The 144,179-nt window shown below is 30.8% G+C and overlaps 6 protein-coding genes and 1 pseudogene across 46 annotated transcripts; 3 read left to right on the forward strand and 4 right to left on the reverse strand.

Annotated features, from left to right (window-relative positions):
* Positions 1–5,838: 5,838 nt before the first annotated feature.
* On the reverse strand, positions 5,839–7,055 carry LOC131651079 (uncharacterized; annotated as a pseudogene).
* Positions 7,056–15,439: 8,384 nt separating this feature from the next.
* On the reverse strand, positions 15,440–16,138 carry LOC131651080 (uncharacterized). Its single transcript, XM_058920752.1, has one exon. The coding sequence runs from the start codon at positions 16,136–16,138 to the stop codon at positions 15,440–15,442; it is 699 nt and encodes a 232-aa protein (XP_058776735.1).
* A 15,626-nt stretch (positions 16,139–31,764) lies between these two features.
* On the forward strand, positions 31,765–33,959 carry LOC131653591 (peroxidase P7-like). The gene is made up of 3 exons (XM_058923786.1): positions 31,765–32,059; positions 32,181–32,372; positions 33,132–33,959. Exons 1-3 carry the CDS (start codon positions 31,850–31,852, stop codon positions 33,684–33,686), a joined length of 957 nt encoding a protein of 318 aa, XP_058779769.1. The 5' UTR covers positions 31,765–31,849; the 3' UTR covers positions 33,687–33,959.
* Positions 33,960–35,645: 1,686 nt separating this feature from the next.
* LOC131653592 (dihydrodipicolinate reductase-like protein CRR1, chloroplastic) lies at positions 35,646–39,636 on the reverse strand. 40 transcript variants are annotated; one of them, XM_058923804.1, is made up of 10 exons: positions 38,715–39,636; positions 38,388–38,495; positions 38,114–38,282; positions 37,926–38,024; positions 37,662–37,753; positions 36,752–36,799; positions 36,452–36,547; positions 36,212–36,328; positions 36,049–36,144; positions 35,646–35,871 (listed from the first exon to the last, which is right to left on the reverse strand). In XM_058923804.1, the coding sequence occupies exons 3-10, from the start codon at positions 38,241–38,243 to the stop codon at positions 35,761–35,763; spliced, it is 789 nt and encodes a 262-aa protein (XP_058779787.1). In that variant the 5' UTR covers positions 38,244–38,282; positions 38,388–38,495; positions 38,715–39,636; the 3' UTR covers positions 35,646–35,760. The 40 variants fall into 40 exon arrangements, with proteins under 40 accessions (XP_058779787.1, XP_058779786.1, XP_058779784.1 ...); XM_058923803.1 differs by having other exon boundaries at positions 38,388–38,500; XM_058923801.1 differs by having other exon boundaries at positions 38,114–38,300; positions 38,715–39,635.
* Positions 39,637–65,199: 25,563 nt separating this feature from the next.
* Positions 65,200–70,386, forward strand: LOC131653595 (shaggy-related protein kinase eta-like). The gene is made up of 12 exons (XM_058923828.1): positions 65,200–65,495; positions 66,878–66,970; positions 67,424–67,483; positions 67,604–67,876; positions 67,974–68,048; positions 68,125–68,181; positions 68,890–69,030; positions 69,152–69,202; positions 69,281–69,376; positions 69,484–69,567; positions 69,738–69,839; positions 70,053–70,386. Exons 1-12 carry the CDS (start codon positions 65,349–65,351, stop codon positions 70,140–70,142), a joined length of 1,269 nt encoding a protein of 422 aa, XP_058779811.1. The 5' UTR covers positions 65,200–65,348; the 3' UTR covers positions 70,143–70,386.
* A 47,828-nt stretch (positions 70,387–118,214) lies between these two features.
* LOC131647947 (zingipain-2-like) lies at positions 118,215–133,948 on the forward strand. The gene is made up of 3 exons (XM_058917757.1): positions 118,215–118,644; positions 120,172–120,315; positions 133,500–133,948. Exons 1-3 carry the CDS (start codon positions 118,215–118,217, stop codon positions 133,946–133,948), a joined length of 1,023 nt encoding a protein of 340 aa, XP_058773740.1.
* On the reverse strand, positions 120,814–125,139 carry LOC131647946 (pollen-specific leucine-rich repeat extensin-like protein 2). 2 transcript variants are annotated; one of them, XM_058917755.1, is made up of 6 exons: positions 125,027–125,139; positions 123,403–124,295; positions 123,206–123,332; positions 122,120–122,401; positions 121,454–121,555; positions 120,835–121,338 (listed from the first exon to the last, which is right to left on the reverse strand). In XM_058917755.1, the coding sequence occupies exons 2-6, from the start codon at positions 124,263–124,265 to the stop codon at positions 120,850–120,852; spliced, it is 1,863 nt and encodes a 620-aa protein (XP_058773738.1). In that variant the 5' UTR covers positions 124,266–124,295; positions 125,027–125,139; the 3' UTR covers positions 120,835–120,849. The 2 variants fall into 2 exon arrangements, with proteins under 2 accessions (XP_058773739.1, XP_058773738.1); XM_058917756.1 differs by lacking the exon at positions 122,120–122,401 and having other exon boundaries at positions 120,814–121,338.
* Positions 133,949–144,179: the final 10,231 nt, after the last annotated feature.

Genomic DNA, 144,179 nt, shown 5'->3' on the forward strand with positions numbered 1-144,179 from the left:
TCCTCACAGTGGTTACCTTCTTATGTTCCCATACTAGTTTTGGCTCTTTCTTTTTCCTGGGCATTTCTTCTTTCTTTCTGCACTCATGTGTTATTGCAGCTCTTACAAAAGGGTGGTTTCCACTCATAATCAACTTGATGTGTCAGTTTCTCACCTTGTGGATCCCTGATTGTAACCTGATGCCTTAATTCCTTTGTGACATCCACCTCAATCAGAACACGAGCATACGATAATCTCAACGTTTTCGCTGTTCATTCATCAGTTATCAATGGCTTACCTATAGCACTAGCTATCTTTCCAATACTTTGAGCCCCCCAATAGTACAGAGGCAACTGTGGAAAAATCACCCAGATCATCAAAATCCTCAACACATCATCTTATAGTGTGAATTTAGGATTCCATTCATGAAGGAGGATTGACTTCTTGAAAATGGTGTACGGTCCCCTCATGAGGACAACATCCATATCCACACGAGTTTTGAATCTGATGAGAAAATAACCTTCCTCATTGTAGTATAGCTCTGGGAGGGTAACGAAATTCGATGTTGTAGACATAAATTTCTTAACTGCGTTCATAGAAAGCTCATTCTCTATGGCATACATGATTAGGGCAACTCCTATTATTAACTAATAATCTAGTCTATCATATAATATTTTTATGTGACCTCTTGTTCTTTTAATCAAACTATTAAGTTCTATAATTCGTAATCTTTCATTAACTATACTCATTTTCTAGTTTTAAATTTTATTTTATTTTGTTTTTTTTAATTAATTTGAATCTTAGTGCTCTGATACCAAAAATGATACCTCATTATTTATTGAAATAATTTTATAATTTATTTTTATTAGCTTAATCATCATCAAAATAGTCCCAAATTTCATCATTTTCTATTAAAGCTAATTCTATTATAAATTCATCATCATAAAAACTTTCAACTAATAAAATATAATTTATATCACTTTCTAGTGCATAATCTATTTCATTTTCAAAAAGTATAGGTTGTGCACATAATTTTCCATATTCTTTACATATTTTTGTTTTTAAGTCATTTGGTAAAGTAAATTTCCAAATACATCTTAGTTTTTCATAAAAATCTTTCTCTTTATTTTCAATATTATCAAAATAAGTTATATCTATTTCTTTTATTTTTATAACTATTTCTTTTTCTTTTTCTTTTATACTAAATTCAGCAATACTCATTTTGTTTAAGTTTATAATCTATTTTTTAAATATGTTGTTAAGTCCTTTACTTGGTTTGAAAGTTTATCAATATCACTTTCTTCAATTTTTTCAGATTCATAAAATCTAAGTGGTTTTGGTATTTGATTTTTTCTTAACTCTAAAAACTTTGATTTATTCATAAAAGTTCCTAGCTCAGTTATTTCATTTTTCTTTGGATAATAAATTTTTCCTATATCTTCAAAAAGACTTGGAATATCAATTCTATTATTTAATGCATAATTAACACAATAAGTGATTAAAAATATTTTATCTCCTGATCTCATTAAATTTCCTCTAAGAAATTTGTGTTCAAGAGTTAAAGTTTGCTCTAATCTTTGAGTATTTAAAGGTATTCCAATATTTGAATGTATTTCAAATTTTAGTTTACCATAAGCTAAATTTCCTTCTACTACTCCAAGTATTTTATCTACTGGGTCTGTAATTCTATCATCTTTTAATATTAGTTCTACTGGAGAATTGATTCCTTCTTGAAAAGTTGCTTTGATTAATACTTGCACTGCTCCTATATGAATATATCCTATTTTATTTCTATGTTCATCTTTCTTTATATTTTTCTTGAGTTCCATGAGTTTCTTTTCATTTAATAATTGTATATAGGTATGTCCTTGGGCATCTGCTATATCAGTTGGTGTTTCATTAATTATTTTACCATAATATATAATATTATCCTTTTGGTTAAATCTTTTCATTATTCCTCCAATTCTATCTTTTCCCTTCATATTAGCATCCTTAGTTAAATCTAAGTCTTCCTTTTGTATTTTTTGAAATAAGGTTGGATCTATTAAAATACTTCCTTCGTAATTTCCATCTTCTTCAGTAATATGTAAATGTCCTATATCATTTACTATTTCTTTTTCCATTTTTTTATGCTAGACATGTAAGAAAATTATAACACTTAATAAAAGTAAGTAAATAAAGAAATTATACCTGATCATGATTTCTTCTAAAATTTTGGTCCACCGCTGCTTCCGTAAGTTTATGTGAGATAGTTGATTAATAGATATATATGTTGTGTAATTTAATTGAATGATTCTTGAATAAGTAGAAACATGGTTTTATTGATATAAGTTTATGTTACAACAATGCACACAAAAGGTGCCAAGCTAAATCCTAAAGGATTAGCATTTGTTTCTAAAGAGAAACTTACACAAAGGTTGTTTTCTACAACTTGCTTCTTCCCATTGTAGAAGCACTTATTTATAGCCTAAACACACATTATAATATTATTTTCTATTCACAATAATGCATAGTACTATTCATCTATAGTATTACTTATTTAAGACACTTAAACACTACATGACAAATGACTTTACTTTTTATCTACTTTATAACTCTATTATTGCTTCCCCTTATCCTCATCTTCATGACTCTATTATTGCTTTCCTTTATCCTCATCTTCATGACTCTATTATTGCTTCCTCCTTGTCCTCATCCTTAAGACACATGGACTTTTCTAGACACTTGGTCACTTCCACGACATCTTTTTCTTGAAAACATCTTTCACATGCATGATTTTCATTCTTTTTTATACTTGAACATAACTCCTTAAGTACACATGGCTTATAATTCATTGTCTCCTTATTAAATGCATAGAATGGTAGCTCAAAAGATGTCAATAGATGGATATCTCTATCTTTTATTGCTTTTCCACTTGTCTTGCTTAGTAGTAGGAGATTAGGTGCTTTGTACAATACTTTCACACATGAATTCTTTCCAATAGCTTGACATTGAAAGAATATGCTTGAAAGTTGATTAGATAAAATTATATTTAAGTGATCATCATCATACATTTCTTCTTTGGAGTCATCTCTTAAAGGAAATTGATTATTACTTACTCCAATAAAGACAAAGTGCTTGGCTGGTTGATTCGTTGTAAAATCCGGATAGGCTGAATAAAATTTTAAATAAATATTTCTTTCTCTAGCAATATTCTTTTTAAAATTCTGGACTGATTCTTTAAAATTATATGGGAAAAGATTAATTTCTTCTAGATTTTTACTTAAATAAAGGCATTCAATAAGTCTGAATTGGAACATATTAAATGTTAGTAATTGGGATGCTCCTGGGGTGATTATAGCTTTTACTCCAAAAAGCTTTCTATCCACCATATAGAAACAATTAGTATTTTCTTTCTCGGTCCAGTAAGTAAGTCTTTTTAAATTCTCCTTAAATTTTTCTTCAGAGAATTTAACCTGATTTTCATGCTCTTTTCGAGACATAATTGGCAAATTATCCAGGGAAGAAGGGATTCTTCCTAAGATTTTCATGGATGTTCTTTCTGGTGCATTATTCTTTGTTGTTTCTGAAAAAGTTCTTGGGCCAAGATAAATCTTTTTTCTTGATTTTTCTGATTCTCTATGATCATTCATTGTTTTTTCAGCTTCTTCTTTGGTGGCATACCCTTTATAAGTAACTCCTGAGATTTTTGTACAATGAGGGGCTGCTTTATACCATTCATCATAAATTCCTGGAAATGGTCCGTTAAATATTGCATACCATTTTTTAGGTTCTTTTAATTTAATCTCTTCAAGTGGATTCTTCATTCTAAGTTGAGATTTTATGATTTCTATTTCCTTATCGATTAATTCCACTTCTTTTCCAATCAGTTCTTGCTCTTTTATTTTGTGAATTTTTAGTGCTTCTTTTAACTCCAATTGTTGTTTTAAGATTTCTTCTGAGATTCGTTCCATTCTCTAGAAAGTATATCTGCAAGTACGTTCTTTTCGCCTTTAATGTGAGTAATTGAGTAATTATATTCGGCTAGTTTCATCTGCCATCTTATAAGTCTGCCTTGCTTGTAAGTTCCTTTATGATTAATATTTTTGAAACCTGCAACATAAGTAAAATCGGTTCTAACAATAAATTCTTTATCAAGAACATAAATTTGATGTTTTTCTAACATCCGAATTAATGCTAATGTTTCTTTTTCATGAGTAGGATAATTAATTTCACTGTCTGAAAAGGTTCCAGACATATATCTGCATAGTAATTCTTTCTTTTGGCCAGGAGGCTTAGCCTTCATAACACCTCCCCAACATTCATTTGATGCGTCAGTTTCAATAATAATTAGACCATCATCTGATGGATGATATAATTCAAGAAGATCTCGACATAAATATTTCAATTTAGTAATAAGTATTTCGTCTTCTTCGGTCCATGACCAAATAGCATCCTTATTAAGTTTTTGTTGAAGTAATTTTCTTTCAACTGCAAGATTTTTAATAAAACCTTCATTTGAAATATATGTTAGTAATCCAAGAAATCTTTGTAATTATTTTTTGTCTTTTAGTTTAGTGGGAAAATTTTGAAGTTTTTCTAATACATGTTTTTGCATTATTATTTTCCCTTTTTCAATTTCTAATCCTAAATAATTGATTTTATTCATGAGCTACTATAGCTTTTTTCTTACTTAATACTACTCCATGTTCTAAACACCTATTAAGTACTAATTCTACTTTTTTAAAGTGATCATCTAGATCCTTATTTGAAAAAACTAATATATCATCAATATAAATAAGAAAAAAATCTGTGAATTCTTTAAGGATAGTGTCCATCCTGCATTAGAAAATACCTGGTGATTGTTTCATTCCCATTGGAAGAACATTCCATTCATATTGACCTTGAGGACAACTAAATGCTGTTAAAGCTTTAGATTCTTCTGACAATCTTATTTGATAAAATCCAGATTTACAATCAAAAGTACTAAACCAATTCATATTTCTAACTCTTTCAATAATTAAATCCTTTCTTGGAAGAAAATACGCATCACCTTCCATAGCATCATTTATTTGTTTATAATTAATTATCATTCTTCTCTTTCCTCTTTTAATCTCATTATGATTTTCAACATAAAATGCTGGTGCTGAATGTTTACTTTTTGATGGTCTTATTAATCCTTTCTCACACATTTGCTTAATATCTTCAGCAAATTCATCTCTATCTTGTTTTGTGTATATCATAGGTTTACATTTGATTTCTTTTGTTGGACCTTTTAGTTTCAATTCAACTAGTTCCATGTTTTTATTATTAATTTTAGGATCTAGTGGGTTTTCACTACACACTTTATCTAATAGTTCTTCAATATGTATTGGGATTTTTCTTCCTGGTTCTAAATTAATTAATGCATAACGCATTTTTCTACAAACTAAATCTATAATTTCACCACGTTTTAGTCTGGAGAACTCTGATTGTTTTCTTGAATAAATTGTTTGTGAGGAATAAATAATAGGGATATCTATAATTTCTTTTAGTTGTTTTCCTTTAATATATGGAGCCTTAATCGATATATACTCTAAGTATTGGCAAAAGGGTGCATATAATCGTAAGAAATTATTTCCTATTATTATATCTAACCCTGTTTCTTGTTGATATATTATAGGTACTATGAATAATTTATTTTCAATATTTAAAGTAATTCTTGTAGCTACCCAATTTAGTGGGTGTATTGAGCCATCTGCTATCTGAATCTTTAATGGTTTCTCTAATCTTTTCCATTTACTAAATAATGCTTTGGTTGCTATACAAATACTTGCTCCTGTATCTATATAGGCTTCAGTTTCTTTGTTTTCTTTTTCAATTTTAATTTTGATATAAGTACTATTCAGATTCTGTTTCTTCTGAAGATAATTCATCCTCTATATATTCATATACACTACAGTCAGAATCACTTAGCTCATCTTCTAATGATTCTAAATTATATATTTTATATACTTTCTTTATTAGTTTTGATTTTTCTTTAAGATCTTTTTCTTTCTTTGTTGGACATTCATTGGCATAATGACCTTCTACATTGCATATCCAACATACGCATTTCTTTTTTCCTTTTGGACAATATTTTTTAGGTGTCTGTTTTCTCTTTCTAAAATACTTTATTCTAGTATTTTTATAGGCCTTTTTCCTGGATAAGTCTTTCTTAATTTATGTTTTCTTTTATAACTTTTTCTACTTCGTTGATTACAACCATAATTTTCTGGTTGCTCTATCTCTGGTATATCACAACAAAGTGAGGTTCTACCTCTATTTAATTGTTTAGCTCTTGTACTTTTTATGCATTGTCGTCTTAATTCATTATATAGAATTTGAATAATTCCTCCTAAGCTATCACCTATTTCAATTGGTTGAGATTTCCATATATCTCTTATTTTTGCACTAAGTGGGTATGGTAACTTGGATATAAAGACTCCTCGATATATTTCCCTAGTTTCATTATCTAATTCATAATAGTATTTTTTATACTCACAAATGAAACTATCTATTTCACACATATTACATATCTGCATATTAATTAGATGAATTTCTGCCTTTTCTCGCAAAAGTTTATTTACTTCTGTTTTATGTTCAAGAGTATTGTAGCCTATGAATTCTTTATATATTAATTCCATTATTAGTTAAGCAAATTGTTGATTATTATTTTCTACCATTGCTATATATTGATTCCATGTTTCATCATTAATACTTGTTAAGAATTTCAGCACATTTCTTGTTGTTCTATAAGCTATTAAATTCTTGACATCCATTAGGTTTATCTTAGAAAAATTTTCATCGGTTGCTATAAGCATAATCATATCATTAGACCACCTTTGTAGTATATCCTCTGGATTTCTTACACAGTCTAAGTTTAACAATTTTTTAGATTTAGTTTCTTCATAGTAAGGTTTAAATTCTTCTGCAACTTTTGTCCATTTTCCACTAGCCTTTGCATAACCTCTTTGATTCATAGTTTCATTTTCATGGTTTTTCCAAGAACTATGAGGATTCCAACTCTCTTCACGTTTTCTTTTTTGTTTAGAATTACTTGTTTCTCCTTTTTCCATAAATATTTCGTCTATATCTGATTCAGATCCTACTTCAAATCTTATTTCTGAAGAATTATAATTTAATATTACTTCTCATTCTCTTCCTTAGTTTCTATTTTTTCTATTTTTTCTACTTGTTTATTTTCTTCTTCTATTATTTGTAGTTGTTCCATCAATTGTCTAATTTCTTCAATATCATTAGATCTTCTTAATGCTTCCATGTATTCAGTTTTTATCCCCTCCATGAAGATGATGGGTTTATTAACATAAATGTAGTTATAGGTTCTTGTTTAACTACTTTTAGTTGGTTTACTTCTTTTGTTCTAACTAATATTTCTTCTAAATCTTTTATTGTTATACTTCTATTACTTTCTTCATGTTTTAACAAGGTTTCTAATTGATAAAGAATTTCCCTAATTTTTTGAATATTTATATCTTCATCAATTTCTTTATCTCTATTAATTTCATCAAGGGTTTCATGTATATTATTTATTTTATTAAGACCATTTTTTATTTTATTAAAAGTATAATCTGCAATTCTATTGGTATTTTCTATTAATAATATAATATTTTTATTTATTTCATTCATTGTGTTATTTAAATCTTTATACATCACATCAATTTCTTCAGATAATGACATTATTTTAAATTTTCGTGGCTATTTCAACTTTTTCTAGTAGTGAACAAAGGATCTTAGTGTCGTCTCCGTTTACTCGCCGCTTGTTCAATTGCTCGTCGGAAATCGCTAGTTCGCAGTAAATCACCGCTCTAGGATTTGTTATAGTTAGATAGTAGAAAAGAGTCAAAGTTGAGATATTTATAAAGACCAAAAACATATTTAACCCATATTATTAATTATATATTTAAACCATTAATCCATTTTAATATAATATTTAAATATTATTTTAATTATATACTAATATATAAAAAAATTAATTGATAATAATTGTTTTATAATTAACTAATTAATAAGACATTTTATTAAATAGATTAATTTAATAAAATATGGTCGGTGAATGGCCGATCCGGTGAAACGAGTATACTAAAAAGATATAGGTTGGACGAGCACATGAAAAATATGCGTGCATGTGTAGTCTCGACCAATGGATGGTCTAACGCATATATTTTATTAATTTTTTGTGCCTATAAATAAGAATGTTTTGCTCATTTGTACTCGCATCAATTACAATCAAATATTATATTAAAATAGATTAATGGTTTAAATATATAATTAATAATATTAATAAATTAAAAAAGTTATTTAATTATTAAAAAAACGAAGAAAAAAACTCAATATAGTCGGCCAAGCCCTGACCGAACTTCAACTAACCTAAAAAAATTTTATTTGATCGTCCAAGCCTGGTCGAACCATAAGTAAAAGATGTGGCATTTTGAAAAGAAAAAAAATTCAACACATGGCAACGTGGTCTTTTATTTTCATATAAGTGGCAATGTGGTAAAAAAATCAATTTTTTTATGTATATTATCGGATCTTTTAAACATTCAAAATGGACACGCAGTCGACAAATGAACGAAATGCACATGACATATCTTTAACAAATAGCTTTTTCTGAATCAAACCAAATTTCTTCAATCTCACTTTGAGGATGACAGGTGCGCTTTCTGTGTGGAGAAGGAAACTTTGAACCACCTATTTTTCTGCTGCCCTCTCTTGAAAGCTGTTTGGGTAAAGATCCTAAGATGGATTCAAGTAGTTCATAATCCGTTGCCTTGGGATGGAGAATTAGATTGGATATCTCGAAATTGTAAGGGAAGGAGATGGAGAGCTAGTATACTTAAATGTGCTATAACTGAAGTTATATATGCGACTTGGAGATTGAGGAATGACAAGGTGTTTGGGAACTCTGCCAGTAATGACATTGAGAAGGACATTATAGATAGAATTGTCTATAGAATTTGGAACATTATGAAGTATAGGAGTCATATTGCAAGTCTTATGAGTTAGGGGTGCTTTTTTATGTTTAGTACCCCCTTGTGTATATGATTTGTGCTTGGCTGGATCGTGTGCGATCGCCGTGTAAATATTGTTTTTTGAATTAATCAAAATTTATTGATTCAAAAAAAAAAACAAGTAGCTTTTTCTTGACAATTGTTATGACATGTTGCTAACAATCTTATCAAAAAATGTTATCTATCATATAAAAGAAGAAAAATCATGATTAAGTTTTAAAAATCAAACTGGTAAAATCCTAAGTATAAACCAAAATTGATATTGAATAAATATTTTTTTTAAGTAACTAAATTATCCGCGCAGTTGAATTGTTTATAAAATGATTGGATATACATTGATAATATAAATAGTTTTACACTGTCATTTAATAGAAAACCAACAGTCTGTTATATCATTAAAAAAAATTAAAATAAAAACGTAATGTGGTTGAATACATGATCGTGATTGAGTGATAATGTAAAAGTATTTTATATTGTGAGTGCATCACTCATTTTTCTCTAAATATAATTATAATCAAATCAATTAACAAAATCAATGATTTAACAACTGGTAAAATTTTAAACATTTCATATTAAATGCTCTTGCTTCATATAAAAACTATTGTAACACAAAATACCTTTTTCCACTTTAAACAAGCATATCAACCCAGCAACGACTAGTTCCAACTTTCCAACTTATAATATGTTTCACAATCTTCCACTAGTTGCAACTTTTTCATTTGTTTTATTATAGGGCAAGTCAGTCAACTACTCTTGGGTAACCATCTTATTCATCTTCATCTCACAAATTATATTGTACTAAGTATGCTACTAAATATACTACCTAGCTGTTGATTAATTATTGCTCATGATGTGAATTAATTGTAATGATGTTTGGACTTTTTTTCCTTATCATTGTATTATTTTGTTATTTTACAAAACTTATGAATGCAGTTCATATAATTACTCACTATTCGTAAAATAATTAATATATAAAATGATTATGATTCCTTAAAAAAAGCAAAATGATTTTAACATTGCCACAAAAAGTCAATTACATGGCATGAGTAGGTATCTAATCAGAGAAAAATTGAGCAATAATGTTAATTTGCCAGCTCCGAAAATAACACAAGTTAGATAGAGATGTGTTTGATTAATTAACATGCAACAACTCATGAAAATTTTGTCAAAGATAACTAGTGGTAATGATTAGTATAACAATAAAGATTGCATGGTACGCTATTCTTTTTCCGGTAACAACTTGCTAAGCTGTTTTCGTTATATATATATATATATATATATATATATATATATATATATATATATATATATATATATATATATATATATATATATATATATATATATATATATATATATATATATATATATATATATATATATACACACACACACTAGTGTGTATACCCGTGCAAGGCACTGATTTAAATTTAGTTTGCTTGATTTCGATCTGTATGACTATAACGAAATTCAAAATAATCATATAATGATTAGTATACTAACGACTTTGGATCGTCTCCGTGCGAGGCACATGATAAAAAGATTTAAAAATATTTTCTCTCATTTCAAACATTCAATAAAAAAATATTTGATAATTCATTTATTTTCCAAAAATATTGACTTTTGAGATAGAATTTTTCAAATATTAAAATTAATTTTTATTTATTAACTCAAGTTTTAAAATTAAGAATTGTTTTTTTACAAAGGTACATAAGATTCATATAGTATGAATTTATATTAACAAAAATATCATATGAATATAACATTCATATATTATACATTTACATTTATTCATCTTTCTTATAAATATTTAATAAATAATAAAATAAATTAAATATATAATTATCAATTTGTTTTTTTTCATAAGAAAGTTGTGATTTCTATACATCATATTATCTTACATTTTTTGTTAAAACAAATATTGTATCAACTTTGAATCTCCACGTTATTTTATAAATCTTTTCCCTTTGAGTTTGATTTTTTCACTATATTGTATTATAAATAATATGTAATAATGGTAATAAAGCAATTTACTATTACAATCATATTTATTTTATTAAATCTATGGGTTAATCTGTCAGTGTAACACAATTAAATTCAGATCTTTTTATATATAACTGATAACTTTCGTTTAAAAAAATTCTCAATTAGGCTAGTAAAATAATTAATATCTTTTTAGTCATTTTTTGTGTATCATAACAATCGTAAAAAAAATTATTTAGTTTGTATTAAATAAAATGAGATCTTTTTGTATCATATATTTTTTATTCTATTAATCATTATATATATTTTTTGTTTAATACTAATTATAAAATTACTATTGTCAAATTTAACACAACATCAACGTTAAAATTAATAATATATTTCCTTAAATAAGTGCATTATTTGTTTTTAATCTATATTGATTTATTTTTATGTTTTTCATATTCATCATTATTACTACCTTAAACGTTCTTTTATATGACCGGGCAAATAATTATGACTTTTGCACGAAAAATGGTTAATAAAAAAAAGTTTATTTCTTCTATTACGATAGCAAAAATTTTCTCTTAGTGATGCAAATGCATCAACTCTAAATATTAATTATAACCTATTTGATTTCAATTTATAATTTAATATTATTTTATTTTATGACTCTCTAAATTCCAATTTTTCCTATTTTACAGATGTTTTTCAACCCCATTCATTTTTTTATTAAATGTTTGGGATTTAAATTTAAAATCAGAATGTGACAAATCACACTTTTTTTTAATAAGTTATATAAATTTGAAATTAAATTATATTATGATTTTTTATTGTAAATAATAAATCAGAGAAAAATATTTTACTAAATAAATAACTAATATACTGCTTCAATATTAAAATTAATTATTATTCAATCCGTTATATATTATTTGGGGCAATTGAACTTCTCATATTGATTAAGAACTTCTTTTTGTTATATTACCCTTAATTTAATTAATATTCTTGTAAATTTTATAACTTAATTTAAATAACAATTATTATTCTTTTAATTTTTATAACTTATTTTAAATAACAATTCATTAATATTTAAATATTGTCATAATGCCAAAAGATACATTGAAAATGATTTGTTTGTTTTACGTGATAAAAATTAGAGGGAAATCATTATAAATATTCTCCCTCCAAATAATTAAAAATTTTCATCAAATTTTATTTTATAAATTTCCCATTAAGTTGATAATAGACCATTTCCCATAAAATAATTGTTAAATTATATTAATTAGAACATAATAAAATAAATATTAATTTTTTTTTGCTTTTATACCAATTATAAAAAAATCCTCTCTGTTTGTAACGTGCCGCGCGCCCAATTCTTTTGATTCTCTGCCTTTTTCTCTCTATGATTTAACAATCAAAACATAAGTAAAAACACCCTCAACCCACAGAAACCCTAACCTGAATCCATTATATAATTTTACTGTTACAATTACATGACTCAAAACATAAGTAAAAACACCCTCAACCCACAGAAACCCTAACCTCAATCCATTATATAATTTTACTGTTACAATTACATGGCTTGATGCGGATGCAAAAATTAAAATAAGACAACAAAATCGAAGGAAACAAAAAGGAAAAAATTTAGGTACATATATCTTCTTAATTTCTCCATCTTCTTGATGGTGTTTTTGTCATTTTACAGTTGTTGTGCGAATGGTGAATATTTGTGAGGTTTCCTGGAACAACGGGTTTATGGTGAATGTTTGAGCGGATTTGGATTGGTTGATGGTGGATTTTGGCAGAAGTTTGTTATGAGAATGGTAGATGACTTAAAGGAAGTGAATGTATGATTTTATAGCATGAGGAATGAGTGAATTTGAACAACTTTGCATGGTCCAATCACTTCTTATTTCACGTAAAAAAAAATAAAAACAGGGATTGTTGAGATTTTCAATAGTGAAACTAATAATAATAACTACACGTGTTTCCAACAATTTTTGTTATATAAATAATTAAGTAAATATAATCAAATAATTAAATAAATAAATAAAATAAATAAATAAAGAAGTAATAAAATTTACTATAAATAGAATGGAAAGAAATTATTAGAATGCATAAGGGAGTGACACTGGGTAAACTTGCCAAAGTACTCATTTTGCTTTATTTTATATATATATATATATATATATATATATATATATATATATAAAAGTTATTATAACTTACTCCACATCTTGACCATTTATTATTTTTAATCTAATGGTTAAAAATAATAAGTAATTAAATGTGGAGAGAGAAAAATATTTCTTATTATTTTTAACCATTAGATTGAAAAGAATAAATGGTCAAGTTATAATAACTTACTCTTGGAATAAATATAACCCTATATATATATATATATATATATATATATATATATATATATATATATATATATATATTAAAGTGTCAAATTTAATAACATCATATTATTTCTTCCGATCTGAATTATAAGTAAATATTTTCTTTTTAAATTTATTAAGTAATAAATATATCTGATCTATTTAAAAAATCGGGTATATATTTGTTTATAATTCATAATAGAGGAACGAGTATTTATCAATCCTTACTCATATAATATGTAATAGAATTCAATGTTTTCAATGTTGAATTGAAAACAAATATTGTATAGACATTATCTATACTATCTATATGTTATAAATTACAAACATTGTATGGTGGATTGCATCCAACACCTATCTTAATCTAGAAATATATAAAAAAAAAAAAATCTTGTTTTCTAACCAATGGTTTACTCACATTCTTGCACTGTTTTCAAGGCATGTATAGGAGATATTTTATGTATATTATGCAATCTTTAGTAACCTTTAAACATCCAAAATGAACACGCAATCGACAAAGGAATGAAATGCACATGGCAGAACTTTAACAAATAGCCTTTTCTTGACCGTTGTTATGACATGTAGCTAACAATTTTATTAAATAATGTTACTTTTGTAGAAGAAAAAAAGTTCCGTTGCAAATTTGTCTCTCATCTTTGGGTTTGGGCTACAGCTGCTCCAGTTTCACGGCCGGATCACGGATTGGAAAGATGTGAGAATTTTGTTGAGTAAGAGGATCTCAGGTCAATGTAAAATTTTACACTATGTTGTGGCAGTGACGGAGTCAAAAAATTTATGTAGTCTGGGTAAAAAAAGTTAACTGCATGTTACATGTGACAGTATATAAATAGTCATAAAATGTGCTACATAAGAGAGATGAAACCTAATCTGCGAATAGTGTGCTAAATAAAATTAAGAGGTAAATGCCCTCTCCGAGACTTCTTTGCGGTGAATGTTCGAATAATATCAACATCTTTAAGTGACTTGAATATATCCCGCTCGGTGTAACATATCATCAAGTCATTGAACCACACATTGTTGATCTTGTTGCGCAAATTAGACTTGATAATCTTCATTGCTGAAAATGCTCTTTCAACAGATGTTGTCGACACCGGTAATATCAAAGTCAACTCAATGAGCTTGTAGACCAATGGAAATACCAAATGTTTCTCAGTTTGAACCATCCTCATAGCCAAAATTTGAACATCTTCAGAAGAAGTAAATGAAGCATGCCTTTTCACTTGATGTACATAAGTCTCAAGTTGCTCCCTTATTGTTCCACGTTCATCATCAGAAAAGTCTGCATGATAAATATTAGCAAGACGGGCAAGCTTATCAACATCAAACTTGGAAAAAGAGTTCTTGGGGTCAAGACATGAGAAGCAATCCAGCACAACGTTACTTCCTTCACTAAACCGATGATCTATCTCCACACATATTTTGTCAATAGCAACATAAAAAATCTCTGCACGGTAATGGTGAAGATTAGTGACAGTCCTCCCTTCTCTTCTTGAACGACCCCGAACCGATATTTCTTCATACATATTTGGCACCGGAATACTTTGAGCAAAACAAAATTCTTGGACATTAATAAACAAATCATCCCAACCACACTTTCTCAATTTAGCCAACCGAACTTTAACATCATCAACTAATTCCATAGCAAGCACAATATTAAGATCTTTTGTTTGCAAGATTTTTGAAAGTTCATTTGTGATACCAAACAACTTTAACATAAGCTTCAAAATGAAAGCAAATTTAAAGCTCTCCATTTTTTCTATCAAACCCGCCGCTTGAGATGGTCCACGTCCATCTTCATCAACAATACTAAGCACCTCTAACATGGAGGACCACATCTGATCCAAACGAATCAAGGTAGTATAATGTGAACCTCATCTAGTATCCCCGGGTCTAGCGAGACTAGATGATTGGTGCAAGCCATTTCCTTGAGATATCTCATTGTACTAACCTCAACATCACCGCCATTTGTTCTTTGACAGATATATCACGAGACTCATCAATAAGCACAGAGAATTGTCTATCACCAAGCTCTTCCATAATCACCTTGGTAACTTCATGTGCACATCACATTGCAAGCTCCTTTTGAATGTCACCGGAAGTCATTGTGCAATTTTTTGGACCACGATCAAAAGCTTCTCTCACTTTTTCATCATTAGATTTTACCCAATCCACCATCTCTCTAAAATTTTCCTTGTTTAGAGAAGTACAGATTTCATCATGGCCGCGGAAAGCAATGCCTTGTGCTATGAGATATCTAGTACAATCTAAAGAACAAGTTAAACAGATCTTATACAATTCTTCTGATTCCCTAGTTGCTCTATCCAAGATACTTATAACACTTTGTCTTTGATTATTATAATCGTCATAGTGCTTCATACATGAGTTATGCTTACTATCATGACTACCAATATGATCTTTAAAGCCTTTAGATGCATGCTTCCAATCTTTTAACCCGTCTTTGTTGAAGACTTCGTAACCAAAGTGTTCGGCCCCCCCGGGCAGCTTAAAGAGAAAGCAATAGAAACAATAAGTTGCGTCCTTCGAATCACTGTATTCAATCCATGTATAATTCTTATACCATGCTTTAAAAAATGCTCTTGAAGACTTCCCAAATTGAGTACGAGGAAATCTTGCTAAATCTGGTTGCGTTGGACCCTTCAATATATATGCCCTCCTCACTTGGTCTTGAATATCCGGAGCATACTCATGAATTTGTTTCCTACATCCTGGATGTCGCACAATCTCATTCCGGTTGCTTAACATTCACTTTCTCAATACTTGTTCTAGGAACCAAAAACCTCCTCATCTCTGAAATTTAATGATTCAATGAAAAGAATTTTTAAATAAACAATTTGTAACACACAAATTGACGAGAACGAATAATAAAATAAAATAAATAAATTGTAACAACAAAGTTAAAAGAGAATTCTAAAAAAAAAAACAGATATATAATAAGAAAAAAAATTAAACTATTTTAGACTTAAAAAAAACATTAAACTATTTTATTATAATATATAATATGTCAAGTAATTTATACTACCATTGCAGTATAGTACCAGGGCGTTTCTATGTCAAGTAATTGGCAATGACCTAACCATATGAAAATGAAATTGAATCTATATTGCAAATTTCAATTGCGGTACAGTACTACAGCGTACAGAACTACAAATAGGTACTACTAGTCTACTACTAACTATATGAATCAACCTATATATATATATATATATATATATATATATATATATATATATATATATATATATATATATATAATATAATAAATATATTGTTATAATAAAAATAAATTTTAAGAGAAGTACTTGTCTGCTCCTTGAAAGTGACGGTGATGGGAGAGGGTAACTGAGAAAATACAAACAGTCAGAGAGAGAAGACGGGCGGTACTTAATTAGTTTTTTTTTTTAATTTCTATTCTAAGTCATAAATAATTAATTGGTTTGGGCCTACTTAGACCATTGGGTATTCATCTGTTTTAATTTTCACACCTTTATTTTTATTAATTTTGCCCCTGGTTCGTTTAAAAATCGGCTATTAAATTGGGGAAAATACAAAGAAATTAAGGGTTGAGCCCGGGCGCGTGCCCGGGCTCGCTGGGCTATAGAACTGCCCTTGTGTTGTGGTGATTTTTGTTATTAATGCTATTTGGTTAGCTCGAAACAAGGTTAGACTCCAAAACATTATTGTTAATATTTCTTCCTTTATCTCTAGTATTTTGGAGGCGATATCCTTTGCTGGCAGCACTGCGGATGGCTCCTTTTTGGACATGAAGGTTTTTTTTATTCTTAAAAGCTTCCTGGTTACCATTCGTCCTCTTTGAGCTCCGAGAATCAATGAGGTTATTTGGAAACATCCTCCTAGAAATTGGATAAAAATTAACTGTGATGGTGCTTCTGTTAATCAGAATGGAAACTCTCCTTGTGGGGGTATTATTCAGTGATTGTGGTTTTCTAGGTGCTTTTGCAATTTGGCTGGGTTCTTTCACTTTTCTCATTGTCGAACTTTCTTAAGTTATGTTTGCAATTGAGTTCGTCCATGATAATCCTTAGAATTATCTTTGGTTGGAAACAGACTCAACGGCGGTAGTTAAGGCTTTCAAGCCTCCTTTTCTGGCCTCGTGGCATATTAGGAATCAGTGGATTAATTGTATAAATTTAGTCTCTAATTAGAATTTTATAGTTTCTCACATTTATAGGAAATACAACAGATGTGCTGATGCTTTTGCTAATCTAGACCTTAGTTTATCTAATTCTACTTACTATTTCTCCATTAATGCTTTGTATTCAAGCAAATTTTGTAAAGAATCGACTTGATTTGCCATTATTCTTTAAATTTAATTCCTCTTGTTAGGATTTTAGTGAATATATCCCTATCGTTTTGTATCAATTTTCTTTGGCTTCAATATAGCTTCATTGAAAAAAATCAAAGGACAAAAGTTATGATTAAGTTTTAAAAGTCATACTAGTAAACAAATACTTTTCCACTTTAAACAAGAATATCGACACAACAACTTTCCCACTTTTGATATGTTTCACAATCTTCCACTAGTTGCAACTTTTTCATTTGTTTTATCATAGGGCAAGTCAACTACTCTTGGGTAACCATCTTATAAACTTATTCATCTTCATCTCACAAATTATATTGTACTAAGTATGCTACTAAATATACTACCTAGCTGTTGATTAATTATTGTTCATGATGTGAATTAATTGTAATAAGGTGTTTACCTTTTTACGGGTGAGATAAAGAATCCCATGAATAGAGTCTTGTTTAGATAATTAGATCAAATTCCCAACTAACCGGTCCTGTTACTCTAATAGTATTTAAATTATTTAATACATGAATACATATAAAATATATAATTTATTTGATTCAATATGATTTAATTAAATAAATTAGAATTTACAACTAATTAATAAATATTACTTAAGTTAATTAATATTTAGTTAATATTTAATAAAATTATAATTAAAAATAAATAATATTTTTTTAATTAAAAAAAGTAATTTAAATATAAATAAGATTGAGCTTATTTTACAAAAATATAAAGTAAGAGTATTGAAGTTTTAGTAGTTTTTTATATAAATAGATGAACTCTTTCCTTTAAAATTTTAATTTTCAAATTTTACAATAAACAAATAGCATTGCGTTCTATTTTGTACTCGTGTAGACTAAGATATCTTTAATGTCTCTGACCAAAACTAAAGCATGGTTTAAAAATTATTTCTAAAATCCTTAATTTGAAAGTTACTTTTGTTATTAAAACTTTAATTAATTAAAATTCGTAAATTGTACTACTGTTTTTAATCCATATACCCTATTAGTTGGAATGAGTACAAATCTTTGTTGTTAATCATTAAAAAACATTCACATGTAATTTTGTGCCTATAATTAAGTAGGGAGTAATTCTCATGAATGCAATTCGTATGATGTTTACACTTCATAAAACAATCAATATATATGGAATGATTTTGATCCTTAAAAATTTATAATGATTTTGACCTTGCCATAAAACGCTAATCACAAGACATGAGTAAGTATTTATTAGAAATTTTGTAAAAACATGAAAATGAAGGATGGGAGGCTTAGTTGCATTTGGTTGGCTATAACGTGGAGCATTTGGATTGTTAGAAACGTTGGTGGATCCACTATAAGAATAAAGTTCTCCTGCGAAGTGTTTTAGTGACGTGATTATCACGTGTCAAAAATTTGGTAGGTGCGACGTGATAATCACGTCACTACCTTTAAATAATCTAAATAATATAAAGCTATTGGGAGTCAGATATTGATTATTGAAAAAAGAAGTTGTGACATGGGAAACACGTCACTACTAAAAAGTAAAATAAAAAACACTAAATGTTGTAACGTTCACATAGGAGAAAAAGTTCAAAATTTCAAAAAAATTAGTTGTGACGTGTTAAACACGTCGCAAAATTTAAGAGGGAAATTTCAATTTTCGTGAATTGATTGGTGGCAGGCTTTTGCAGGCAGCCTCATTAAATGATGTTCCTGTTTAAATGTTGTGGCGTGAATATCATGTGGCAAGGTTGTGACATGATATTCACGTCTCTGTTTGGCTTATATTAATAGGTTAATATTTTAAGTTTTGCATATAAAAAAATTATTAAAAACGAAATAAAAAAAAGTATATAAATACAATTTTTTTTAAGTTTTGCATATTAAAAACGAAATTTATTTACATATATTTAATAAAAAAAATATAAAAGTATATTTAGTTTTAATTTATTAATTTAATTTATATATTTTAATATATTTAGTTTTTAAATTTAATTTATATATATATATATATAATTTATTAATTGGGTTTTAGAAATTAAAAAAAAAAGGATTAGTGACATGCAATTTTTATGAGGGAGATTACTCATCCCACTACTTATGCAATTTTTTTTAATCTTTTTAAGATGGTCCCATGGAGTCTAATTTTTATGGTCATCCCACTACTTATGCAATATTTTTTAATCTTTTTAAGATGGTCCCATGGAGTCTTGAACACAAGACACAAAACATAAAACCAGCCCCATTGCCACTAGGCTGCATGTTGCTCTTTGTTAAGTAATTGTCTTAGCTAAATTATAATAGTTACTGTTAATGTTATTAGCATTAATAGTTAATGTTTTCATAATTAATTAATATAAATATTATTAGTTAATAATTATTAGATTAGTTAATAGTTAATGCTATTAATATTACTTAAATTATAAAATAATAATTAATATTTATTTTACTGTTAATGTTAATTAAATTATAAAATATAAACTAAATTAAACTAAATTAATATAAATATTATTAGTTTATATTTTATAAATTAGTTAACTTTAATAGTAAAACAAATATTAATTATTATTTTATAATTTAACTAATATTAATTAATAACATTAATAGTTAATGCTAATAACGTTAACAGTAACTAAATTATAAAATAATAGTTAACATTTATATTAGTTAATGTTATTAATTAATATTATTTAAATTATAAAATAATAATTAACATTTATTTTACTGTTAAAATTTATTAAATTATAAAATATAAACTAAATTAAACTAACATAAATTAATATAAAGTAATATTACTTAATGATGTTAACAGTAAAATAAATTGAATATAAACATTAATTTAAAAATATTAAATTAAATTAATTAAATTAAATATAACATTAACTGTAATATAACATTAATTCAATTCAATTCAATTCAATTAAACTAAATTAAACTAAATTAAATTAATATAAACTATTATTAATTAATAACGTAAATTATTTATTAATTTTGAAAAGATTAATTATTTTACTAATATAAACTAAATATAAACTAAATTATTTATAACGTTAACAGTAGTGAAAACATTAAATTAATATAAACTAAATTAAATTAATATAAACTAACTTAAATATAAACTATATAAGTTAATTATTTATAAACTAATATAAACTAAATTAAATTAATATGTATTAATCAATAGTGAAAACATTCATTATTAATGCTAATAACTATAACAGTAACTATTATAACTTAGCTAAGGCATTTCTATAACAAAAAACTTTATGTAGCCTAGTGCTAATGATGTTGTTAAAGTATTCTTTGGGTACTTAGTTCAACACTCATTAGGACCAATTTTTTGAACTTTCATATTTAACATTTTAAGAACCAAACAATAAAATAATAATAAAAATGTCACATGGAATTAAAATAAATAAAAAATAATAAAAATGCCACCTAAGCCAACCACGTCATTAAAAATAATAAAAAAGATTAAAAAAATTGCCACATCAGACTTTTTAATGAGGTGGCGTGAAAAAGGTTCAAAATCAAACTTCTGAAATTTTACGAGGCACTTCTTGAAACTTTTTTTTGACAGAGGGTTTTTCAACTACACCCCATATGGTAGGGGGCAAAATAGGTATTAACCCTTATTTTTATATATAATTAGTAACAAACCCGTGTATACGCACGGGTTCGTAAGGGTTCGGATTTGGTACGCGCATTTATTTACATAATATGTTTAATTTAAATCAAAATCAAAATTTGAATCAATATTTTTTTTTGGAAACAATATATATTTGAATCAAAATGAGTTGCAATCTTGCATCACCCTTGTAAAATCAAACATAAAGCTAAAGAAGGAAACAAATGATGAGCTCGTAGATGTGATCTATATAAAAAAATCATTGGCTCACTGAGGTATCTATGTAGCATAAGATCATACATTTGTCAAGTGCAGGGACGGCCCTGGGCCGGGGCAAGCAGGCCCACAGTCCAGGGCCTCAAAAAAATGGGGGCCTCAAATTGGGGGGTGTAATTAAATAATTATGATACTGATATAATAAAATATATAAATGTTAGCAAAATTGTGAATCAATTCATTGCTGCAAGCCCAACGGATTAGCTCCTCATTGGTAGGGTTGTGATCTGGGTTTGAAACTTGTTGGCTTTCCAATTTTCGATTATTAATTTTTTACATGAACACTCCAATTGATTTTGGTTTATTAAATATACCTTAACCTTAGTGTCACCTAATTAATTACCTTGGCTTCCCAATATTTTACGTTTGCAATGAATTTTTAATTTAATTTTTCTGTGACAATTTATTTCTCAAATTTTATCTATAAAATAATTTATATATAATCAATTAAAGTTTATAATAAGATTTGAGATCAAATTTTATTCTTGTAACCTTTATAATTTTATTTTAATTTATTTTATCATAAATTTTAGAGAATATTTATATGTTATAGTTAAATATTTTAAAGTTTGTCATACAATTAACTCATTTACTATCAATTTTTTTTATAAAATCAAATTCATTATCATTTGTTGATTTATTAACTTTTTGATCATAAAAATAAACTTCTTACCATTTAGATAAACCTGCGTATTAGGGTCAGGATATGGTTTATGCATACTCCTACATTTTTTATCCATACGACTTGATTTTTCGCAATTAAAGCAAGAGAAAATGCCACTTTCATTTCTTTGAGATGGTAGATGCTGCATAAAAAATAGAGCTATTAAGGCACTTAAAATATTCTAACTCTTAATTTAGTTCATTATATTTCGATTCTGAATTCTTTAATGATTTGCATATGACTACTTCTTTTTATTGTTAGAAACAATCAGCTTTCGAGGGATTCGGAGAGGTCTACGAACCAAGACTTCATACTTTTGATCTTGTCTTCGATATTCGTTTTGGAGGCGAGTAAAACGTCTGTTTTTTTGTTAGGGGTCCATTTATTTGTTTGCCCTGGGCCTCTAAAAAGTCGGGACCGGCCCTGGTCAAGTGTTGGCTTAATAAGTAAGTACGTTGGAGAAGCCTAGAGCATGTCACCTACTAGCAGTCAAAAGGATTCGAGGATACATCAAACACACAACAGATCATGATGTATTGATTCCAAACCAAAAGAACAGTGGATAAAAGGTAATGACATATGACTACTCTGATTTAGAAAGGGGATGAGACCAAAATGACAAGGAAACATACAACAAGATACTTGTTCGTGATTGAAGCAACTCTAATTTTGTTGAGTTCACAGAAGAAAGGTGACTCTATCATCTTATGAAACAGAATATATAGCAACTTCATATGCAGCTTGTCAAGCACTTTAGATAAAATATTATCGGAAGAATTGAAGATCATTTAAGTCTTAAAAATTAAACAATTGGTTGATAACAAATCAACAGTTTTTTATAAACAAATACATTATTAATAAAGAAAGTACAAGGGTACACTCCAACCCTTATAAATAATAAATGATCTAATAAAATCCAAAACATGAACAAACTAGTGTAAACTTTGAAGAGGGTCAAAACAATAAAAAATAAACAACACTCTTGTTATAAAACAACCAGACTGAACCTACACTAATATGAATTATAGCAACTAAACTTACTCTTTTAATTGAAGACTATTTACATTCTGCACCAGAAATTGCAAAATCACCTTACCAAACCAACACAACCATTTCTTCTATTGATTGAAGTTGACCAAAAGAAAATAAACTACACCAAATACACATATCTTAGCTAATCATGAGTCACCACATAAACAAGCATATTAAGAGAAAGTATCACTTATTGAAAGACCAAATAAACAAGAATAAGTTAGAAGTCGAATATCATAAAATTAAATTACAACTTGAAAACATATTCACCAAACCATTAAAAAAAATAAGCAATATTTGATTGCCTAAAGGAAACAATAGGTATGAGAAAACTAAATAATATGAATTAATAAGAGTAATAGTTTGCTTCACTGGAGTAAAAATAATAGCAACAAGACTAGAACTGATATTGAGAGTATCAGTAGAAAGCTTAATATTGTTAGACACCATGTTGAAGGGGATAATTTTAATTACTTTTCAGCTCTTAAACGCCGCTTGAATTCTCTTCTGGTTAAAGATGATATATTCTGGAAACAAAGAGCAAAAGTGCATTGGTATAAGGACGGTGATTTGAATACTCGCTTCTTTCATATTTCTGCTTCTACTAGAAAAAATATCAATACAATTCGGTCGCTCACTAATGATGATGGGGAAGTTATCAGAACTTCGGAAGGGATGTGTAAATTAGCTCATGACTACTTTATTGATTTATTTCAGAAAAAGCCAAGTTCTCGGGACCAGGTTCTTCAAGCTATTAACACATCCATTACTACCAAAGATAACAATATGTTGACTAATCCGTTTGTTATTACTGAATTTAAAGAGGCTATTTTTTCTATGCAAGCGGATAAAAGTCCGGGTCCTGATGGTTTTAATCCCGGCTTCTACCATCAATTTTGGGATATATGTGGGTCGAAATCTTCAATGCCAGTTGCTTATGGCTGGAAAGCGGCATTTTTCCTGATAAGCTCAATTCGACAAATATCACTCTTATTCCGAAAGGAGATTCCCAAACCACCATGAAAGATTGGAGTCCGATTGCACTGTGTAATGTTTTGTATAAAATCATAGCTAAAGTTCTCGCTAATCGGCTTAAGCGAGTCCTTGACAAATGTATTTTTGATAACCAATCGGCTTTTGTGCCGGGAAGATCTATTTTGGACAATGCCATGGCAGCTATTGAGGTGGTGCATCATATGAAGGCAAAGACTAAAGGTAAGATTGGAGACATAGCTCTTAAACTTGATATCAGCAAAGCTTACGATAGAATTGATTGGGATTATCTTAAGGATGTACTTTCTACTATGGGTTTCTGTCAGAAATGGATTGGGTGGATTATGCTTTGTGTAAAAACTGTTGATTATTCTCTGGGTGTGAATGGTAACATGGTGGGTCTGATTGTTCCAGAACGGGGAATGAGGCAAGGTGACCCTTTGTCTCCGTATTTGTTTATTTTATGCTCTGAAGGACTCTCAACCCTCATTAAACAAGCAGAAGCGCGAGGAGATATTCATGGTGTTAAAATTTGTAAGAATACTCCCATTATCTCTCATTTACTTTTTGCCGATGATTGTTTCCTTTTCTTCAGAGCAGCTGTTAGCGAAGCAAATATGATGAAGAATATTCTTACCACTTATGAAGAAGCCTCTGTTCAAGCTATCAATTTCCAGAAGTCTGAATTCTATTGTAGTAGAAATGTTGATTTTGGACTTAGAAATCTCTTGGCTGGTACCTTAGGAGTTCAACAAGTATTAGGTACCGGAAAACATCTTGGAGTCCCCTCTATGATAGGAAGAAACAGGAAAGCTACTTTCAAGTTTATCAAAGACAGAATTTGGAAGAAGATAAGCTCTTGGAGTAGTCGAAGTCTCTCGCAAGCAGGTAGGGAAACGCTTATAAAATATGTTCTCCAATATATTCCGACATATTTTATGAGTATCTTCTTACTTCCTTCCTCCTTGATTGATGAAATTGAAAAAATGTTGAACTCGTTCTGGTGGGGTCATACAAAAGATAACTCAAGAGGTATTCATTGGTTATCATGGGACAAGCTATCTATGCCTAAGAAATTTGGTGGTATGGGGTTCAAAAATCTAAGTGCTTTCAATCATGCCATGTTAAGCAAACAAGCTTGGAGCCTTATGACTAAGCCTAACACCTTGGTTTCGCGCCTTTATAAGGCTAGATACTTTCCCAAGTGTGATTTTCTTAGTTCAGAGATTGGACATAATTCGAGTTACGTCTGGCGTAATATTTGGAGTGCTAAATTTGTGGTGCGAGGAGGGTACAAGTGGAGCATTGGTACGGGCGAGTGCATCTCGGTTTGGGATCAAAATTGGTTATATGACAGCTCTGCGATTACTAATTTGTGGCCCGACAATCTGATGGTGGCAAATCTCAAAGTTTCGAATCTTATTAACCCAATCGGCAAACAATGGAAGTTGAATTTGATTTATCCGTTAGTAGGTGGAGAAGTGGCACAGAAAATTGCAAACACTCCATTATTCGAAGCGGTTCATGAGGATAGAGTTTTTTGGAATCTTGAGAAGAATGGTATTTTTTCTGTGCGTAGTGCCTATCGTTAATGTGTCAACGAAGCTATAGACACCTTTCATCTGCGTATTGTTAAAAATTGGGATTTAATTTGGAATATGAAGATCCCTCCAAGAGTCAAGAACTTCCTGTGGCGCTTATGTAGAAATTGTGTCCCTACTAGAACACGCCTCATTGACAAAGGTGTCGGGTGTCCTGATAGTTGTGTGATATGTGGGAATGGTTATGAGAATAATAATCATTTATATTTTCAGTGTCCTAAGAGTATTGTCTGTTGGGAAAAAGTGGGGCTTTGGCAAACTATTCAGCAGTTAGTCAACAACGAAGGAGATTTTAGTTCTGTTGTATTTTCTTTTCTGCAGGTCTCTACTCATGAAAATAAGGCGGTCTTTTCTACTATCTTGTGGAGTATTTGGAAAAGCAGAAACAATGCCCTTTGGAATCAAATCGAGGATTCTCCAGATAATATCTGCTTGCGAGGTTCGCATCTATTATCAGGTTGGTGAGACGCTCAACAGGCCAGGAACATAGCTTCTCCTATAGATCAATCGGTAACCGATCCTAAGTTGTGTAAGCCACCCACCGGTTGGCTAAAATGCAACATTGATGCATCTTTTTCTAGCAACAAGGTTGGTATAGGTGCCTGTATCAGAAATGATGAGGGTATTTTTATTACAGCTCGGACGGAATGGTTTTCTCCTATTACTGATGTTGATACCGGCGAAGCTCTTGGACTCTTAGCTGCTATTAATTGGGTTTTAGACCTTGGCTATGATAATGTGGTTTTCGAGTCGGACTCTAAAAGTGTAGTGGATAGTGTGACTATTCCTAAGCCAAACGACTCAGATTTTGGCGCCATTACTCGAGTCTGTTATCAGGTCCTGACTCACTCTACTAGGAACTTTCAGGTTAAGTTCATTAGAAGACAAGCTAATGAAGTTGCTCATGCTTTGGCTAAGGCGGCTCCATCTCTTGCTAGTTTTCATGTTTTTAACGATGTACCTACTTGTATTTACAATCTTATTATTAATGAAATGGTTTAGTTTCTTGCTGTAAAAAAAGAGTAATATGAATGTAATTCATAAGAAAGATGAGTTTAATTGTGTTGCAAATTAATTACTTGCAAAACAATTCAATTAAAATAGTAAATTGTCTATGCATTTATTTAAGATTATTGGCTTCTTATTGTTTATATATAGGTTCCTTATGTAATTCAATTAGCTAATCATTATATAGAAAAATATACCTTATACAATTCATTTGTCAAATTATCGTATTTTCATCTTTCTTTATTACCATCCAAAATCTTGCATCCCAAGTTATCCCAGCAAAACGTACATACATTGATTGAGGTACATAGTGGCGGAGCCAGGAATTTTATACAGTCTGGGCAAAAACTTTACACCATTGATTATTCATCTGTTTTAATTTTCACACCCTATTTTTACTAATTTTGCCCCTGATTTTGTCTAAAAATCGACTATTAAATTGTGGGAAGTACATAGAAAATAGGGGTTGAGCCCGGGCGCTTGCCCGGGTTAGCTGGGCCTTGGCTCCTCCCCTGGATACATGTAACGCAAAAGCAATCTCTTCTACTTACAAATATATAATTTTACCTTATTTAATAAAACAATTTTTTTGAATAATAGTAAAGGAAAAGTTGAACAAGCAATAAAATTGCAAGTCAAATATATGCAACTTAAAAAAAAAAAAAATTAAACTTTCAAAATAAATCCGCAATTGACAAAGGAATGAAATGCACATGACAAATCTTTAACGGATAGCATTTTCTTGACTGTTGATTATCACATGCAGCTAGCAATTCATTGATGAATATCAATTTTTAGACGATTGATTTGAATAAAGAAATGAGTAAAAATATTAAAAAATAAAAAATATAGAAAATAAAGTTTTAATTAGTCTTATAACTCCTTAACTTAATTTAAAGTTTCCCTTTAACCCCATATTTAATAAATATTATATTTTAATCTCTAAAAAACTATTATGTAATTCAACTTAATTTTTTTCGCTAATTTTTAACTTTGATATATATGAGATAATATCATAAATTTTATTAATTTTTTAATATTATCTAGTTAATCATTTTAATAAATTTCAAATTTTTAAATTTTAATAATTTAATAATTCTAACATTACACCATCAACACCTAATACTTTTTTTATATTTTTATTTTCTTCCCCTTTTTCCTCATCATCTTCATCACAATCTAAATTCATCTAAAATTCTAAAAAAAAAATACAAATAATGAAAATAATTTTCACTCATGTAACTTTCATTCTTCTTTTAATTTTTAGCGTATTGTTACATTATTTTGTGACTGAAAATTATTCGACATTCAGAATTTTCGTTTCTAGTAAATATAAGTAGAGTTGTTTATGGTACGGTTCATGAGAAAAATTAAAACTGAACCGAATCGAACTAAATCATAGTAAAAATTCACTCGAACTGAACTGAACCATTTCAATTTACTAAGAATCGAACTGAATCAAAATTATTGGTTTGATATACCTATGTTGCATGTCAAGTAATTTGGATCAAATCAGTACTTGAAGAAATGAAGGTCGAAGTGAAGAAACCTCTTGTGTTGCAAATCGACAACAAGTCAGCCATAAATCTGGCGAAGAATCCAGTTCTGCAAGGAAGAAGTAAGCATATCGAAGCTAGATTTCACTTCCTGAGGGAAAAGGTAAATCGAGGTGAACTTGAAGTTAGGCATTGCTCGAGTAAGGCACAGATGGCCGACATTTTCACCAAATGATTGAAGATCGACAGATTCCTAAATTTGAGAAAGAAATTAGGAATAGTTCAGATTGACTATTTTTAGAATTGTTCGACAACTTGGATTATAAGGGGTATGTTGAGATATTATTGAGATTCGTTGAGATATTATTGGGATTAATATTATTAATATAATATCAAATATAATCTAATCTAATAATATCAAATATAATCCAAGTTGTGTAAGCTCAAACCCAATCAAAGTTGTATATAATAAATAGTCATAGTCTGTATCATTATTTGTACAATTTAATTCAATAATATAATATTTATTTCCTTTATTCTTTGTATTCTCTCCTCACTAAAAGTGTCTCACGCATTAACATGTACCACATGCATGTTGAGTCAGTTTGTTGAGTACATTGTCATCGGTGTTGCATTTATGAATGATCATTTGGTGATGTGTTGTTTGTATGAGAATACTTGATGTGTGGATGTTGTTACGATTAGCGTGTGTACTTGTTATGTGATATTCTACCTTTTATTATTTACACAGCTAAATTATGCAAGTATATTCTCACCCCCTTTGCTTTAATGATGTCCATCATGGACATCTTATAGATAACCAGAATTAGAAGTTGTTGCTGTGAGGGAAAGATAGCTCGTTGGAGTTATTTTCGTTTAATTTCATTATTATTCTAGAAGTTATGCACTGATTATGTAACATCGGGGCTGGGAACGTTTGTATTTGCTTATTGTGATTTGTTGAAGTTTAATACCATGTTGGTTGAAGTTTTGAAGTTGTTGAGAATTGAACAATACAACTCCATTTTAATTACGTTATGAAAATTAAATTTTTATGAGACTAAAATTTTGGAGTTGTTATTACTTAAGTTATTACTTAGTTTAATTATGTTTCCGCCGCAATAAACCTAACGTATGACGAGCGTATGATGACAAGTGTTGTATGTTATTTATATTTCCACTGCATGTTGCTAAATGTTCTCGAGTGGTTTAAGGGCTGTCGTTGTGACATGATCGAAAAAATAGCAAGTGCACTATCTTTACCGATGTAGTAATAAAGTGGGTCAATTCCAAGTATATCGATCTCAAGGATTGCGTAAGAAATACAAATTTTATAATAATTCAATTAAACAAAAAAACATGGGGGGTTTTGTTTGATGTTTTAAAATAATGACTAAAATTATATTTAAAAGCAGTAAAAATAAATCAACAATAAACAGAGATAAGTAGCTTGCCAGGGGTTCGGTGAATGATTCTTCCTGTAACAATTTCATCATATCAATGCAATAACATCATTCTCAACAGTTGATTACCGATTCTCAAGAGTGTCTAGTCCTTAGTGAAAAGATCTTTGATACCATCACCTAATTAGTATGGCCATAGATAATTACTGTAATGACTCAACATTCAAGAAACAAGAAATTCTGGTTATGATAACGTATCCCTAGTTCTAGGTTATATTTTTTATCAAATGTTCGTACACAGATCCACAAATAATTTCCGTCCGGTTAAATTATTCATACACAGTCAGAATCTGTTTGTTCGACGAATAAAGCATTAAGAACAGATATAGAACAAATCAACGATATGAAAACTAAATTGTCATTGCATCAATATAACAGAATTATTACAATCCGAATCAGGGTCACCCCCTAGCAATGGGGGGTTTAGCTACTCATAACGGAAAATAAAACTAAGATAGAAACGATATTCATTACAACAAATTTTTGGAGGAATCAATCTTCAGACGTGTCGTAGTCTTGGATCATGAAACTCTCCTCTGAAACTGAGTTCTCCAGTCTTCCAAATATGATGTTTTCTTATAAAATTCGTCGAACCCTTGTCCGAATGCGTTCTCCTCCTTTTATCTCTGTGTTTCTGGGCTTGCCGACAAAAAGGCCCAAAATATTACGTGAGGACGCGTGTGGAAACGTGTCTGGAATCAGGAGACGCGTCCATGGACGCGTGTGACCAGAGGAGTGTTTTTTCTTGCTTTTCCTCCACTAAAGACGCGTGTGAAGACGCATGTGACCAGAGGATGCAATTTTGGCTTTGGCTGGACATGTTTGGACACGCGTGTGGGGTCAGAAACGCGTCTTGGAACGCGTTGGAGCAGATTCTCATTTTTCAGACTCCCTGCCTCAGTGGGACGCGTCTGGGGACGCCTGTGGGCAGGAGCGTGGTTTTCTGGCTTCTTGGCAGGCTTGGAGACGCGTCTGGACACGCGTTTGGGCAAAATGTCTTTTTCTTAACTTTTACACATGTTAGGAGATGCATCTGATCAGTGCTCGATTTACTTCTTCGCCATTTTACCTGCAAAACACACAATATCTTCCCACAAAGATCAGTAGTCTCTGACATAAACCAATTATCCGGACAACTATAAAACGACGACATTTTTACTGGAATTAGCTTATTTTAGTAACCAAACATCACAAAACTAACAGAGACGACTGGTAAAATATAGCAAAACTGTGACTGATCATGACACCATAAATTATCGAGTAATTCTTTAATTATAAGTTTCGGTATTTATTGTATTACAATCGGGTTCTACCACCTAACGACTTCTAGTCGGCTGCCAAAGACCGATGCTGCTAACCGCCACCCACCAGACTGCCTTTGTAGCTCCAGGATCTCACGTCGAGATTTTTGCTGCTTTTCTACTTTTTAATTTCCAACAATCTCAAAAACATGTTTTCTTTTTGTTTATTAATCATAGTTTTAAGCCGTGCCATTTTTTTCTTATTAGAACTTTAAACATTTCTGTAAGAACTGCTTTATGCTTTAAGTAAAAACTATTGTACCACAAAATACTTTTTTCCACTTTAGCATGCATATCGACCCAGGAACGACTGGTTCCTACTCCCTAACATTTGTTATATTTCACAATCTTCAATTATTTGCAACTTTTTCGTTTGTTTTGTTATGAGACAAGTCAACTATATTCTCATTCATCTTTATCTCACAAATTTTCTCCACCCATTACTCCTAAAAATAAAAAAAATAATAAATTAAAAAGTATAAAGCGCGTATGGAGCAGACAAGTTTGAAAATTGTGACAATTTTATTATTTTCATATCTCTTCTTTCTGACTCTTACCAATCTCCTATGTATGCATGCACCGTCACACTCACCTATATATATTGCTTAATCTTTCATTGCTTCTTCATTCACAGTTCACATTCACACACTTCCTTTGCTTCTTTTCATAGATTCAAGATATTCATTTATAGTTTTAACTATATGGCTACCTTTACCAAATTCTTTGTGATACTCTCTATAGTTTCTCTCTTTGCATGTTGCACCAATGCACAACTTGTTAATAACTTCTATGGCACCACTTGTCCTAGTCTTCAAACTATTGTTCGTAATACAATGATCAGTGCTATCAAAACTGAAGCCAGAATTGGTGCTTCCATACTTCGTTTGTTCTTCCATGACTGCTTTGTTAATGTAAGATAATGTCCAAATGTCATATATTTATAAATTATAGTTATTATTTAATTGTTCTTTAATGTCACGGACTGTAGTTTTTCTTAACATGTGAGTTTTATTTGTTTGTTTATGGTGGTAGGGATGTGATGGATCAATTTTATTGGATGACACTGCCACGTTTACTGGTGAGAAGAATGCTGGCCCTAACAAAAACTCAGCTAGAGGTTTTGAAGTGATTGATACCATTAAAACCAATGTTGAAGCTTCTTGTAACGCCACTGTCTCTTGTGCTGATATTCTAGCACTTGCAGCTAGAGATGGGATATTTCTGGTATGTTACCATTTTCTTTGTTTCATGTTTTATTTTTTCATAAATCAAAGTAACAAAGGTTGAATCTAAACTATCACTAGTCATTTTGTATACAGATGTGTTTAAATATTATATCTTTTTGTCCAAAGAGTTTTGTGGTCTGATGCGGTTGTGTCAATTATGAACATAGAATATTAAATCTATGACATAAAGAAAGTTAGATCAAATAATTTTTACGATCAACGCATAATTTATAATTTGTTGTGGTCTGATGCGGTTTTGCGGTGCTATGATACAGCCATTGTGGTGTTATGATACGGCTTTTATTGTGATTTACTATCACACTACAATATTACGGTCTAATACAAATGTTGACACTTTTACAACCGCTATATATTACATCATGATGCGACTCGTAATTTAAAATCATGAAGTAAATATTAGTGTGTTTTTTTATATTGGGTAAAAAAAAATACTTATACATGAAAACATATTGCAAAAGTCATATATTTGATGAGATTTTTATTTTCTTCCTCCTGTTGAGATTGTTTCGAAACCTTAAATTAAGATTCCAATATCCAGTCATTTTCAAGTATCTAACATGATGAGTATTTTTTTCCTGTCATTTCATTTTTGGCATGAGTTTGTTTTCAAACCATGTCTCCCACTATCTCTTTTTAACTTTTTCTCACATATAATTGAAACGAATAATGTCAACTTTTGTTATATTATGGGGTATACTCCAATAGTAACCGTGTTTCAATTAATTTTTCTTTCTAGCTTGGAGGACCCACTTGGATAGTTCCACTTGGAAGAAGAGATGCAAGAACAGCAAGCCAAAGTGCAGCCAACAGTCAAATTCCTGGACCATCATCTGACCTTGCAACCCTCACTACAATGTTTAGAAACAAAGGTTTAACATTAAATGACCTTACTGTCCTTTCTGGTGCACACACCATAGGTCAAACTGAGTGTCAGTTTTTCAGAAATCGCATATACAATGAAACCAACATTGACACAAACTTTGCTACCTTAAGAAAAGCAAACTGTCCTTCCTCTGGTGGTGACACCAATTTGGCACCTCTAGATTCCCTCACTCCAACTACTTTTGACAACAACTACTATAGTGACCTTATTGCTAATAAAGGACTTCTACATTCTGATCAAGCTCTTTTCAATGGTGTTGGTTCTCAAGTTTCTTTGGTTAGGACTTATAGCAGAAATACTATTGCTTTTAAAAGAGACTTTGCTGCTGCTATGATAAAGTTGAGTAGAATCAGTCCTCTCACTGGGACTAATGGGGAGATTAGAAAGAATTGCAGGCTTGTCAATTAATTCATCATGAATTGGAGGGTATATTAGCAATTGAATAAATGTTTGTTTGGAGATTTTGGAAAGATTGATTTAATATAGGGTCGAAGTCATAAAGGTTGACTGGATTTTGGATACAATGACAGTTGTAGTAATTGTTGGTGCTTCTTTGATAATTTGAATGTTTGTAATTCCTAAATAACAAGAAAGTTGTTATATTTATGTTGTTTCTTTTACTAAGATTAATGATTGGATCAATGTAATTTTATGTTGGAATTCAAATTATGCATTGTTTTACATGTAGGTTTTCTTGTATATTTTTTCACACTTATCATAACTGTCGCAGTCATGTTGCGTTCGGATAAAGACTTTTGCAATTTCAGTCAATAAAGATGTTGTGACACATATTTTCGTTGGCACGGTGTGAATTAACCACAATTTATTCTTTATTATAAAAATGGTAAATAACAGTATCGATATCGATGTCAGCGGTTGAAGTTGTTTTAGCTAAAAAAAGTATTTTTGTGTATATCGTATCTATAGGGACCAGTGCAATATCAAAGTTGTTCAATAATCTTTTATGATTTTAAGAGAATTTACACTTTTCAAATCCAGTCAAAATCTAATAGAATTTACAAAACAATTCATCTCAACCTTGCATTCTAATTTAATCAAGGGCTGCAAATTGCACCTACAACATCACATGGATCACAAAGGATTTTCACACTGTTTCTTCACAAAACTCCCTCTAATCTCTAAACAATTTTCCCACACTTTTTCCATCCTAATTGATCTCTTTCCCCTCCTAATTCCTATTCTGAATTTTCATCTGATCACTCTATAAACACCCAACCGAGAAAATGACACTGAAACTTTGCACAAAAATCATTCACAACTTCCTCCATCCACCATTAAACCTGCAAATTCCACAAAACCTGCAGAAGCTACGGCAACAAATCCAAATAGAGGCAACTGAACACAACAGCACTACCAGAATTTGGACAGAGAGGGAGTAAAAGAAGCAGAAAACATATATAAAACGAAAAGAGAAGGAGAGCTCGGAGCTACCTGAACATTGCAGGTCGCCGGAGTCACGGTTTCGTCGGACTAGCTTCGAGTATGTAAGTCATCTCGCGTTTTCCTCATCTACCATATAAGAAAAAATAATATGTTCAATGTTCTGTAATTCTCTAAACTACCATTTTTGTTTTACACTTAAAATTTGAATTTTTGAGGGTAAATTCTGTCTTAAAATTGTTGTCCCAATTTCATTTATTGATAATTTCTCTACGTTTTCTGGAAAATTATGACATGGGTCTTTGAAAAATCAATTATTTTCATTCTGTAGGTTCACCCATTTGTTTTATATACACGACTTCCCTCTGTACATGTTATATAGCTGTAAGTTTTCTTTTACAAAATACTTCTTTTATTTTTTTCTATTCCATTAAGGTGTACGACATTTTTTCTTTCTTTTCTTGAACTTCATACTCTTCTTATATCTTTCCTCTATACATGTTATATAGCTTTTTCTTAGGTTTTCATTCTATCGATGGCCATACCCTTTAAAAGTGTCAAAAACATTTGCAACAAAAAAGGACTATGGAAGATTGCGCTTAGAGTCACCACACTACTAGAAATACTCTATTTTTCTGCGGATTTACCTGCGGATTTGAGCTAAATTTCCGCAGGAAACACATTTCCTGCGGATTTACCTGCGGTTTCTTGTCCCCAGCTAAAACCTTCGTGGGTAATATTTTCGGCAGGAAGTTCCGCAGAAAATTCCGCAGGTAAATCCGCAGGAAATTTCCGCAGGTAAATCCGCAGAAAATTTCCGCAGGTAAATCCGCAGGTACTTTCTATCTCAAATTATATAATTTTCTTGTTTTATTAATTTTTTGAAACATTATAGATTATATATTAAAATAACCATAATATAAAAATACAACTATAATTTATAATGTTTTGAATTTAAATAAGACATTCAAATTGTTAAATTTGTTACGTAACAAATACTTATATAGTCACATTACTAAAAATGATTCAAATAACCAAGCTATTACTAATCATTTGTCAACCAAGTCAAAAAGAAAAAAAATTACAAATCAAAATTCAAAGGTTGAGTGACTTCTTCATGTTGAGTAGATATATTCTTCTTCTTGGACTTTTTTGGCGGCATAGTTTGTAAGAGTTCAAGGGAATGCAAAACCTGAAAAGTTAGAGTGCAACAAATCTTAGTAAGGGACCCAAACTATGCACACGAATTCCATCTCCCAAAACTTGACCCCTTGCCTTTTCATGTAACAAATAACTGAAACAAGTTATATACTATCTCACACTATTTGTATTGATTTTGTGTATGAACTAAAGGTGTTTTTGTTCTTACCAAAACATCTGTTGAGGAATCTTCTTCTCTGTTATAGATTTCACCGAGCTTAAAGAGATTGTTCGCAATATGGTTTGCATATGCTGATGGAAGATCCTGTTCGCAATATGGTTGAGCATTGATGTAATGTTAAGTAACTATAGAGAAAAACATAAACTATTACATTTGCATTATCCTTGGATTCCACGATTTCGACGTTGCGGTAGTGAAAAGAAGCTGAAATTGCAGCCTGCTGTAATAATATTGATCCTATTGAAAGAGTTGGAGCAACCAAAACACCCTGATATTATAGTTAACCAAATGGATTAGTAGCAGGTTTAACCTAAAGATGCATGATTTTCTATTCAAATGTGGACTATTGATTAGTATTTTTTTTCTTTTTTATGTCTCACCCGTTGCTCACCATGGTGGCCTTATCACAGAATGCAGATAATGCTGCGACCGTATCTGATTTGATTTGTGATACGTAAATGACACTTTTCATGCCAAATGTTGTTGCCTAGTGAAAAATGGATCAATTAATGTAGAATTAATAGTTCAATTTATATGCATGTGAGTAGTAACAATATTTAAATGTGATGGTGATGGTTGCAAGTTTACTTTCAGTAACTTTATAAGTTTATGAGTCAATGATTGTAAATAAGAAATAGCGAAAGATTAAATCATGAATGAGAAACCTATTCTCATATATTTTATTGTTTACCTTATGTGTCATATAATCTTCATAAGCACTCATGTTAGTGAATAGTACCTACAAAAGAATAAATATAATTATAGTTTAATTTGAAATGAAATCAGCATGCTTTTGGAGATCCTGTTTTAAGTATATGCATGCGACAACACTTAGCGAGATAATTAATGAAATCAACAACAGTGGGACAGTACGTATAACTGCATAAATAAATGGCATTGAATTATTTATTTAAATTAAAAAAATAATTTTAAAAGAAACTGTAATAAAATGAAAAATGGTATTCCATTATCATGTTTGTCCACTGATTGGAAAAACATATAAGTATGACACCTTAGAAAGTTGTCCTAAACTATTTGGTAGAGTACCATTTAACTTATTCTCTTTAAGTACCAAGACAAGGAGATTTTACATTTTTGCATAGGCATATATCCATAAAGGAAAGTAACCTTTTTCAAATGCTTTATAGGTAACCCATGTTCTTGTTCTATACTGTCATAGCAATGATATTCTAATGATTCCATCGGAGATAACAATTCAAACTCATTATTAGAAATCACATTTGGAAAGTGGAAACCTTTTTAGAGAGACGATCGGCAGCGGCGGCAGCAACAAAAGCAGTTGTCGTGCTGAAAGCTTCGTTCAATTCAGTACTCTCCACAACTTCCCAATCGTCGTCATAGTCATCATCACCAATGTATATGAAACCTAGATGCTCCACAAAACACGTCAATGTGATAATTAACTTTTTCTGGGCATAAAACATTATATTTCAAGAGCAATATGTATTATAGATGTATAAAGCCTAAGGAAGAAACCTTGGTATTCACAAACCTAGATATAAACACAACTTTAAAACACATCAATGGAGAATTGGCAATCAGTGCCACATGAACCAATTCAGTAATTATAATGAAAGCACCTGAAAATCAATGATCTCTGAATCCAAATGTCTTTCAAATTTCAGTCCGAACTCCCTGACCTCATAAACCTTTACTTGCGGCGGATATATACCTTCAATATTGAATCAACAACATGAATGCCATGAATTTTGACCTAATATATATCCTTAACAAATTCCTAATTTATCACAATGCCTATGGTTTCATCAAATCAAATACTTAACAAATTTGAATATCCTACACAAATTCAAGTAACAGCGCTGAATTAATCGCTACTAGTTCACCTGAAGCAATGACAAACTCGCTATCAAGAGTTGCTTTAATCTTTGTTGTTGCAGTAGTGAACCTCAAGTCTTCAATAAGCTGCACGTTTTGAGTACAACCTAACGGAAAACGAAAACAAAACAAACAATGAATTAGGGAAAAGGAAAAGGAAAAGTGCAACAGAATTGAAAAAGGTGAAGAGAAGTACTTTTGACAGGGTGGCGAGATTGCTCTTTAGTTGGAACCCATGAAGCAAGTGAGGATTGCTGTGAAGCTATTGTGTACATTTTTACACCATTAATTGATGAAGACTTGATACCGCCATCACGAGTCGCCATTGCTGCTGCCGGAGAAGGTTCGACGGTGGTGAATGGTTCCTTCACAATTGGTTGTAACTACATTGACTAACCTCTTGAATTAGAGAGAACCATAACTGACAGAACTCTAACCGACGGCAAAATTAATAAAACATAATTTAGTACCTCATTTTTTGGCCTTTGACAGAACTACAAAATTAATAACACAGGACTTCACCCTCTCTCCCAAGGACAATTTCTAACAGATTGAATAAGGAATCTTCCACTAAGATCCTGCTCTAAATTGAGAACAATAGCTGAGGTTGTTCATTATTCTAGTAAAAAAGACTAAAAAAACCTCCTAACTCCCAAGGATTAAAGTTCCTTTAAAACCCAAAAAAGTTTTCTTTATTACAAATCCCAATTAGAAAAGAGAAAAAAACCATTATGTAATCAATGAAAAAGTAACAGAGTAAAAAGGAAACAAAAAGCTAAGAAAAAGAGTGGCACTACCTTGATGGACTTAACTGGTGGCCTGTTCAAATTCTTCAAGTGCTTCTGAACATCAAGCTTCTGAATTGAACCATCACCAAATAAATCCACTGAAAACTAAAGCTTATAAACACATTTTCCTAGTTTGGCTTTAAAAAGTTCTTCATCAAAACACCAAATAAATCCACCAAAAACAGAGAACAGTCAGAACACCATGCACAAAACAAAAGCATAACAGATCTAATTTTCACACACAAAAACTAACCAAAAAAAACTCAGTGAAGGCAATTGAAACCGTGAAAAACAACCTGCAGTTGTTGTTCAGCACAAATCACTTCTCCTCTACTTTGAACACAGCCCCCACACCAATACTCACATAAACCATATCTCATACCATCACCTTCCTCACATGAGTTTTCTCTTTTTTCAAACAAAACAAACTACTGTTAACTAACAACCATCACCTTCAACAAATAATAACAACAACACAAAAATCCAGCGTCAAAAGAAAAAGAAAGGACTTGGTTGAGAGCTTTTATCAAACACTATGTGTGCAAGATAAAAAGCTCCATGTTTCAAGAGATTTTTGCAACAGTCATGTCGAAACAACAAAAATTCAATTAATAGAGCGTGCTAGAAGAATGGCGAGAATCACCGTCGTCGTCTACGTACTCAGAAGAACGGCGAGAATAACTTCTGTGGATGTGAATCTTCAATCGGTGGTTGTGAATCTTCAATCCATGGTTGTGAATCTAGGTTTTTGGTGGTTGTGAATCTTCAATCGGTGGTTGTGAATTTTCAATCGGTGGAGCGTTTCTAGGTTGGTTTTCTGTTCAATCGCGCTTTTTGTTTTACGTTCAAGTTAAATTCAATTGATTTTGTTTTATTATACAATAAAGTAAAACAATATAAGAGTATATATAAATTTTGTTTTAGAGAAATAACAATTGAGGATAATGTTTTAGTGGTAGAATCATGGGTTTAAAATGTGTTAGGTTGGGAGTTCCATTTTTGCTTCCAAAACTTAAATGATAATTATTACAGTCTAATTGTTACCATATATTTTTTAAACTATAATTTATACTTCTTCTTTTTTTTTACAAGTATTTATACTTCTTCTTAAACTACAACAAATTGAAGAATTACATAAATATATAAATATATATACAAATTTTCATACCTTTTGTTTCATTAAAAACTAAAACTAAAAATTTACTTAAATACACCACAAAAATAATTAATAACATAAAAAAATAAGGATTAAAAATTAAACTAAATAAAATCATCATAAAAATAATTAATAAAATAGAAAAAATAATGATTAATTTTTTAAAAAAAAATTAAACAAAAATTACTATTATTTAAAGAAAACATTTAAATATGATTAATCTGCAGCAAAATCCGCAGGAAACTTTCCTGCGGAATTACCTGCGGATTTTTATTATAGTTTGGTTTTAATATAATAAATATCTGCAGCAAAATCCGCAGGAAACTTTCCTGTGGAATTACCTGCGGATTTTGTATTATAGTTTGGTTTTTTGTTTAAAATATATATTCCGCAGCAAAATCCGCAGGTATACCTGCGGAATTTTCTGCCAATTCTTAAGCCGCAGGAAAATTAATTTTATTTAATAAAGTCCCAGGAAAATCCGCAGGTATACCTGCGGAAATTTTTCCGCAGGTAAATCGAGTATTTCTAGTAGTGCCATAAGTGGAAAATCATCTCCAGAACATTTTGAAATATTTGTTCTTGATAAAGAGGTGACCTAATTTTTTATGATTGAGTTGTTCTATACAGTTATCATGATGTTTTTTTTTTGTGTAAGCAAGAATATATAAACTGAGAACTAAGGGTTCTCCAACCTTGTTACACAGAGAACGGAATTAAACCGTCAAAATACAATATTACAAACCAATTATAATTACGACATACAAGACACCGGGTCCTTGACAAAATCGTAAAAACAACAATTGGGATGAGCAATATCGCCTATAGATGACCATCTCCATATCAAAATCTTGATATTCCAAATCATATTATTAACATTCCACTCCTCATTCCTAAAGCAAAAACCATTTCTTGTCAACCATATAACCCAAGAAATGGCTAACCAAAACACCCCCAATTTACCTTTTTTTAATACCTTTTCTACGGCCCATCGAATACCATTCCATAAAAAAAGGAATACACTCCTCCGAGTTCCAACCCGGAAAATCCACTCACTTAGCCATTTCATTCCAAACATATTTAATCACACCGCATTTGAAGAAAATATGGTCCCTATCTTCCAAATGCATATCACAAAAAACACACTTTAAATTAGTAGAAGTTAAGTTAATACCTCTATACACCAAAAGATCCTTTGTGGGGAGCCTGAAGTTAAGTTAACACCTCTATACACCAAAAGATCCTTTGTGGGGAGCCTCCTTATTTACACTGATTACTAATTATTAATTATGCATAAATGTGATTAGGGATTCGGATTTTTCGATGGCTTAAAAGATATAATTTTGTTGACATTTCTATACTTTCAAAAATAAAGAAATATCTTAAATAACTCTTCTGGCTCTTCCTTCTCTTTTGGCAGGGTGGCAGTGGCATACAATTGTTTTTTTTACTATGTGGATGGAATGTGGATGGAAGAGCTGCTTTGGTGTGTTCGGCGTTCTTGGTCTCCATTCACTTTTTTCACTACTATCTTCAATTTGTAATTACTTTTATGATTTTAAAGCTTAAATATTAAAATTTAATTTTTTTTCTCGATGCCAAGTCTCGAACCGCATTTAATATTTTATACAAATAAAATGTTACTCTCTTTTAAGAACACATTTTATAAATTTATAAGAAAAAAAAAAGAGAAAAGCCAATTAAAAAATTTTAAAAACTAAAAACATTAAATAAAACTTATACCCGAATTAAAATGTAAGTTTTATTGAATGTGGAATTAAATCAAATCCAAAATCTAAGCCCATAAATATAAACGGCTCATGTCTTAAAGAAAAGGTATAATATGTCACACTTAATTTGATTTTTATTTGTCTTAAATATTTGATTATAAGAGTTTTATTAAATTCAATTATGATTAGAAATATATATAATATTTTATTTAAATTGGTTCAATTAGGTAGTTTTTTTAGAAATTATTATTTTATTCGAAATTTATTGGCAGAAGATTGAATTTTTCTTCCTCTTTGGAAAATTGAGTTAATTTTAATCAAAAAAATCGAAAAAATTTGTTTATAGTAATTATTAATAACTATATCAATATAGTTTTTATGATATCGTCATAATTAATAATAAAGGTTAATTGTCTATTTATACTTTTTTTTTTGACTAAAAAGATATTCATTCATTCAAATTGAAAAATACATCGATCATTACAAATTCAAGATCGCTAAAAACGGAAAAAGGTGAATCTGCAAACAATCTTGCAACACCTAGGTTAATAGCATACAACGGCAAACTGAAAGTGCCTACAAATATGACAAAATAAAAGTCACCAGAATATTCATACTTCTGGATCTGCAACATTGACGCCCAAGTCTTCCTCAAATCTGCAATGATTTGAAGTAAATGTGTCAATCTGAACCAACAAACACCGTACTAAGACGGGAAAACCAACAAACACCGTACTAAGACGGGAAAACCAACAAACACCGCACAAGACGATGAAAACTTAAAAACACACAAAAGAAGAAGCAAATTTATATGGATAACCACTTATTTAAATAAAAAGAGAAAGAAAACGGTGTTGAGGGAGGGGTGATTTCTAGCCAAAAATGGCCAAAAACCACCCCTACGTTGGAATAATGAAAAGAGAGAAAAGTTTAGAGGAGAGAAAAGTTTAGAGATTGGAATAATGAAAAGAGAGAAAAGTTTAGAGATTGGAATAATGAAAAGAGAGAAAAGTTTAGAGGAGAGAAAAGTTTAGAGATCTTTGGTTAATATAATTGTCTATTTATACTTGAATTTTGTTTATTATTTGATTTTAGTTGATTTGAGTGAATCTGGGGTTAAAATTTGAAGGATGTTTTATAATTTAAAAATAGTTTTACATAAAGAAATTATTAAATGAGGTAATTTCAAGTAGAATTGATTCTATATTTTTGTATTCTTTTAATTCTAATTATTTAAGTGCAATATTAACTTATTAAAATGTGCACGAAACTTTTTGCTCAAAAATAACACTTCATTTTTCTATTCAAATATTTTCTTTTTAATCTATTCTATATATACATTTCAAATTATAATTCAAAATAATATTTTTTTTATAAATTAGGTGATTTGTATAATCTTAAGATTTATAAAAATAAAAAGCAATAGTTTAAAAAAAATATTTAAATTAAATGTATGATACACTTCAAATTTATCTTTTTCATATCATATTTAAAAAAATTATCTTATTTTCACGTTTACTATCTATATTTGGTTATTAAAAAAGTTAAAAAAAAACTATTTATTATAATATCTATGATATTTTTATTATATTTTAAAATATAATATATCATATAAAATTATAAATATTATAACATATTAAGATAAAATAAATGATATTGAATTTTATTTATGATAAATGAAAATGTTACAAAAATATTTTATTCATGTAATCTTATTTATGTTATAAAATATATAGTAAGTTATTAATTGAAATTTATATAATTAAATCAGTAATGATAAAATCTTTTTTTTGGTACAAAATGATCCTACAATATAAATGAATCAAATGAACTTTAATATAAATACTAATAGAATGAGGTATAAGATAATACGGGTCAAATACATTAAAAATGAAAGATTATGAAACATAATGTATTATAAATAAAAATTGGTAAGAGTATAAAGTTTAGTATTGTGATGTAGAATAAATACATAAGTAATATATGGGTTAAATAGTATTAAAATTGTATGATAATATGAAGTAATCTTAATTATTTTATGATCACAAAAATAAAACTAATATATAATTATTGATTCAAATATGAAAATTATATTTTTTTAAAATTTTAATAAATTTTATTCTCTCTTAATATGAAAATTTTATGCCGTAGGAAAAATGAAGTTATTGATAAAAATAATTAAATAATAATGGCAACAAGTTTACTATTGACTCAATTATTTGTGTAAATAATTCCAAATAAATATTTATATAAGAAAAAATAATAATATTGATTCAAAAATAATATTTATATATGAAATATTCTTAATTACTGTATATCACAAAAATAAAACTAATATAATTATTGATTCAAACATAAAAATTATATTAATTTAAAATTTTAATAAATATTATTTTCTCTTGATATGAAAATTTTATCCAATGAAAAAAAAAAGAAGTTATTGATAAAAAAAATGATAAAAAACAGGAACAAGTTTACTATTTATTCAATTATTTTTGTAAATAATGGCAAATCAAAAATAACATTTATATAGGAAAAATAATACAATCGAATCATATGCGCGTAATGCACCAGTACCCGTGATACTATACGATGGGTGTCCAGATCAGAATTTGTGCGAATCCACGAGTTATTACATATTTTATATAATTAAGAAAATAAAAAATAAATTTTTTTAAAATAATAGATGAATCCAAACACGAGAAAATGTGTTGTTTTTTAATTATTTATGTTACTAATATTTTTATTTTGGAATTAGTTACAATTTAAGAGAGAATATTTTTTAAGATAATATTTAGAAAATTAAAATATATATTATTGTTGTAAAATAATTTTGTTTTTATTTAAAAAATATGTCCTTTTTTTTAAAATAATAAACTATTTTCGTAAAATAATTTTTTTCCCCACATAAATTTTAAAAACGAAAACGTGCGTATATCAAATAAGTACCCGTGCGAACGCACAGGTATCCCGTTAGTTCTTTTTATACCATAATATTCCTCATGTTGTACTGAATGAAAACCTTACCCCAACTGATGACACTGAGTTCAATCACCATTTAATTTTGTTTTTTTAGCTTTAAAATTTATTATGATGAGGTAATTGTGAATTTTTAAAGATTTAAAATTCTAAGCAATTTAAATTATTCAATTGAAATTCATTTAATTTTAAATTCTTTTATTTGGATGGAGTATTAAAATGATTTTTTGTTAAACTTTTTAGGGCATTTTCAAAAAATTTAAAACTTTTGGGTCAAATTTTAAATATAAAAAATAGAAACCAATTTACAATTTTTAAAAACTTCTAGGAACCAATTTAAAATTTTAGAAATTATTAAGGACTTATATGCAAATTTTGAAAATTTTGGGGTTAATTAAATTTTTTTACAGCATATATGAACAATCTTGCAAAATTTTGTGGACAATGGGAATTGAACCCATGACCTCTTGATTGAAAGAGAGAAGTGCTACCACTAGGCCAATAAACTTGTTTTATTTTATTTTCAAACTTAAATGTATCAATTACATAATACCTCTTTTTCCAATTTTGAAACAGCTAGTATAATAAATTAATTTATACTATTTTATAATAATAGTTTATAATATTTTATAAATTCGAAATAATATCCTTGTGAATTAAATAATTTCGAAACTAATTATATATAAAGTATTTAATTCAAAATCATTTAACAAAAATTCTGAAATTAAAAATAATAGTTTATAATATTTTATAAATTCAAAATTATGTCCTTGTGAATTAAATAATTCTGAAACTAATTATATTAGAAAATATTTTGAATAATTAATATAAACCATTATTTAATATTACACTGTTATTAATTTATAAATTGTACGATATAAACTATTATTAATTCAGAATTATTTAATAGTTTCAAAATTATTATTTAAAATTGTTATATAAACCATTATTTAATAGTTTCAAAATTATTATTTAATAGTTTTAAAATTATTATTTAATATTGTTATATAAACCATTATTTAATATTATACTGTTACTAGTTTATTAGTTTCAAAATTATTTAATTCACAAGGAAATTATTTCTAATTTATAAACTATTATTTTTAATTTTAGAATTTTAGTCCATTAATTCATAATTATATTACTAAAATTTATAATTTACAAATTATTTTTAATTCACATTTATGTTATTTAAATTTCACATTTAGACCTCACATTTAAATTTGAAACCTTATTTCCAATTTAAAAAATATTTTTTCGTTATAAAGAATATTATTTATAATTTATTAAATATTTTAATTTTCATATTTATGTTATTTAAATTCGTATTAATTTTTTAAAACATTATTTTCAATTTATATAGAGTCTAAAAACAGTATAAATTAAGTTTGGAATACTAGTCCTTTCAAGTTTGGAAAAAGAGGTATTATGTAATTGATACATTTGAGTTGAGAAATAAAACAAAACAAGTTGATTGGCATAGTGGTAGCCTCTCTCTTTCAATCAAGAGGTCATGGGTTCAGTTCCCATTGTCCACAAAAATTTTAGAAATTTGCCACAAATAAAATTTTCAAACTTAAAATAATAATAAATAAAATGCCAACGTGGCATTTAAAATAATTAAAAAATAATTAAAAAAGACACATCAGCATTTTTGGAAGCATTGTAACCAGTATTGGGCTATAGCACAAGCAACACTTTGGATAACCTGAACTCTCCCAGCATAACTGAGGAGTCTAGTAGTACAGTGTCTCACCCTCTCTAAGATCTTCTCTATCAGAGGTAAATAATGAGTGATACTCATTCTCTTGCTTGTCAATGGCACCCCCAGGTATTTCACTGGCAGCTGCCCATTCTTAAAGCCAGTGATCTTCCTGATTGCAACTCTGGCCTCCTCATGGATCCCCCCACAAAACAGTTTACATTTCTGAGGATTAACAATTAGGCCTGTAGTGTTGGAGAATATGCTAACAGTCTGCATCATCAAATTCACATAATCCACATCACCCCTGCAGAATAGAAATATATCATAGGCAAATGTTAAGTTTGTCAAGCCCAACTTCTTACATTTTGAGTGGAAATTAAACTTAGGATTATTCTGCATTTTGACAAGAAGCCTATTAAGGTACTCCATCATCACCACAAACAACAGTGGGGATAGTGGATCCCCCTGTCTAATCCCTCTGCAGGCCTTCATATTTCTAGTCATTTGCCCATTGACATTAAAAACATAAGATACAGTAGTGACCGTTTCCATAGTCCACTCAATGAATCTATTAGGGAATCCCATCTCCATCATTATGCATTTGAGAGCATTTCAATCAACCATGTCATAGGCCTTTTGGAGGTCCAGCTGCATCATGCATCTAGGTGTTCCATGTTTTTTGCCATAGCCTTTTATGATTTCATAAGCAAACATGATGTGATTATGAATTTGTTGGCCAGGGATGAAAGCAGCTTGACACATATTTTTTATAATAAAAGTATATTTTCAGTTATATATTATTATGCAAATAGAAATATTTATATAGTTGTTTAGTTAGATATTTCTTATTTATTAAAATAAACTAATAATTTTATAACGTAAATTTTATATTAAATGAAATATATTTCATGATAAATATCAAATATATTTCCACTCTTGAAGGCATTTTGAGAGAGTTGAGCTTCCCATCTAGATTTATTAACTGGATTATGATATGTATCTCCAATGTGTCCTATAAATATGTTGTGCAGGGGCATAGAAGTGCTATTGTGAAAGCCAAGAGAGGGATTAGGCAAGGTGACCCAATCTCACCTCTCTTGTTTGTACTTATCATGGAGTATTTACATAGAAGTTTGAAGAAAGTGCATAGCCAGCCAAAGTTCAGATATCATCCCAAGTGTGCAAAGATGAAACTTATTGATATAACATTTGCTGATGACCTAATCTTGTTTAGCAGAGGAGATGTTAACTTTGTGCAAGCTATTATGACATAATTTCATAAGTTTTCTGATGCAACAGGTCTCAAAGTGAATCCTCAAAAGTGCAAACTATATTTTGGAGGGACCATGGAGCATGATCAACAACAAATCTGTGCTGCTACTGGATTTGATGTAGGTGTCCTCCCCTTCAAATACTTAGGAGTGCCTCTCTCGAGCAGAAGACTTACTATTGTGCAATGCCAACCTCTCATAGCAAAAATTGTTCAAAGGATTCAACAATGGACTTCAAAACTTTTGAGCTATGCAGGTAGGTGTCAGCTTATAAAGAGTGTCTTGTTCTCTATAACTGCCTATTGGATGCAGGTGTTCCCACTGCCCAAGAAGGTTATTCATCACATTGAAGGACTATGCAGAAATTTTCTTTGGAGTGGCAAAGGGGATAGAAGCTACAAGGCCCCTGTAGCCTGGGATAGCATCTGCACTCCAAGAAATGCTGGTGGCCTGAACATAATTGATCTATGTAATTAGAATGCAGCTACAATTGCAAAACTTCTTTGGAACATCCAGTCAAAAGCTGACAAATTATGGGTGTGATGGCTGAATGCATATTACCTCAAGAATCAGGATGTAATGCAGTGGCAACACCCTCACAACTGCTCATGGATGATAAAGAGAATCCTTAAAGTGAGGTAACAAGTGCAACACACGCGGTATTGACAAACTGCTGCATAAAGAGACAGGTTTATTACATAAAAAATGTACAAAGAATTGAGAGGAGGATTATACCAAATGAATTGGAGGAAGGTGTTTTTCTCCAACTATGCAAGACCTAGAGCAGTGTTTATATTGTGGCTTACTTTTAGGGGGAGGCTTCAAACTAAGGATTGGCTAATCAGATATGGCATAAAGGTTGAACCTAAGTGTGTGTTTTGCTTTGTGGAAGAAACAATGGACCACCTATTGTTTGAGTGCAGTGTAACAAATGGGATATGGAAGCAAATTCTGACTTGGATTGGTTACAACAGGGGCCCTGCGAACTGGATGATTGAAAAAGCTTGGATTATAGCAGAAACGAAAAAAGAAAGGATGGAGGAGAGACATACTTAAAACCGCTACTACTGAAACTGTCTATGCTGTGTGGAATTGCGCAATGATGTGATTTTCAATCAACACACATTGGATGATACAGTTACTAATAGGATAAAGGAAGCTATAGCAATGAGATGTATAGGGTATAGGAAATTGGCCAACCATATCAATATAGAAAATCTTTGTATTGTTTAAGCTTTGAGGACTAGATGAATGTTTGGTTCCTGGATCCTTTGGGATCGGATTGTACTTCAAGGTTTTTGGATTAATAAAAGTTTTATATTGCTCCAAAAAAAATATCAAATATATTTAACGTAAATCATATCTAATGATTTTATAATAACACATATTTTTTATGATAAATATTAAATACATTTAACGTAAATTATATCTAATGATAATGACATATTCAATAATATATTCCATTTAACGTAATGATATATTTCATTTAAATGAAATATTCAATAAAATGATATAACAACTATTGAATGTGATCCCATATCTAAACACAACTCCCAGCCAGCGAATAGGTCGGTCTTGATGTAAAGGAAAGTGTGTGGGTTCGATTCTCACAAAAAATAAAAAATAAAACTGTCACATTAGTTTTTTTGGTGACTAGATGTGATGAAGGTAAAAAATGAGAGAATACAACTTTTTTTTAGGGGAGTTTTCCAAAAGACGCCTATATGGCAGGGGGAAATATGTATTAACCCTTTTAACAATTCTCCATGTTTTTATTCAAACAATGGATTTTTGTCAAGTCTGTGTTTGGATGAGGTAATTGAAAATTTTAAAAAATTTAAAATTCAAAGTAATTTAAATGATTCAATTAAAATTCATTCATTTTTAAATTATTTTGTTTGGACGGAATATTAAGATAATTCATTGTTAGATTTTTTGGGTCATTTTTTATAAAAATTAAATATTTTAGATCAAATTAAAAAATTAAAAAGTAAGGATCAATTTACAATTTTTAAAAATTTATAGGACCAAATTGTAAATTTTAAAAATTATTAAGGACCAATTTATAATTTTTTGAAAAATTGTATGGTCAATTTTATAATTTTAGAAAATATAAGGATCAATTTGCAAAATTTAAAAAAATAATAGTAACAAATACATCATATGGAGTATGAGAGAAATTTCAAATTCTTTAATATTTTGTGTCATTTCAAAATAATTAAATTTAGCTTATATAAAATACTCCATAAATTTCAATATTTTAACAATTCTTCATTTTTATATCCAAACAATAAATATTGTACAAATCATTTTAAATTACCTTAAAACATCACATTACCTTATTAAAATGTTTCATCCAAACACACTTTTAGTGTTTTCTTTTTTATTTTGAAATTAAACAATGTTCTTGGGAATTGAGCGAATTTGAGAGAAGGATTCAAATCTGGGAAAAGAATTGGAACAGAGCGGTACTTTGTTTGATAGCTTTTAGTTAGTTTTTTATCTGTGTTTTGTTTCTCTGAAAATGGCCATGGAAGAAGTGATAAACATGGAAGATGAGAGAAAATAGCAAAGAGAAGGAATGGCCAAACGATAAATCACGAATCTCTCTCTCTTATTTTTATTTTATTTTTTTTCTTTTCTTCGCCACTCGTCAGTATCCGACCCCCTTTGATCCTTTGACCAGCTATTTGATCAAATGCTATGCAACCCATGCTGCCACTTGGCTCCTCTACTTGAGTCAACTTTGACTCTTTTCATGGGGTCAGACTTACATTTGGGCCTTGGTCTATTGCTGTTTGCAAGCCCTATTTTATTTGTACACCGCTAGTTCAATTTACATTTTATTTTTCTAATTCAACTAAAAAAAGTTTTTTATTCTTAGTTAGAAAATTAGTTAATTAAATTTGTTTAATTAATTAATTTTTCTAATTAAAATTAATTAATTTGGATAATCATTTGAATTAATTTTCAATTTATTATTTTAAATTAATCTGTCACTCCACTTGATTAATCTTTTGATCTAATTAAGTGACTTGACACCTTTCTAAATCAAACTTCTTTCATAAACCAAAATTATTCAAATAACTTGCATCTTTTTCATGTTATATCATTTTGCTTCTGTTTGATTGGTTGGTTTGCATTTCATTTTTTATATTATCTTGTTTATATTAATTGCATAATATTTTCAATGGACAAATGTACCCTCAATCCCATGAAATGTAATAATTTTAGTTGTGTTTTTTTTATTTTTTTTCCTTTAATTAGATTGTTCCTAATGAATTAATTAAATGGTTGGATAAAATTAAAATAATCTTTCAAGAATAAGAACTTGGTCAACATCAAGGACTTTTCAAAATCAATTACAATGTGAGTGCTTGATCCAACGTCAAGTATCTTTTCTCCGCTTCACTCAAAACTTTTCATAATTAATTAGCACTTGATCTAACGTCAAGTCGCTTTCAAATGTTTTTTCTAATAAATAGATGGAATGGACGAGTTGGACATATGTCTTACCTTTCCCCAAATTATTCAGATAGAAGCCATATAGCTTGACCGTTTGAATAATTGCGATCCAGTTAAAGCACCTTTAATTAAGCGAGTTTGGTTCAACTCAATAAACATTAAACGAGCGAGCTAGATGTATGTCTAACCTTTCTCACAAGTATTATAATACAAGTCGTATAGCTTGGCCATTTGATACTCACCCATTGTGAAAGAGTTATGTCTAAACTCGTCTCACTCTTTTTCAATAAACATATTAAACGGACGAGCTAGACGTATGTCCAACATTTTCCTAAGTGTTTGAATACAACTCGTATAGCTTGGTCATTTGACACTTATATCCCTTAAAATCAATTCCAATTCATTCAAACCTTTTGCCTTTTGGATTTCTAGTTCAAAACTTCTTTTCATAAAATTAAAGAAGATCTGTTCATTCTGCGATGATGCAAATATCGCTTCCACATGTGAATATCAAAATATTTTCCACTCGAATGTGATGATGGCATAAATCTGTGTTGATCCAAATTAAGTCATTCATTATTGAAGTGGTGCAAAAATTCAATTATCCATGCAAAAGATTAGAAGTTATTCCTGATTTTTCCATTTAGTCAATGTTTTGAGTATACTTTACTATTTCCTCTTTTCTTTTCATTTTAAAAATCACTTAAAAAACCTCTTTATGCATTTTATTTTGTTTATTGCTTGATATATTTGATTGGGTTGTGTTGACTTATGCTGGCCTTGGGTTAGGGGTCATTTGATCATAAGTTTCCTCAACATCAATGGATCTTGGGTGTTGATGGGTTTTAAAACCGTAATCCACCAAAATCGATGATTGATTTTAATGATAACTTGACTAATGCCTTGATCTAATTTGGTTGTGTTTTCTCTTTATCATCTTCTTCATCTCATTATCTTTTTCTTTTGATCAATTGGATGATGATGATGCATTCATCTTTGTTCAATTAGGTTTGGATTGGTACTTGATGAACTTTCATCATTTCAAATCTACCTCTAAGTAATCATGATATTACTCAAGGTACTTTGGATTTATGATAAGTTCACCCTTATGCATCATGAAGGATTTGATTGATGTGATAATCTCATCTCCTTGACTTTGTCTTGATCACCCATGTTTGTTTTTGTAGTACAAGTTTTAGGAGAATGACTTTGTTTCATTTCTCTAACTTGTTTTGGTACATAAATTTTATTGACCGGACTCATAAAGGCTACTTTTATATAAGTACATCTACAATTTCTTAACGTAGCGCTAAATTTGTCTCGAATCAAATTATTAACTCTAACTCTAACATTAACCATATTATTGTACTAACTTTATTTTGATGCACTTTAATATTTTTGCCTTTAATTTTATTCATTTTAATTATTGCCTTTAATTTATGCCATTTACATTATAATTTCATTTCATTTGCTTTTATGTTTATGATTTTACTTTATGTCTTTTTCTTTTTACCCATTTGGGTCTTGTATTATCCTAAAAAAAGACTTAATTGGTCCTTGGACTGTTGGTTACTATCCCTTGCTTGAGGAGTTGATACTTTTGGACCTAGGATAGATACTTAGCTTGGAATTTTTACCCCATGCCTATGATTCCATTTGGCTCATTGTACTTGATACTTTTAGATTCCTCTATGGCCTTTGGTTGTTTGTCTATTTGTTTTCATTTGATGCAGGTTTATGTCATGTGATTCCTTGAAGCAAATCCTCGGATGCAAGTTCATCTGACAGAAAGTCATTTGATACATTATGATCCATCTGAAGCATTTTGGCTTGGCTTATTGTTTGATCTTATCTGATACTTGACTTGGTTTATATGTTATTGCTTGGTTATCTAATATTTGTGGGCTTAATCTAAAGGAAAGAAATGCTTATGTTGACTCCATGTCAAGTGTTTGCTTCTTTGTTGGTTAGATTTTCCTTGTCCTTAACTTTTATGTTATGCTTTAGGATAGTCCCTTCATCTCTTGCCCATCTTCTTAAATTTCAAAATCTTCTCCCTCTTTTCAAACACTTTTGTTTTCCAAGCTTGAAATCTTTTCATAATAAAACTTGACTTTGTCAAGTGATCGTCAAATCTTTTCTTGAATAAACGATAAGACATCTTAAGCATATTAAACCGTTTCAAAAAGATTAAAAAGAATCAAACTTCTTGTGCCTTTTGCGCTTTTTTTTTGAAAACCTTTTTTTGAAAGATTAAACATAAGTCATCTCTATAGTTAAGATGTAATTATCCTATACCCTTGGTAATGATTGAAGTAATGTTGATCATTTTCCACTTGAGAGGGTTTAGTGGCATACTTGTTAAAAGTTATCCAAGTTAGAGCCCTTCTTTCATGATGATGCAAATATCCATATTCTCCTAACTTGTGGGTGTTTAGTTGAATTTTCTTCTTAAGATGAAAAATGTCTTTTCGTTTAAAATCAACCAACAAACTTTCGTTGTTTCTTTGTAAGCGAAACTACAAATGCTCTGACTTCCCTATTGCACGTAAGGGGTATGTAGGCACATAATGCGATATCTTGCCGAGCATAAATAAAAACCATAAAAACAAGTTATTTTCTCATCTCCACAATCTTTTTGCAAAGAACATGTTTTATCACTGCCCCATATTTACAAAAGGTTTTTGTAGAGTACTACAAATTTGAGGGGTGCTAATACTTTCCCCTTGCACAACCAAGCCTCGTACCCTTTTCTCTTTGTTTTATTTGTTTTGTTTTTAAAAATATTTTGTGGGTTTTATTCATTCTTTTTCCATTCCTTTGGAAACAATAAAGATCTGTGGCGACTCTTGCTTTTGTGAGCTAAGTTAATCAATAGCTTAATCTCAATTTTTCTACTACGACAGAAGCATCTCAATAAATTAAACCAAATGAAATAATACATGATGTTACTAAGTACTTGATTATTTCTAATGCAAGTTAATCACAAGACAACCAAAGTTACTTTAAACAAAGCGATTTGAAAACTTTTTACATATATGTTCTATCAAAACATAATTGGCTTCATGATGATTCAATGAGATTGATACACCACATATCAAAGCTTACACATTAAACTTTTATAAGCACGGTCTAACTTATGTGGCATACAAACAATGCAATAATGCACTAATAGAATATCAAAATTAATGAATACTAGAAAATTAAAAGAGATAAGGGAAGAAGAAAATATACACAAAGATATATATAGTGGTTCGGCGTTCGTCCTCGATTCGCCTACTCCACTCTTTAATGGTGTTAAAAGCCATTGGAAAATAATAACGATCTTCCACTATTTTGATAAGTTTGATACAAGTATTTTGGCTACAATAAACTATCAAACGATAATTCCCTCTATTGAAGCAAACACTCAAACTGCTAACAAAAATAAGATCTCTAAAAGATCTTGATCTAAAAACATTGTTATCCACAATAACCTGCTCCAAGTATTAGTATATGGAAATTCACCTGATCCCACTTATCGCAACTGAAAAAATCACAGAGTCGCCACCATCTTTTATTTGTTCCTAAGGAACAGGGAAGTAATGATAAAACTTAAAGGAAGGATACGATGGTCATCACAACCGAATAAAGAGTTCAGGAGTCGGTTAGGTGAGGGTAAGGTGTTAGGCACCCCTCACCTCCCTTGTACTCAAAGGTAACCTTCCCTAATCTTAGGGTTACTATGTGTGTTTGCTTTTTCTGCTTTTAAGGGAAATGAATTAACTAGATTTAGTGATTAGTGGAAATTGACTCGTTAAGGTATCACACCTTATACCTACGTATATATAAAAATGTAATCAGAGTCTACGTAGTTCGTAGGGTTGTTTAGTTGATTTTAGCTTTTGAAAGTGTTTGAGTTTGAATTAATCGCACTGCGGCGAGAGTGATTTGTTGTCGCATGGGGCGAAATAGAAATTGATTATCGCGCGGAGCAAAACAAATATTTGATGTGGTAATGGATTTTAGATGTTTTGATTTGAATAATTGACGGGTAAGGCATTAAGCCTTACTTTATGATATGGAGGATGTGCAATCCACCTATTCCATCATTTGCGAAAATGTTGTAATTAATTTGATTTGAAAAAAGATTTTTGAACAAAGTTATATTTTTAGATCTTGAATATCGATTGGTAAGGCGTCAAGCCATCCAATTAATTACTCAATTTGAAAAAATAATCGGTAAGGCGTTAAGCCCACCAACTAATTACTTAATTAAATAAATTAATTAATTTGATTATGAAAAATAATTTGATTATTGTGCTATGTACCCGTTTTTTTATGAATTGTTTACAAGTGGTATAAACTTTGAAATTTAATCGAGAAGGGACCCTTAAAATATGTGCAAATAAATAATGTAATTATTAACTAGATAATTAACCCAATTTTCTAAATAGTCTAATAAAAATAAATAACTTTTTTCGTATTTTTGTATTTTCGAAATGAATTAAAAACATATCTTTAGATTTTTCCCTTTCATATTTAGCTACATCATTCCATTACTTGAAGGAAGTTTTGACATTTTATACTTAAACCCCCCCGCCACTTACGGGAGAAATTCTTACATAGAAACGACATAAATTCATATTCTTAGGAACAAACAATAAGAAGAAAGAATTTTTTTTAATTTATTCAAATTTTAATTTCTTTTTTTAATTAAATTCATGAGATAGTTGTGATTATGAATGAGAGAGAAAATTTTGTATTAATTTTTTAATTAATTAAAATTTTATAATTAGTTGTGTATGTAAAAGAACTTCTTATGTCTGTGTCTACCTAAGAATTTTCATAGTGAATGTTAGACACATAGCATTTTTATCATAAAAAAAAGAAACAAATGAATATAATAGAAATAGAGAGGGATATTCACGCACAGTAAGTGGTATAAGTGGAAAAGAAAAGGTAATATTTATTCCCTCTCTTACTGGTTTTCTTTCTCTCTCATTACACAAAACAACAACAAACAAATTCAAACATGAATCATTGAAAAGAATTGGAAAACGAAACAAACCAAGACCGTCAGAAGGAGCTTGTCGGTTGGGCGTGGGTTTCACGATGGACGCTCGCCGCGTGTTGATGGATAACTTCCACCTCCGCCATACGAACAGTTGATACTTAATCTCACCAAAGTCTTCCTTGGAGTAAATGAAACTATATCCTTGATAGATAGTAATAAGGACCAAATTGCATTCAAGAAATGATATTTGCACCTATTACAAGCAACAAACTTCACACATAAACATTAGATACCCTAATGCACCACTAGTCTCCCACAACACTTAATCTTTAGATATGTAACAATGGAAAAAGACTAAGGATTAAGACGATGAATACTTCCAGACTATCTCACAAACACTCTAAACACAAGGTGTTAGTTAATGGATTAGATGAATATGAATGAAGAGCGCACACACACACACATAAGGTTCTCTCAAATTTTAGTGTAAATGGGTATTGGTTCTTGATTATTATCATGATCTTGATTAATCATGAACAACACGTACAACAAGATTAATCAACTAACTCTTTTTATTTCAATCAACACAACAACAAATTGCACAAGAACAATATGCAACAAAAAGAGAAAATGAATCTGACATGAATTCACATTTAAGAAGTTATTCTAGAGAAGAAGAGAAAGATTAAATGTGCCAAGAGTAGACACACCGAAGAAGAGAAGACAAATTGTATTTTTGTCTCAAAAACAGGTTTCACCATTTTTTGTTTTTTCACACACTTATTGCTTTCACCAAAGAAACAACTTTTTAAATCTAAGATGGAAAATTGAGTTTTGTGAAGCCATGTTTCGAGTCAAGAGGAAATCATGATACAAATCACAAGATATCATGATTCAAATGAAGTTAAGTTCCTGATTCGAATCAAGAAGAGCAGAGCCCAAATATGACTTCACTAAGACACATGATTCGACTCATGGTTAGCACTTGATTGGAGTCACAAGAGTCTGTGATTCGAATTAGGTTTATTTTATGATTCGAATCAAGCGGTTCTGTACCAAATCCCAAATTTTCACAAGTTTGTGATTCGACCCACATTTACAACATGATCCGAATCAAACACTCAACATCTTGATTTTAAGAGTTCTAACATGTAATTTATGGCATGTTTGATGAAAAAAAGACAACTTGCTAGGCTCAAAAAATATACATTATCAAGGAACAAACACTCTTATTTTATTAAGTAATGAGGGGTTCTAATGATACAAAGTAATAATAACCGAATCGATTACAATACAACTCAAATACAAATAAAGTATAAACACACAAATACAAATTGATGAGAAAATTTCAAATACGCAAACAAATTATATAGCATACAAGCAAATTTGCCAAAACATATAAACAAAGAGATACCATACAAAAACATGACTGCATTTTCAATAGGGCCTCATATTCAGGGGGAATCCTGAATAGGAATTCAGTGCAAGTTCTAAAAAAGGCTTTGACTATAATGGTTCAACTAAGACCAATTTGTACTTTTACTTTTAAGATTTTACTATTAAAATTGTATTTTCTTTCTTAGGTTAACGCTCGTTAGACATATGTGACTTTGCACCAAACTAAGTTAACAATTTCTTGTGTTCTTTTACTTATATTAGTAATATATTCGTTAATGCATTAATGTTGTCATACACATTATTACAACATTGTGTTTGACATCTTTCTATTAGACTAACAATTTTTTTTGACTTATCACCACCGGTATAGTCCAGTTTGTGGGTCAGTTCTGACATCAAGTGGGTCCAGGACCCTTCGGATAGCAGTTGCGGGGAATAGAACTATACTCATCCCTATCAAGTCCAATGCCAATCACTAATACTTTTTTTGTCTCCAAGTATAAATATCAATGGTATTTTTATTTTTATTAAAAAATTGATAACATAATTAAAATATTTATCTTCTAAACAAATATAATCAAACTAGTAAAGGACCCGTGCGCCCGCACGGGTCACGTAAAGTCGGTATAAATATTAAATAAATATAATATGGTTATGGTTAAAGAATTATATTAAAATATATATTAATTAAGCGAAATAATTTCTTCAATGATGATTATCATATGAATATTAATTTAATTTATCAATTTGTAGTTGTTTTCAATGATGATATTTATGTTGGATAAAAATTAAAATAATATTAGAGATAATTAATTATTATTGTTGATTACAATTTTAACTCTGAAAAAATATAGTTCTTGATAAAAAGTAAAAAAATAAATAAAAATTGAGATAATGTAGTTATTATGTACTATCATTATCAACAATTTTTATGGGCTCCCACCCCTAGTATGTCTACCCGCCTTTTTTTCCGCAGACGCACATTATCAACAATTTTTATGGGCTCCCACCCCTAGTATGTCTACCCGCCTTTTTATGAGCATGATTCAAATTGCAAATTCAAATTATCAAAATAAAAAATTGCAAAAAAAATTATAACATCTATATAAGTCAAGAAACAAAAAATAATGAAATGACATATTATAATTCAATGCAACACATTTAAATCTCATTATTTAACTTTAAATATATATATATATATATATATATATATATATATATATATATATATTTAATTTGATTTACCAAAGAAAAATTTGTACAAAAGATGTATATTATTAATATTAATGTTACTTATCACATATATGTCGTTAAATTCTCATATTTGTGTTAGCTACTCATACCGAATCAAAAATACTAATGTAATGAAATAAAAAAGCAAAGATATTTAATTCAAATTGCATATCCAATAACAAAAATAGAACATTTATTAAATAAAAACGTATAATTTTATTTATAATCTTGACAGAAAAAGATTTATATACCAACTCTTTCTTTATATTTGATATATTTAATGAAATGAATATAAATTAGAATTAATGTCAAATATTTTTTTTATAGATATTAAAGAAATGAATATAAATTAGAAGTAATGTCAACTATTTTCAATGGGAAAGATACAATAATGCGTATTGAAAGGTGTTATATGCATTTAATTTTTAATTTTTAATTCTATACAAAATCTTTTTTGTATGTTTATTTACAATTATTTTATATTGATTCCTCTATTTGAATTTGAATTATGTCAAGGTACTATATATTTGTTGATATTGTATGGAAGGTAGAGAGTTATATAAATTTCACTTTTTTATGATTAATTAACCGTAATGATTACTTTTAGATATTGGAATTGATTGGAAAACTTGTAGCATGCAAAAGAAATAATGATTGTTTTTAGATATGGGTTAAATAAGTTTTTGCTCCCTATAAAAGTTGCAGTTTCATTTTTAGTCCCTCCTGGGTTTTGGCAACGGTTTTAGCTGGTTTTGCCAACGGTTTTTTTTGTAAAAACTGTTGCCTAAAGGCAGAGAGGGACTAAAAATGAAAACTGCAATATTTATAGGGACCAAAAACTTATTTAACCCTTTAGATATTGTCAAATATTTAAGACATAAGGCATGCTAATATGAGTTGATGATGAAAAAAGACAATTGAAGGCATGAAAATCGGATTAAAATATTTGTTTAAACTTGGACATGAAATTAATTTTGGTAGACATCGATTTTCTTATTATGATAGTAGTTATTATAATAGTAGATCAATTATTTCTTAAAAAATATTAATAATTGCAAATGTTAAAAAAGAAGACTAATTATTATCACCTAAAATTTTCTTCAAACTTCTAATTAAAAAAGACTATTAGGGTCTGTTTGGTTCAAATGAGGGGGAGGGGAGGGGAGGGATTTTAATGGAGGGAAGGGAAGGGGAGGGGAGGGGAGGGATTTTTTGTAATTATATATATGTTTGGTTCAAACGAGGGGAGGGGAGGGGAGGGAAGGGATTTTGTTTAAAAATATGTTTGGTTCACGAGGGGAGGGGAGGGATTTTAATAATAATTTACAATTTTATCCTTGTAATTTTATATAAGTGATATGATATTCAATTGTAAAAACTTCATAAGCATTTTCTTGGAAATAATATTTGTATAACTAAGTGATTAAAAAGTCATAACTTATCGCATAATATTAAAAAAAATGAGTACACTTGATTCGTATTATAACTCTCGACACAAAATAAACTATGCGTTGATAACAACTTTTGAATATATAAAATAAATTATAATAAAAAACAAAAAATTATAGTAATTATAATTTTTATTAAATAAAAAAATAAAAAATATTTTGAAGGTGAAGGTGAAGAATAATTATAATAAGTTGATGGAAGCAATAGAGAAAAAATCACAAAAAGAAAAGTAGAAACATGAAAGAAAATAATATTTTTATAATAATAAAATAAAATTGAGGATATTTTAGTAAATATATTAATTAAATTAATATTAAAACTCAGATCCCCTCCCCTCCCCTCCGAATCCCCCGATTCGGGGGAACGCAAAAAGTGTCATTTGGAGGGATTTTGCTCCCCTCCCCTCCCCTCCTCTCCCCTCCTAAAAATTGAACCAAACACATTTCATTTTAAATATTCCCTCCCCTCCCCTCCCCTCCCCTCACTCTACCTCGAACCAAACACACCCTTAATTATTACCACCTACAACTAAAACCTACTACAACTAAAATCTACCTCTATTGGGTCCTTTATTGTGATAAAATAAAATAAAACTATTTAATATTTTATTAAATAAATTAGGATTGGAAAACAAAAAAAAAAGTTAATCGTGTGAATTTTTTTAGCCATAAATAACTTTTAGAGATATTATTATTATTATTATATATTAATTTTAAAAATATTATTATTTCTATGATTAATAATTTGGGGCTGTTAACTCAACGTAATATTTTTATTAGGTTGATTAATGTATAATTGTTATTAATAAACTCTTAATGTTGATTATTATGAAAATTTAATGAAAAATGAGACTGTTCTCCCATCGAACCATCTCCACATTTTTTTTTGTTAATGTCCTTGATGTAGTCAAATTTTCTACTCTTTGTCACTGAAAAAAATACATTAATAAATAAAAGGCAAGTAAACCAAACGCAGAGGTTGGTGTGAATCATAAATCTAACCGAGAAAAACTGTTGGAAGTATAATAGGGTTTGGGAAAAGACTTTAGGTCAAATATGATTATATATATATTTCTTTAACCGAGAAAAACTGTTGGAAGTATAATAGGGTTTGGGAAAAGACTTTAAGTCAAATATGATTATATATATATGATTAATATTTAAAGTAATAATGCATTTAAGACTTGTTAGCTACAATTAACATTGAGAATCAAAATAATTAAATTGGAAAAAGAAACAAAGCATGATTGAATTATTTGAAACATAAATATTTGGCACGTAAAAATAATTTAATTGGAATGTAAATATTTGGCACGTAATAATTTAATGCATTTTATAATTATTTGTGTGTAGTTAATTTTTAATTTAGATTGAAATAAATAAATTGAAAAATCATATTTAATTTATGAATTAAATCAAATCCTAATCCTTTTTTAACTCTCCATGCATTTTATAATTATTTGTGTGTAGTTAATTTTTAATTTAGATTGAAATAAATAAATTGAAAAATCATATTTAATTTATGAATTAAATCAAATCCTAATCCTTTTTTAACTCTCCATTGAACTTCAGTGAATCATATATTTAATTTATTGGAATTTAAGATGATCCTCCGAACCATGAAGACACTCTATTTTTGATGAAATTTTTATATGAGAGAATCGTAGTCAAACTCTCCCGTGAAATCTTATCCTTCCTTTTGAAATTTTACGTGAGAAAATTGCAATCCCAATTTTAAACTCTCCCGTGAAATTCATATACCCATTTTTTTCAATTAAATATATTAAAAGTTTTTTTTAAAGAATTAAATATGAGGATGCACACTACTTATATATATAATATTTTTATAAATAGTAAATAAATATATAATAGTTGATATCTTGGCCTTTTGTTTTAAATATAAAAAAGAAATAAATTTGTGTCTTTCATAAAAAAATTTGTTTATTCATCAATCATAATTTTCTCATGTTTTTTAATAAAAACAAATATATGTATCAACTTTTAGAATAAATGTTAACATCTTATCATAAATAAATGCTAACATTTTTTTATGTCAATTTTATTTTTATTTGTATCATGTAATAATAATATATATCATTTTTTATCAGGTATATGATATTTTTGCTTAAAAAATTTATAAAAGAAATCATACTTAATTGATTGAAACAATTTTTATAGAAGCAAATTATTGTTGCCTATAAAATTGACACTCTAAATCAAAAACAAATTTTAAAATCAAAATAAAATTGAATTAATTAATTTAACGTTTTATTAATAAGTATTTATATGAATTACATATATAAGAAAATTAAAAAAAATATGGATTATACCATATTATATTTTGGTAATGTAAGAATATTCCAATTATTTTAAGATAATTTAGATCAAATATTAAATAAATATTTTTTATCTATTAGTTTGAAATCAAAATTAATCATCAGAAATTCTTATTAGAAGGAGTTAAGTATTTTTTTCTTGTATTAAGTCATAATATTAAATATAATTATTTTCTTTTAATTTATGATATTTTTTTTAAGATAAATTTATAAAAAATCATACTTAATTTATTAAATCCATTTTTATAGGACCAAAATGATCTTGTGATTTTTGTGTATTCACCTATTGTTATTGTCCATGTAAAATATTCATTTATAAAAAATTATTGCCTTCCGATTTCTTATTATCATTGAATAAATATTTTTCTTATTATCATTCAATTAATATTTTCATATTCTCATTCAATTATTGTCTTTTTTTTCATATTCTCATTCATTTTTCATATTCTCATTCAATACCAAAAGACAATTGCAATTTTTGGAAAAAAACAAATAATTAAGAATGTTAATTATATAGCCGTAAAAAGATTCTGTGGATTAATGTCATTATTGATATAGACCCTAAGAATTGTTTAGAGATTAATGAGATAATTAGGGTATAAAAAATGACCTTAAATCCGCTATTGATTTTCTTATAGATAATTTGATGGTCTTATATATTAAAAATTAATATATATAATAACACCCTAAATTTTTAAAGCAATATTTAGAAGATAATACTCATTCTATACTCATATAATATAACAAAATATTTAATAAAAATAAAAAGTAAACAAAATATCTCTCTCTCAATGGAATGCTCTGTAATTAAACTTTTCCACTTTCTATTTCTCATATATTTTTTTTCTTTTTCAAAAAAAATTAAGTAAGAGTAATGTAGAAAAATAAAAAGTTAAGAGTTTAGAAAAATAAAGTGGGAAAATTTAAACCTTTCACTTTATTTATTAAAAAAACTAAATCTTAATAATTAAAACTAACGACTCTTAATTAACAATAATAATTAATAAAAATAATCTTAATTATTTTTATATTGAATTTTTCAAATCAAGTAATAAATGACATTTCACCATTTAATTAAAAATTAAAGAAAAATAAATAAAAGAAGTAACCATGAGAAAGGAAAGAGAATGCAGTGATGTAAATTTTGTGTGCAGCAACGTAAAAATAACTTTTTATCTCCAAAAACACTTATAAAAAGTGCTTATTTCAATCCAAAATCATTTTTTCTTTCTCTGATTTATGTCTTCTCTATTGTAATAAAATAGAGTAAACACCATACTCTCTTTCTTATCTCATTAAATCAACTCCACGTTTCTTTGTGGTCGTTAATATCCTTGATGCAGTCAACTTTTCCACTCTTTGTCACTGCAAAAAAATACATTAATGAATTAAAGGTAAGGAAACTGAATGCAGATGATGGTGCAAATCACAAATCTATTATAAAGCAAAACTTTTGTCTTCACGTATTTGAATTTAAAATCCTGAAACAAACAAAAATTATATTAGAGAATCAGAAATTAAAATTGAAAATCAAATTCGTAGATATGCAGAATAGTAAGATCTGAAGTTAAGCAGAGCAACTGAATGATGGCAGAGTAGTGAATGAGGAGCAAATGAAGAGAATAAAAAATTGAGAATGCAAAGAATGAAGAAGGTGGAAATAAATAACAGAGAATGAAAGAAGAAAAGGTGATGCAAAGAGATAGATGGAGGGACTCATACAATGGTTCAACAATTCCCAATACACTAAACCGTAAAAGCAATAAAAATACTGTTGTGGATGGAATAAAGCAAATGGGTTTAGGGTTGAACTTGTGGATGAGAGATGCATTATGTAGTTATTATAGGATTCAAGAGGCAAACGAAATTGAATGAGAGTAATGGAAAAGGTATGCAAATTTGAAATTATGCAGACTTCACTTGGCTCTATGTCTGCATGACCCAATGAAAATGCACCGATGCAATAAAAAAGCGTGTTCCAATAAAGAAGTTTTGCATTAAATTGGATGTTGGAATGTAATCATGATTAGACGTAAAATGGCGCTCAGGGGTATGTAAAACCATGTTTAATTGATTGTGATTAGGATAATTAAGAGAATTTGGTGGTAATTGATTTTTATATATTAAAATAGATTACTCTTTATAATACTATATATTTCAAAATAAATTTGTAATATTAATTGGAGTTATGTTTAAAAAACCAATATTTTAAACGAGAATTTATATTTGAAGACAGCAAAGATAATTAATAATTATAATAGTAATAATATTTAAATAAAAATACTAGATGTTTCTAGATATTCACTTGTTCATCAAAATTAAATTGATAATTAAGAGAAGAAGGTTTAATGTTAAGAAAAACTAAAAAACATGACTAATATGACTAAAGATTCAAACTCAATAAACTAAAGTCACCTAACCTCCAAGAGCACTAAACATAAGATTAAAAAACGAGTTTAAGCATTATTAAATCAGATATTTTATTTTATGTCTACATTCATTACGTCATTATCATAAGTTCATTACTAACTCCCAAATACCATTTCTTTCAAGTAATCACAAACATTGTCGCCATCCGATTCCCCACGTCATCATCCCTATCACATTTTCCCTACACCCTACAACACCAGATTCATATCTCCATTATCAGTTACAATCATCCAACAGTTCATATCAAAACGTGACTCTCACTCTATATAAAAAGCGCGTGATAAGGAGGAGATTCTGAAACACACACTACTCTTCCTCTCACTCCTTTATCTAGAAAGCATCACGCTGAACTCAAAACACTATTCCCTCAAAACATTAGAGAGAGAGAGAAAAAAAAAGTGTTTGTGTTTAGAGAGAAAATCTAGAGAGAGAAACTAGAGAGAGAAAGAAAAAGAGTGTGTGTGAGAGTGTTTTGTGTTGTGTGTAATTCTCTGACATGGCCTCCATGCCGTTGGGGCCAAACCACCATCAACCGCTGCAACCACCACCGCCGTTACCGTTACCGTTGCAACAGCCGCAAACCGTGAATGAAGCACCGAAAACGACGGCGGCTAGTGGAGTCTCCGGTATGGACACTGATAAGGTAATTTTCGTCTCTCATTGTAGTTAGTTACTGTGCCGTTTTCAACTACGGTTACTGTTTCTTGGATCGTCGTTGATATACTGTGTAAACCTCCGTTTGAGCTTCCTCACCGGCGATCTGCTAATTTATGTTACTTCCGAGGGTTAACTATTTTCGCCGGTTTATTCTCCGGCGAAGATCACGGTGACCTAGAATAGTAATGATGGTTTCTTCTTCTTAAAGGAATTGTGTAATTTAAACATTGGAGGATAGGGTACTTTATTATTGTGCTTCTGCTTTAAGTGTTGAGATCTTAGGGTTGAAAAATTGAAGTTCATGAAGCTTTTTGTTCGTGGTCCTGGAAAAGAAAAGGAAAAATGAAATGAAAATGCGGAATTTTGTTCTTTAATTTAGGCTTTTTTTTCTTTTCATTTCTTGAAAATTGCATAGGAAAGGGACATTATTTGACTAGGTGCTTAGGTGAATATCAAATTGGCTTAACCTAACTTTTGTGTGTACTTGGAATTTCTCATCCTTCATATTCATGTAGAAGTTTTTAGGGTTGGAATTTGTTGCAATTTATCTCCTAGTTTTTTTTAAGAAAAGTGGTATTTTCAATTAAGGTAGGTAAATTTAATGTGAAATTAAAATGACATTGATAATTTTGTGATTTTTGTTTGTTGTGTTATTTTGGTATAATATCTATTTATATATTTGGTTCCTTGCTTAGAATGGAATCTCCTTGATTTGTTGGTGGATTTTTGTTTCAAATTGTTTTAATTTGCTTAAGGGAATTAGTGTCCTTAGATTCTCTTTCTCTCTGCATTGTCTCTTAATTGATGTTAAAGCTTTACTTTTCCATGTGATGCTTTCTTGTGAATTGTGGTAGCATGATATTACTTTATATGTACATATACCTTTGAACTCTTTACACTTAACCCATCTTTGATTTTGCATTCTGATTTGTGGTGGTTGTCTATTTCTGCTGGTTAAGTTCCATTGCTGCGTGTTTCAATTTCTTATAACACTTTAAATTAAAGTAGAATTTTAAGATATGAATGTCTTTTTTCTTAACATAAACTTGCGACATCTGATCTTAACACGTACAGGAGTATGCATCCGAAGTATCGAGTCTATTGACTACTAAATTGGCTGTGTATGTATATGTTCATGTCCATTAATAACTTTGCAGCTCTGTCATGCATGTGATATCTGATAGGCATTTTAAGTAAATGTTCTTAAACTGAAATATTGGTGAAAAGTTATTAAGCCAATTTCGGAAGTTAGTTATAAATTGGATAAGCAATTACAGACATTGTATGGGAAAGAGTCTGTTCTTTTATTTCTGTTTTAGGAGATTTGATTTGCCATACTAAAGGTATATTTATTGTTATTAATTGCAGGAAATGGCAGCTACTGTCGTTGACAGTAATGATGCAGTCACTGGTCACATAATTTCAACTACTATTGGAGGCAAAAATGGTGAACCTAAACGGGTGTGGGCTTGTTTTCACCTTCTTCAATCTTAAATTCCAATTTCTAAAATCTGTACTTAATGTAACAATTTACTTTCTTTATGGGACAGAGAAGAACTAAATTTTTTGGATTGGGTATTATTTGGTTAAAATCATCGTTTTCATAGAGGGTCCATCTAAATATATAATACTAGTAGTTCTATCAAGTCTAGGTGACTACTAGTATTATATATTTGGTTTCTTCTGATCCTATCAAGTCTAATAGTTTTTTTCTCTGATCCTATCAAGTCTAATAGTTTTTTCCCATTACCTTTTTAGGCCAAATAACTATTTTTGGTTTCTCATATTTGTACCTTAAAAGGTTTAATTTTGAAGAATTTCAATGTAATTATGGTTCAATAATTATTTACGATAGAAACTTCGTGTTTAATTTCTCCATTTATTCATAAATTTATGCTCCATTACCACTTGCAGACAATCAGTTACATGGCCGAACGTGTTGTTGGCACAGGTTCATTTGGAATAGTTTTCCAGGTAAGGATAAGAAATAAAATTTAAGGCGATAACTCCTACTATGCTTTCTCTGCTGTCAAGTATCTAATATTTCTTCACATCCCTGGGTTGTGTATCTACCTTTTTTTACCTGAAACAAAGGCAAAGTGCTTGGAGACTGCTGAGGCAGTGGCTATAAAGAAAGTTTTGCAGGACAAGCGGTACAAAAATCGTGAGCTGCAGTTAATGCGCGTGATGGATCACCCAAATGTAATCTCTTTGAAGCACTGTTTCTTCTCTACAACAAGCAGAGATGAACTGTTTCTGAACTTGGTGATGGAATATGTGCCTGAGACGATGTACCGAGTTCTAACTCACTACAATAATATCAACCAGAGAATGCCCCTAATTTATGTGAAATTATATACATATCAGGTATGAAGTCTTCTCTATTTGCATTTTGGTTGGATATACTGTTTCTCTCTTGTTCATTTGAAATTATGTAATGATTTTGTTGGAATATGATGTTTAGATCTTTAGAGGACTGGCATATATTCATACTGTACCGGGGGTTTGCCATAGGGACGTGAAACCCCAAAATCTATTGGTAAGTTATTTATTTGCTATTTTTTCGTCGATGAGCTGCATTCTTTTATTTTAAACTTATTGTGTTTGTACCACAGGTTGATCCTCTCACTCACCAAGTTAAGCTTTGCGATTTTGGAAGTGCGAAAGTTCTGGTATGTCGGTCTGCATTCTTTTTGTGCATATTATTACTTTATATATGCGTACTACCCTTTCAATGTTTAAATATTAAACTCCTATGCTACCTGCCCATTAATAATTATAAACACTCCTTAAGATCTGATGAAGTGATTTCTTATCTATGTAACTACATTTTTCTTTTTGTTCGTCCATAATAATTGATTCATGAATTAATTATTTTCAATTATATATTTCAAGTGGTAATTTTTTGCTTATTTTCATCTCAAAAATGGAAACTTAGGAAGGTGCTTTATAAACTTGTATAAAAAGAATATATTTCATCTAGTTTCCTTATGCCCAAGAACTAGTTATTTCGGTTTTCTTCTAGTAGTTTTAACTATAACTGCATGTATTTTATCAGTCCGAATAAGATACGACTTATTGTCCATAATTGCACTTTTAATTTTAAATTAGTGATAGTGACATTTCATTTAATATTCATTAGAATGTCATTGTTGCTATTAATCTGAACCCCTGAGGGATGCCAATTTTGGTTCTGTTTTTTTTAGGTAAATGTTCGTAAATTAGTGGCCATCTTAGTTTCTAGGTTTTAAACCCAGTCCTCCTAGAACACTTCCAGCATCCCTCAGCTTACCAACAACTGAGCTGCCTACTTTGGACTTTGCTTCTAGTTATTTTTGAGTTGGAAAGATAAAAGTATAATGATAATACTTTTATGCCAGGTCAAGGGTGAAGCAAACATTTCATACATATGTTCACGATACTATCGGGCTCCAGAACTAATATTTGGTGCTACAGAATACACAACTTCTATTGATATCTGGTCAGCTGGTTGTGTCCTTGCAGAACTTCTTCTAGGCCAGGTTGTTAAACTTTGTTGGAAACTTGTATACTAATATTTCTTGTACATAATAACTGTTTTCTCTTTGTTATGACTTATGAGAGATGTTATCTTAATTTCTCATAGTTTCAAATGTTTTCCAGCCATTGTTCCCAGGAACAAATCAGGTGGATCAACTTGTGGAAATTATTAAGGTAATGCCTTGTCCATGTTGATGGTGCCTTAATGAATCTTCTAGTTACAAAGATGTTTATTCAGGCGTCTTCTTGTAGGTTCTTGGTACTCCAACTCGAGAAGAAATTCGTTGTATGAACCCCGATTATACTGATTTTAGATTTCCTCAGATTAAAGCCCATCCTTGGCATAAGGTAGTTGCATACTCAGCCAGCGCCCCTTTTGCTTTATTACAACGAGATTTCAGGGTGCTGTTTAGTTTGGGTGATTGATGGAGTTGGCTGAATGATCCATGTTTCAGGTTTTTCACAAGCGAATGCCTCCTGAAGCAATTGACCTTGCATCAAGGCTTCTTCAATACTCACCAAGTCTTCGTTGCAGTGCGGTAAGTAGGGAAACCCGTACAAAATTATGTTATTTCTTTTTCGTTGCTATGCGGATTAGATCCACATGCTTTAGTATGCCATATTTGAGTATGATAGTTTCTGTGATAAAGTATTCTCACAAACAGAGAATTCACTATTCAAAAATTTGCTCATGCATTTTATTAATCAGCTGGAAGCATGTGCGCATCCTTTCTTTGATGAGCTTCGAGAGCCCAATGCCCGGCTTCCTAATGGTCGTCCTCTGCCTCCACTCTTCAACTTTAAACAGGAAGTATGTATCTAGTTGCCAAATCGGGTTCTTCTATTAATAAAATGTTTGGAACCGTGACAAAAAGTCCTCACCAAAGAAGCTCCAAGTTATAGTTTAAAAAACACTGAGCATTGAGGCTGTCACCGCGGTTCCAAACACATCATATATCTGGTATGTTTGTGGTTTTTAAATTAGCTAATGAATCTGATATACATGTGTAAACTATGACTGCAGTTATCTGGAGCATCTCCTGAACTGATCAATAAACTCATCCCAGAACATATCAGGCGGCAAACTGGTCTCGGCTTCCCATATCCCGGCTAGCACATATGTAAAGAGATAATGAAACAATGAGTAAACCCTTCTAGTGATTAATGTTAAACACAGGTCCCCTTTATGGTCAATAGATTAGGATTCAGGCCCTCCCTATATATGAAGTTTTCCTCCAAACCCCTCCCTGAAGATGTATGTATGTATACATGTACTGGCTCCTCAATGTAACATGAGAAATGTTGAATCTGTCTAATATTTCATTCTAGTTATAGCATGCTTACACCTTGCATTTTTACATTGTTATCTGTAGATTTCCATAAGCTAGGAGTAGCTTAATTATACTGTTGTTGTCCACATTGGGATTGGTAATATTTTGGCTTGCTTACTATCATATTATTATTTGTTTGGATGTTAGTAATATTCTATATGAATATCTTGATTCGAAGCTAAATGTAGCCATTAATTATTCAGTGGTCTACACTTACGTAGCTTCTCCATTCAGTAAAAGAATCAGATTTTTAAACGAGTAAAGGAATCAGTCCAAGAAGTTGACAAGGGAATAGAAAACAACATATTCGTGGTACGTAGGGTGCGACGAGAACGACACTTCTATGATCTATGAGGGAATTGACGGCAATGTTAGTAGAGACGACAATGCCTTTTATATCCATTGGCTAATTGCCAAAAATATTTATGATGTTATCGGGCAAAAATAGGGATTAGTCCAAAAACAACATCTTCAATGCACAAAGACGGTTTTTGAAATCATTAGAAATTTCGTTCGGTCTAAAATGAGTTGGTATCCAATAGTTTGATCACGTCAAAGAGCGTGATATTAAACAAGCATGGAGGTTTAGCCCGAAAACAACATAGCATGTTATTGAACAAAGTTGAAGGGCTAAAACGACATAGCATGTATGTACTCTTAAAACAACAAGAATTCCCCTATTTGTGGTTGGGAATTGCTTCCCCCAGTGAAAAATTAAAACTACTCATAAAATTCAGAAATGTATCTTCTGACACATTCCACACGCACACAATTCATTTGTTTTTAAGTCACATCTCAATTCTATGATTAAATTTATTTCAGAAATGTATTTCTGAAGTATCTCAGAAAATACATTTCTGACATCTATTAAATTAGAAAAAAATACATAAATTTATGTTATCGACATCTCTGCAAATGATTTTTTTTAATAAAAATCAAAATTAAAGATTCCTTGAATTTTGAGATAAAACATATATTTCACGTTGAATAAAAAAAAAACTAATATCTTATCATAATTATTATTAGAATTTGAACTTAATTTGTTAAAAGTAAGAAAAAAAAATCCATAAATTCAAACGTAATTTAGCCTCCAATTTTATTGTTTGCAATTAGAGGTATTTGTGAGAATTTTTTTTTGAATAACCAATTTTTTTAAAAAAATTTCAGAAATAACAAGTATTTCAAATTAATTACCAAAATAGCAAGTTTTTTTTAAAAAAAAACACGTTGTCGCCAGGGGGTGGCGACAACACCTAAAGCCCAATGATGTCGCCAGGCCCAGTGGCGACTATGTAAAAATACTTAGTGTTGTCGCCACCCCCTGGCGACAACACCTCCCCTTTATTTTTTTTTTCAATTTTTTTATATTATTTTTTTACCTGCATCCAGTGGTCCCGGTCGCCTCCTTGGGTGGCGACAACACCTAATTTTTTGCCTATATATAGCAGCCCATCATACAATCAAGAATCATTATTTTCTCCTCCAATTTTTTCATTTTCACTTCACATTATTGATCATGTCTCGCATAAGGCCGGACTCATGGCAACGAACATCATCCAGCCGTCCGGTGCCGGCACCGGAATACAAAAGATGTTATGGGCATGTTATTTTTCTCCGGTCAAACCCCCTATGGCGGTTACATTTTGGAACATCCGCGACTTCAACAACCTGAAGCGGACTCTGATGTCACAGTTAGAAGGGGAGTACAGTCCCGGGGAAGAAATAAAAAGGATCCAGAGGCTTAGAACAAGGGTTTCGCTTATGACCGGAGAGACGATCCGTTGGTGGGTTGATGTGAAAACCGACCTTGATACTGAACAAATAATGGATGGAACAGATGAGATTGTTTTAACCGCTGTAATTTCCTAGATTTTAATTGTTTGTTGTGTTGTCTTTTCAAATGTTGTCTTTAGGTAAAAATTTATTTCTAGTCCTAGTTATGCTTGTTTGTCATGTGTGTTGTAACTCATCTAATTAATGGAAAAAAAGTCCATTTCATTGATAAAATAAATTACAAATATCATTGCACCTAAAAACTATGTTGTGGAGCTAGATCCACGATTGGGACATTTGTTCCTATTATGTCATACCTCACGACATATACTACACTTCCTCTGCATTTTTTTAGTGGCGTCCATTTCGGTTCTAATACGCTTGCTGTTTGGTCGATCGCTTTTATTCCGACGCATTAAATCATTATGCCAAACTGTTTCCCCCTCGTACACAGGCCAATATGCCTCCATCGCTACCACCGGAAAGTAATTGTCGTATACGTTGAGCAACGTTGATACCTTGTAAATTTCTGATACCAATGATGATGCATCAAAGTGAGTATGTGAACATGCTGCAATGACATGGGAGCAAGGCATGCGATAGGCTTGAAATTGGCCACAGTCGCACCAACGATCTGGGATTGAGACGCGATACTGTTGTCGTGGCAGCCCCTGGTTGTGGTCAATTGTTTCTTTGACACTGAAGGTGTGGCCATGATGGTCAAACTCTGTCACTCGATGAGTGTTCCCCTTGGCAGATTCTTGTTGTATATGTTTCATGCAGACATCGCTGTATACCTGTTGTGTTTGTAACACTGAATTCCACCGCTTACCTCTTGTGGCGAACAAAGTTGCCATTCGAAAATACGTTGCACTAACCAAAGCAGTTACAGGTAGGTTTCGTATGCCTTTGAAAACCCCGTTTATTGATTCCACAAGATTTGTAGTCATGTGGCCCCACCTAGTCCCATCGTCGTATGACCTAGTCCATCTCGCTCTGTCAATGCTGTCAATCCACCTCCTCGCATCTGGATTTGACAACGCTATTTTACTGCGGTAGTATTGAAATCTAGGTTGGTTTAAGGCATACCCCGCGTTCACCAAATGGTTCTTCAAAAATTTATCTTTGATCTCTCGCATAAAATTTTGCGCGATATGCCTAATACAGTAGACATGCTTAGACGGGGGATTGTGCCAACCATTTGCCGGATTGTTGTATGCACTGTCAATAGAAGCGTGCATGTCCGAAATCAAACAAAGATTAGATTGTGGCGTAACTCTAGCTCGGAGATTCTTCAGAAAGAAACTCCAAGCAACAGCTGTTTCTCCTTCTACCAGAGCAAAGGCTATTGGAAAAATATTTTTGTTTACATCTTGCGCGACCGCCATCAACAATGTTCCCTTGTATTTCCCATACAACCAGGTTCCATCTCGTGCTCACCTCTTACACAAGCATGCATGCAGACTAGGGAATCTCTTACACACCTATGCATGGAGGAAGTCGCCAATGGGGGGTGGCGACAACATTGATTTTTAGGAGTTGTCGCCAAGGGGGGGTGGCGACTACATTGATTTTATGGAGTTGTCGCCAAGGGGGGTGGCGACTTGCTTCGAGGCAGATTTTCAACCATTGCATGCACTTGTCTTGTCACACTTATTTATATGTTTTAATTGTGTTTCTTTGGCTATAAATAGGTGCACAAACTTGTTCATTTTCATCATCACCAAACAACTTTCATCAGAGCAAATCGTTTATAACTCCTATAAACATGTCTCTCCTAACTATGGGTCAAGAGCATCGAGGAACCATTTCAAACATTGCCGCATTCGTAAGTTTAAGTAAATTCAATTTATTTATTTATGGTTCAAACATTTAATTTTTTTAATTAAGTTTACTCATTTCAAACATTCTAATACTTATGTTTCAATATTTTTTTATAGGATTTCACGAGATTTCAGACCCGTGCGAAACCGATGAATGCTCCCGACCTTTGGATTGTGTCTTATGTTGAACGTGCGGGATTTGGGAAGGTAATAAATTTAATACATACCTCAGTTGATACTAAGTTTATATTAGCATTGTGTGAGCGTTGGAGGTCCGAGACTCATACTTTTCACCTTCCAACGGGTGAATGTACCGTGACGCTAGAGGACGTGTACATGTTATTGGGTCTCTCAACAAATGGAAAAGCTGTGTTTGAAAATGTCCAACAAGCCAATGCTCTATGCGTTGAAATGTTGGGTGTAGATTTAATAGAGGGTGAGGGTCGAGAAAGAGGTAGGGGCCAAGGTATTAAGCTTGCGGGCCTTCAAAAACATTATGATGACCTTAAGTTGGATGAGTTTTCTAGCGAAGAAAGTAAACTATATAAAACTAGAATGTATATTATGTTATTATTTGGTAGGTTTCTATTTCCCGAAGGCACGGGGAATAGTGTCAATTTTATGTACTTGTGTCTACTTGAGGACATTTATGAAATTAAGACGTATAGTTGGGGTTCGGCAGTGTTGGCTTACCTCTATAGCTCCTTGTGAAAATGTGCCACAAAGGATAGTTGTACATTTAATGAATGTGCATTTTTGCTACAAGCATGGGGATGGTGGAGAATGCCGGTATTAGCCCCTGAAAACCCGCACATTTACGTCTTCCCTTACGCGTCAAGGTAACTTAATGATCTTATTTTAATTAGTGTATTTTTTCTATTATTAACTGTAACTATATTGATTTTTATTTTTGGATGTGTTTAGGTTTAATGCAACTGGGTTGGATTACACCAATACGCCTGTAAACAAAATAATTTTTTACCGCCAACTATTGGATCAACTTCGACCCCAAGATGTAATACCACTAAAACTTTTCATTTTCTAAATATATTTGTAAAATAAACTATCTTCTATAATTTGAAATTAATATTTTTTCGTTGCAGTTTATTTGGAGACCGTACTTGGAACTGGACCATGAACCCGACCCTAAAGAGGCGGCTGTTTGGACGGCAAAATCACCCATCATACGGTTTACCACTGTGGAGATGCACCAAAGTGACCGTGTCCTGGGTGTTTGGCACCTTGGCATCTGCAAAAGGTCAGCCAACAGTGGTACGTAAAAAATTGGAAGACGTTTGCTAAATAGCACCGTAAAATATGGGCTTGTCGTTCCACCACTGTCCTACAATTTCCTATGGCGCCGGCTGAAATGAAACCAACGGCTGAATATGTCAACTAGTACAGAACGGTCACAAATCCCAAAATGTTTGTGTCTAACCCTTTCTATTTGGCAGACCCGCGAGCACAACAACCATATTTCCAACAACAACAACAACAACAACCACATATTTTCCAACAACAACAACAACAAAATTTTCAACAACAACAACCGCCACCATATTTACAACATCAACAACCACCACCAAATTTCCAACAACAAAATTACCCACAACAACAACCACCCAATTACCAACAACAACCAATAAACCAACAAACACCTATTTACCAACAACAACAACAACAATAACAATTCCAACAATACCACCACCAACAACCATTTCAAACTCAACCACAAACTCAACCCCACCACCTACGCTTCCAAGAACTCAATATGGCGGGCTCTTCCAGATCACCACCACTTACCCCCGACATAGGCATACAAGAAGAATACCCAACATACAACTCATTCGACCAACAAACATCACAATACCCCAACCAACCATTGAACTTCAATACACCACCACAACCAATGTATTTTAACCAACCCGAATCCACCACCAACTTCCAAAGACCAAACTTCGAGGCCGCACCCACTAGGAGAAATTTCAACCCACCAAGACAAAGCTTTGAAGGCGCCGCGGGCACCCTCCTTTCCTATAGCGGGAATTCTAGAGGTCAAGGACGGCTCACATATTTTGTAGACCCGGAATGCATTGAGGGGCCGTCAACTCAAACCCAAGAGGAACCAAATAGAGGGGGGCATCGCAGGAATAGGGGAGCACTACCAACTCGTGAGCCTTCTACATGAGTTATTAGACAACCTGAGTGCGGATCGTACCATGGTCCACGCGGCGGTCAATAGAAATTTTATTATTATCATTAATGTATTTTGTACTTTTTTTTTTATTTTTAATGTACTTTTTTTTATTATGATTAATGGTTAATGTATTTGGTACTTTTTTATTTATTTATATTATTTTTCCAAACTAAAAAAATAGTTAAAAATAATAGGTAAAATAAATTATACAAAAAAATTGAAAAAAAATAGGGGAGGTGTTGTCGTCAGGGGGGTGGCGACAACACCTGTTTTTTGCATGCATTCGCCAGGCCCATTGGCGACTTTAATATAGTTTAAGTGTTGTCGCCACCCTCCTGGCGACAACGTGTACTTTTTAAAAAAAAGTTGCTATTTTGGTAATTAATTTGAAATACTTGTTATTTCTGGATTTTTTTTTAAAAATTGGTTATTCAAAAAAAAAAAATTCTATTTGTGAACTCTAGCCAATTGATTGGTGTATTACAACTTGGAAAAATTGTCTAAACATAAACTATCATTTTTATGACGCATTACGCAGAGAAATCAATAGTGGTTGAAGTTTCACTTGTTATTTTGCTCTAGTAAGACAAGTACTAAAAGAAAAGAGGAGGAAACCAGTGATAATGTGAGTCAAAATATACATTTCTAGTGGTTGAAATTTCACTTGTTATTTTGCTCTAATAAGACAAGCAGTAAAAGCAAAGAGGAGGAAACCAGTGATAGTGTGAGTCCAAAATACATTTTTAGACAAAATTTTGAAAAAAATTGTAGTGAGACTTAGTTTGGGCGTATTTTGATGTGATCAGAGTGCGTCTGAAAATGTATCTTCAGATCAATTCATCTAAAAATGAGTGCGTCCCAGTTAAGAATACATGGGTGCATATAGGGTGAATATGAAAATGTATCTCCAGACTAAATCTTAGAGAAAAAATGGATTGAGACTCACTTTGAACGTGTTTTGGTGTGTAAAGAGTGCGTCTAGAGATGCTTTTTAAATTTTGAGGGCAATTTCTGAATTTCATAGGATGTTTTTTCCACTACTTAGGGTGGAGTAAGCAATTCCCTTTGTGGTTCTGTCGACGTAACATCCAACAATTTGTGATAGCACACGGGCTTGAGAGAAAATAACTTAGGTGGCCCAAAATGGTAAAAATGAAAACTCCAAAAAAAGAATCACAATGCCAAAGTTACCTGAAGACTACGTGGCATGAGGAGTAACAAATTCAACTAAAAGAAGCTGAGTTGGCCACTCATGATTGGCTTTATCAAATCTTGCGACAATATTTTCTAGATTATTTATGACTATGCATTTTTTTATTGCAAGTTGTTATCAGAAAACACTATATTTTCATGCATGAAATCAATGAAAGATAAGCAAGATTTTATCTAAATTCACTCATTGTCATTTCTCTGGAGGGCCATAGTTCTCGAACTCTAGGTTTATCCCCTTGTCCCCTAATAATTTGGTGTTCTCATTGAGTTGAATTCATGGTTGTCATAACTCTTCTAAGGCTATTGACGACACAATACTTTATTTAACAGCAAATCATAACCCTATCATCAATTTCCAAACACTACTCGCTTCTAAAATTGAAGAAAATTTTATCATATTATTCTTACTTGAACCACTATCTTACTCCGTTGACGATGGTTCTCAGTCACACACTTCAAATGGTGCTAACAAACCCCATCGTATGAAGCTTAATGTTCTCGTTTTATTGAAATTTGATCCTTTTAGTTGGATCTTTAAGATTACCTACTTTTTTAAATATCATGCTACATTAGAATTTGAACAGTTGACAGTTACATCGTTTTACATGGAAGGACTAACTATAAGTTGGTTTCTGATGTCTCATAATTTCAACTTACTTCTTAGTATGCACTATTGCAAGCATTGGAAGCTCGTTTTACATCATCATAAAATTAATGCGATTTGTTTTTCCACCCTTGTACTTTCTCACAAACCCTTGGCAAAATTCTAAAAATATCTTTAAAATTCAGAGATGCATTTCCAACGCACCCGTTTCTCACAAAATTGAACGCAAACAAGTGAGTCACCCTATTATAATTAATTTCGAAGCTGCATATCTGAAAACACTTTTTTTTTTACAAAAAAACAGTATTTTCGAATATGCATATCCAAATATTCCACATTGTATTTTTTAAATATTGAATGTATCCGAATATACATACGTTATAGCATGCATTATGTTCCGGACTGTCCCAATAGATAGGCATGACCCAATCCAATCATACTCCTAGAACGACCCAGTGACGCTGGCCCAATCACCTGAGAGCAGTGGAGACGTCGTCTCCCTTGCCCGTCACCGGACCGCTCCCATCGAATCAAGGACTGTCCACTCGACTCGGCAGCTTCCATCCTAGTAGTAAGGCACACGCCCTGCTTGTAACACCCCTATTCTAAACCCCAAATATAACAAATATTCATAGAGTACAATAAAATGCATAAACAAAAAGGCGTCACATGTTATTTTCACCGCAATGAACACCTAAAACAAACATACAAAACATGCACTAATCATCTTGTAACACAATTTGATACTTCATGCTTTCATACATTATGCATATCGCATGTGGAATAATAAACCTCAAGTAATTTCAATGAATATATCTCATACTATATTCATCTACTAATTCAAAATAACATAATCAACTATGCTATATGAAATTCAATATATAGGCAACATAGCCTTCAACCACATATCCAAATTATCATGTCAAATACAAACAAGATAACAATATTCAAACAATAAACATGAGTTCAAATGTAACCCCCAAGTGTTACATGATCAGAGCATATGACTCACTACCTAATCAAAATGATAAACTCAAAAGCTCCTCAGCTAATTCCTCGGGCAAGCTCACTACTCGTCGGAACCTGCACGATGTCACAGAGAACATCATTCAAACATAAGGGTGAAAATTCACATCATAATTAATACATACAATATGTACAATGAATATAACATAAAATAGCATAATCATTCATCACACTTCATAATTTGAATTAAGTTCCACAATTATTGCACACAACACAAATACGATTACCACATAAGTACACACATCAATTCAAAACAATCACGTAACAACAATGCGACTCGAAATGCAATTAATGTGACTCAATGCATGTGGTACCATTGTGAGTATCAAGCTCACCGCTCCCAATTAAAACCAGAGCCACGCTTCCGATCCGGACAAGATCAAAGCCCTCAAAATATGAATGTATAGTTCACCGCTTCCGAATCCACTAAAGGGAACAAAGCCGCTCATGTTTCCACACAAGGATCAAAGCCAACCGAAGTGCAATCTCCCCATGTACGCATGTACAACATCACATAATATATGAAATTAAGATTATCACACAATCTTAATTATCCATGCATATCACAATAATTTGCACAATTTGAATTATCCACCAAAATGTTGCACATTACACAATTATCATTTAACCAACACACACATAGTATTTAATGATCACATATAACATATAACACACAAGCTATTTCATGTTATTAACATATTCTACAATTTCACATTATACATATACTCAAACACAAGTATCATGTACCGATTCAATTTCGATTCACAACCTATTCAAACATCATTGAATAAATTATTAAAACTCATGGAAATCCATCTAAAATCATAAGCATACAGGATTCCAAGTCAAAGAATCAAAATTCCAAAATTTCATAACAGATTGTCGCGACGCGTCACACTTCCCCGCGGCGTGAGCCAAGTCAGTGAGTTTTACGCGGCGCGACAAAGACTTTCCGCGGCGCGAACTCAAGTCAGAAGGTTTTGCGCGGCGCGACTGTGTGATTTTCTGAGAAAAGAAACCCATTTTGACAGCATTCCAAAACTCGTTTTTAGTCAACAAAAACTCATCCAAACAATCACCTAACACATATATATGGTTCCTAAACATGTTCCTATTCATGGGTTAACATTATAACATCATTAAACATGTTTTGATCCACAAAATCTCACAGATCTACAAAATCCTATCATATGAAATTGAGAGAATTGAATACCTATCATACTACTACACATTGCATACATATATATTCAAGATAATGAGATTTCTCCCCCTTACCTAGAATTAAAAGTCCCTTTTTTTCTTGTTTCCCCCAACTTTACTCTTTCCTCCTCTTTCTCTTCTCTTCTCTTGAGTTCTCTTCTCTTACCAAATGATAATGTAATGAAAAGTGACATAATCCCTTACTACCTCCTTTCTCTCTAATTGGACTTAGTAACACTTACTACCTATTATTTCTACTTCAAATAATTAGGCCCATTAGCATATTATCTCATTATACTACTAATAGTCTAATTAATCTAATTAGCACAAAATACTAAATCAATTAATTATTATACCACCAAATGATTAAATAAAATAAATAGTTAATAAAAACACCAAATTAGATAATTAATAAAATAGCTAATAAAAATCGGGATGTTACACTGCTCCCATCAGGGGCGGAACAACCTCTGCCTGACAGACGACCGTGTCGATCGGGAACCACTCATTTGCCCGACCAACGACTAGCTTTGGGAAGCCTCCTAGGATTCCTAGACACACTCCTAGAATCCTGGAAGTCACGCGTTTTTGGCCTAAATCCACGATCCAGCCTAAAATGTGGACCAATGGCCAAGCGCTGAGGGATAATATAAAAACCTTCTCATTTGAGGGTCAGGTAACACAATTTTTAACGCTTGAAACACTTTCATGTATCTGTGCTCCTACTTACTTGCTCGTTAGAGTGCCTTGTAGGTACAGCTCCTCATCCTCTTCATGAACACCGTGGCCCGTTGTTAGCAGGAATCTTGGCCACCCGACTACCCAAGGGGCTGGAGAAGCCTCCCTTTTTGGGCACGTACGATGACACTACCGACCCTGACGAGCACATAGAGAATATTGATGCTCTCCTCGACTATCGTGGTGTCAGGGGCGCAATAAAATGCAGGTTGTCTCCTACCACCCTGTGAAAAGGAGCAATGACCTGGTATAATAGTCTCCCCGACGGGTCCATCACGTCTTGGAGGTAGTTGGGGAGGACTTTCTCCCGACACTTTACAGCCTCTTGGCGCCATCCTAAATCCGAAGCACCCCTCAAAGCCATCATGTAAAGGAAAGATGAATCCTTACGGGCATTCATCAAAAGATTCAAAGAAACCACGCGTACCGTCCATAAGAAACGTCTGCCAATAGCACCCCTCTAAAGATGAAAGCTGTAGAAGAAAAATGGTAGGCTCGCTCCGATCTTGAGATGCTCGCACACAAACTCAAACACTCTAAAAAAAGCAATAGAGTTGGGATGCAACTGAGAAGGCGCCAGGTGTAGGTAGCGGAAAACACCGACCTAGAACTCAGTGAAGGGAAGCACAAACCCCATATACCGAAAGAAAAATTTGTACATCGCAAATCGATCCTCCTGATATTGCGAACATATCCCGTTGTCCGCCACAGGGAATATCACCCTCCCTCCCCCCACAACAGCGGGCGGGTCCGCCTCCACGATTGTTGAAGCGGTATAGCGGCAAGCAAAAAAAGATTTGAAAATATTTATCCGGGAAATTATCGTCTCCACAGGGACTAGTGCATTGAACTTCCGTTCAACAGTTTCCACAGTTATGAGTTTGGACTGAATTGGTAAAAAGTAAATGTGGAAATTAAACATATGAACAAGAAAGAAGACATTCTTTGGAGAGGAGAAACTATTAAGCATGAATTTAAACTACTCAAAACAAACTTAAACATATCGATAAGTCACACTCAACATACAATACTCATCAAAATCATCACATATCGCTCACAATAGTGCCTATCTCTACAACGCTGAGCTGAGAGAACAACCATATTACTCTTATCGACGATCTCTTAACCGACTTAAACAACACGTAAGCATTAAGCTTCGATACCCATGTGATTATTAGCTCTAAATCTATCTCTAGAATCTAGAAACTAATAGATTTCCTCCCCTAATCAAGATTTGTGAGGTCTATCTCTACAACAACACAAATCCAAACATAAATGCAAAAAGATCAAGGAAAGCACAAAATTGATTTGTAAAGCATATATTATACAACATCATGATCAATACATATACATATGTTCAAAGTAAATATACAAACATACCCAAAAAATAGAGCATACAAAGAGAAGAGAAGAAGAAGAACCAAACATTTCTTGGTTTGTCAACACCAATCAATGAGAAATTCGACATCTGATCATCAAGATGCAACCCCATTTGATGTTTCTAAGCCTCCCTCTACCAAAAAATGAAGGTTGATGGAGTTGGGAACAAATACCTCAAAACCATAACCTAAAAAATGTGTTTTTGGCCCTTAAAACGTGTTTCTGTCAGCACCGCTTCGCCCGGCGGCAAAACGGCTTCGCCCGGCGGAACACACCAGAAACAACAAAAATTTCTGCACTGTTTCGGCCATAACGTGAGAACCGTAACTCCGATTTGCGCCCGGTTCGAATCATTGGAAAGCTTCTTCAATGCTTTATCAAACAATAAAAAAATGGAAACCAAATTGATGATTTTTATCATCCTTATTTTGAGTCTTATTCTTTGATGAATTAGTTCCGTTGCTCAAAATCGCGCGTTTGAAGCCGTGTCTTCGAAACTTTTTTGCCCATGCTCCAAATACGCCTCAATACCTATAAAATGAATAGAAAACTATCAAATGGTACATAAAGGAATCAAGACACGAGTATAAAAAAACTATACTTATTTACACAAAAGTTGAGTTTATTCAACCGAAATTAACAACAAAGAGTCGATAAGTGCACTAAAAAGTATATGCAAAAATAGCTACAATTTGCACTTATCAACGACCACCGTTGTAGAAGCTTCCTTGGGACGAAGGAAAAATTGGGATGAGGTATTTCTGGGCTTATCGGCCACCCAATCATCATCGGAGGTAGTTACTTCCTCCGCTTGTGCAGGATCCCTGTCACCCTGTGATTGGGAGCATTTCGGTCGGGAGACGACCGTTCCGAGAAAATCGATGCTGTTGAACTTCCAGTGTCCTTGAGACTGCTTTCACTCAAGGTATCCTCCTCGAATCGATCAACCATTTATACCTGAATTTGACTTCAACAATCAAATCCACCCTTCCACCTTTAGTCAAGTGAAAGGGAAAAGGCAACGAGGACAACGTCCTCAGCCAAAGCCCTTAACTCAAAGCAGCAAGCAAGGATTCCAGGGACTCCCCCGGGAGGCTATCCCAATTCACCCCGAGGATAGGTCTCCCCAACGACTAGGGTTTTGGGCCCCCAGAGGCACCTCCCCCGATTGTAAGGGTTTAAGCTTAGCCTAGAACTATGCCAGAAACGGTCGTGAACCATCGCGCCAACCGAGTTTCTGGTAGATGTTAATCCAAAAATCCATACTATCCGCCATATCAGACCGATCATGGTAATCAAAACAGCGGCAGAACAACAATATCACGCTATTGGTCGGCGGCGCCGACGTCTAAAATGTAGCAGGACCGTCGTCAACCACCAACACACTGTCAGAAACACCCTAAAAACTACGTTTCACCTACCCTAAACCACATGCATTCTACAAAATAACATAAATTGAGCGGAAAAAGTAGAGGAAACAAGAGAACTTACGTGTTCGGTGAGAGATTTGACGATTCTCAGAAGCTTTGCGTGGCGGCGAACGACAGAGATAGTTCTGAAACAGACGACGAGCGGGAAACTGGGGAAGAAAGGGAAGCGAAAGTGACAAATGGTTGGGTTCCCTCCTATTTATAGAGGGTCCCCAGTGCGTGACCGAGCACGCATCTAAAACTAACCTAGCTTAACCATCATTGCTCCTTTATGATGACACGTGGCCCAACGCACGCGTACGATGCCACCGATTTTTTTCCATCAGCTACTCGTCTCCTCGGCAACGCTTAATCTCCTCGACAACGCTCACTCTCCTCGGTAATCTCCACCCCTCAAGTAAGCCGAAACATGAAACCCCTCAGAAAATGGGCACGTACCCGTAAACTCTTCCTCGAATCAGGGCATACTTTTAAGTAATCACTCCCATGCTCGGAACAACGACTTGGGAGGCTCCTATTTCAGAATGGTCCGATGGCTAGGCATGGCCCAATCCGATCATACTCCCATAACGACCCAGTGACGCTGGCCCAATCACCTAAGGGTAGTGGAGACGCCGTCTCCCCTGCCCGTCACCGGTCCACTCCCCTCGGATCGAGGACTTACAGGTATACCCTCTCCTCTTCCTCTTCATCAACACCCTGCAGACGTCTCAGGTCCACTTTCTGATTTCGATCACCCTCCGGATCTCATTATATTTTTCAAATAAAAAGATTAAAATTACTCCAAAATAATTTAAAGGGACTAAAATCTCATATAGTTTAAGGAAATTTCTGTGCACCCATATAGGATAGAAAAACACATATGAAAACCCTAAATACCCTTCAGATATGTATATTCGAATGCACCCAAAAAAATTTGGGATAGTGGTTAATTCGGATATAAATATCCGAATTAACCAATATCTTAACTTTCTTTTGATTTTATTTTAAAAAGATATTTATTTATATTATGTTTATATTATAATTAAAATGAGTTATTATTAATAAAAAATAACTTAAATACAAATTGTTATAAATAAGGAATAAAAATTTTAAATAAAATTTTTATTTTGTAATAATTGATTTGTCACAAATTTTTGTAAATTATAAAACTAATTATTTTTTAATGACTACATCATTATGCATTATAATTAATGAAATTATCACGTTAAAAATATCCTTATATTAATATTGTAATTTTTAATTTATATTAATTTTTTTCTTTAATTTATTTTATATGAAAATAATGTGTTAATTTAAATATTTAATAGGTTGATATTATTATTATATCTTTATTATAATGGTACACATTTAATCGTATATTTTGATTAATACAGTTAATTATACTATTAGTAAATTGATTCAACTTGATTTTATTTTATTTTTAAGAAATATTAAGTTATTTTGGATATGTATATCATAAAAATCTCAACACCAAAAATTGGGTTATTTCGAAAATTCATCTTCAAAAACATAAAAAATTATGAATTTGATGCGTTTGGAGATTCATTTTCAAATTCTAAAGACAAAAAAGAATTCCGTCTAAGATCCCTAAGAAGGTATATGAGTGTACATAGAACTTCCAATAATTTAAAAGCACCTTAAACTTTTTTCCTAATTATGCACCTTTAGCTAAAAAGCCAATGTATCCTTAAATGTTAACACGTGTTTTATTTAATGCAAGATTAATAATGTTAGAAATTATTCTATTGTGAGTATTATTCTATTGAGCACTCACATGTTGACCAGGATAAATTCTAAAGTGACAGAACTTTCTTGCGTGATCTAAATCAAAGCACTCTGCCAAAAATACTTTATGTTTTAGGTTAGAGATATAGAGTTTGTTTATTTCAGCTTTAAGAAAATATATATATTTTTTTATATTTTTGAAAATAGACTTAACAAAACCAATTTTCAAAATAATACAAGTTTTATTTGTATGTGTTTTTTTTTCCAAATTGAAACATGACTTTTGATATCCTATAACATAAACAAACATTATTGAAGACCAAAACATAATCAAAATCACAATTTTTTTAAAAAGTGATATTTCAAAAATGATTTTTATGAAAATCTATTTGAAATAGCTTCGAAATTAAGTGATTTTTTGAAATTTTAATATTTTAAATTTTTTTCAATAAAAAGACGAAATACCTAAAATAACTATTCAAACAAAATTTTCATTTGAAATTTTTATGAAAATTTTTTTTGTAAATTTTTGTACACAAAATTATATAATTCTATAAAAATCATATTTTTAAAAAGCCAAAACAAATAGCCCATAAACATATGATTTGTTTGGATAAACATTTTTTTTTTTCATTTTATATCTTAAGTACTTATTAAAATAAATGTTTATGAATAATTTTACGAGAATTAATTTAAAAACAAATAATAAAACAAATTTATAATATTTTTATTTATGTTATATATTACTATTTCATAAATTATTTTAAAAAGTTTATAAAAATAAATCTAATATAAACTTATAAAAAGTATTATAAGTTGTTTCGATAAAGTCTTTTAAAAAATGTTATAAAATTTATATTAATAGATAAACTTAAATAATTTAATTTAAAGATGCTTAATTTCAAACATTATTCTCCTTTAAAGGATGTGCTTCTTACCTTTAGTACTTTAAAGGATGTGAACATATGAATCCTCTCGTCAAAATCTGTTTGAAGTTTGTGTACATTTTTGTTGGGTTGTTGGGGGTAGTGGGACGAATTATATGTTTACTTTAGGTGTTGATTAATGCTATAATCTGTGAGCAACTTTACTCGTTCCATTTCGCACTTCTAACTAAAATATTGAGTTTCAATGTAAAATTTCGCAATTGTGTCTGTGTTTTATGAAACATTATAGCGACTTTGTATGTAAATTCAAAATATAAGAAACTAAATTTTTGTTTTTGTCAATATTGTTTTTTATTTTATTTTTATATTTAATCAATTAAAAAATTATATTTAAACAGTACACAACCATTATCATAAGAGTCCTTGGTTTAAAATTCTACAAAAGATTTCTAAAGTCACGGGTCATGTTTAAATTTTTTGTAACCACTGCAAATAATTTGCAAGATAATAATACCTTCAAGATGATCTCTTTTAGGTGGGAATTTCGCACCAACCCAACGAGACAATATGTCAAGTAGGCCAACACTACGCAACCACCATCTTAAGCTTAGGTGTTTTCTCGGACTCGGGCGTAGAATCTTTCTTCACAAAGTGCCAATAACCAGAATATCCAACCACGATGTAGGAGAAACCATACAAGAGATGTAGGCAGTAAAAGATAAAGAGGGAAACAAGTTATAAAAGTCAACATACATCACAAGAACAACTAAATTTGAGTGGACTCGCTTTAGGGAAGGGTTCCTAGTAGAGTCGCCAGCTGTCGCGGCACGGAAATTACCCAAGCGTAAGGAACACTCAAAATGCAACAGAGTTACCACCGACTTTATTTATTCTAAAAGAAAAGAGAAAATATCGATAAAACCCTTAAAGAACGAAAATATGGTTATCACAAGAAAATTAGGGTTTGAGAGTAGGTTATGCGAGGAGAAGCTATTAGCACCCCTCACACTCGTTTTACTCAACGAGACCTATTCAGTTAGTTTTGCAAAATTATAGCGTGATGTTTACTTACGATCTTCTACGTATAGCGGGTATTTACAAAAGGAAAGAAAAGGGAGATTTTTATATTTTGAATTAGTGTGCCTAACGAAATTTTGATTCTCGCTCCTACGTGTCCCGAGATTTTTTATTAGTGTGGATTGGTTGATTTTAACAAAAGATTCTCAGATCGCATTCAATCAGAAAATATTACTTGCTACCCAGCCATGGGAGTAAGAAACGTTGTGTGTCCATCGCATTTGGAATGAATAAAGCATAATCCGAATTCTTGTAGATTATGCCTCAATCACATTCAAGCGGACAACGTCACATGCTACTCGCACATGGAAGGAATAAAGCGTTAGTTCAAACTTCACATCGAAATTGATAAAACATCATTCATTTTATGAAATAGTTTTCGGTCGCGCTAGGGCAAAAAATTAGTTTGATTGATTGAATTTATTTTAAGGTGGGAGACGAGCATTCTAACCACAAGCTAAATACGGATAGAATCAAAATACTTGGGAAACAGAAAGGATAAATACGTCCAAACCATTCACTTTTCTTTCCAATTGTTTTTTAAGAAATTTGTGAGATGAATTAACTCCTAAGTCTTTAGCGGGAAACAAGCATTCTAACCAAAAACTAAATACGACTAACAATAAGAAATACTAGAGAAATATAGAGGATAAATACGTTCAGACCATTCCTTAATGTTGATCAAGGTTTTTTATTTTTATTTTAGAAAAGGTTGATTTTAATTTTGTCCAATTATTTAATTAGTCGAATTAACTAACTAACTAAAGGCAAAAGTCAAAAGGAAAATAACAAAGTACAATCAAGGAGATGAGAGTACATTTTTCACATGAAAAATAATATAAATAAATGACATAATTAAAAATAAAGTGTAAGAAAATAATATGCCTGAGACCTAAAGGAAATAAAATTAAAAATGAAAAATAATAAAAGTTAAAAAAGAAAACAAATAAAAAGAAATGGGGTGCAAAGACCAAGGTGAAGTGTAAAGCTTAAAGGACTTTAAGGCCGAATTGCACTTAAAGAAAAAAACACCATAATAAAAATAATAATAAAGAGAAAGAGGCACTGGGGTGTTGTGGGCATGGGGTGTGATGAGCAGGTGTGTGGGCCCCCACCCGCACTTTATCTTCCTCAACCAACTAGTGAAACAAATGCAGGTTTAGTATCAACAAAAAAAAAACAACTTTGCAAAAATCCCGAAAATGGCCAAAACACGACCAAATTTGACAAATTAAAATACGATTTTGCACGAACAAACGAGACCAACTCGAATCTGTGGTAAAAATCGTATGATTGGGCCTCAAAACGGCCCAAATTTGGTCATCCTCTGTCGGCAAAAACAATGTTGATCCGGCCAAAGTATGCATCTAAACGAAAAGACTAAATACATATTCATAATCAATGCAAAAAAACGGTGTATAAGTTTGCACAAAATGGTTGAGTTTTGAAGAAATTAGACTTTTATCAATGATGTTCATGAGTAATAAATTCTAAAATCTCAAATTAATACAAAAACATGAAATTAAATGATGGATAATGATTAAAGTGTAGAAACTCAACCAAGCAAAGAACACTCCGACAACAATGGTGAACGCGGTGGCTCTCATGCCAAGCTGTGACAAAGGTCCAACAAAGCTTCCTGTTCATTTTTTTTTGTAGATTTGGAATCCTCTCAACCTCCTCTACTCAAATCTAAGCTCAAATTCAAGATCCAAGAAACTTCAAAATCAAGTTCAAAATTGAACTTAACCTTTGATCTTGATTTGAACTATTTTGATTAGTGATTTGTGTAGATATTGGTTATGTAAATTAAATACAATGACAATGAAAACACAAATGCTCAAGAATAAAAAGAAATCATGAAAATTCAAAGTTTCTTCAAATTGAAGAAACTTAAATTTTGTGAATTCAATTGGGTAGAGCTTTGAACACATTGAGGGTGAATTGCGGATCATTTTCTGATGTGAAAATGTACTATTATATAGAGTTATAATTAGGGTAAGGATTAAACTTGGGATTATGCAAATATGAGAAAAAGTGTGAGTGCAATTCACTTGAATTTGATGGAATCTGAGGGAAATTTAATTTAAATTTGGATTTCGTTGAAAATATTTAGTGCAATGCACTCCAAATTACTGATACATTGTACATTTAGTGTGAATTTGAAGGTGTGTGAGATGCATGCTTGGTTATGCATGAGAAATGTGATTATTTTTTTCTTTTAGTGTCATAATCTTGACTTTTCTTTTATGATACAAGAAAATGATTAGTAAAATGTCAAATGAATATTATGATGATGAATTAAATGATCATGAGTTTATTTTTCAAAAATGGATAAGGAATCATGCGAATATAGTCAATTTTCTCAACATGTACAATGTTGACTTTTGACTAATGATTAATGCTTATAGGACTCCATGACCAAATGAAATGGTCATGATATGTAGATGAATTTAAATGCAATAAAAAATAAAAATTTATGGGAAAAATTTGGAGTATGACACAACTGACAATGGTTTTATGGCACATATATAAGAATATCTTACAAAACACATATTTATAACCTTGCAACACTCGGATACTAGGAGTCTTCAATCACAAGGATGTCCGCTTTGTAGGAAGCAACCCCTAGATATTGGAAGTCTTAAATCACAAATGAAGAAGATTTTATAGAACGTAAAAATTAGACTAATGACCGAGATTATTCCTATTACAATGCAAACTATCATTACAATCTCATAATTTTATTACCAATTGAATGTACAATTCGCTGCTAAGTTTCACTTGCCATCTAAATCATCTCTCATAATTTCGTAGACAGTAAAAAAAGCATTAAACTCAGATAAAACTATATAATTATGAAACAAAAATTCATTCTAGAGACAATCACGGAGAATTACATAAATTGCATGTTTAGGATATAATCATATAAAAGGAACCTAATCTAAGACAACTAACCACTCAACTTTTAGGGATTCATGACTTTTACAATAGAAAAGCAAAAATAAAGACTTACAACAATTATGAATGATCGTCTAATGGTAGCATTCATTCCTTTCCTCGGTACATAAATAGGCCTTAGAGTCTCTAAAAATTGAAACCCAAATGACTAAATATAATCTTCTATTTATAGTTGAAATTTTGAAATTGCCGCACCCTAACTTAACCGCACCATAATGAGATGTTTGATTTGATTTGCAATTCTGACAATTTGTTTGGATCGCGATGCTAGGCTTGGTGTGTGTGATTTTGTCTATTTTATATGGATATCATTGCTATGCTTGAAGGGTACACCACTATTATGAATGCATTTGTTTTGTAAAATATGAAGCACTGGACAGAGCAGTATTAGAAAGTACAAAACAATACAAGACAACTTTTTGTATTGTACTATGTTTGATGGTTAATGCACTGGACAATTTTTTTTTCGATTTTGCTTGATATGTCTATTCTTCAGACAAAATGATACAATTTTTTCTATAATATTATTTATTGATATATAAAATATAATATTTATGAATCAAAATATTAAATAATAAGGAGGAAAAAAGATGAAGAAATAATTTTTTATCCTATTTTGTTTAATTAATAGATTTGTTTTCTCTATTTTTAATATGTCGATGAACTGAATAAAAATAATATAATTTTTATTATAAATTTTTTATTGACATATTTATGAATTAAAATATTCAATGATGAAAGAGAGTAAAAACATTGTATTTTGATATTTTTTATAATTTATGCTTGAGATAAAAAGTTGTCCTATGATTTAGTCGGGGACAAGAATTCATGATTTGTGCAGTCTCTTGCCATATTTTTTGTTCAGTACCATAATTAGTTTCTGCATCAAACAAAATAAAAAAAGTTATCCTGTTCAATACCTCATTTTATATGATTTCATTTCATTCTTAATGCGACATTCCTCTGTGTGGTATTAAATTAATATTAATAGTTATACTCTAATTATATTTTTACTTTTTTTAATATGTTATTGTTATACCATTAATAAATGTCATTTTTTAAAGTTATTTATAATTTTTTAATATTTGTGTCATGTGCTAACATGAATTACGTTTTAGAATATGATAAGTAACTACTATTTTATGTTTTTTAGTTAATCCTTTTAATATATTTGTTCGCATTAAAATTAATTTGATTTTAGAATAGTAGACAAATTTATCCTAAGAACTTTATTTTTTTAAACTGAAGAAAGATATTAAACTAAAAAAAGATAACAAGATATACAAGGGGCCAAACCAAGACTCCTTAATAACAAAGCCTAAGTTTAGGGGTACACTCCTTGTCTAAGGAGGTAATCCTTAACAATAACCGAATGAACCTCAGAAAACCAAGAAAAACTACGCAACGAAAATCCAATATTCGCAAGAAAATTAGCACAAAAATTGACCTCCCTATAAACGTATCATGAAATCAATGGAGCGAGAGTACTCAACACAGATAAGCCAACGAGATCTAATTTTTCAAGGAACAAGGGAGCAATCAGAAAACGCCTTAATAACCAAACCACAATCCGATTCCATCCAATTTTTTTCCAACCCAATATCTTGGCCCTTTCTAAAGCCACCACCGCAGCCAATAATTCTGCCAAAGCAGCCGAACATTCTCCTAAAATGTCACAGAAACTCCCTATGTGACAAGCATTATCGTCTTACCACCACATGCGATAAAGAATGGGTCACCTCTAGCTAAATCATCAATATTGACTTTGATCCAACCTTTTGGTGGAGGCTGCCAAAGAAACTCCATAGTAGTTAATTGCCTGCTTAGAAGAATATTGGCATTGAAACTTATTAAAATAGAAAAACTTAAGAATATTGACATTGAAACTTTTTAAAATAGAGAAACTTAAGAACCTTGTATACGCTCAAAAATAATTTGTTGAATAATGTATAATTGGTTAAAATAAAATTATTTGTTTTGACGGCTAACAAGTTAAATTGTTTGGCGAAGGATTGATTAACTACTGCCATGTCTACTTGTCTAGATGGGATTCACAAGATTATATTATAGAATAACAGACAGACCAAGTCTAAAGTGTCATATTCTTTTATATAAAATGTTATTTTCACAAAACATTCTTAGACTTACACTTATACCGTATTTTAGTGTTCACTGTATTGAAATTCTTTTTTTAAAATAAATTTTTCTTTCATTATTATTTTTTTAGATTCAGGAATAGAGAAACAAAATTATATGATTAATCAACTTTATAACTTTATTAATTAACATTTTAAATTTTATTAACCAATTTCATAATTACTAAAAACTTGGGCAGTCTATTAAGTTGTTGGAAACAATGTGGAAGAGTAAGGTATCGAAAAAAGTTCATATTTTTTCTTGAAGATTCTTTGTTGACATCTCCCTTTGAAATACCTTTTGCTTCATAGAGGAGTGTCTAATCTCGATTCTCTTGATTGTGTCTTTTGCTCCAATCATCCGGAATCTTCGGAACACCTCTTCTTTCATTGCAATGTTTCGAAAGCGGTTTGGGAGAAAATTTTCAATTGGTTGGAAAACGATTTGGAGTTCAACTTGGAAGAGTTCAAAAGCTTCGGTTGCATTCAACAAAAGGTGAAGAAACACAGCATTAGAGCTAAATTAAATTCAATTTGGTTAGCTTTAATTTGGTGTATTTGGTTGATAAGGAATGCCATTATCTTTGAGAATGTAACGTTTAGTTTTGAAACGGTAATCTCAAATATTTTGTTTTTTTTTTTGGAGATGGTTGGGTAGTAGTAGTTCTACTTCTAGAACCCCTTTTTATGATTGGTATAAATTACCTTTAAACTGTTTCAACTCTTTATAGAGTTCTTGTGGTAAGGGTTGCACCCCTAGTACGGTTTTTTATATAATTGCTTATTAAAAAAAAAACAAACTAATTATTTATATTTCATTAATCAATTTTGTTTTCTTACTAGAAGTTACTTTTAATATTGAGTGTTTATTAACCAACTTCATCACTTCATTAACCAATTTTTTATATCTCATTAAACAATTTTATTTCGCTATCACTGTTTATATATTATTTCATAAATACTGTTTACATACTGTTCCTAAAATATATATTTTTAAAATAAAAAATACTATTTATCGTATAAATACCATTAATAATATTCAATATAAGTATTTGGATGTAGATTTGACTTTTGAGTTTAAGAATAACACACCTGTATTTTTCTATATGTGACTTAATAGTTAAGAATATAACACAGTTTTCAACAAAAGACACCCTTCAGAGTAGTTAGAAAATATATGCAGCACAAAAGTATCGTCCCTTTCTAAACGTAATAACCTAACAAAAAGGAAATTATTTTTAAAAGTGCAACTATTTTGTCATATGAAATCAATCAGGCAAGCGATTTGCATGACCACAACATACTTGGTAAAGGTGCAGAATTTTGTATTGATGTACCATCCATTTTTTAAAAATATACTAAACTACCACTTTTTTTAATTATATACTAAATTATCACTTTTTTAAACAATTATTTTATCAAAGACCCTCCAAATAAAATGGAGACTCTTTTGAAATATTTATTTCATTTCCCATTTAAATTGACAATTCCACTTTTTTTTTTTACATTTTATTTATCTGCAAATTCTCTTACGAAATAATTTTCTACAAAATTTTATTCGAATTTTGCATAGATATGGTTTTGAAATAATAATTTTTGATAAAATTTGTAGAAAATTTCATAAAAAACATTTGTTTTGTAGAAAAATCCGCAAGAACTTCCATAATATATATATATATATATATATATATATATATATATATATATATATATATATATATATATATATATATATATATATATATATCATTTGACACCGGTGTCAAAGTATTAATTTTGACACCAAATCCTATCCGTTTATTATTATTAATTTAAAGGTTAAGATACATTCACTTATAACTAATACATGAGTTTTTTAAGGAAATATATCTTAACCTTTGAATTGTTAAGAATAAAGGGGTAGAATTTGATGTCAAAATTAAAACTTTGACACCGGTGTCAAATGATCCTCTCCCATATATATATATATATATATATATATATATATATATATGATCAAATGACACCAAGGTGTCAAAGTTTAATTTGACACCAAATCTCAACCGTTAAAATAATTGATCAAACGGTGATAGTAAATGTAATAAAATAATAATAAAAAAATATTTAGCATATTTTCTCCTAAAATAATTGGCTATTTTCTCCTATGAATTTTCTTGTAAATATATATATATATATATATATATATATATATATATATATATATATATATATATATATATATATATATATGTATATAAGAAAATTCATAGAAAAATAAATTTTAATAACAAAATAAAATACAAAGGTCTGTCAATTCAACCAGCGAAATCCATTATTATTATTATTTTTTTTGAAATGATGATAGTATGGTATATAGATTGAAAAAGGTCGTATTTTGGTATATAAATTGAAGAATGGGGATAGTATGGTGAAAAATTCTAAGGTGCAATTATTTCATAAATATTTTTGTGTTGTTTATATTCAATGCTGCTATCACTACGACTTCTCTTGATTATTTTATTGAATTAATTTTTAATTCCGGTTACAAAATTGTTGATCATGTCAAACATTTCACTTTTATCTTACATGAGGTGTACGAAGGTATATGTGGAACATTTCATCAATAAATGTGATTTTATCTTTTTTTTTTCTTTCTGTTTCTAGTCAAAAAAACCATCAAACTCACGTAGTAAAATGTAGAAAATTTCTTTACCCACTTCCCTATCTTCTTGGTCACCTCTGGCGAAAAACCCAAAATACTCTCACTTCGGAAATGTATTTCCGAAATGCTTTTTTTTCTTCAAAATTTGTCTTATTTCGGAAATGCACTTCCGAAAACACGAAAAAAAAGGTGTTTTCGGAGATGCATTTCCGAAAACACCCCTTTTTGGATTTATGGAGATGCATTTCCGAAAATATTTTTTTGGAGGGGGTGTCTTCGGAGACCAAATTGGTCTTGGAATGTTTCGGATATACACTTCCGAAAGAATTCAATAATTATTAAAAAATTAAAATCAAGGTGAATCAATACAATTAATAGGTATAAAATGAAGGTGAATCAATAAAATCAAGCTGAATCAAAATTTCCTAAACAATTTTAAAGTTAAAAATTATTTTACTAACTTATATAAATCAAAAAAATTTTAATTCCATAAGTAAATTTTGAATTATATAGAATTAAATATAAAATTTGTTCATTAAATAAAATCAAGACAAAATCTTTTTTTAATTTTTTTAAACTAAATAAAAAATTATAACTAATTTTTAATTATGAATCAGAATAGAAATATATAAATATATAATAATAATTATTAATTTTGTAAGAGAAATATATAAATATATAATAATTAATATATAAATATATAAATATATAATAATTATTATAAATTAAAACACTATTTTTTTTAATTTTTATAATTATTATATAAATATATTTATAATTAATATATAATAATTATTATATAAATGTATAATAATTTTTATAAATATATAATAATTATTATAATTATTATATAAATATATAAATTAAAACACTCATTTTTAATTTTTTTTTGTAAATACATAGTAATTATTTTAAATATATAAATATATAAATAAAAAATTATAACTCATTTTGTAAGTGAAATTATTTTAATTTTTTTAATTAAAATTATTTTAAATTTTAAAATATGAATTAGAATAGAAATATATAATAATTATTATTCATAACTCATAAATTATATCAAAATATATAATTATTATTATTTATTACTCATAAATTATATCAAATTTATGATATATTGATTAATTAATATCTTAAAATTAATTTTTGAAATTTTTAGATTTTTTTTTTTCGGAGATGCATCTCCGAATTAATCAAAATCCCAATTTTTGAGATTATTTCGGAAATGCACTTCCGAAGTCTGAAAAAATTTAGAAAAAAAAATTTCGGAAATGCATTTCCGAAGCAGGGGTAAAGTGGGGTTTTCGCTGGGATGACCCCATAGGGAGGTGGGTAAAGAAAAAATCTAAAATGTATTAAATCTAATGGTTCATATTCTCTAATAGCTAATTCATGCTATAGTTTGGTTATTTTAACTTTATTATAAAATTTCATTTTTAAACTTTAAAGATAACTTTACCTAAGTTACTCAAATTTTAAATAACATATGACAAAATTTAAAATGCAAAATATTAAAATCACATAGCATATAAAAAACATACATTTTATTGAATCCATGAATCATTTCAATATAAAATTTAAACATGTAACCTTTAGAGATGGTGTATAATTTTCCTAAATAGTTCGCGTAAGCCCATCCGTGTTCAATAAATTTTTTGAAATCACAGTTTATCTAATCTTTGGAGCATGCATTATGTCTTTCAGAATCAAATTATTTTTGAATATGAACACTGACTCCATATATTTAATGCATGTAACCCTAGTGGTATATGAATCTACCAACACTTTCTTAACTTCAACATAAGTGTAAGTCTTGAATATTGCACAATCGTATCTAATATGATGAAAGACAAAAGTATTGATCCATTGTCCACTTAAAAGGTTGATCTTTATAATCATGAACATGGATGTCTCTTTAGTATCCGTGTTGCCTTCGTGCATTGACTTGTTTCTACACTTGCGTGTTGTATGATAAATTTAGGAAATTTCTTTCCCTACCTCCCTCTTTTTTTATCACTTCTTAAAAAACCCAAAATACCCTCAGTTCAGAAATGCATTTTCGAAACGTTTTTTTTTTTTTTAAAATTTGTCTTATTTCGGAAATGCACTTCCGAAAACACGAAAAAAAATGTGTTTTCGGAGATGCATTTCCGAAAACACCTTTTTTTGGAAGGGGTGTCTTCGGAGATGCATATCCGAAATATTCCAAGACCAAATTGGTCTCGGAATGTTTCGGATATACACTTCCAAAACAATTCAATAATTATTAAAAAATTAAAATCAAGGTGAATCAATACAAATAATAGGTATAAAATCAAGGTGAATCAATAAAATGAAGGTGAATCAAAATTTTCTAAACAATTTTAATATAAATCAAAAACATTTTAATTCCATAAGTAAATTTTAAATTATATAGAATTAAATATAAAATTTATTCATTAAATAAAATTAAGACAAAATCTTTTTTTAATTTTTTTAAACTAAATAAAAAATTATAACTCATTTTTAATTATGAATCAGAATAGAAATATATAAATATATAATAATAATTATTAATTTTGTAAGTGAAATATATAAATATATAATATATAAATATATAATAATTAATATATAAATATATAAATATATAATAATTATTATAAATTAAAACACTCATTTTTTTTTAATTTTTATAATTATTATATAAATATATAAATATATTTATAATTAATATATAATAATTATTATATAAATATATAAATATACAAATATATAAATATATAATAATTTTTATACATATATAATAATTATTATAATTATTATATAAATATATAAATTAAAACAGTCATTTTTTAATTTTTTTTTTGTAAATACATAATAGTTATTATAAATATATAAATATATAAATAAAAAATTATAACTCATTTTGTCAATGAAATTATTTTAGTTTTTTTAATTAAAATTATTTTAAATTTTAAAATATGAATCAGAATAAAATATATAATAATTATTATTCATAACTCATAAATTATATGAAAATATATAATTATTATTATTCATTACTAATAAATTATATCAAATTTATGATATATGAATTAATTAATATCTTAAAATTAAATTTTGGGATTTTTAGATTTTTTTTTCGGAGATGCATCTCCGAATTAATCAAAATTCTAATTTTTTGTGATTTTTTCGGAAATGCACTTCCGAAGAAAAATTTAGAAAAAAATATTTTGGAAATGCATTTCCGAAGCAGGAGTAAAGTGGAGTTTTCGCTGGGGGTGACCATATAGGGAGGTGGATAAAGAAAAAACCTAAATTTATCACAATTATAGATGGAGAATGTGACTCAATATCATTCCATGGTGGTGGTAGCTAATTTTGGGGCCTTGAAGGGTTCCCATTTTTGTCACGATTGTAGTTTTTATTCAGAGGGAAGTTATGATTATTAAGGGATTTTCTAGTTGGCTTCAGAACAACACATGCGAATTTCTTTTTAGTGTTGTTCGAGACAACAAGTGACTGATCTTTCTAATTTAGCTTTCTAGGTTCTTCCTCAATACAAAGGAGATAATCAAACTTTTAAGAATTAACTTTCTAGTTTTTTTTCCCTAAGGAGGTTATTGAAATCTTTTCACAAGTAGGGAGCATTTTGTTTATGACAACAATATTTGAAATTTCTTATTTAAATAATTACATTAAAAAAATGATCTATTAAGCAATTTTATTAAGTTGGATTGGGCCTCCACAGATTTCTCATCAGTCATTTGGTACCTGAGATAGCGACTCACATCATATTTTTCAGCACCAACTTCTTTATTTCAGCACCAACTAATTGATTTTTAAAACCCTTTTGGATCCATTTCAGAGATTTAAAACATTTTCGAAAATTTTCGAAATAAGCAGCGAAAATTAAAGAGTTAAGAGATAAAAAAATAACACCAAAAATTATATAGGTTCGATAAAAAAGAAAATACATAATTTTCTCCCCAAGATTTATTGTTAAGAGTATCCAATAAATTAAAGAGATTTTAGTAGGTTAAACTCTTGAACCCCTTATATAAGGAAAATGAAGTTTCATGGCTAACTTTCAACCGAACAGCGAACAAAGAGAGAAACAGTGAGTTTTCCCTCCAAACAATGGATTAAATCGTTTAGTTTTCTTTTCACAAGAAACTTGGAGTGGTTAGTTTTCAAGCTTCAAACCAAGATTTTACATGGCATCTTTAACCTGAGAGAACTTTTAACACCGGACCGAGGTCACGAACCAAACTGTGGTTTTATACCTGGCTAACCAAGAATCTAGGAGATTTTATACTGGGTTGATCTCCAACCTTAATAAGCTTTTAATACCGGGCTGAGCAACCGAATGAAGACTTTTGAACGGACAGAGTCTTCGAACCTAATCGGTGACTTAGTAACTAAATCCTCAAAACCAAGTTTTTAATGAGTTTAGCTTTGAACCCAAATAAATAATCCCTATATCCCACTCATATATATATATATATATATATATATATATATATATATATATATATATATATATATATATATATATATATATATATATATATATATATATATATATATATATATATATATATATATATATATATGTTTTAAAATTAAAAATTTAGAGTTTTTTGATTTAATTTTATAAAACTCTTTTTTAATTTTTAAAAATTGAAAATAATTAAATTTATTTAGTCTAATTTTATAAAATTATGTTTAAAAATTATTCTCTATTTAAGAGTTTTAAACACAACAAATTTTGTTTTTAGTTTTAAAATTGAAATAATTAAAAAAAAACTAAAAAAATTAATATACTTTTCATTAATGATAAATTTATAATATTGTTTAACTTTAAATCAATTTTTAAAAACAAAATTATCATAAATTTCCTTAAAACTATTTTTAAAATTTTATTTATAAAGTAATATATAAAAACTAAAAGTTAAAACTCATTCAAACAAGTCATAATTCTCAAACATAAAGTATTCTCAAGAATAAAATGATTTTTATTCAGAAGATTATTAATGGATATAAGAAATTCTAATGAAAGTAAATATAAAATTTAATTATTAATTCATTTTTACTATAATCCTAATAATGCGATAAATATTAATTACAAATATATTTTATAAAAAATATTTAGAGCTAAGATTCTCATTCTCCATAAAAACTCATTTTAAAATTAATTTTTAATTCTTCCTAAAAATAAAACAATAACGAGAAGCTTTTTTAAAGAAAAAATATGTGATAACAAACAAACTCTTAATCTATCATATAAGAAAAGTCTACCATTTCCTCATCTCTTAGCTATGCCACATCAGCCTCTCTTCTCACAAAATTCCACATCATTCCTTTTTCATGGTAGGATTGAACTTTAAACCTCCAACCTCTCATGATCTCGCAGTTACAAATTATTTACTTTCTCTGGCCATTCACATTCACAACTGCTTACAACACTAATGACCTCATATAATGCTTCTGCCTTCCAAGCCCCTTCTGCCTTCCAAGCCCTCCACCTTCCACGTTCCAAAACACTTTTATCATTACTATATATAACCATCATACTTTCACAGTATCTATCATGTTCATCAAACCTAATCGTGGAATTTAACATTTTTTTCTTTCTTTTCTTGATACAAAATATCTTTCATGTTATTTGCAGGTTGAATTTGTAGTGTATCATTCTGGAGTACTAATTGGCGTTTCATGTTATTTGCAGGTTGAATTTGTAATGTATCATTATGAAGTACCAATTGGCGTCACTCCATAGTATATGATTCGTTTTTTACATGGGTTGTTTCCAATCCCTATTTTCTATTTTTTTAGTAACAATTTAAATATTGTCCTAATATGTGTTTTGGATTTTTTTCTGGCGCAGACAGTAGAAAACATGGTCTATACGATTCGTTTGAAATAAATATTCTTCTTTTGACTGTCCCGAAAGTTTGAGCTGTAGAAGTAGAAATCAAATTGGCTGGTGTCAATATACAATGGAGAATCTGTTTGAAATTACTGGGTTATGCTTGCGCAAGTTTTGTCAAAAATGTAGATATTATACTATGTAAATAACATGATATTTTATATTAATTCATAGAATGAACTTTAATTTTTTATATTTTAAGTGCAAATATTAATAAATAAATCTTAATTTCAAAAAATTAAGGTTATCAATATATACAAAGTTAGTTTTATAAAATATTATTGATATTTATTTATTATAAGGTCGAACAAAACAAAAAATAAAGATAAAATATTACAAATTAAAAATGTATACATAATTTTGAAATTTATAAGAAAATAGAATCAAAGAGGTAAGAAAAAAACATTATATTTGTTTAGGTAAATAAAGAGTTTTGAAATGAAAAGACATAAATCATTTACCTATAAAAAAATTAAATATCATAATCATTTTACTTGATTGTAACTTTAATTTTTGATTTAATCTGATTGCAACTTTTGATTTATTATTTTTAATTTTTTGATTTAATGTGATTACAATTTTTAACTTCTTATCCATAATAATCCAAGCATTATGGTCGATTTGAACGTGATTTTAAAGAATGGTTTGTTGAAATAACGAAGCAGCACACCTATTTTCTTGATATGGAAATAATTGGTATATTATAGCAAATTTTCATAAATAAATTTCATTGATTAATTGATTTTATCTTTGAGTGATATTATCAATATATATATATATATATATATATATATATATATATATATATAATTTATAAAGTTAGTTTTATAAAATATTATTGATATTTATTTATTCTAAGGTCGAACAAAAATAAATAAATATAGAATATAATAAAATATTACAAATTCAAAACATAAACATAATTTTGAAATGTATAAGAAAATATAATCAAAGAATAAAGAAAAAAACAGTATATTTTTGTAGGTAAATAAAGAGTTTAGAATGAAAAGACTTAAATCATTTACTTATAAAAAAGTTAAATATCATAATTATCTTTAGTAATCATTGATCGATTGATTGCAACTTTTAATTTATGATTTAATGCATGTGATTGCAACTTTTGATTTCTTATTCTTTTAGTACTTACCATATGTATATTTAAATTATTAGATTTGAGAAAATATTGTACTTTTATATCTTACAATATATTGTTTTTACAATATTGTATGATTTACCTAAAAATAATATAATTTTGAGTAAATAGTGTACTTTTGTATGATTTACCTAAAATTATCTAACTTTGTAAGATATAAAAGCCTTTTTAACCACCCATACCTTAAAATCAGTACGTTGAGAATAATTTAATTGATATAGAATCAATACATTAAAATCATATCAATTACTTACCAATATCTTAATTGGTATAAAATAAATACATTACAAATATATTTAGTACTCCAATTATATTGATGTTGTATCACCAAAAATTGAGTGAATCATATTATCATTAAAAATTAATAAATATAATTTATCTCACTTGATTTCCTTCAAAATTATTTAATAGAAACTTTCCAAAATAATGAATTTATCAACATAATTTTGAAACCAAATTTCATATGGTTAGAAGATTTTTAACCTCTCATTTAACAAAAGGATAAATATTATTAGATACATATTTTAATAAAATGTTTTAGGCATATCATTGCTTTTATATATTGTATGGAGTTTTTTGATAAAAAATTCATAGATATTATTATAAAAATAAAGTACATTTTCAAAATATTTAAAATACAACATGTGCCATCGTCATTCTCTGTATAGAAAAACTAACTACTATTTTCTATTTTCACTTTAATAAGATTTCTTACTAATACTACTAAATTATTTAAAATATAAAATATGAAAGTTATATATATATATATATATATATATATATATATATATATATATATATATATATATATATATATATAAATGAATTTTTTTAGAGATTATTAAATAAAATAAATATATTAGATCTATTGACTTTTTTTTTAAAAAATATTTAAAAATAAATATGAGTGTTAATAAGCATAAGTAATCGAATGAAACATAAGTATTGTATGAATAAATAGTAATAGAATGAAACATAAGTAATGTATGAATAAGTAGTAATAGAATGAAACATAAGTAATATATGAATAAATAATATCAAAATTGTATGATATTTTTTATTAATCATACAATTTGTTTGTCATTTATAAAATTTAAAATTTAATTGAATAAGTTCATCAATAATCAATATATATATATATATATATATATATATATATATATATATATATATATATATATATATATATATATATTTATCTATATAATATATTACGGATAAACACGGGTAATTATATGGTACGCACATATGGTACTGATATTACCACATTTAATTAAATGTAATAACGAGAATAAGTTTACAATTGATTTAAATAGTTGGCTTAATTGCAACTTTGGTCCCCCTATTTTGTCTTTTTCTCGATTTTAGTCCCCCATTTTTAAAACCACGATTTTGGTCCCTTTTTGAGTTTTCTAATGAAAAAGAGACAGGAATAGGGACTAATTTTGCAGAAAAAACAAAATAGAGGGACGAAAATTGCACAAAAAACTTAAAAAAGGGACTAAAATAGTTATTTTTAAAATAGAGGGATCAAAATCAAGAAAAAGACAAAATAGGAGGATTAAAGTTGCAATTAAGCCTAAATAGTTTTATAAATAATTCCAAAACAAAAATATTTATATATAGGAATAATTAACTATTATTCAAATATTTTATATATGGAATAATATATTTGATTTGTAAATTGAGTTTAATCAATTATATTAAATATTTATTATTAATTGTATTATATAATTTGATAGAATATTTCTTCATTATAATTTGTCAATTTAAGATTTTTGTTATTATAAAAAAATTTAATTATCATCAAATATTTTTAAACAATGTTAAAATTAATTTATTTTTGTTTCAAAAATATCATCAAAATATTGAATATTAATAGAAACATGAAGTTACTGATAAAAAAATTGAATATTAACGGGAACATGTAGTTATTAATCAAAATATTGAATATTAATAGATTTTTTTTTAATATTAATGGGTACATGAAGTTACTAATCAAAATATTGAATATTAAAGATAATATTAAATTACTGATCAAAATATTAAATGTATCAATTAACGGAAACATGAAGTTACTGATAAAAAATGGCATGTTAACGAGAGCATAAAGTTACTGATCAAAATATTGAATATTAACGAGAACACGAAGTTATTGATTAAACTATTGAATATTAACGGGAAAACAAAGTTATTGATCAAACTATATTGAATATTAACGGGAACATGAAGTTATTAATCAAAATATTGAATATTAACGAGAACATGAAGTTAGTAATCAAAATATTGAATATTAACGTGAGTATTAAATTACAGAGCAAAGTATATAATATTAACGGGAACATAGAGTTACTGCTAAAAAGATTGAATAATAACGGAAACATGACGTTATTAATCAAACTATTGAATATTAACAGGAACAAATTTGAAACATTAACAGAAACACGAAGTTAGTGATCAAAATAATGAATATTAATGGGAACTTGAAGTTATTGATCAAAATATTGAATTTTAACGGGAACATGAAGTTACTGAACAAAATATGGAATATCAACGAGAACACGAAGTTACTGATCAAAATATTAAATATTAAGGGGAACATGAAGTTACTGGTCAAAATATTGAATATTAATGGGAAATGAAGTTTATTGATCAAAATATTGAATATTAGTGGGAACACGGAGTTACTGATCAAAATATTGAATATTAACGGGAGCACGGAGTTATTGATTAAAATATTAAATATTAACGGGAGCACATAGTTAATGATCAAAATTTTGAATATTATCGAAAACATTAAGTTACTATCCAAATTTTAAAAATTAACAGGAACAAATTTTGAATATTAACGGGAACACAAAGTTACTAATCAAAATAATAAATGTTGACGGGAACACGGAGTTATTGACAAAATATTGAATATTAACATGAACATTAAGTTACTGATAATTTTTTTGAATATTAACGGAAACGAATTTGGAATATTAACGGGAACACGAACTTATTGATCAAAATAATGAATATTAACGGGAACAAGGAGTTACTGATCAAAATAATGAATATTAACAAGAACATGAAGTTACTGATCAAAATTTTGAAAATTAACAGGAAGAAATTTGAAATATTAACGGGAATACGAAGTTACTTATCAAAATAATGAATATTAACGGGAACATGAAGTAACTGGTCAAAGTATTTTTCTATTAATTATGCATTTTGAATGAATCATTATTATAAATGGAGTTTGTAGTGGTTTCTCATTGGCCTACAAGACAGAGCTGATAGTTTGAGATTGGGCTGATAGTTTGTAGTTATAATTGAGCCAAAATAATTAATTTTCTTCTTAGCTAGCAAAAAAATAATCGATTCTCCTTAGCTGATAGTTTGAGATTGGGCTAATAGTTATCACTAATTGAATTATATAATTTGATTGAATATTTCTTCATTATAATTCGTGAATTTGCGATTTTAAAACTTTTCCTTCATTATAATTTGTTAAATAAAATATTACTATTTTTATAACTTTTTTCAATTTTACCCAAAACTTAATCTTTTACTAATATCTTTTATTTTTCTCAATCACAATGCGCGAAAACGACGGGTACCCGTGCGAATGCACGGGTAAGACACTACTTACTTTGTAAAGTGCTAGCTTTTGGTTAGTGCTGAAGTCTCTGCCTTTCATTATTTTAGATATGAACATTGAAAACCTTAAATTTGCTAAAGATACTTTTATGTGTCGAGCTAGGATTTTACATCTAAAATATATCACATGATTAAATTTTTTTATGAACAGCTATTTCATATTAAATTTGACTTTTAGTTGACCAAATTTTGCTCTATAATTTAAAAAAAAAAAGAAAGAAAAGAAGCTAAAGTCACTCCAAAGTAAACTAGGAATCAGAATTGCATGTAGCTAAAAATTAGAATAAACTTTTGCCTAAATACATAAAATAAAATATATGAATTTCTGCCTTTAAGGAACCCTATTCCCTGGTAAGACACCTGTTATTTAAAAACCAATATATTCTTATATATTAACTCGTGTTTCATTTGATCCATTGTTAAAATTACTCCACTCAGCACTCACTTGTTGACAAAGATAAACACCAAAGTAACAAGATTTTCTTGTGTGATGTAATCAAAAACACTTTGCAAATGTAAATTCATTATTAATTTAAAAAAATATATACTTTTTTTTATGTGCAGCTTACTTTAGTGCTTTTTCTACTGTTGGCTAAGTGTGGACATAAGAAACCTTTTCATCTTTGAAATTTCTGTACAACTTTGTTGGGTTGTTGGGGGTAGTGCGACCAATTATATCTGTTTGGCTTCGGTATGGATTAATGACATAATTTGATTTACAAGGTCTATTCCACACTTCTAAAAATTTATCAGATTAAATATAAAAAAAAAGCATGTAATTTGATGCAGGTGTTTACATGTTGAAAGAAAGTGAACTTTTATATATATATATATATATATATATATATATATATATATATATATATATATATATATATATATATATATATATATATATATATATAAAAGTACGTGAAAATTCCTATTGACCTTATTGAGTAAGGGTTGTAGGAAACTTTAAAGTTTGTTAAAGATTAAAATTAGTCCACACAATCAACTGAGAAATTTTGCATATGTGATTTTTATGTGTTAGTGATTAGACCTGTTTCAGTATCATGAATTTGATGTATTTATAGCTTTTCAGAAGTCTTGAATTGAGTGAGTCAAGTCTCCCTAGAATGTAACATCCTTCAAGGGAGTGAGTGGTTGATACCAAGAAATTCAGGAGATGTAGTTAAACCCAATGACTTCCTAGGTACCAATTATTGACCCAATACACACTCCACCCAATATCGCACGATATGGACGGAGAATTGGGAAGTCAGGCGATGAATCCAGACAAGGGGTGATCGATGTAACACCCTAAACCCCAAAACTTATATATAAAGCATTACACGACAATTAAGGTGTCACCAGCGACAATCCTTTAACAACACATAATCATTTAGCAAAATGCAACGAAAAATTAAAACATCATACAATACCTGTCATCACACGCTCGCCATAACTTAGGCTCATTGCGGCAGAATAATCAATAAACCACAACATTCAATTACTCCTATCATCACATACTCACCTTCACTTAGGGTATCACTGCAGTGAAATAATAAACTAATAATGAAACATACCAACTTTCAGCTTTAGTCTCATAAAACATAATTTTCATAAAGCAAATGAATTGGAGTTGTAATCCTCATCCCTCAACAATCTCCCAACAATTCAACCAATCAAACATTAATTCACAATAAGGTAAAATAATCCCCTTTAACGAAACAACTTCAAAACATAAACGAAACGCCGCATTATGATTTTACCGAATCAAGCGACAACTAAAGGAAATAACTCCTGATGTATCCTAAAATTTTCTCTCTTGTTCTCAACCCTAATTGGCTTATTGCTTCACATTCATATCCATTTATCCATTAGGTCTTGACAATCACAATCATACATATAATTATTTTTCTAAAAGCACGGGATCACATATTTCTTGTTATTTGGGTTTTCCTTATTAAAAGGGAGAGACTTGTCCCTCCAAGGATTGATTCATCATCATCTTCTTCAATATTTCCTTAGTGCTAGGGTTTCATCATTGATGTTTGAAGTGAACTAGGGTTTTGGTTTTCATCAAGTAAAAATTAGGATTTAGGGTCTCGAAGGTGAATTGTTCAAAGGTTCATCAAAATCATCATTCTATAGTCCCCAAGGTGTCTCAAGATGCTAAGGATTGCTTCATGATCCTAGGGTTTCATTGGTTTTGAAGTTACTTGGTTCATTTGAAAAAGTCAACACAATTGCCTAAAAGTCAAACTTTGACTTTGAGGTTTTTTGGTCAACCATGGTCATGTCAAGTCAAATTTCAAGAAAACATGGATGATGAATGAATTTGATAAGTGGATTCATGAAAATAAGAAAACTAGGAGAATTGATCATTTTGAAGAAACTTATAATTTTTCTAAGTACCAAAATTCCATGTTCATGGAGGTGACTTTTCAAGGTTGTAACTTACTCATCAAGCATCCACTTTGAGCAAACAAAGGTTACAATTCAAGATTTAATATGATAACACATCATGGTGAAGAGTTTGGATTCAAATTTATTCCTCAATTTCTTACAGTAACAGGGCAAGATGAGATGTCAAATTGTGAAAATTGTCAAAAAAACATAGAATTTTTTATAAGTATCAATCAGTCTCAACATTGATTTTTGATGGGCAGTTTTCTCCATGATGCAAGTTGATTCTCTCCAAATTTTCAACACCAAAGTTGAAGTTCATGATCCCATCTTTTTATTGATACCAAGAGCAAATATTTTGGTTGCTTGAGCATGAAGTTATGATGGAGCAAAGTGACCATGGGAGGGCTGTTTTACAAGTCATATTTGAGGTCATTTTTTAAGCTTAATCAAGTTGCAAATCCATAATCCACCATGCATACTTCTAATTCTCAATGTAATTTAGAATTTCACCATGTCAAGATGGCATTTTCTAATAGTCTAAGGCATTATTCAAGTTTCATGCCATATTTGGAAGAAAGTCACCATTGCAAAATACATAAAGCTCACTTTAATCACAAATTTTGCTTAGAGATTTGCAAAAGGGATTAGCATCTGATTACACTCAATCTCAAGCCTGATCACACTCTTTCTTGCTCCCTCTAATCCTTCTTACCACACTAGAAAGTCATGGCTATGCATTGGAACATGGTGCATTCATGAAACCACCTCTTGAGATCAAACCAAACCAGTCTCATAAGCCCTTTGTTTCTGATCAAATCCTTCATTATCTACTCACTCAAGAACTTTGTAAATAGAGAAGGCATTTCATTGCTTCTGGATAGACAGAAACATAGAGAGAAAAATTACTAAAAACTCCATTATTGGAAAATTCCATTTCTTCAAAACTTCCAATTCTTTCATGTTTTCTCCAAAATTTCCATTGAATTATCATCCATACACATCATAGAACCCATTGTATGCATTAATCCATTGTTGAAACCTCCAAATCATGCCACCCAACCCCCACGTTTTCACCTCTGCAAGTTGACTTGGGAAGAGAGTTTGAGAGTGTTTCAAAGCAAAGTAAAGATTCCATTGCACTCCTAGGACATCAAGGAAGCTAACCACGTCATTTTCCACCTTTGAAAGTGATTCAAAAGAGGAAACATACCTGCCCTGTTAGATAAGTTTTGAAGCACTTGGTTCTCATACATTTAAGCATCATTTTGATCCGTTCTTGATACAGTTGTGTTAACTTCGATGTGTTGATTGAAAGCCCTTTGGTTTTGAACTTTGGTTATGCACATACATGATTTAATTTCACTTTGAATTTTTGGATTTTTTATGGTTATTGCTTAAATTTGTAGTTTAAACTTAGAGTTAATTAAAACCATGGCCATATTTGAAATCCTCATGAAATTCTGAGAATATGGTATATTCACATTCTATTTTTGGTGCAACAATGTCATTCACGATTTTGGGATGACTGGAGGTTGAAGATGATGGTTGCGTGCATCATTTTCATTTTCAAATTTTCATTTTTAAAATATAATATTTTGGTTTGTAATATGTGTTGAACGAGCCCCATGTGGTGTGATGGAAAGCGTGTTTGTTTGCAAGCGAGGGGTCCTGGGTTTGAGCCCCAATAACACCATTTTTTGTGTTTTTTTTCTCTCTTTTTACTCATTCTTGAACTTGCTTCTCATATTAATGTTTGGAGAATAGTTACTATCACCACATGGCCCGTGGCGTAGTGGTATTGTTTTGAGTTGGTAACCTTGAGGTCAGGAGTTCAAAACCCATGGACCACCCACCCCTTTATTTTTACCACTTGTTTTCGTGTTTTCTTTTGTTTCATTTTCCTTTTTCCTTTTCTTTTTTATTTGTTTCTTTATTTATTTTTATTTTCATTTCTAATTTTATTTATTTGTACTTGATGTATTAATATGCCAAAATACTTTTTATTAATTCATTTTTATTACATTGTTTTTATTAAGTTTATTTTTTATGATTTTTTATTTCTTTTAAAACTTTGAAACTTGATTTTATTGTTAACCTAAATTCTCACATGTCTTGATTTACCTTGTTGATTTAACTTCTTGATTACCCTCATACCATGTTGATTTATTTTGATTGACTTTAAATTTAAATGTGATCGATACTTTTGTTTAAATATCCATAAATTTTTTATACAATGTTTAAGTGATGTTTATTTTGATTTAATATACCACAAACATACTTTGATTTAATGCTTTGCCCTGTTGAATGTCATTGATATGTAGTCTTGATGCATGTTAGGGTTTCAGTTTGAAGTTGTTTGAGTGAAGCATATTAATTGTTGAATCACTTCTAAATACTTTAATGCCATGTCTTAATTTTAACTTTAGGATGCACAAAAATAACACAAGAAAATACTCAAGAGATAAACCCTAACACAAGGTATCTTCAAAACATGCACCCTTCAAACGTAACATTTGAGTCTCCTTAAATAGCAAACAATTATGGGCTTTTCTCCTCTGGATTTCTGATTTAGTTTCATCCAGAATAATAATAGATATTGTTGGATTTTATTTTCTCCATAAAATCCTCCAAAAAAAAGATATGATTTATTATATTTCAAATTCAAATTTAAATCTCCGTTTAATTCTGTATGATCTTCGAAAGCTATCAAAAAAATCATACAAACGCATTGCTAAATTATAGCAATAAACCTGATTGAATATCAACCAAAATATTGCTAAAAAATGTAACAACATTGGTTTGTTGACATAGACCAAATGTTGTAGAACATGCTGGAACATCGTGTTCCATATGTGTCCCTACTTCACCAAAACTCTAACAACATTGATTTGTTGGCATAGACCAGATGTTACAGCACACATGCTGGAACATCGTGTTCCACATGTTGCACCAGAACATCCAAAAACTCCCTTCATATAAATCTTCTTTGTAGAGTAAATCTTGGACCACATATTCCTTCAAAGTAATTCCAATCAAATCTTGTTTAACTAAATCAAATCCAAATCTTTTATTCAAATCATATTCTCCATATTCATGATTTAATAAAAATATTTTCCAAATTGGTTTGAATTGATAAACGTCTTCCAATAGTAAACTTTTGCATCTTCTCAAGAAGTCAACACCAGAACTCATCTAAAGGAAATCTAAAGATAGTTAGAACCCAAAACTTATGCCAAGATGATGCATAATCACATGTTAAACCTTTTAATTAACATGTTATGTCAGAAGACACAGGTTGCTACACACAATAGTCAATGCTCCATCGCAGTCATTAATGCAATCATAATATCAGTCACACATGAACAAAAAGTTAGTAGTAAAGTCAGAATCAACAATAGATACTACTAACACAGAGATCAATCCACACAATTGAGGGCCAGATGACAGGACATATGCTTTAGCATGTGTTCACTTACAAAACCAGAATATATAGTACTAAGCCCATCAGTCAGCAGCATATCAGCAGTACACATACACCACAAAGTCAGTAGATAGTAGTTTGAACACACCACCCCTACGCACCATTATAGTGAAGGAAACAACAGTAGGTTGAGAAAAAACTCCAATATTTCTTCAATAAAAACCCAGATCAAAATCAACAATTAGTTCATATATATTGGACATAATGTCTGAGACATGTTACCTAACAAGAAACTTATAAATGAGACTCAACAACCTATGAGGAATACCATCGTTCTTAACCTCGATTTCCTTAAACAATCTAGGGTAACATGCTCCAGCTTTCAGCAATGTCTTCAATAAATGAGCATCACTATGAAGCTTCATACTTCCACTATACTTTAGTGCTTTAATATAATGTCCTTCTTCTTCTCCAGTTTCCCTTTTGTTGGTCATAATCTTGTCAATTGAGAAAACCTTGCTTCTTCCCAATTAATTAGTAAATGAAAGCTTCACACACTTTCCTTTATCACACACCCTTCTATATTGCTCCCCACCTTCAACATTACACTCAACAGTAATGTTCACAATGAATTCCTTAACAAGATTTTCATAGCAAGGACCAACATTAGTTGCAATCTTCATTAACCTAGCTGCTTTTAGTAACTCCATAATTTCTTTACAATTAAGAGCTTCTTCACCTAACTCTATTTCTGATGCAATCCTTTTTTGAAGAACATACTTCCACTTTTGGACACCATCCTTGTCAGTGGAATAATGATTGATATCCTAATTGACTTCCTCATTAAATCACTTATTGAGAGAAGTAATTTTTGCATCCATCTGATAAAGTTTGAACTTTTGAATACATGACAGTCTTGGTATCAATCTGATGGCTCCAAGATGGGAAATAGGCTAAAAAGTTTCAGTATCACAAAAACTTCCATCTTGTTTAACAAAAAGAACAATGTTTCCTAATTTTTCAGTAGCAACTTTCTCCACATCAAGACCAATGAGATCAAAATATTAATCTTTGACAACAACATCTATATAATGTGTGCCCTTGGTAAACAATCTATGAACCTTGCTATTAACAGCACAAACCAGATGTAAGCTTTCATCCTTACTTATCACATCTTCACACCCTATCTCCACATATTCTACTGCATGATCATGGTTATTAACAACATCATTGGCTATAAAAGTATAAACCTCAACATCTTCATGGACATGATCATCATCCTCCTTATGCATTTAAAACTCTGTCAACATGTCGAATATGATGTATCTTGATTTCCTAGATTGATTTTCCGGGTCTCCTTACTAATATCTTTTTGAATAAGATGATGGTTTCATATAAGCCCATAAAAGTGTGGGATATTAATCACATTTCCACCAGTAACTAAATGAGACTTATCAACATGTGGAATATTGTGGATAGCAATGTCTGGAACATACATCTTACAGAAAAATTTGAACTGACTCAGATGAACACCAATATCACACACTATTATGTTTTTGGTTGGTCAAAACTCCAAAGATATGAGAAGGAACTCAATAGAAGTAATTATGCCGTAATCATTATTCTTCTTTGGCTTTTTATTCTTCTGAACCACTGTTGGTTGTTCCGTGTTGGGTGGACCTTCAACCTGACAATCATCCTTCCCTTCAATGACATGTCCTTGTTTGATTCTCATAAAGACCATAAGTGGTGATTCAAAAGGACGAGTAAGAAGTTGAACCATCTTGTAAGACATCTTGATTTGCTTCTTAAGTTGACAAAATTCATAAATATTGCCTTCTTCAATTTTGAGATCAGTATACATATGATAACTTTCTCTACAACAACCCTCAAGATTTATGTATCATGGCTTAGTTTCAGTTTCTAACATGTATTCCATGATATCTGAAACATGACCTTTAACATGCTGCTCTACAATGGTAACATCCATCTTCATCTTAACATATTTCTTTCCCTTATGGCTATCATAGTTTCTTTTTCCTATCAACTTCCTGTTGCATCTACTTTCAAAATAGAAATCTTCACAGGAGAAAATCTTGTAGGAGGAACAAGTAACAAGAATATTAGGTTTTCCATGCCAAACATGTTGATGATGCCTTTGAAACTTCTTATTCCACTGAGAATGAAAATGTTGATGGTGTGGCTGTCTACTATACAACTTACAATAGTACATGGGAATAGAGAAGACATAATAAATATCTTGGTAATCATGTTTGACCACATGTTGAGTCATGTTACCTGACATTCTGCATTTTGTTTTCTGGAAAGGAGTTTTACACATTTTATTTGAAATTATTGACTCACCAATATGTATAACATCTTTCATGTCTTTAAAGGTTACGACATTGTTTGCTTAGTTAGATTCACCTTATTCATCATTAGTGACATTGGATATTCTTCTTTATTTCCTTAGAGAACTTGAGCATTCAGCTTGAATATGTCCAAAATCTTTGCAATTAATTCCTTTACACATGTTGGAATAGTCGGGATATTATCTTTGACCATACTTTTCTTTATGTTAAATGTTCTTGATATTTGTAGGGACACTATTCCCAGATATTTTGTCAATTTGCCTCACGACTTTACTAAAGATCTTAGCAAGCATGAGACTTTCTTTAGAATTACATTCTCTTTGATGTTCACAATCTTCATACATGCTCTTGGCTCTATTCTTTTAAGGATAAATTATATTTGATCCATGAACTGCTCTTCCTTCATTGAAATTATCCATCTTGAACAGAATAAGAACCCTGGAACTCACCCAAACAAAACAAGGTGTCTGCTTTGATGCCAATTTAAATTACGTTCTCATGCGGACAAATGTTGGACTAGATGCCTGAGACAACGTGTATAACTGATTTAAGAGATATGAAAAATTCTAGGGCAAATGTCAGACACGATGTTTAGGACATTGTACACCAGAAACAAAACCAGTTACACAACAAAGTAATGACAGTTTAATTTATACAAGATGATGAAGTATAACAGCAATAAAGAACACAAAAGATTGGTAGCCTAGTTCTGTTGAACCATATCCACGTCTAGAGTGCACTCTATCCAAGAAAGGAAATTCCCTAATTTGAATTAGTACAAGAAGTCTTATAGGAACATCAATCCTATGATGTTGAATGCCTCTTCATAATCCTAGTGACTTTCTATTTAGGACTCCTACTAAATATGATAACCCCTATCACTTTTTCTCAATCACTAATCTCAAGTGATCAATTTAATTATTAACACAATGTTTGTTGAATTAACAACTCAACTAAGACAAACCAACACCCATGCCAAGTTAATGAAGCACTAGTGTCATGTACACAAATACTTTGTTCAAGCTTATATAATTAGTGTCTTGGAACAATGTTTTACAACTCAAACTCTATGCCTTAAGATATGAATGGAGGCGCTAGAGTGGTGCACAAAAATAACATAAGCAAAGACTTAAGATATAAACCCTAAAACAAGGTATCTTCAAAACATGCACGCCTCACACGTGAGGTTCGAGTCTCCTTAAATAGCAAGCAATTCAGGGCTTTTATCCTTTGAATTTTTTATTTAATTTCGTCCAAAATAATAGTAGATATTGTTGGATTTGATTTGTTTCATAAAAATCTCCAACAAAAGATATGATTTGTTATATTTCAAATTCAAATTTAAATATCCATTTAAATCTAATTTGATCTTTAACGCCTGCCAAACAAATCTCACAAGCGCATTGCTAAAATATAGCAACAAACCTGATTGAATCTCAATGAGAATTTTGCTCAAAAAATGCAACAAAATTGGTCTATTGATAGAGACCAGGTGTTTCAACATATGCTGGAACATCGTGTTCCACATGTGTCAATTCTTCACCAAAACTGCAACAACCTTGGTCTGTTGACAAAGACCAGATGTTGTAGCACACATGCTGGAACACTATGTTCCACATGTGAAGGATAGAAAAACAAAATAAGGGGGGTTGGATTGGGTTTTTAAACAAATAAAAACTTAATAACACGTTTGGTTATCCTGGTTCGTTTGAACTCAAACTACTCCAGTCCATCCGCCAAGGTGATTTTGCCTCTCTCTTAGGAGGACTTAATCCACTAAATCAAACTTGATTACAACTTTCACAATGACCATCGTCAATGTCTTCTTGAGATAAACCACAACTCGGTTTCTCAAGGAACAACAATTATAAACATACAACTAGAAAGTGTTTAAGAATTGCTTCTAGAAAGCTATATCACAACTGTGATGTATACACAATGTTTAAGAACAATGCACAAAAATTAAAAGAATGAACGAATAATTTGAGAGCTCTTCGTAATTGTTTGTGCGTGAGAATTCTTGTTTCAAACTTCAGTAGTGTCTTCAGTATATAGTGAAGCTTTGGATCCGTCGAGAGACATACTTCTTCGTTTTTGGAAGGTTGATATAATTCATTTTAAGTTCTTTCCAAAAATAAGGATTATGTCTGTAGAATTAAAGTTCCAGCCGTTACTAGAAGATCTTGAATTAAATGACTTTTAACGGAACTAAGTATCAGAATATTAAGTATTAGAGCATTACGCCAGTGTTTGATACAAGAAGCGTTTTTCTTATCAGAGCTTGATCAGAACTTCTGCTTCTGAAAAATCACAGTCAAAACCTGAGCAATCGAAAACCTCACTACTTTGATCTTGGAGAGCTTGTTGTAGTGACTTTCAGAACATGATCTTCTTAGAACGGAGATCAAGTGGCAAATACTTCTTGTTCTTGTGCTTCTTTCAGAATTTGTTTCTTATTCTTTGATCTGGGTAAGCATCATAACTTCTGTAACATAAATAAACGATTAGGAAGCATATGTTCTTATTAAAATTATGTGTTTGTTATCATCAAAACTATTTCAAAGATGTAGAACCAAACTTTATTCTAACAACATGTTGCACCATGCTAGAATATCATGTTCTACATGTTGCACCAGAACATCCAAAATGACCCTCTTCATATAAATCTTCTTTGTATAGTAAATTTTGGACCACATCTTCCTTTCCAATACATCCAATCAAATGATTATTTCAATTCCAAATCTTTTAATTAAATCACATTCTCCATATTCATGATTTAATAAAATCTTTTCCAAATTAATTTGAATTTACAAACTTCTTCCAACAATAAACTTTTGCATCTTTTGAAGAAGTCAACTCCACAACTCTCTTGAAGGAAATCTAAAGATAGTCAGAATCCAAACCTAATGCCAAAATGATACACATTCACATGTTGAACCTTTTGCTTAACAAGTTATGTCAAGCACTTTAGCTATATGTTGAACCTCTTACTTAACTACTTTTGTCAAGTACTTTAGCTATATGTTCAACCTCTTACTTAACTAGTTCTGTCAAGCACTTTAGCCAAACAGCTCTTCTTAGCAACAAACATAATTACACTCATATACGGGAACATGTTATAACATTTTGTTTCACATGTTGCCTTTACACAAAATACATCTTGTACGTATGTTATATTACCTAATGCAGTTAAACAAAAGGAACTAAAATAACTATATTATTTGTTATGATAATTAGCAAGATATTTGTAATCAATAATTATTAAAAATATGAATTTCTTTTCAATATTTATTGACATAATGTTTCTCTTAGTGACAAATCAATTATTTTTCTCATAAGAGTAATTTGTTTGGGGTTTATGCGGGTGATTGGTTCATGGAAGAGTAATTATTTTTCTCATAATATTTTTTGATTGCGTATGTTAACCTCAAAGTTATTTTAGACTTTTAGTATATCATATTGATTCCTTAACTTTTAAAACTTATCCTTTTTACTCTCTAATGACAAAGTTAGGGATTAAATTTGGAATTTTTCTATAGTCAATTAAATATAAATGATTATTATAATAGGCTTTAAAGAGTTTAAAGATCAATACGACACTTTTTTATTAATGAATCAAAATGAATTTATTATATTCTACATTTCTTTTAAATTTATTTTGGGTTTAATGGTGATGCACCGACCGTGTAAAAAAGTTTTACACTGTCATCCAATGAGAATATACCATTCTTCCATGTCATCTCAATAATTTAAAAATAACAGTATGACATGATAGGATACATGATCGTGATTGGTTGACACTGTAAAAGTTTTTTACACTGTCATTGCATGACCCCTTTTCTCATTTATTTTTACCCTACAACAACATTATGTGGAGCTCCGCCACTGCTAGTAAAGTTGAATCCACTAGATAAAGTTGAATTTCATCCCTCTCTGGAAAAAAAAGGCCCTTTAAATTTTATAACATATTGCTGTGGAATTTCCGGTTACCTTCTTTGTTCATACTTATCATTTTATTGAAAAAATTTCATAGTTCTTCCTACTATATATAGCCTCCGTTGCAGTTGCTGCATGCATATCAGTTTTCCTTTTACACATTCATATATCGATAAATATATCAATATAATAGTTACAACTGATTTAAAAGATGTATTGCTTTAACCCAAAAAATGTTTTAATTCTGTTTTTCATTCTCACTCTGTGGACATCTCTTGTAACTTCTGATAAGTTGACAGAGAGACACGAGCAGTGGATGGAAGAACATGGTAAATCTTACAAAGATGCTGCTGAGAAAGAAAAACGTTTCCAAATATTTAAACAAAATTTGGAGTTCATTGAATCATTCAATGCTGCTGGTGACAGTGGTATCAACCTTAGTATTAATCAATTTGCAGACCAAACCAATGAAGAGTTTAAGGCTAGTTCACTTAATGGTCAGAAGAAACCAGAAACTGATGTTGAGATGGCAGCAACAGAAAAAAAAGTGTTTAGGTATGAGAATGTAACTGATGTTCCTGCTAGCATGGATTGGAGAGAAAGAGGAGCTGTTACTCCAATCAAGCATCAACACCTTTGTGGTAAAATATAATATTAAGACATGCATATACATATAGTGTTATAACTTTTGAGTTTTGATCACTACACACGATATCCTCAATCCATTTAAATATATTTATTCTCAACCCCACTAAATTTTTAAAATTTGTCTGTATATAACCCTTATTTTCTAATATATATATATATATATATATATATATATATATATATATATATATATATATATAAATATATATATAAATATATATATATATATATATATATATATATATATATATATATATATATATATATATATATATATATATATATATATATATATATATATATGGCAGCATGACTAGAACCTAAGACCTTGAGAGAAGCACACTCTCAAAACCTAAGCGTTTCACCGCTAGACCACACACGCACATTTCAAATTAATATATAATTATAAAATAAAACTTGCTTCTAAAGATTAAATTCTAAATCAGCATATCATATCCATTTAACTCAAACAAACATATATTAGTTGATCACCCACTCTAAAAATAATATTTATTTTAATTCAATTTTATTTTACTTTTGTAAAAATTATTAATTTATAAATATTACAACTTATTTATATTAATATATAAATATATAAATAAATATTAACGATATAAATTCAACTCTTAACTAATATAAGTTACACAATTTCTAATTTTATTTTATTGATCTTGTATTTATAAAATATAGAGAATGAAAAATGAGTCTTAATATAATTAATAAGTGGTTCTTTTTGATAGGTCATAATTTATGAATTATATAGATATAAAAAATAGAGTAAAACCGACATCATTTTATACGTATTATTAAAATATCTAATATATATTATATATTTTATATATATATATATATATATATATATATATATATATATATATATATATGTATATATATATATATATATATATATATATATATATATATATATATATATTTACAAAATATTAGTATTTTTATTTAAAGTTTCATTTGTTTTATAGGTAAATTCTAAAATATTAAATTAAAACTAAAAATAATAAATATTTTTTAAATTTATATATGTTTAAAATTAAAACTAATCTCTATTATTTTAATTCAAATAAAATATATTGATATTAAAATTGATCTCTATGATATAATATGTATATATTAAAACTTAATTGGCTAATACGCTTAAATTATAAAATAGTTAGCAAATATATAATTTACACCTTATAAAAAATATAAAAATAATATTAAATAAAATCGTTATTTATATTCAATTAAGTAAACTTGTCAATAGTAAAACATTTATAATTAAGTAGTCTTTTTGAAAAATCATTCATTTTGTCTGATTCATGTAAGTTAGTCTATAAGCCCTTATTAGACATTTTTTCAATATTTAACTCAAAGAAAGTAACATTTTTACATATATAAAAAATATTTAAATTGATCTTTGTTAGTATATATTTAAACATTTATTACCTCCAACTCTTCTAACTCTTTTATCTCTTAATTGAGCTATCCTTTTTTCCTAACATGATGTTAGTTATTGTTTATAGGTAGTTGTTGGGCATTTGCAACAGTGGCAGCAACAGAAGGTATCAACCAAATAACTACAGGAAGATTAGTGTCACTCTCAGAACAAGAACTAGTAGATTGTGTTAGAACTAATAGAACTTATGGATGCAACGGTGGTTATCAGGGCCGGCCCTGTAGCTGTGCAACATCACTACTAGAAATACACGTATTTCCTGCGGAATTACCTGCGGATTTTTGTTAAATTTCCGCAGGAAACGTGTTTCCTGCGGATTTTCCTGCGGATTTATGTCCCCAGCTAAAACCTTCGTGGGTAATATTTTTCGCAGGTAATTCCGCAGGTATTTCCGCAGGTAAATCCGCAGGAAACAGTTCGCAGGTAAATCCACATCAAATTCCGCAGGTAAATCCGCAGGAAATGTCTATCCGCAGGTAAATCCGCAGGAAATTTCTTTCTGAAATTAAATAATTTTTTTATTTTAATAAACTTTTGAACCATTATATATATTTAACTATAATATAAAATAAAACTATAATTTTCAATTTAAATTAAACTTGAATTCATAGAACATAATTGGTAAGTACTTACATTGTCATTACTAAAAATATTCAAAAAATCAAGTTCTTACTAATCATTTGTTTGACAAGTTCAAAAGATAATACAATCCAAAAACTAAGTCAAAATGAAAAAAAAGTACAAATCAAAATTCATTACTAAGGTCTTCTTCATCTGTTTCATCGACGACATCTTCATTTGCGTGATCACTTTCATTAGTGGGTTGTGGTGGATGAGAAGAAGAACCAACAAATCCTAAATGATTCATTAAAAATGAAATTTTATTATTCGCTTCGGCCATCTTTTCTTCTTGTCGATGCAATTGTTGCCTCATCACCATCTTCTCTTGTTCTTGTCTTTGCAACGATGCATTTAAGGCGTGGACTTGACTTCTCAAAACATCAACCTCTTGAGAGTCACTTGAAAGACTTGAGGGTTTCTTTGATACAGAAACCAAAGTCTTAGATGCGGTTCCAAGACCAAATACCCTATTCCCTTTCTTCTTTCCAACCGACTCTACCCATATATCCAAATCAGGTGGAATTTCATTAGTTGGTTGACTATCAGCTTCGTCCTCTCCTGGAATAGTTGGATTCTGAGAAGAAATCTCCAACTTTTTCTGTTCAAATTTATCCTAAAAGAAAATTGAAAAAATAGTAAGGAATTAAATTCAATAAAAGTGATATTTTCCAAAAGACTTGTGTGCAGATTTGAAATTCAATCAAATTAACACTTCCCGAAATACTTACATATGCAGATTCAGCATGAACTCCAACCCAACTTTGATCCTTTTTCCGATGTGTGCGAAAATAGAACTCGGTCAATGATGGATCTGCACCCTTTTCCTTTCTCTACAAATTACAAAAGAAATAGAACTCAATAATTTTATCTATCAAAGTATATGATATTGGTATAGTGAGACTTAACATGTGAAACTATGATGATGTCAAATTAAGGAAGTCAACAAACAATATTGGTCTTCAAACTATTCTGACAACACTAGTGTTTAATCAATGACACAGGCCAGACTCATAAAATAAGCCCAGAATTTATTAAGGAATTGACAGCACTGGACATTCTTCAAAAGATTAAACATTTGAAGTAAAATAGCCATGGACTTTGCATTATAAAACAAAAGGACATGTACAGCTCACTTAGAAAAACTTTAATAGTTTCTAACATACAAATACATTTGATTTGCAAAACAAAATAGTTGATGTTAAGTTTGTATAACATAACTTACCAACAATATTGGCCTTCAAACTATTCTGACAACACTAGTGTTTAATCAATGAATTGAAGTAAATTAAAATAACACCACTATAAAATAGTGATGCTATATGGTGAACCAAAGAAGAGAAGTAATGAAAAACATAATGAACTTCAAAACATAATGAAAAACATATAATATATACCATTCTTTTCCAATGCAAACGATGAGGAATAGACCCTCCAGTGTGAAGAGATGCGCCATCCATAGAAGACCGGTTTCTTTTATTCGTCTCAGATGTTTTTTTAAACTTTAACGAATTCCAATGTTCCAATAATTGCTGCCACACATCAGCTCCCATCCAACCCGGTCTATACTCCAAGTCTTTGCGAACATCTTGTAGTAGCTGAGACATCTTTGCTGCACCTCTTCTTTCAAAGTTACGTCGCACCGTAACCTTGTGTTCCGGTGGCCATGAAAACTTTTTCTGTATTAAAAAAACCATGTATTGTGAGCATTGTTTTTGTTTAGTGATCATTCTTATAATTTTTATCAAACCTTGTTCATTGCGTTTATCATCAGATACAGAGACAGAAAACCATAAAAGAATCTTATAGAACTTATGTGAGAGTGTTTGCAGCTGATACTCATGGACAAATCTCAAGACAAACATAATCCACAAAAACTTCAAATAATTTTGCTAGCTGAAAGTATAACAATAACCTATGGAAAGATGATTAACCATCACCCGATCAGTAAAACTGAGCCATTAAACCCTGCTTCCTCCACAAAAACAGAATTCAAAACGGACATGGAATTACCAAGACCAATCTGCACTAATCTATTTTCAAGCAAAGTTGTTCCAGCATTATGAATACAAAGTTCTCAAAAAAAATTCTCGATAGATAAACATCTTCCGTAAAATAGAAAGTTTCACAGATGGATAAAATAAGACACTACCATGAATTGTGGTGAAAGTAAAATTTTCAAACCATGAATGGTATCAGAATTTTTTATATCACATACCTCATTTGCTGCATATATCATCAATTAGTTAGACTTTATTATATGTGAAAATTAATAGATTTTAGACTCATTTTCTAAATTAATGCTAACATCAACAATCATGATGATACTCTTGAACAAACTCTTTCATTCTGTATAATCTTTTTTTAGGCAATGAACAAGGTTTAGGCAATGTTTAGGCAATCCTAACCTAACTCAAATGTTTCTTATTAAGAGATTAATCAATCCTAACCTAACTCAAATGTTTAGGCAATGTTTAGATTACCTGAAATAAGTCAAAGAAAGAATCTCTTTGATTAGATGATAATTTCTTCCATGATGGTTTTCCCTCACTCAAATGAGTGCGTATGATGTGGGAAATTTCTGCAACTACCAATTTATGATGATCAAACCTGAAAAAAAGACATTTTAAGCACGAATATTGACTTAAAGTGGTGAAAATAATGCGAGTGAGAGACTCACCCATCACCTTCCGGAAGTATTGGGATTTTAGTTCCAACGGTGTCTCCACTAACATGGCTAGATGAAGATGGGGCTTCAATGACCATAATTTGAGAAGGGATGGGTCGAGATGGATGTTGAGAATGAGGTTGAGGTTGAGAAGGGATAGCTCGAGATTGATGTTGACTAGGATGTGGTTGAGAAGGGATAGCTCGAGATTGATGTTGACTAGGATGTGGTTGAGAAGGGATAGGTCGAGATTGATGTTGACTAGAATGTGGTTGAGAAGGGATAGGTCGAGATTGAGGTTGACTAGGATGAGGTTGAGAAGGTTGAGTGTGAGATTGGGTGGGTTTAGGCCGTGATCGAGATTGAGGTTGATTGGGTTGGGGTTGAGTTGGTAAAGGGTGAGATTGGGTGGAATGAGGACGAGAATGAGATGGATGTTGAGAATGAGGTTGAGGTTGAGAAGGGATAGCTCGAGATTGATGTTGACTAGGATGTGGTTGAGAAGGGATAGCTCGAGATTGATGTTGACTAGGATGTGGTTGAGAAGGGATAGGTCGAGATTGAGGTTGACTAGGATGAGGTTGAGAAGGTTGAGTGTGAGATTGGGTGGGTTTAGGCCGTGATCGAGATAAAGGTTGATTGGGTTGGGGTTGAATAAGATATGGAATAGGTTGAGGTGGAGTGGGTTGGGGTTGAATAAGATATGGAATAGGTTGAGGTGGAGTGGGTTGGGGTTGAATAAGATATGGAATAGGTTGAGGTGGAGTGGGTTGGGGTTGAATAAGATATGGAATAGGTTGGGATTGATTGGGTTGGGGTTGTGTGACTTCATGTTGAGTTGATATATTCTTCTTCTTGGACTTTTTTGGCGGCATAGTTTGAGAGAATTCAAAGGAATGCAAAACCTGAAAAGTTAGAGTGCAACACTGTCAAATAGCAATTATACTATATAGAATAATTTTATTTGACAGAAACAAAATCCAGAATCCCTGCTCTTAGCCTTATTCACATCAAATCCTAATGTAACATTTGAAACAGCCACAACCTATTGAAGGCAATTTTCCTATTGAAGGCAATGGAAATGAAAGAGTTACCTGTGGCAATTTTATGCAAGTAATATTTGTTATGTTTTAAACTTAAATAGAATAACACTAACACTTACATGTTCATCAAGGTACATAGTTTTTGTTCTCTAGCAATAGATCATAAAATAGAGTTGAAGAGCATGAGAGATGGATTAGTAAACAAGTGAAGTTGAGATTAATATAAGGTAACAACAATTTGATGCAAACTAATCGAACAAGCTATGATCAGAAGCTTTTATGTGCATATAAAGCTTCCTGTGCATACTACAGTGAAGATCAAATGATCATAAATCAGTAACTTGCTATGAGTTTTCTAGCAGGGAGATCCTTTGTGGTAGTGAAGAATTTTTGTCACAGGTTCACAATGCATTTATTGGGTTTAGAAACAGAATTAATAGTAACAAACAACATTCAGTATACTTTGCTGCTTATCTAAAACAACAGAACTTTAGATACATTGAGATTCAGTATATAACAGAACTTTATATACATTGAGATTCAGTATATAACAGAACTTTATATACATTGACATTCAGTATATAGAATATTACCTTTAATTTCGAGAGAAGTTTGTCCAGAGCCAACAGCAGTCAAAGCATGCTCAATCTGAACAAGCTTTCCAGAAGGACTAATCTGAAAACGAGTATTGACTATCTCCTGTTCAAAACAAAACCTGAACTTCTCATACAAAACTATTTGGCATAGGAGGAAAGATAACATAAATCTCAATCAGCAGAACATAGTCAGAGAAATATACTAAACTCATTGTTTAATATCAAAGATGAGTTGAAATATACTAAACTCATTGTTTAATATCATATATTATTACAGCCATTGATTTTTTTCCCGAAAAAAGACATGAAAATTTAGTAGCCATTAATCTTCATCGTCACCATCGTCATTGTAATCATCATCTTCATTTTCTTGCATCATTGGCAAACTAACCTCTTCACCATCAACTTCATCATCTTGTAGGTGATCAATTGGGTCATCTTCAATTGTTGCATTAAATTGTGACTCTTGCACTTGAAAAGCAACCTCTAATGTATGCCTATCATCAACAACCCCTCTTGGCTTTGTCTTTATAGCTACCAACCAATCAACCTTATCTCTTTGGCGCCCAGGATAAGGTGAATAATAAACTTGAGTTGCAGCTTTTGGGAAAATAAAAGGATCAAATTTACTATATTTTCTCCCCTTATGAACTTCTACAATCTTATACTGACGATGTATTCGCATCCCATGTCTTGAAGGGTCAAACCAATCACAGTAAAATAAAACCAACTTTTTTGTTGTTTGACTTGGCCATTCAAATTCCAGAATCTCGGTAATAACGCCATAATAGTCATTTGAGGTTTCGTCTTGTCCTATTCCACTAACACACACCCCGCTGTTATATGTTGTTTTCCCTTCACCCCAATAAGTTGTGTGGAATTTGTATCCATTTGAAAAATAAATAGGCCAAGATTTCGCTAGTCTCAAAGGCCCCCTTGCCAAATCATACAAGTCAGAATTTTCTCTCCTAAGTTTGTGATTCATCGTCACCTAGTCAAATAAATCAATTCATACATCTTAGTTTAGAAGAAAATTCTACATCTTTGTTCTAACCCAAAGATCCTAGAATTGAACACTTTAAAAAATATGCTTACGTATTCTTGAAACCACCGTGGAAAGTCAGCTTCTAGTTGTTTATCAACAATATCGTCATTGAGATCCCCGTACACGCTTTTCAAACTTTGGACATACAGACTACATAAGATATTGTTAAGAATTAGTGTCATTATTAGTTGAATAAATATAGATATATTTATTGCTCAATACTTACTCAATAATGGGCTTAACCTCTTTGCAATTTAAGAGAACGTGTAGTTGGGCAGCTGCCATTTCTCTATCCTCGAGCCATCTTTCACAGTATTTTCCCGCTGTTTGGCCATTTAAATTTTCAAAGATAGACAAAGTTGGTTGAATATAGTCTTGACGAATCTCCTTGTTTTCCCCATGAGATATAAAATAATGGGAACTAAAATAGGATGTCTCTTGCACCAAATATGCTTCACAAATACACCCTTCCACATTTCTTTTGTTTTTGACTGTTTTTTTAATTTTGTTTAAAAATCTTTCAAACGGATACATCCAACGATATTGAACCGGTCCGCCCATCTTAGCTTCACCAGCTAAATGAATTGGCAAGTGCTCCATTGAGTCAAACAATGCAGGTGGAAATATACGCTCCATCTTACATAATATCAAAGGAATGTTTTTTTCCATTTGTAATAAGTGATCTTCTCTTAACACGGTTGAACACAAGTCTCTAAAAAATTGACTAAGCTCAGTTAAGGTCTTCCATATTGGTTCGGGGAGAGCACTAAAAGCTATGGGAAGTAGACATTCCATAAAAATATGGCAATCATGGCTTTTCATACCAAAGAGCTTTTTTTGCTTTGAATCTACACATCTACCCAAATTGGAAGCATAACCGTCAGGCATCTTCAATCCTTTCACCCATTCGCACACATCAATTTTCTGTTCATTCGTCAAACAATATTTGGCTTTAGGTTTCATATAGTTCCCATTAGGCTTTTTTTTCAACAACAACTCTTTTCTATGACAATATTTTTCCAAGTCCAACCTTGCATTTTCGTTGTCCTTAGTTTTCTCTTTGTTGTCCATAACAGTATGAAAAACATTTTCAAATACATTCTTCTCTATATGCATAACATCAAGATTGTGCCTCAATAAGTTGTGTCTCCAATAAGGCAAATCCCAAAATATGCTTCTTTTGGTCCAATTGTGTGAAATTCCACGGCCAGCAACAATGCAATTTCGCGTGTTAGTTACCTTAGGAAGCCCACAAACCTTTTTCCACACTTGTTCGCCACTTAACCTTAGAGGAGGCACCCTTGTCTCAATTCTATTTTTGTAAAACGCAACCTTATTTCTTCTTAAAGCGTGATCATGAGGTAAAAATCGACGGTGGCAATCAAACCAAGATCTCTTTCTTCCTTTTTTTCAATGAGAAAGCTTTTAAACTTCCCTTGCATACTGGACAAGCAAATATTCCTGCAGTACTCCACCCTGACAACATCCCATAGGCAGGAAAATCATTTATTGTCCATAATAGTGCAGCTCTCAATCGAAAATTTTGCCTCTTTGATGAATCATATGTTATTACACCATCATTCCATAATTGTTGCAATTCGTCTATCAACGGTTGCAAATACACATCAATTTTACCTTTTGGATTGTCTGGACCTGGAATGATCAAGGTCAAGTACATATAAGGCATCATCATGCATAGCTCAGGAGGTAGGTTATATGGTGTGACAATTACTGGCCAACAAGAATATGGTTTTGCAGATTGGCTAAAAGGGGTGAAGCCATCAGCACATAGACCAAGTCTAACGTTTCGAGGTTCAGAAGCAAATGCAGGATATACTTGGTCAAAGTGTTTCCAAGCTTCCCCATCTGAAGGATGACACAACACACCTTCTTCCCTACGATTTTCATAGTGCCACCTCATATGCTCTGCAGATCTTTCCGAAGCATACAATCTTTGAAGGCGGGGGATTAAAGGCAAGTAGTGCAATCTCTTGCGAGGAACATCTTTAGAGTTTCGCTTACGCTTACGCAAAATACATGTTTTGTATCGAGGCTCATTGCAAAACTTGCACTCCTTCAAATTTATGTCCTCTTTGTAATACAACATACACCCACCAATGCAACAATCTATCTTTATCCTTGATAAACCAAGTCCAGCCACAAGTTTTTTTGTTTCCCTAAAATTAGAGGGAATTACATTCTCTGGGTGGCTTGATTCCTTCATAAACTTCACCATATCATCAAAACATGCTTGTGACATGTTGTGTTTAGATTTTAAATTCAACATCTTAATAGAAGCAGATAACTCTGTTGTGTTTTTACATCCCGGCCACAATGGTTGCTGAGTTGAATTCAACATGTCATAAAATTTTTTTGCTTCCATGTTAGGAGGTTCCTCTTCATGTTGTGCAAAATGTTGCTCGCGATTAAAACCGGCAGCATCAAACACCATGTCTTGGTATCTATGAACATGTTCATAACTCCACTGTTGACTACTACTGCAAGGTGCAACCATATCTATATCATCATTGTCGCTATCATTGATGTGAGGGATTATCTCTCCATGGCATGTCCAATTCCAATATTCCGGTGTAAACCCATGTTTGTGAATATGAATGTTTGCTTCATCCGGGGTGAGGTGGTCCTCATTTTTGCATTTCTTACATGGACATCTTATTACACCATCATTCAAATACTCTCTTTGTTGACAAGCAAAGGTTATAAACTCTTCAACTCCTTTTAAAAACTCATATGTATGTCCGCTCCGACCAGGAAGAAGCCTATTATACATCCATGTTCGATGTCGGGGAATTTCCATTTCCTTTGCAGCTCCTATATAAGTTACAACCAACATATATATCCCATTCTCATGTATTCAATTATTTTATATTAAACATGAAGAATTTGAAGAAATTTAGCTTAAGATCTATAAACATATTCAACTATCAAATAATAAAAAAGAACAATCTATAAACACAGACAACAGTTTAACATACCACAACCTTTAATAATGTCAAATCAAAGTTCCTACAAAAGAAACTAAACACTTCAATTCTACATAATGTAAGTATATTATTGTTAGGATTCAAATGGGCTTCAACAGAAACGTGTAACATGTTTAGAACTTCTTACACAAAATGTCACATTTTTTAAATTGTTACAAAGGATGAATTGATAAAAAAAAAAAAAAACAGTTACTGTATCACTAAATAAATTTGCTTAAATTTACACATCCTTAACCTCAAATTTCACTTATGTGGAATTTCATTCATCTGTGATATAAACATCACAATGATTCTTGTAATCAACAATGACATGACAACAACAACTTTAGATCACGAACAAATTCACGATAGCTTATGATAGTCTGTTACATCATGTTTTTAGTCGTTAATTCATTTAAATTTTAGTTTTTTTTTTTTCTATTTTTAGGTTTTTAATAAAGATTTTGAAGCTAGTTAGAAAAGACCAAATCAATTCATAATCATCCCAACTAACAAGTTTTATAGTATTTTATTGTGAAAGTTACCATGATAAAACAATTAAAGGACTAGCATGTAAAGAACAAAAGAAAAACAACAAAAAATTACAAAAGACATTTAATAGTAGCACGCCAAGACTACATACCTATGTTATATAGTTCAAATGGACATAACGGTAATATCAAGACAGAGGCACGAAATTTCAAAATTCTGTCAAGCAATTTAGGAGATTTTACTTGTTTATTTTCTAACTAAAAAAATTATTACCAAGTTTAATTTATTTATTTTTAGTTAGAATCTAGTTTTACCATTATTTAAATATTTTATTTAACATTTTAGCTAAAATTTCCATTTATAGTCACTAGCCATCTAAAATAAGTATAGAGCTTGTTTGATTCATTTCATGAAACCTGGTTTTTAAAAACTCAAAAATTGAAAAGCTTATTAGATTAACTTCTTACTAAAACTGTTTTACAAAACAAATCATTTAAAAAAAATGGAACCTCTAGCATAGTATAGACACCTAAAGATTGATTTTAAACCTTTGTTAACAGGGTACTATGGTTTCCAAAACAACCTTAATGAAGGCCAAAGAAAAATTCAAGAATAGTTATAGAGAATAGACATCGGTATTTCACAGGCAGCATCTAAGTTGTTCACCCATGAAAAAGAGATTATCAATGTTCCTTGTCCTTGTATATCGACATCGGATTATAATAAAAAACCACAGACAGTTATGGTTAAAAGTTAACAATGTTAATTTCAATCATTCTTTCTTTCCGAAATATTATATCAAAGGTAACGAAACGACAGAGAATCACTTCTGTACCCTTTACATTTACAATGGGGTACACCTTGGACTAAGGCATATTTTCACATATAGGTATCTAAGAGAGACTCATTTAGATTTGAGTCAATTTAATTGAATCAGACAGGTTTTTTTCATATGTATTGCAGAGGATGCTTTGCCTGGACCCAAACAAGAGGATATCAGCAGAAGCTGCTCTAAAGCACCCTTACTTTTATGACTTGGTTCAGGTATACCTTCTATATATTTCGGTTTATTAGTGCTGCAGGGTGTAAGACCAATGCAATGTAAAAGACATAAAAAGCAGTGTTAAGATACTGATTACTACCTCATTCCCTAAATATAGGAAAAACCTTATTGGTACTCTCATGAACTCATTGCTTATAATAGAAAGCCTGAAGCTGTTATATGCCATTCATAAGATAGTCGACTCGAATTCAGTTTAACCATGATGATAGTGGTTCCCTAAAATATTTTGTAGCACATAACATCTTTGATGCATTATCTAAAATGCTTCAATTGGAGTAGGGTACTATAAGAAACTAATTTGTGTCCTTAAGTATGGAGATTTATGGTTTAATTGTTCAATTTAATAGTCTTAGACTGTCCACCACACTTATGAACACACTCTCACCTATGTGAAACGTTTTTAATTTTCAATATCTCCCCTCAAATCTAAATGAGTCTCTCTTTGATTCTTAATAAAGGTGTGGTTACTGTTTAGTCTTTCTAGAACATCAAAATAAAACCAAAACCAATTCAAAGTTCACTCCTTTCTTATGTAAACCCAATAACTTCGATTAACACTCATGTTAAGGACTTACAATTCGGATAAACAATGGTAAAAGATATCATGTTAAGGATCTACAATTAGAATGAACGGTGGAAAAAGATATCATGTTAAGGATCTACAATTAGGATAAATGGTTACCTGGAGTCTGATGATAGTCAAATAAATGTACTCTGTGCTCTCTTCATTTGCATGAGAAACAGACCACACAAGCTCCTAGAACACACAACATTAAACACTGAGTTTTGTTAACTGAGTTTTCACAAGCTCCTATTAACTGAGTTTTCACAAAAAGTATAAGGAAATAGTTATGGATTCTTATTTCACAAAAATGCATACATTAAACACTGCTTATTGTTACAGTAGTGTAAAATGGGACTCTATAAACCTCGAACACCCTTCAACACTTGAAACCCTAGCTATGGAAACTGAAACTCTTATAACATTCACGATTTCAATTGATTTTTAGGTTAAACCATAACTTGAGAGAGGACCAATCTGAAGATTTCTATAATGAGGAAGAAGTGTATCTAATGTCGAGAGAATACCTGGGTTGAAATGTGAAGATGAAGAAGACGACGGCGAAATCGTGCTCCGGCGAGGTTGCGGCAACAAAACACCGGCGAAAATGCGGTGATGGACCGGCTACGACTATGGCGAGGTTGCGGCGAAGAACGTTGAGTTTTGAGGTTTAGGTTTTTGAGTTTTACGTTTTTTAACAGTAACAAGGTTTTGAGTCTTAACGTTTTTTAGTCTTAGTTTTCATCAAATATAATTTCTTTCCAATTTTTTTTTAGTTTTTTAATTTTATTTTTAAAAAACTTTGATACCTATTGTTTTTATATAGTTTTTTTATTTTATTTTTTAAAAACTATTATACATATTATTAAAAATTTGCATACCATTTATTTATTTTATCAAAAATTAAGATTAAAAATAAGATTAAAATTAAGATTAAAAATTAACTAAAATACATTATAAAAATAATCAATAACATAGAAAAAATTATGATTAAAAATAAAAATTAAACTAAATAAAAAATACCATAAAAATAATTAATAAAATAGAAAAAATTATGATTAAAAATAAAAATTAAACTAAATAAAAAAATACCATAAAAATAATTAACAAAAGAGAAAAAATAATAATTAATTTTTTCTATAAATTAAAATATTGAAATATATTAAATCCGCAGGTAAATTCGCAGGAACATTTTCTGCGGATTTACCTGCGGATTTTGTGTTACAGTTGCGTTTTATTAAAATAGATATTCGCAGGAAATTCCGCAGGTAACTTTCCTGCGAAATTACCTGCGGAATTTATATTTTTGTTAGATATTTTGTTAAAAATATATATTTCGCAGGAAAATCCGCAGGTATACCTGCGGAATTTGCTGCCAATGCTGGATCCGCAGGAAACTTCTTTTATTTAGGAAAATCCCAGGAAATTCCGCAGGTATACCTGCGGAATATTTTCCGCAGGAAATTCCGCAGGTAATACGTGTATTTCTAGTAGTGCATGAGCAACAGCACAGGGCCTCATATTCTATGGGGCCTCTAAAAACCTTTACATTGCTTAATCAATGCTATAATGTTTAAAACTTGATTTACACTACATATATTATAATATTGAAACTCATCTCTTTGATGTTTTTCAACGTGGATATGTGAGACAAATATATCTATATACTATTGCTACTAGTTACTACTAGTATATGATTTGGGTAGAAAAAGAATGGATTTTTAAATATTACATTATATTTATCATCATACTCATAACACTGTAGAATAAAAATTTTGATTTCATTTTAATTGACATATGATAAGTTAAAAACTACATAATAACAACAAGCTAGTTTAATTGAATTATAATGAACAAAATTTTAATCTGAGTCTTAATTTAATTAATTTTTTTTATTGGCAATTATTATTATTATTAATAATTATTAATATATATATATATATATATATATATATATATATATATATATATATATATATATATATATATATATATATATATATATATATATATAAATAATAGAAAACTATCTGAAAATTAGATAAATTGAACACTATTAGACTACAAATGAATAATAATAATTCCACATCTAGAGAATATGAAAAACAATAAAATGAATAACGATGTTATATTTCACTTATTTTTCTCGATCTCTTATCAAAAAGCAAGTATAATAATTAAAATTTCACTTATTTTCCGATAGTATATTAATTAAAAAATTTAAAAAGGATAATTTTGATTTTAAGAAAAATATTTTTATTCTTCTATTTTAAAATTCGTACGGGGCCTCAGAATTGTTTGGGCCGGCCCTGGTGGTTATGCAGAAGATGCTTATGAATTCATTGTTAAAAAAGGAGGAATAGCAAGTGAAGCAAAATATCCTTATAAAAGAGTTGATGGAAAATGCAATATTAAGAAAAGTTCCTACACTGTTGCAAAAATTAAGGGCTATGAGTCAGTTCCTGCTAATAATGAAAAAGCACTCTTAAAAGCAGTGGCAAATCAGCCTGTAGCAGTTTATATTGCAGCTACAAAACGTGCTTTCCAATTTTACTCTAATGGAATTTTAAGAAAAAACTGTGGAATTGATTTAGACCATGTTGTTACAATAGTTGGTTATGGTACTAATGATGACGGTGTGAAATATTGGTTAGTGAAAAATTCATGGGGGACTAAATGGGGTGAGAAAGGATATATCAGGTTTGAAAGAGACATAAATGCTAAGGAAGGTGTATGCGGACTAGCTATGGTTCCCACTTATCCAGTTGCCTAAGTACTTCGATGAGCTATCTATAGCTTATGAATAAATTTCTTGTGTTTGAAGTTATGTTTTGAGTGTCTGAATAAATTGCTTGGGAGTTCATTTCTTAAGCTAGTTTCACTTTATGTAGTCGTTTGGTTGTAATATTTGAGATGTTTCTTATGAATGATATGAGGTGAGTTTGTTTTCATTTAAAAAAAAATTAAAGATGAAATTAAGTTATTAATATTTTTTGTTCCTTTAACAGGTAAGTTTACTTTACTTGTCACCTTCATTTACTGCTTATCAATAAAGCTAAATAATAACCAACAACAAAAAAAACATCTCAATATCAATAAACCGATAACTTATCTTAACAAAACAACAAAATATAACATTCAATCTCAATCAAAAAAATAACAATATTTAAACTCTAGGGTTTAGGGTCTCAACAACAACAACGACAACATTATTGTAACATTAATAGTGGAAATGCTTCACGTACTAGAAATGTGAAGAAGTAAAAAAACGAGTTTCGTATATGCTTCTTGTGAGTTTCATGTTTCCTTTCCTTGCTTCGCACGAGTTGGAGAATATGTGATGAATGTTACTAAAGAAATTATGCTCCGTACGTTTATGGAAATGAGTTTTCGCTAGGGAGTTGTTCAGTTATGAATGAAATTAAATTATAACTTAGTATGGTTTGATTTGAAACGAATACTTTTCACCGCGATTACTATTATTGTCAGTGGGGGTAAATTATACCTTCTTACTAGTGTTTCTTTTTTCAATAATGGAAAAAAGTTAGACAAATTTTTATAAAAGTTCTACATGTTCAGTCACGTTTTCCTTAAACTTAACTCAATCTGCTTCTAACCTTCATCTTCCTTTCACGAACTCTACACGTTCATTCACCTTTCCTCAAAACATAATTTCTTCTATAAACCAAACTAGGAAACCTCATTTCTTGTTGTGTTGTTGTTGATGATGTATCACTCACTTCGAAGGTTTAGGATTTGAATATGTTAAAAGAGTATATTAAAAAATTTGGTTTGAAAATTAATGTCAAGTTTTACTTTATCAAGAAAATAATATATATGCTTGAACCTTGACATTTCAATGCTAAAATTTTCAAGATAGTGAGAATTTGAGAAGATATTGACTTACAATGAATAAAAAAACTAAATTATATGTGCTGAGATTTGAAGTGTGTTCCTGAGGGACATTTCACCACTAATGAAAAACTTAACAATGGTAAAAATTATTTAATTTTAATTTTTAAAAAAAGAAACACACAACATATTACCACGGTTATTATAATCGAATGAAATGTGTCTTAAAAATTAAGAAAAAAAACACATAATTGAATAGATGTTATCACGTGGCCGAGGGAAAAGTTTATTATAAAATCTAGAGAGTATTTCTTTAGCCTTTTGTTCTTCTCTAGTTGTTCATCCTTATTTAGATCTATAAAGCTACATGGATCTCATCCTTTAAAAACTTTAAAACCTTTAAAACTTTTTTTTTCCATAAGCAACTTCTTGTATTAAGAAAATGGAGTACTAGGGGTACTCCAACCCTTACAAGAAAAATTCTACAAACTTACACAACCAGAATACTATGTCACAGACACAACAATGAATTTTTATACCATTCATAAAAACTACATACTAATCTATCATTGGTTTCCATTGCTAGCCACCACCAAGAAGCTCTCAATATCGTAAAAAATAGCTCATCAATATCCAACTCTGCATTGTTAAAGACAATATCGTTTCGCTTCCTCCAAACGCACCAACATGTTGTCATCCATATGTCGCAAACCCTTCTCCTTTCTATCTTTCCCAATTGAGCCTCCACACATTTTAGCAAATGGCTACTGCACTCATCCTCAGTAATGTTCTGTATATTCAGCCAGTTGAGTATTTTACACCATATATAGCAGCTTCATTCTTGTTTTTTTTAGTAAACAGGATTTCATTCAAACGGAGAACTAAGGATTCTCCAACCTGTTTACAAAAGGAACGGCAAAACGCCTAAACACATAAATTACATCCCAAATATAATTACGATAAGAACCATAGGGGTTCTTTGACAAAATCGTAAAAGGAATAATTGGAGTGTGTAATTTCTCCGCAAAAAGACCACCTCCAAGCCAATACTTTGATGTTCCAAGCTAAATCATCAAAATTCCAAACCTCTTCCCTAAAACAAACCCCATTCCTACCTAACCAAATAGCCCACGTCGTTGCCAACCAAATAATATCTACTTTCTTTACATCTACCTTCTTAGATATACAAAACGAGTGCCAATCCATAAAACTCGATAAGCTCTCTTTTTCCTCTATCCCACTCTTACCAATCCACCCCACTATTTTCCTCCAAATATTCTTTACAAAAGAACAAGCAAAAAAAGAATGATCTCTATTTTCCAAATCCCTCCTACAAAAGGAACACTTTAAGTTATCCAAAGAGAAAGGAATACCTCGAAGCGCCAATTGATCTTTTGTAGGAAGCCTATTAGCCAAAAGCCTCCACGCAAAAGCTTTAATCTTGAAAGGAACATTCGACTTCCAAACCAACCCCTTCGCCTCATGAAATCTACATAAGGGACCAAACGGAACACGCTTACTAGCATACTCCGAATAACACGAGGCAACCGAAAATCCTTCACCACTATTGAGGCTCCACTCCACCCCGTCCTTGTCCTCCCCCAAATCCCCGAAATCCACCAACAAATTCCGAGGCTCCTCCCATTCGGCCAAAATAGCTCCGGAAGATAACAAATGCTCCTGTATTTAGGAAGAAAATAAATAGAACTAATAATTTCTTTAATAAAATAAAAAAAACAAAAGTGGTTTTCAACCTCAGGAAATATTATTGAAATGAATAATAATTAGATCGTTCTCTTTAAAATATTTCGTAATTATTTTAAAAATGTACATATAAATTATCAACCATGATATCCTTAGGATAAAATTATTTGAATAAAACTTTATCTAAACCGTTGTTGTTTCTCTATTAATTAAATAAGTGATTTTCAAATTATTTAGTGTTTATTTTGTTTTTTCTTTTGGGATTTCTTCATTTTAGTGTGTCGTTGTTTGATTTGATTTCCCGTCTTTATGCGGTGTATTTTGTTTTTCCGTCTTTGTGCTGTGTTCATTTGTTTCAGGTTGAAAGATGAGTTTTGATCTAGTGCAGATCCAATCTATGACTTTGGTGCCATTAACGTTATAGATATTTGTGTATATTGAAACAAGATCCTTTAAGGCCAAAATATGATTACATCATAAGCTATACACAACTCAAGTTATTTAAGGAGATAATAATAAGTGATTGAGAGTGAAATCATATTTGTAATTTTTTTGATATTTTTCATTTTTATGTAAGAACTAACTCCAATTTCACTTTAAAGACAATTTTAATAAAATTATTATTTTCAAATATTTGTATAGTAAGATTAGAACAGAACAAATTTAATAAGGATTTGTTTTCTTTTGAATTGTTGTTGTTATTAATTTATTGATCCAAATTTTGAATATTAACGGGAATTTTTTTTGAATATTAACGAGAACACGAAGTTACTGATCAAAATAATAAATATTAACGGAAACAGAGAGTTATTGACAAAATATTAAATATTAACGAGAACACGGAGTTACTGATAATTTTTTTTAATATTAACAGAAACATTGAGTTACTGATAAATTTTTTAAATATTAACGGGATCAAATTTAGAATATTAATGGGAACACAAAATTATTGATCAAAATAATTAATATTAACGAGAATACGGAGTTACTGATCAAAATAATGAATATTAACGGGAACATGAAGTTATTGATAAAAATATTGAATATTAACAAAAACAAATTTGGAATATTAACAGGAATACGGAGTTACTGATCAAAATAATGAATATTACCGGGAACATGAAGTTAATGATCAAAATATTGAATATTTACGGGAACATGAATTTATTGAATAAAATATTCAACATTAACGAGAACATGAATTACTGATCAAAATATTAAAAATTAACGGGATCTATCAGGCTAAAATATACAATATGAATCCTATTAAGGTCTAAAGCTGTTAAAATGGGACGATCTATCCGGCTAACCCACAAGCTCTATTTTTAACATGCATCATGAAAAAAAACCTTAAAAATACACAATTGTTTCTTTTGACCCAGCCCACCTGACCTATATTTTTCATTGTTTGAATCGGGCCGGCCAAGCGTAGGCATATGCAATTTTCCGTTTTATGCTATTAACATGGATGCCGTGAGTTTGTTTGCAGATTCATCCTTTTTGTTTTTGGCGATTTTTAATTTGTATTGCAACAATGTACTCTATCAATTTGAATGAATGAATATTGTTCTTAGTAAAAATAAAATAAAATTTTAACTACTTCTGAGACAACTATAACTTCTGAAGGCAACCGAAACATCTATAATATTTTATTATTCTTAATTATTAAAAGGATAAAATTGAGAAAAAAGGATATGCACTGACAGTGTAAAATATTTTTATACTGTCAACCAATCACAACTATGTATTCAATTAAAACACAATTTTAATTTAAAAAAACTAATATGACATGGCAAATATAAGAATTTTGATTGGTTATATGTGTAAAGTTAATTCCACTGTCAATGTATTACTTTTAAACTCATAAAAATTTCAGTGGAGATATAAAATTTGGTTTTTTCTTTACCCACCTCCCTATGGGGGTCACCCCAGCGAAAAACTCAGTTTACCCCTGCTTCGGAAATGAACTTCCGAAGTAATTTTTTTTAAAAAATTTTCTCAGACTTCGGAAGTTCATCTCCGAAAACACCAAATGGGGGGTGTTTTCGGAGACGAACTTCCAAAAACACCTTTTTTCAGATTTTGGGGGGTTTCGGAAATGAACTTCCGAATTATGCAGAAACTGTGTTTTTTTTTATGATTTTGGAATTAAAGATAGACGGCAAATAAAATAATCGATATATAAACAGAAAATACTAATATAATAATATGATAAGAAAAGTGATATATACAAACCGACCCGATCCAAATCCAAATAATAATAGTGTACGAAAGATACAATCCGAAAAAGAAAAAAAAAACCCGCCCACTACTGGGTTTGCCTAACCCTCTCACCCTGGACCCTCCTCTGCCGCCTGTATGCCGCCGCACGGCCCACATCAGTGACGATCATCTCTATCACGGCGACTGCCTTTGGACTGCCCTGATGAACGACACCTCGATCCAACGCGTCCCGCCCAAGCATCTCTATCCGCTGGCAAATCGGCAGGAGATCAATGGCGTGGTCATCCCCGGCCTGCTGGTTCTCCAGGATCTTCTCGTGTGCTGGCCTAGGAGCGCCGGGAGCATCGGGTGTCAGCAGAGGATGTGACACCCGATAGAACCATGTGACGTACCCCTCCACACTGTGCCAGTCCTGGGTGACCCGCATGCGACGGTACTCCTCCGGTACCACATGATGCTCCCAATCGTCAAACATGGCAGTGAGTTGCACTCTGGTCACTGTGTCGGGAGCAGCCTCAAAGGGTGACCTGGGTATCATCTGCACAAATCCGAACTGCCGCATGCACCGCTCAGGGAGATACCGGACCATGATGCTAGTCCCGCATGCCAACCAACCAGAATATAGAGATATGCCGTCAAAGGGGACAATCTGAGTGTAGTCGCTGAACGGCCTCCAGGTGACGTCGTCGTGCATCGTGCGGTCCAAGTACCCACAGTATGGTCCCACCGCATTGTTCCCCCTCTAGAGAACGTATCTGGCGGCCCTGGGCATGGCGTCAACGTACACAGGATCGACGTGGAAGCCGTGGATGCGGGAGAAGTAGGAGATGATCCAGCTCTGAAAAATAAATAAATACAAAACATAAGTAAATACGAAACATAAATAAATACGGAACAATTAAAATGAAACGTACCGTGAGTAGTGTGCAGGATCCGGTCAACTGTCTCGTCCTCCAGTTAGAGGCCTCATTCAGCTTCTGGTATAGGTATGCCAGAGTAGCTGCCCCCCAGTTCCACTGGTGAACGGTGGTCAAGTCCATGAAGTAGCGGAGGTAGGTCATGTCGACGTACCTCGCACTCTTGTCGACAAAGATCGCAGCGCCTACCACATGCATGTACCAGCACCGGAGAGCACAGCCACGGTGATAATGTGTAAATAGCTCGTCACCCTCAGCCTCAGCCTCGGCCGCCGCCACCAGGTGGTGCTCGAAGTAGCGGCTCAGTGTAATGAATCGGATATGAGGCCCAGATGTCGTGGCGTACTCAAAGTCAGCAACTTCGGGCTCTATACCCAAATAGAGCACCATCCACTCAGTGGCTTCGACCCTCTGGATCCGGGAGTGGGTCAACAGTGGCCCCCTGATCGGCAGGTGGAGAAGACACTGCACATCATGCAAGGTGATCGTCATCTCCCCAAACGGCAAGTGGAAAGAAGACGTCTCCTTGTGCCACCGCTCCACAAAAGCCCCCTGCATGCCGTGGCTGATGGTGGTGTACCCCGTCATGCAGAGCCCACTGAGCCCTGAACCTCTCACAGCGTCGTTAAACCACTCGGCAGTCGGTTTAAACAGACTGAAAATCTTTCGGGCATGGTTCACCATTTTCAACGGATCTCTCTCCTGTTACAAAAAAACAAATAAAAAAGTACGTTAAACAGACAGTTAATAAAATATTGAATAAACGTCTAAATTATAAACGGTTAAATAATGTAGTCGGGCAAATTATAAAAAAATACCTCTCCCTCCCATATCCACCGAGCGACGTGCTCGCGGTAGAATATCAGCACAGAAGTGTCAATGGACCCTCCCGGGTAGCTGTCCTCCTACTCATCCTCCTCCCCGGGTGGAGGGTCAACATCCGGTACCCCCTCCGCCTCGTGGTATGGCACTGCCACGTCCTCCTCCTCCTCCTCCTCTCGCTGGCGGGAAGAAGATACCCGAGCCAGCCTACTCCTAGATCCAGATGAGGAGGTACCCTCGCCCATCTCCACGGGAACTTGCACACGTCGTCCCAGGCCCTGCCCCCGTCCCTGTGTCGACGCCAGCTACGCCGCCGCCCGCTCGCCTCTAGCCGACGCAGTCTGGGTCTCACTACCATGTCTGATGCGTGCTGGTTGGTTGCCTGACATGTTCCTGTAAACAGTTGAAATCGATTAATATGCGAGACAACAGAAAAAACTAAAAAAATTGCACTTCTGATACAATTCGGAAGTTCATTTCCGAAACTGGGAATGGAGGTGTTTTCGGAAATAAACTTCCGAAACACCCCTGCGCAGAAGTTGTAACACTCCATATTTTCTAATTTTAATTTAATTGGAAATTTAATTAATAATTAGAATTATTGGTGGTTTGTGGAAAATAAATTGGAAAAGAATGGTTTATGGTACTGGGCCATATGTGATGTTAGTAAGAAGGAGGTGTTAAGTTAGTAAAGCCCATTACTAATTTAATGTTATTTTTATAAAATAATAAGGAATTGGAAGAAAGGAAAAAGGAACGTGAAAAGTAGAACAGAAGAGACGAGAGATTGGGAAGCTGATACGTGAAGAGGAGCAAAGAGGGAGAAGACCAATCAAGAATCTTTGGCTAAGGTAAGGGGTGATTACTCTAATTATTTAGTATTATGATTTTGATGATGATAGGATTGAATTAAGGGATTAGAATCTCTATTTGGGATGTTAGGTTTTGTGAAATACCAACAATGACATGTATGATTTGATGAATTGACTGCAATTGATGATGTAGTATTGTTACATGGTGTTGTGGTATGTTGTTTGTGCATTAGAATCATGTATTTGGAGTATTTTGATGTTATCGATGATCAATTTCGTAATGGTATGAGTTGGTATGTGTTTGGGATGCATAAAAGTCTTAAAAATCATGTTTTTCAGCTACTGGGTTCGTGGGAACCGGTTCCCATGTGGGAGGAACCGGGTTCCACTGTGTTAGAACGTTAAAAATGGCATTTTTGGGTCCAGCAACCGGTTCCCATGTGGGACGAACCGGGTTCCAGTACAAATTCCAGCAGCACGTTTTGAAAACTGTTCTAACTTTAAAAGCTTCTAATTTTCAAACCGTAAGTCCGTTTTATACGCCGTTTTGGACGTTGTTCCTTAAATTGAATGCTCTACCATATGAAATAAAGAAAACAACAATAACTTGATTTTATTTGGACAAATATCATTTTCTTCAAATGTGGTTTATTCTTGTTTTGCATAGTTGATGAGGTGCAATGAATTGTTGTTTGCATAATTGAATATGTGCAATGATGTGTGTTGTTATAATGTGATTGTTTCTGCTTGTTATGCAATGGATGTTGTTCGTGGTAAATATGGTTATCATGTGTTTTGATGAATGATGATGCATATGGATGTTATTCATGGTAAATGTTGTATCATGCGTTTTGATGGATGATGATGATTGATTTGTTTTGAATGATGCTTGTACATGTACATACTTGTTGTGACGTTATTGGTAAGATGTGATAAAGCGATGTTAAGCATCGGATTGATGATGATATAAGTATGTGACATGTGTGCATTCATTCATAAATCATTGCATTGGAAGGCTGATTCCCATTGTGCGGAGATTAGCAGGCAGTCATCGTGTGCCCATGTGGGGTGTGAGCGATGAGGCAGTAGTCGTGTGCCCATGTGGGGTGTGAGCGACTAAAGGGCAGTATCAAAGAGAGAAGTCCTGTGAATGTGATTCACGAATTTTGGTACCACATGCATAAGAGTCTGCATGGTCTTTGTATAAATTGTGACATGTCAGGATGAAATCCGGTGTTATGATTGTGTTGGGTTATTGGTGCATACTATTGATTTGTGCTTGTGATTGGTATGAATTGATTAATCTGAATATGCTAAGTAGGGTGGATAATTGCTTATGAAATTCTATATCTGATGATTTATAATGCTATTTAATTATGATGTAGTCTCACCCTTACTTTGATGATTTCAGATTGAAGTAGCGGTTTAAGCGATCGGTGAGGATGACTCGTAGAGTTTATCCGGTTATGTGGAGTCGTGTCGGTCATGCTCTGATCTTGTAACACTGGGGGACGATAGTCTTAGAGTTGCTTGTGATACACTGTTTTTCCATTTTTGGTTTATGTACCGTTGATTTTATTAGAGATGTTTTATAACATTGTTGAATGAGTTTCCGCTGTGCTGAACATATGTTTTGATATTTTTGGATCATTCCTAATGAAGCATGACACCCGACTTGGTATTTTTATTTATTTTAATAATTGTAGCATCCTTGCTGTTTTATTACTCTGATTTTATTATATTTCCGCGGGGTTTAGAAGGGTGTTACAGAAGTTCTCTGCAACCTCCAATGGCAGACCCCAAAATCCTAAATCAAACCTATGTCTACACATTCTAAACATCCTAAATATCAGTACAAACCTAACCTAATACATTTTTTGCTATTTGTAAACACCCTAATATAAATTTTAATCATAGATCTTAAAATCAAAATGCTTACCGATTGAATAGATTGGAGGACTTTTGAATGTAGTAGAGCAAGTAGATGGAGCCTTTGATGTAGCTTGGAAGTGGTTTGCAGAAAAATCTCTTTGGGGTTGAGTTTGGAAGAAGATTAGGGTAAATGAATTGGGGGAGGGGGGCTGTTTTGCTTAATCTGCAAAATGCGCAGTATTTCGGAAATGAACTTCCAAAATGCTGTTTTCGGAAATGAACTTCCGAAATAAGACAATTTTTTTTTAAAAAAAAGGCGCTTTCGGAGGCTTTCGGAGATGCATCTCCGAAAACACTTTTTTCTTGCATTTCGGAAATACATTTCCGAAATCCGGGGTAGTTTGAGTTTTTCACCAAAGATGAACTAGAAGGTTGGGACTCAAAGAAATTTTCTAAAATTTCTAAAAAAAGATAAATTTTCAAAATAACAAAAAGTAAATAAGAAAATATCTACTCGATAAGTCAATAGTAGCAAGGATGAGAAAAGTTAAAAATGTTGATAACTCATAGCCTTTTCTTTTTCAGTGCTTTGAAAAAGAAATATAAACACTTGTAATTATATAATATTGAAAACAAACCAAAATGTGTAAGCAAAGCAAAGTAGGAAATTGAATTTCTTCTTCATTTCACATACAAACATACACACTCTTTTAATAAAATCCATGAAACAAACGTTCATATAGAAGCAGGGCCGGCCCAAACAATTCTGAGGCCCCGTACGAATTTTAAAATAGAAGAATAA

The sequence above is a fragment of the Vicia villosa genome, linkage group LG2 (assembly GCF_029867415.1).
Source record: "Vicia villosa cultivar HV-30 ecotype Madison, WI linkage group LG2, Vvil1.0, whole genome shotgun sequence".
In the NCBI taxonomy this organism is placed as follows: domain Eukaryota; kingdom Viridiplantae; phylum Streptophyta; class Magnoliopsida; order Fabales; family Fabaceae; genus Vicia; species Vicia villosa.

Bases quoted from the DNA above. Each gene is read 5' to 3' on its own strand.
- LOC131653592 (XM_058923825.1), bottom strand. From the start codon at position 38,243: ATGGCGACTCGTGATGGCGGTATCAAGTCTTCATCAATTAATGGTGTA. The intron at 36,800-37,661 runs GTGCTTTCATTA...ATTCTTTTGTAG, and splicing joins CAGAGATCATTGATTTTCAG to GTACTATTCACTAACATGAG. The intron at 36,548-36,751 runs GTAAACAATAAA...ATTTTTCACTAG, and splicing joins AAGATTATATGACACATAAG to GCAACAACATTTGGCATGAA.
- LOC131647946 (XM_058917755.1), bottom strand. From the start codon at position 124,265: ATGCCGCCAAAAAAGTCCAAGAAGAAGAATATATCAACTCAACATGAA. The intron at 123,333-123,402 runs GTGAGTCTCTCA...TCTTTTTTTCAG, and splicing joins ATACTTCCGGAAGGTGATGG to GTTTGATCATCATAAATTGG. The intron at 122,402-123,205 runs GTAATCTAAACA...TTTTTAATACAG, and splicing joins CTTTCTTTGACTTATTTCAG to AAAAAGTTTTCATGGCCACC.
- LOC131651080 (XM_058920752.1), bottom strand. From the start codon at position 16,138: ATGTTAAGCAACCGGAATGAGATTGTGCGACATCCAGGATGTAGGAAA.
- LOC131653595 (XM_058923828.1), top strand. From the start codon at position 65,349: ATGGCCTCCATGCCGTTGGGGCCAAACCACCATCAACCGCTGCAACCA. The intron at 65,496-66,877 runs GTAATTTTCGTC...TATTAATTGCAG, and splicing joins CCGGTATGGACACTGATAAG to GAAATGGCAGCTACTGTCGT. The intron at 68,182-68,889 runs GTATGTCGGTCT...CTTTTATGCCAG, and splicing joins TTGGAAGTGCGAAAGTTCTG to GTCAAGGGTGAAGCAAACAT.
- LOC131647947 (XM_058917757.1), top strand. From the start codon at position 118,215: ATGTATTGCTTTAACCCAAAAAATGTTTTAATTCTGTTTTTCATTCTC. The intron at 118,645-120,171 runs GTAAAATATAAT...TATTGTTTATAG, and splicing joins CAAGCATCAACACCTTTGTG to GTAGTTGTTGGGCATTTGCA. The intron at 120,316-133,499 runs GCCGGCCCTGTA...GTGGTTATGCAG, and splicing joins ATGCAACGGTGGTTATCAGG to AAGATGCTTATGAATTCATT.
- LOC131653591 (XM_058923786.1), top strand. From the start codon at position 31,850: ATGGCTACCTTTACCAAATTCTTTGTGATACTCTCTATAGTTTCTCTC. The intron at 32,060-32,180 runs GTAAGATAATGT...TTATGGTGGTAG, and splicing joins TCCATGACTGCTTTGTTAAT to GGATGTGATGGATCAATTTT. The intron at 32,373-33,131 runs GTATGTTACCAT...TTTTCTTTCTAG, and splicing joins CTAGAGATGGGATATTTCTG to CTTGGAGGACCCACTTGGAT.